We start from the raw sequence: 138917 nt of genomic DNA on the forward strand, positions 1-138917 counted from the left end.
TATGATGAGGAAGAAGGGGATGTGGTCTGACTCTGACTTAATAGAATACAAAAGCCAACTGAATATATGGTCGACACACAACAGACTGTCAGAGCTAACTTCAGAACAACTCCATAATAGTATTTGCATGTAAGTGCTCGAATAATAGTAAGAACCTAGTTCTTAGATTTAGGGTTTAGTTCAGATCACAGAGCACAGTACCAAATTGCCAGACAAGGCCTGTTTATTCACAATCATCCAGACCTAAAAGCCAAGTTATTTTAAAAAACAAGCTTTGCTTCAAAGCTTGTACTATGTTTGTAAACTGAAGGTACGATCACCAGGAGTGCTGTCAGATGCTGATATCTGTGGGGCTTATTGGTTTGCTTCAATTGGCATGATGCAATGTATACTAACCATTTTGGGAATTATCCTTTGCTAATTGAGGGAGTTGGGTGTCCTCACATACTACAGAATAAACCGGTCAGTATTACTTGCTCTCTTGTTATGTCTGCCAAACAAAATAAATAATTGTACATTCACTTAATGAAATCAAACCTCATGCTGTCATTGGAATTTTAACATAACTTAAAACACCATGTTAAATATTCAATCATGCACATTAAAAAAAAAGCTTGTTCCTCACTGTCCCCACAAGTAATAGCAGAATTGTTAAGTGATTATTTCATCAACAGTTCTGAATTAACAGTTTATCCAATTAACACAAGAATCTTTAATCCACCAGTAACATAGCTAGTTTAATAAATTAGCACTGACAAGAGTTATGCAAAATATAAGAAATGTGTTTTAGAAAAGGTATTATATCTGAAAGGGAGTTAAGCATTATAAATTATTTCCATGATGTGGACAATGTTTACAGAAAAAATTCTCCAGCATTGATTGGGTCACACCCATGTAACTCCCTCTTATTTTCATTCTATTATTATTGTGCATCTAACTGAAATTTACCAGATCTTTCCCTTCTTGTTTGTTAAACATTTGATTGTTGCTATTTTTATGAGCTTCATTTGATTGCAGACTGTGTCTGACTTGAAATCAGATTATTTTACTTGATGCTACACTTCATTTCCGCTAGTGATTGGATTAAGTAAATCTGGATCGGACTAATTCAAACCACCTAAAAATGGAGGCTGCTTGTTAATTTATAATTACAATTATACACCAGATAGTGCAATTTTGATTCGAAATATGCATTAATAATCATTTATATTTTCTATACTTAAAAATGACTCTTCACTAATATTTGATTAAATACTTAATCTTATGGCTGCAATTAAGAAAAATAAAGTAAGATTTCTTATGAGGCAAGCGTTGTAACTTAAGTCTTTCTGCAGAAAGCAAATAAAAATGAGTTAAATAATCTTTTATAATGTGGAAATATTTAATACCTTAATAGGTTTGGATAAGATATAATTTTCTAATATATTTCTTAAAATATTCATTGCAAAGACCATTATTTTGGTATTTATTTCCAAAGGTGATATTTCCTATTCAGTATTTCCCAAGTTCAGCCTTCAGTCCTGCACAGTAAAATCTTTGTATGATAGAATTTTTTCTATGATTTCAAATTCGAGTAAAATCACATTTATTTTGATGGCTTTTAATATAGTGGAACTCTTATTTTTAATCATTTTTGATTGGGCAAATAATTTTATTGTAAAATTATTGGATTTAATTTAACTTTGAAGTAATATCAGTTAATATCTTTTTCATTAAGAACTGGAAAGGTTTGTCCCTTTTAAATATATATTTGTTAAAAACCATATTAACTTTGCGTAAATAGAGAAGAAGGAAAAAAACTGATCAATTGTTTTGATGAGTCTAAGCTATGAAATGGTGCAATTACTATTCTCCATTTAGGTTAGAGTCAGCAACACTACATTGCCACCAACAATGCAAACCACTCCAAACCTCCTCCATCCACACATCAATAAACACTAGGCCCAACTATAATATAACCTGTTCCCACTTTTATCATCACATTTTTATGAGCATATACACAAATGAGATTTGAACAAGGACATGGGGCATGAGGACCTTTTGACTAGAAGCTGATCCAGATCACCTCATACTTGTCAAAGCCTAGTTGTTCCTGGTTGACAAGAAAATTCACATCTGCATTTGTTTTGAACATCCAATTAAGAGTGTTTGTTAATAGCTTGCTCAAGCACTGGCGTTTGCCTCAAAGTCGGAGAGACAAAAGTGCAAGACACATTCTCCCATTGTTCTATGGAAGTGCCTAAGCAATTCTTTCCTTTGATGCCACTTTGCCAGTGTTCTCATGTTACAATATATCTCAGGATACAGTTGCACTCTGTTCAATGTGCAGCCAAGTGTGGTCACTTCAAAGGTTTAGCAAAGTATTTTATGGACCTGGAAAAGGGACCTTATTGATTAAACTTGAAGGAATGGCTCCTGTCAGTTTTACCTGTGGGGGATACATGATTAAATATCCTGCTGTACAAATGACAGCAGCATATCACATCAAAAATTATGTGTGTTTTGAGATGACATCAGAACAACCACAGACAAGAGAACAATAACATTCTATTACTACTCCGACTTCCTAGAAATTGGCCACAGAAAAAAATGACATAAAAAGAGTCAATGTGTTAAAAATGTTATTAGAAACGTAATGCTTTCACTCTTTTATTCATATTAAATACTACGGTGATGCAGTATAGCAAGACTGGCATTTTGGAAAAAAGGTCAAACTCATTTCATTTCTTTTAAGCTTTCCTCTTACTGCTAGATAAAATAAATGTTTCAGTGCAGAACACATGGCAGTGTGGTGAATGCACTCCATATTACCATTACAAGATCGATTCTCACAATACAGGAGCCTTTCTCAACTATACATTGGTTAGCTGACATCTGTCGTGGTTGTCATGGTAGCATCCTCCCCAGAACCGCAAGAGGTCAGCCTGGAGAGTGTTCTGACAGAGCAGGTCTTGCTTGCTTTACCCTAGTCACTTCAAGGTTAACAGCCAATGGACCATAGAAATAGGCAATTATAGTAGTTGAAGGAAAATGATTTTTTTTAAATAGTACATTTTGTGTCCATGATATTGTTGTTGCTATGGTGACATTTCTCAGATACACAGAACGCTTTCAAATTTTAATCATGGAAAACCTCCATAGTTTCGTTCTTCTGACCTTTCTCATGTAGCAGAGAATTTGAACCGTGTTGTTCTTTCACTTTGATGAAACCGAATGAATAGATGGAGCATATTGCAGTTTTCCTCTGAGATCTGTTTTCAAATAGAACAGGTCCATTTCTGTATGGACGTTTGCACACTTAAAATTACTGATTACATTTCACTCCATCATGATTAGAATTAAATTATATCTGAACCACTGCGTACATGTAAATTCAAAAAATACCATTTATTTTATTACTGATGCCAGTGCACCATTCTATGCAGGAAATTTGCAAGGGACTAATAAGCCACATATGTTCCTATTTTCTGTCTGTTCTATTAGTATTCACAAGCAGCATCCCTTAATCACATTGGCTTTCAGCACATTTCTCTAGTCCTATGGACGATTACACCCCAGTGATTGTAATCACCTTTTTCTTTTACTGAAGGTTCTAGAAAGAACCAGAATGTCACCCTTTACTAGCCATCATTCCTTGTTGCTTATTTCCTTTATTTTGACATGTTAAATGGAACCTTACGTGAATTATGTTGAGCCTCCCTTACTTCTGATGGTTTTGAAAGTAGGTGTATAGATCAAAGGACAAATTTTGATCCCTTATTTTAATTTCTCTTCCTTCATGTGCTTCAGCTAGACGACAACTTTTTCTGAATGTTGAGCAATTAATTAAGCAAAAGTCCTATCCCCACGACTCCTGTCAGTATAGTTTCTGAATGGAATCGATAGATGGTGTAATTCTAGCAAAATCAAATACCCAGGCAAGGTCAATTTTTTTAACTAGACAATATGGAAAATGCACATCAGTGTCAAGCTTAATCTAAGATGGCATCAAAGAATTTGGTGTCTCCAAAACAGACATCCACTTCACACTGCACACTCTCAGGTAACCTGCAGAAGTCAGAGGGTACGGTCATAGACTTTTAGCTTTCTTGGAGATCCAGCTGTTCACATTCTGCAAAAGATAAAGTGAGTATAACTACAAAAAAAAACAGCATTATAGCTTAAATGAATGCCAGAATTTGAGAACAAAATGGTTTTCTTTAAGATTCTGTGGTCTTAAATTCTCTCTTCCAACCTACACTGTAAAGCAAAATCCATTTGACAAACAGATTGTATGAGAAATTAATATTTAGTACTAGCATTGGTAATGTGTGAAGTTTAGTTCGTATTGAACTACATAAAAGTTGTCCAACATGACTGTATTGTCCAGAGTTCTGAGATTATAAGAGTCTGTCATTTTTTTTGTGCTGTTTCATATCAAGTGCCTGTAGTCTTTGATTACATTTTCCGTACCTATGTTCTCTCTGTACTTTCCTGAACCCAGTCAGTTCTAGTTAGTTTAATTTATGTCAGGTTGAGAGATATAGCCTTCAGACCACCCTCAATCTCCATTAAATATTGTCTATTCACAGCAAGTAGTTGTAACCACCTGGTTGCACTTTAGTGAGGACGTAGAACTGAAATTCTGACAGCAGGGGAGATTTTCTTACATGGAAAGGTTGGGAAAGTTTGCCCCGTGCCCATTAGATGAATGAGAGATGACCTTATTGAATTATATAAGAATCTTAGGGGATTTGACAGGAAAGATGTGGAAAGTTGTTTCCCTGTGTGGGAGAGTCTAGGATTCAGAAGGTGTCATCTCAGATTAAGCGGTCACCACTTAACTCAGAGATAAGGAGGAATTTCTTCCTTATGATCCTGTCAGGTATGTAACAAAAGTTTAAAGCATTGGAACTGGATCTCTTTCTTCCTCTTAGGCAGTCCCTTGTGATCTATGATGGCTTGCTTCCACTCTGGTTTGATGGGTTCTGAAATGACTATCCATTCAGTGTACGATATTGCAGGCAGTTGGTGTTTGAAGGATTGTGCAAATGAACTGTTGGAGATCTGGGTGCTGCCTCCATTACCTCAGCTTCAACTCTGAACCCTCCCGATAAAGTCTCAATGTTTTCGGTGCCTTGAGCCTCCTCTATTTAGACAATCACAGGCCGGGGGCTCCCAAGAAATGACAGGCATGTTTAAAATCTTCAGTGATACTTTGAGGATCCCTAAAGAATTCTTGCTGTCCCCCTGAGAGGTTCCTTCACCATGTTCCATGTAGAGCAGTTGATGTGGGAGTCTGATATTAGGCGTATGAACAATATAATCGTCCCGGGAGAAAGTGAGGACTGCAAATCCTGGAGGTCAGAGTTGAGAGTGTTGCTGGAAAAGCTCAGCAGGTCAGGCAGCATCCGAGGAACAGGAGAATTGATGTTTCAAAATAAGCCATTCCCTGCCCCCGGCATTCCTGATGAAGAAATTATGCCCGAAATGTCAATTCTCCTGCTCCTCAAATGCTGCCTGACCTGCTGTGCTTTCCCAGCAACACACTCTCAAATATAATCTTCTCAGCAGGACACAGGGCTGGTTTTTACAGATTTACATCTCAATGCTGGGCATGTTGGCCTGGGATAAGCTATTGTTGTGGAACCACATGTTGAGCCACGGATTTGGAGGATTCCGTGAAAATAATGCTGGCAGCATTTACCCACTGCTATGTGAGGTGCCATTAGACCAATATGTAGAAGCAAGATTCGGCCATATGGCCTATCAGGTCTGCTCCAGTGTTCAATGCGATCATGCCTGATCTGATAATCCTAAACTCCATTTGCCTGGCTATTCCCCATATCCTCGATTCCCTTACTGATTAAAAGTCTATTTCAGCCTTGAATAACCTTAACAATCCAGCCTCCACAGCCTTCTTGTGGTAAGGAATTCCACAGATTTACTAGCCTCTGGAAGAAACAAATTCCTCATTATCTCAGAGTTAAGTGGCGATCCCTTAATCTGAGATTACACCTTCTGATCCTGGACTCTCCCACATGGGGAAACAAACTTTCCCCATCTTCCGTGTCAAGTCCCCTAAGATTCTTGTATAATTCAATAAGGTTGCCTTTGACTCTTCTAAATTCCAATGAGTACAGGGCCAACTTACTCAACGCCTCCACATAAGAAAATCTCCAGTCTATAGGATGAAGTCCTGGCCTGCTTCCAATACCTGTTGTGGCTTATCCAAGGTTCCAAATCATTAAGCTGTAGGGGGATCACTGCTGACGAGTTAACTAAATCTGTGGCCTCAGTTTGAGAACTTGGTCCCCCAATACAGTTTTTCTTAGTGAGCCAAAAGGCTGAGCTAGCAAATTGATAGTAATGATGAATTTTGTTGTCTTTGTCTGCCTTCATTGAGAGGACAGGCCGGAGGAGGCTGGAAGAGCACCGCAAGCCAAACAGCATCAGGAGGTGGAGAAGTTGGTGTTTCAGGTATAACCCTTCTTCAGGACTGAGGGTGGATGTGGGGAGAGCTGCAGATAAAGGGGGAGGCAAAGGCAGGGTGGTGAAGTGGGGATAGGTGAAGACAGGTATATGGTGCAACCTGGTTGGTCAATGGGAATAATGAATCCAGTTGGTGGCAGGGAGCCTTGAGAGGAGACTTATTGAGAGGAGGCTTGCAAGATACAGAAATTTTTCATAATCTTGCCATTGACCTTACTTGACAGGGGCAAGTGTTTTGCTATGTGTACTGGTTAGAAGAGGACTTTACTGAGTTCTGTGTTTAGTGAAAGATCCATTTTGTCATATGCTTCAGAAAAGGAATCAACGATGTCCTGGAACCCAGTTTCTCAGTGAGTGCACAAAGAAACTGGAACTGGGTTAGGCATCAAGTTAACACATTCTTCCCATATCCTTAATATCTGAGCTTGAATCCAGCCCAGGAAGATAAGATGGAAGTCTTCATAGTCTTCAGTAGAAAGAGTGCTTTATGAAATTTGTTTTGTCTTTCTCAACAATAACTGAAGTGGTCCTTGGAACACAGAACAAACAGAAACTACTGTGCATCAAATCTGACTTGGGAACAATGGATCTCCTCATTAGTTGTTCAAGCACTGAATTCTTAAATGTCATCATATGTCCCTCATTCTGATGAGAGAGCTTGTTTCTAACAAGAATAATAATTAACACTGGTTTTCTTTATTTCCTCAACCTTCCCTATACCCTCCACATCTCCCTAACCCATTAACACTAGGTATTGGTATACTTCAAAGGACATAATACTAAATGATATTAAAATATTAAGGATAAAGTGCAAGATAGTAGGACAGATTGGACAGATTTTTCAAAGGATTAGTACAGATACAACAGGCTCAATAGCCTCCTATATTATGTGATGCTTTTTAACTTATGCTCAATATTAAAAATATTCATTTAATGGGTTGTTTTGAAAAACAATTACAAGTGATGTTGAGAAGACAGGAAAAAAATAAGTTTCAAATTAATAGCTTTTCACTTACTTGTAGCAGACATTTATATTTTTGGATACAAATCAGTCAGTTTTCAGTAGACTGGGAATATTTCTTTCATATGCTGAATGAATATTGAGATGTTTATGGAAAAAACGATGTAATGTTTCTTATATCCTCCATGAACTGCAATCCTCAATAACAATACACTTTACTATTGCTGAACAAAATACACAAGAGTAAAAATTATTTTTCTTTCCGTTATTAAAGTCAAGGTGACTAGTAAAGGATCAAAGCAACTTACACATAAAACATTAAAAAGTGAAACACAACTTTAAAATCTGGGATTTTTGCCTTAATTGTTATAAATGATAAAAATTATTTAAAACACTAATTATTAATAATTTAATTTATACAATTTTAAAACGTAGTTGTTTGGCACAACTGAAAATGTGCATTGTTTACCCTCGCTCCACTCCAGCTTTGGATCCAACTGGATATTTCAAAAATGAAACCAAATATTAAAATTATTTATTTTTTCAATTGCATTTTTCTGCATATTAATGATATGGAGATATTAGTCACAAAAAGCTTTAGTGATTTTTTTCAGCACATGAAATGTATGCAGGCTGTCCATGCCATCCCCTGTCTGACTCCAAACCTACCAAAAGGTGGCAACCCTAGTCTCGACAAATAAATACTCAGAAGGGTTAAAATGGCAGCCGAATGCAAGGATTCAATGGGTGTGTGACAGACCAAAATTAATTGAGGTCTGAGGTGTCAGTTAGCTGCCACCGTCGTGTCTGTGCGGTGCTTTAGCATCTGTGCTTGCTGTGTATTCTGGGTATTCTCACAATGGCATTTTCCATCTGTAATTACAGAAACAAACAAAGAAGCAGACTTGAGTTGGACTGTCCGATAAGCACATTACCAAAAAACATCCTCATTCCCAATTACCCTTCACCTTTATCACACTCAGGCTGATGCTTAATAGGGTGATTGCTATTTACTTTGAACTAACAGCTAATCTGTTAATGATTGATTTTAAATTTTTTAAGCCATTTGTCTCTGGCAAGGGGGGGGGGTATGGTAGTGAGCAGCCCTGCTGATGAATTGGCATGGTAAAGAGAGAAGATTTGATTTCACTCTTCAAGCCTGCTGGAGAAAATCACAAAGTCATCATTGTTAGTACTAGAAGACAAAACACAGATAAATATTTTAGATTTTAAAAAAAACAGAACAATTCAGTTGTGTGGGAGCAGAGAGAGGTAGTCAGGCACGGGCTATTGATAGCTTGACTTGTTCCATTAATATTTCAGGAGCTGGAGCTGCGGTCCCATTTGGCCCTGCAAGACACCCCGGCTCCATCTGCTGTCAGCCATGGCAGGCAGAGCAGTAAGCCAGCTGGGGGCAGCAACCATGAGGCCCCACAATGGTCCATTGACCTTTCTGTGAGACAGATATCATGTGACAAAGATTAGCGATCCCAGCAGATGCATTGGAAATGGGAGAAAGTGTTAAATATAACCAGGTAGACATTGATGAATTGACACTGCAAAAATCGAATGCTTCAGTAATCAGCCGATAGATCTGATATTACCAACATTTTTCAGTTTTGTCCAAACCCATTGAGAGTGGCACTTCAGCACCATCAGTTCCCATTGGCTGGCCTTTTCATCTTTTCACAGATTTCCTGATTGAAATCTTTATTTCCTCTTTGGTTTTGTTCTTCTTTATACAGGAAGGTGGACAAAACAGAAATTAGCTCGGAATAAATATTGTCACAACATGCACGTAAACACGAGTAGATATTTACATTCAACACAATTTTTTTTAATATAAAGAGAGAGAGAGATTCAGAAAGAACATGACTCAGCTACACTCATTAGCAGTCAATGGATTAATTGTGCTGTAGCATTCGGATCCCGGGGCGGACATATTGTCGCCTACCTAGAAACAAAGCTGCAGTTGCTGTGCATAATTGGATCATTCAGTTGGTAATACAGGGGCTTACAGATCAGCTGGGGACGCTCCATTTGAATATCAGTTCTGCCATACTGAGGCAGCACTGACAACTTCATTACCTTCACATATAAAAATGACTGCAGGGTAATGCAAATGGCTCTCAGTCATACACGCAGTTTGCATGCAGGCAGAGGGCATCTTGAGACATCACCAGGAGCGAGACAGCTTTTGTCCAATTTAATAAGCAATCTTCTAAAAGTATTCCTCCTACTCTCAATTTATTATGAAGTCCGGTGCCCCAGCTTTTCAGAATTTTCGAGGGGGGTGACATCCCCAGGTGCCACTTGCTGTCAGTCAGTGAGAAGTGGAGTTATTGTTTCTGTACTCAGAATTTATAATAGATGTTAAACAAATTTCCTACTGCCTGACAAGCGAATACAATTACTATTACAGAAATGTCAAGTGAATATCAGTATAAAGATAATATTTATCACCTTTGCACTCACGGATCGATGATAGGGGAAGAAACACTGTCTTTGTGACTGCTGTTGATTAAATGAGACACAAGTATCAATATTTTTCTTATTTCAGAGCAGAGAATTCATACAATTGCATTTCACTCAATCATTTAATGCATCCCTGAAAAGAATGTATCAGACTTCCAGTACATTCTGATTTATATACAGATTGAAGCTGAATATGTATTCTGCATGTATGATGCTCTTTTCATGTTTCAAATGGATGTTGCTGTCAGCCTTCTTCCACTCAAAGAGCCCTGTAGAGCCCCCAGCTGGTAATAGTCCTAGTACATCACTTTTATATGATATATAGGTTCTCATCTAGCATACCTATTTTATCTTTTAAAGAGACCATGTCGTTGTTAATGAAATGCAATATGCTACAGTTTTTGGTTCATATCTAAAAATTAACAAAACATCAAGTAAATAGTAAGATGACGAAAGGAAATAGAGACCTGAACTGAAAGTTCGACCATTAAATTCAGAGTGGATCATAAATAAAGACCCAATTAACAAATGACAGCATAGACGTGATGAGGTGGTGCAGGTGTTGGGGCTGGGGTGGACTGCGTGACAGTATGATCTTGTGCTATAAATCCTGTGTCCAATGATCAAGCCCCACTAGCTCCCTGATGAAGGAGCAGTGCTCGGAAAGCTAGCACTCCCAAATAAACCTGTTGGACTATATCTTGGTGTTGTGTGATTTTTAGCATTGACGTACCATTGGCATTTTTTTTTTCCCATGCACTGAGGATCTATTTCCCCAGAAAAGGAAAATTATTCAAAATTAGTCTCAAGTTACTAGGCCATCTATACACAGATTATCTGTTATATCTCTGTTATCCTATCAATGTTGGTAGGGAAATTACCTCTCAAATCTTTATCGTTCACTGTGTGTGGCAGAATTGGTACTAATTAATCCAATTATACACTTGCCCTTACCATTCCCCGATCAGGTTTCCATGATGTTGACTTAAGTAGTTACATTAATACACAATCATGTCAAGGAGGCAAGCCATCATCCAGAGCTTTTCATCATGGAGGGCATCTCTGTATGCTAAACCGTGCATCTCCATGCACAAATGATTGAATGAGCATGAGAAAAGTGAAGATACCCAATTATTTCACAGATAAACAGTTAAAGTTTTTTTTTCAAAAACCATAAAATAAATCTCATACCCTATATTCCAACTGTTAGCACTCACTCTTCAAGAAGTGATTGTGTCCAAAGGGAGGAGGAAGGCTGGTTCAAAGCAAAATGCCAGTCTAATGAAGAAGCTGCCCAATAAAGTCATAGACCTCAATATTTCTGGGAACAGAGAAGGTGTAAATTGCATTCATGTCAAGAAAGGAGTCAACTATGAACTGAACACTGGCTATCCGAGAATTGTTTCTCAACCCCTTCTGGATGAGGATTCTATTTGGCGCAATTTAGGTATAGAGGAAACAGGGGCAAAAAGAAATAGGTTGACTGTAGTGCTTCAACCTGTTTCCATGCCCCTATCTTTTCCCTCCCCTATACCAAGAAGGTATGCCAGGGCAATTTGGGGCTTCATTGAGAAATTCCACAGCTGAGCTGTGGATCTAACACTGAGACCTGGGAGAAAATCTCAAACCATCGCTAAAATAAGATAGTACATCCTTCACCTTCTCCAGGCTGGAGTGTCTCCAGCAGGCATCAACTCTTCTCCATAATATTCGGGGAGAAATATTCTGATGCCCAAAACGTCGATTCTCCTGTTCCTTGGATGCTGCCTGATCTGCTGCACTTTTCCAGCAACACATTTTCAGCTCTGATCTCCAGCATCTGCAGTCCTCACTTTCTCCTCCATAATATTCGGGTCAGCTAAGGTGGGGGCGGGTGCTGCTGATATATAATTCCCCTGAATTATAAGTATAGTTTCCTACCTTAGGTGAAGTCATTCAGGCTGATAAAGCCGGACCTTAGAAATTCGAAAACTATAGCAATGCCACCATCATATGTTCAGTTCACACATCAAAATAGAAGCGTTGAAAGGATTTCTCTAATGTATGGTCTTCTGTTCACTCAATACGAGCAAATGGTAAGCCATAGAGTGGCATGGTGGTTTAGTGGTTAGCACTCCTGCCTCATAGCGCTAGGGACCCGAGTTTGATTCCAGCCTCTGGTGACTGTGTGGAGTTTCCACCTTCTCCCTGTGTCAATGCAGATTTCCTCTGGATGCATCGGTTTCCTCCCACAATCCAAAGATGTGCAGGTTAGGCGAATTGGCCATGCGAAATTGCCCATAGTGTTCAGGGATAATGTAGTTGCATTAGTCAGGAGTGAATATAGGGTAAGGGAATGGGTCTGGGTGGGTTACTCTTCAGAGGGTTGGTGTGGACTTGCTGGCCTGAATGGCCTGTTTCCACACTGTAATGATTCTATACAGTTTTACCTCGATCATTAATTAATTATTGGAGTCTATAATTCAGATTAAATTGCTGGGTACAGAGTTAATAAGGGCCACTTAGTGTGGAACTCTAAAAGAGAAGGGCTTATGCCCGAAACGTTGACTCTCCTGCTCCTATGGATGCTGCCTGATGTGCTGTGCGTTTCCAGACCCACTCTTTTCAACTCAATCTTGGATGTTTGACCAACATACGGTCATGACTGCTTGAAAGAAGTATGAGAGGAAAGATAAAGAGAAAAGCAGCAGATGCCTTTTCAAGAAGCTTTTGAAGTGGTCTGTCCATCCTTCCATCCAGTTCTACCCAAGGACAGATCATAGCTCAAGTCTCATATTGAGAATCTTGAGTCAATTATTCAAAAAGAATAGCCAGAATGACTTCTGTTTGCCTTTCTCAAGCTATACCAAGTGTACCATATCACCAATGCAGAGTACTTGTTTAATATGGAGCACATACCACTAGAAATTTAGAGAGGAAAATTGTCAGTGTTACAGACACCTCTTTCATCAGGACTGACATCTAATGGTAAGAGATTGCAGTCATGGAGGATGGAATGGAAGATATCACAGACCTTTGTGGTTCCTTCAATCTGCCTCATCTCAAGGAAGTGAAATTGAATGTCTGCAAAAACCCCTTTGGATAAATATGTTAGATTCTATTAATGACTTCATTCAGAAACAACGTTTTCAATAATTGGTATTGCTACCAAAGTAAAATCACATGGATCACAGTTAGAATGTGTCACTGACTTGTAATAAGAATGCTGTTTCCTGAACTAGAGTAATCGAGGCATAGGTCCCTTAGAGACTTCCCAAAGCTCTAAGGATCAGATTCCATGAGCAGTGATATTTGCTGTGAATGTTATGTATCAGATTTATTTACTGATACTGTCTTTGTTACTGTTGTCCATAACGTGAAGAGTAAAGACTTGCTACAAGTTAATTCACCAGACATTAAAAACAAGACAATAATCTTTACGAAAGAAAAGGAAAGTCCAGTGTTGACTGGAAGCCTAAAACTTAGAGGCAGCCTTTGACTTCCAACTGACCTCAGCAGCTCTTTTCAATTTACAGTCAGCCACAATTATTTGGATTCCCATAGGGACAGTAAGCTGGATGGCTAAGGTTATAGTGGGTAAAGATTGTTCCTTAAATTGAAATGCAATATTATGCAAACATACAAATTCGATGGAGGAGGTCACTCTGTCCTTGGTCTTGCTCCACCGTTCAATATGGTTATGTCCAATCTGAAGGAGCAGTTGTAACCTCAACTCCACCTTCCCACGTAGCCCTGATAATGTTTTATCTTCTTTCTTATCAAGAATCTATCTACCTCTGCCTTAAAAATATTTGAAGACACTTCCAACACTTCTAAGGAAGAGAGTTCCAAAGAATCACAGCCCTCTGTGAGAAAAAAATAATTCTCCTCACCTCTTTCTTAGTGGCCAAATACTTATTTACAAACTGTGACCCCTAGTTCCAGATTCTCCCATGAGAGGAAATGTCCTTTCCACATTCACCCTGTCAAGACCCCTCAGGATCTCATGTTATAAGTCACTGCTTCCTCTTCAAAACTCCAGCAGGTCCAAGCTTAGCCTTTCCAATTCTTCATACCCCATTCTGCCCATTCCGGGAAAAATGAAAACAAATTGCTGCGGATGCTGCATATCTAAAACAAAACCAGAGAGTGCTGAAGAAACTCAGCAAGTCTAACAGCATCATTTCAACTCTGATATGTGTCTTCTTCAGATCTTACATTGGCCTTGCAAAACTTCTGTGAACTCTTTCCAATGAATTTACATCCTTCCTTAAATAAGGAGATCAGCATACAGCATACTCCAGATCTAATCTCCCTACTTTTGTATTAAATTCCATTCACAATAAACTATAACATCCTATCAAACTTCCTAATGATTTGCTGCAACATTAAAACTTGCTTGGTCGGCTTCAGACTTGATTCTACAATGATTCCTTATCCATCATCCCTTCAGCTCTTCAAAATCTCAATTGCCTGCATCGTTTCCAACTGAGGTCATGCTCATCCAGCATGCAATCATCCTCATGAACCTACTTTGGCCCTGATGACTCCATCACCTCAAAATTTAAGTTATACAGCTTGGCCTACCTGAGTTTTCGATGCTCATTGCTAGCCACTTCCAGTATGACCTGCAGAATATAATGACATGGATGCCTACATCCAAACATACTGACTGTACAATATCAAGAGACAAGGGCGGCACGGTGGCACAGTGGTTAGCACTGCTGCCTCACAGCGCCAGAGACCTGGGTTCAATTCCTGCCTCAGGTGACTGACTGTGTGGAGTTTGCACGTTCTCCCCGTGTCTGCGTGGGTTTCCTCCGGGTGCTCCGGTTTCCTCCCATAGTCCAAAGATGTGCAGGTTAGGTGAATTGCCTATGCTAAATTGCCCGTAGTGTTAGGTAAGGGGTAAATGTAGGGGTATGGATGGGTTGCGCTTCGGCGGGGCGGTGTGGACTTGTTGGGCCGAAAGGCCTGTTTCCACACTGTAAGTAATCTAATCTAATCTAATCTAAACTCAAAAGGCCTGATATGCCTCTAGAATACTACATTTGGTCAATAGATGTCCTGGTAACACCCCATTCACTCCTGAAACAGAAAGTGTTATGATATTTCAGTACAGGTATTACCATACATTCAATGTAATGTTCACGTCTGACCACATCTAGGAATTCAATGCAGCAAATGCCCATCAGCCTGGCAGCTTTCATCATGTACCAGTCTAAAATATCTCCAAGATGGCTGCTGAGTGACAAGATACATACATGAACCATGACCCAATTCCAGCATTCCATCACTTGAAGTCAGACAGCTTTCTTCAAAATCCATGGAGCCACTCATAAACATCACCGGAACAAGCCAGGAGACTCCTGAAGCAAATGCTTCATGGCTTTCATTGATCAGGATGCTCTCTGTAATGTGTGACCAAGAGTAACTCTGTAGCATGGAATTATGTTCCTCCATTGGCAAGGTTGGAGGTGAGAGAGGCATGTAAAATGCAGGGTGCATCAAGCCTGCCAGTACCAGCCTGCTAAAAGGCCCTTAAGTGGCCAAATAATGGTCACTTGGGATCACATCAAACTACTAATTAGATTTAACAAGTAGACCCAAAGTGTCCTTTCTGAAAGCTTTCCCTGGACCCATTGAAAGGTCACCCTTCACAAGATGTAACTGGTCTCTCCAAGTGGTTTCCCTCCTCCGCTAGCTTTTGTACCCTGGTCTCCATTCCCATTTCATAGTGTCCTGCGTTTCCTCTTGATTTAGGACTGGTCTCCTACCTTGCTTTAGTATTAGCAATGACGAGCACTCCCAGTGACACTGCAGGTGCTAAAAGGCTACCATCCTCTGGTTTGTGAGCATCTCTCTGAGGATGGACTTCCTGCTGCTGACAGGTAAAATTTCACTTCAAGTCAACAAACGCCCAATGAACTATTTGATGTCTGTGAGGCTTTCTTAAAGATGGGCTTCCATTGATGTTTCTGCTGGGGACAGTGATGGTGGTGATTTGGGGAGTGGAGGGGGTGGGGGTTGCTGGTGATGGTGGTCATCAAATCCAGCCCCACGTTCATGATAATCTTCTGGTCTCTTCAAAACCTCACATTTTGAGAGCCCAGCCATTACCACTTGCAATCCAGAGCCCATCTCAAGAGATGGAGGAGAAAGGGAAAGCAACTGTGCAGCTGAGCAGAGCAAAAGCATTCACATTGCTGAGGTTGACACTCCAAAAAGGGTCCGTTATTTCTTTAAAAGATATCACCAACTCCATCACAATGTCCCTTTTGTCTACATTGCTCAATAACACCAAATACAGTCACAAATAACTTTTTTCAGCAACACAGCTGTAATACAAAAGAAAATTGAACTATTCAACCTTGCCCATTCCTTTTGCATCAGTCTTATGGATAACTTATCCTGGGTGTTTCCTACAATATGCTAGGCAAGAGGCTGCAGTATGGCTGGGGAAGGTTGCTATGTTCACTGAGGGAGACTGAAAATCACCTTGCAAGACACCCTTAAGCAGGGATCTGAGCATAGTCACGTATTGGTCACCCTTCATAATCTCTCCCTTTTTAAAAAATTCACCCTAATCTTGATCCCAAAGCCAATTTACTTCATGAAATGCCTGAGGATGATTTCCCAAATAGGAGACGATATACAAATGCAAATTGTTGTTTGGTGTTGAAATCTAAAGAGCATGCTATCTGAGTGACCAACATATTACATGCCTTTTGGGCTCCAACACCCTTCACATCCAGGGCCCACGTCAACAATGAAACTTATTGCAATTCAGTTTAGTCTAGTGTAATAAAGACAGATGATAAAGCGATTGTCTCTGCTTCCCACAGCCCCTTGAAAATTTCACACATTTTAGGATGCTTGTAGCCAGCATTCATGTCTTTTTAATAATTGCCTCAAAGTCCTACATCATTGAGATGCCAATGCTCAATTTGCAAGCACCAATGTCATAAAGCACATTGTCTTTGGCTATGATTTGGAGATGCCGGTGTTGGACTGAGGTGTACCAAGTTATGAAAGAAGTGCACCTATCATGGTCATTCAAACAGATGAGAGACTTAATAAACAATCAAGGTATTTTTCAATGTATAGTTTCAGTTTCAGCACACTGTAAACTTTTGCTATAAATTCTGTGCCTTACAATTGTGTCCTCCACAATCACCTGATGAAGGAATGGTGCTCTGAAAGCTAGTGTGCTTCCAATTAAACCTATTGGACTATAACCTGGTGTTGTGTGATTTTTAACTTTGCCTTTCACTCTGCTTGTCTTGCAAATGGGTGAAGAAATGATTGCAAATGCATGCTTCATGTATTTTCCCCTTCACTGCCATAGCATGCAGTAGATGTGGATCTCCCACTTTCACTGAGACTGACTCTCCATACCTTGAGTGTTTCTCAGCCATTTTCCAGGTACAGTTAGTGTATACAAAACAGCAAATGACCACAGGGAATACAGTTCATGGTGGACACCATCAGCTCTGGGATCCTTTGGGTCAGCAGGTATCTCAGGTATGCCCCAAAGCCCTGTCCCATTTTACTTCAGTATATACTAGCAGTTGCATTGTACCCATCCCTGATGTGGAGACATACTGCATTGAAATAACTGTCCTCCCCGCTCTTTGAGAGCCAGCATTACACCTTAACAATGTCCATCCTGGTCCTTTATGCTCCCCTGTGGAGATCACATTGGTGTCCACAACCTACCACGCCCCCCAATGATGTTCCACATACCCCTTTTATAGCTTGAGTAACTTTCACCATCCTTGGCACCACCTCAACCCAACCCTCCGATTCCTGTAAGCCCAGCTGTCACTGTGGCCTGGCCCCTGGATTGTGTGCAGATTGTGCCATAACTAATGGCACCAAGACCCCCCTGAATTCCAATCCCTGAGAACCAGCCACACCCACTCTCCGATTTAGTCATTTAGGTGAATAAAGGTGCAGAGCATTTGGCACTTGATATAGGCATTAGGTTGACATCTTGGTGTGCTGTGCAGGTCATTCTGCTATAACGCAACCACTATGTTCCTCAGAAAACCTGTGCTTTGGAAAGCCACTATAGAAATTGCACTGTAGAAAATCACTATAGAAAATCACTATACCTGTTCAGTAGAAAGTTTGCGTTATCCAAATACTGTCCACAATCGTCAATTGAATTATAGCCAATTCGCGCTGATGATACATGCATTATACCCGTACACCCTATACTGCAAAACCACCCCTTTCCCCCCACCCCAGACAGATTCCTACTGACAAGCAGCCTGTCTATGACTCTATAACATGTCAGTACTGATGAACTTTAGGCTCTGGCTGAAGTGCTAACATGTTGAGAGATTTGGCAGGGTGTGCATGCAGTTAGGTACTGAGTGGGTTGAATCCTAAGAGAGCAACTAAACGGCCCTGAGATGTTGCCTGGTCCAGTTAGTGACCTGGATGCCTATCCCTGTGTACAATGTCTCCTTGCAGTAAGCTTTCAATGTGTGCTGCCAGTACACCCTGAAATTCAGCTTTCTGCTTTCTAAGCATTCTGCAAGTGGATCTAAAAGTTGCCCATGAGGATCCTGAGAGATTGGCAAATACCGGATGCCAATGCCCTTGGATGGGGAGAGTGTGGAGCTGGTGCCCATGGATCATTGTCTAGTTTGTTTGTACAGAGGATGGGAAGTTGCATATAAATAGGCCAAGATGTGCAGTTATTAACAAGCAATAATCACCTTCAATTTACACCTGCTGTGTAGCAAGACACTAGAAACTTGCTTAAAAGATCAGAAGTTGCACACTACCACCTGACAAAGGAGCAGTCCTCCAAAAGCTTATGATTTCAAATAAACCTGTTGGATTTGATTTCAAATATATTTAGTTTCATATATAACCTGGTGTTGTGTGACTTCTGACCATGTCCACCCCAGTCCAACACCGGTACGTCCACATCATTGCTTAAAAGATGCAGCGAATTGCTCCCAAGGTTGAGAAAGTCTCGCTAGATTCCTTATATGCTTCTGCTACATTTCTCACCATTGGCCATGCCATTCAGACCCCTTGAGATCCTGTCCACTGTGTCAGATCCATGACGTTTCATAAGATTAGTCACAAACCAAAATTTACTCTCTTTTCTATTATTTTCCATCTTTGTTTCAGATTTTCATCACCTGAAGTGCTTTGCTTTCGCACTAAATGATAGTTTGCACAAATTGAATGTTTATGTATTGGTTGGGCACGTACTCAGCAGGATCTGACTATGGTGCCTTCAAAGCATGAATTATAGCTTAGGCTATCCGAATAACCAGTTGACTATTACACTGAAACAAATCGGGCATGTGAGACTGGATAAAGAGAAAGTGAGGGACAGGATGTACATGTATTTGGAAAGGCAAGGACTGATTCGGGATAAGTCAACATGGCTTTGTGCGTGGGAAATCATGTCTCACAAACTTGATAGAGATTTTTGAAGTAGTCACAAAGAGGATTGATGAGGGCAGAGCGGTAGACGTGATCTATATGGAGTCTAGATTATAGTGATGCTGGAAAAGCACAGCAGGTCAGGCAGCATCCGACGAGCAGGAAAATCGACATTTCGGGTAAAAGCCCTTCATCAAGAATAGGGCAGTGATCTGTATGGACTTCAGTAAGGCGATCGACAAGGTTGCCCATGGGGGACTGGTTAGCAAGGTTAGATCTGATGGAATACAGGAAGAACTAGCCATTTGGATACAGAACTGGCTCAAAGGTAGAAAACAGAGGGTGGTGGTGGAGGGTTGGTTTTTAGACTGGAGGCCTGTGACCAGTGGAGTGCCACAAGATGCTGGGTCCACTACTTTTCATCATTTATATAAATTATTTAGATGTGAGCATAAGAGATATAGTTAGTAAGTTTGCAGATGACACCAAAATTGGAGGTGTAGTGGGCAGCGAAGAGGGTTACCTCAGATTACAACAGGATCTTGATCAGATGGGCCAATGGGCTGAGAAGTGGCAGATGGAGTTTAATTCAGATAAATGCGAAATGCTGCATTTTGGGAAAGCAAATCTTAGCAGGACTTATACACTTAATGGTAAGGTCCTAGGGAGTGTTGCTGAACAAACAGACCTTGGAGTGCAGGTTCATAGCTCCTTGAAAGTGGAGTCACAGATGGATAGGATAGTGAAGAAGGCGTTTGGTACGCTTTCCTTTATTGGTCAGAGTATTGAGTTGGGAGGTCATGTTGCAGCTGTACAGGACATTGATGAGGCCACTTTTGGAATATTGTGTGCAATTCTGGTCTCCTTCCTATTGGAAGGATGTTGTGAAACTTGAAAAGGTTCAGAAAAGGTTTACAAGGATGTTGCCAGGATTGGAGGATTTGAGCTATAGGGAGAGGTTGAACAGGCTCGGGCTGTTTTCCCTGGAGGAGGAGAGGTAACTTTATAGAGGTAACTTTATAAAGGTTTATAAAATCATGAGAGGCATGGATAGGATAAATAGATAAAGTATCTTCCCTGAGGTGGGGGAGTCCAGATCGAGAGGACATAGGTTTAGAGTGAGAGGGGAAAGATATAAAAGACCTAAGGGGCAACTTTTTCACGCAGAGGGTGGTACGTGTATGGAATGATCTGCCAGAGGAAGTAGTGGAGGCTGGTACACTTGCAACATTTAAAAGGTATCTGGATAGGTATATGAATAGGAAGGGTTTGGAGGGATATGGGCCGGGTTCTGACAGGTGGGACTAGATTGGGTTGCGATATCTGGAGTTGGACCAAAGGGTCTATTTCTATGCTGTACATCTCTATGACTCTATGACTCATGGGTTGATCTAGAAATTGGGTAATGACCATGTCGCTTAATATCCGGATATCCGCAATCATTGTACATTGTCAGAAACTCCTAAGCTTGATATATTATTGGATTACCTAATGGAAGTCTCCACATGATTAAACTACATTAAGAAAACCAATAATTAATTGAAGTATTGTGGTTTGTGCTATTCTGTGAAAATCTCTCTGATAAACCTCCCACCAGTCAGAAGGAGAATTAGTTATTGCCAGAATGATGATGGGTGTGGCATCAACATTAAAGTCAAACAATAAAACCAAAACCTCTAATTTTCTCCTCTTCATCTGACAAGCTCCTGCTACATTTGGTGTAAATGATATCATGTACATTTTTCATCACTGTTTAAACTTGCCAATTACATTGAGTCTCGTACAAGTAGTTCTGCTATAATGCATGTTTCGTCAGCACAAATTGGCTATAATGCAATTGACGAATTGTGGTTGCTGTTTGGATAATGCAAACATTCTACTGAATGAGTGTGGCGATTTTCTATTAGCAATCATCTATGGCATAAATCTCTATAACGGTTTTCCATAGCACAATTTTCTAGAGCGCGAGGTTGCAGAGGAACACAACTGTCACGTATGCATGCATCAATGTCACATCCAGAGCTGCAAACAATATGACCTTAGGTGTAAGTGAGCTATGTAGACAAGAGGTTAGTAAGCTGTTATAGGAATTACTACAAACTTCTTGGGATTGATACAACTGTTTCAGAAGATGAAAATTAAGAAGCTTATATGAAGGGGACTGATGCATTGCCCAAATCGACATTGTAGTGCCAGTCTAGAGGTTCAGAAAAAAGAAAAAAAAAGGTAAAGAAGAGGAAGAAACTATTAGTACCCTCTCAGATTAAAAAAAGAAAGCACATTATGACATTGGTCAAAAGTTGGACCATGATGGCATGAACTCTGGTGATTTCAATGCTGATAATAGTTTCAAGGCATTTCTTGGCAGCCTGGGTGCCTTCAGCTTTGAAGCTTCTGGTCCTGGGAATTTTTTTTCTTCCAATTGCCTTGTGCACAACTTATTGTTCAATGTCATTGTGTGTAACTTGAGCAAAAATAAACTAAATATCCCATTTTTTAAAAATGTTACAATTAAAACAAGCATTTTATTAATTGAAAACAATCGATTATCGAGTATTACAGTGTGAGTGTAATAGCAGTACACTGTGTGTCAATATTTGGAAATCTTTATTCACCGGTTTCTCAGACATATGCCGCCAAGTGGAATATGTGCATCACTGTCAACACCAACATTTATTTGTCCTCCAGAAGATGATGATGATGTCCTGTTTCCTTGAACCACTGCAGTCTATGTAGTGTAGGAATGCCCACTGTATGGCTCGAAAAAGAGTTCCAGGATTCTGGCCAAATGACAAGTGGAAAAATGACAAGATAGTTCTAAGGCAAAAAAGTGTATGATTCCTTAGGCACTTGATGATAGGGATCATAGGACTGGACGGAGATATGCATGAAGACCCCGACAGTATTGCTTGATGGCAAGGTACTGTCTCAGTATCTCACTGAGGTACAAATAGCAACCTGACTGTTTAGTCACATTTTTGGACACTGCTCCTAACGTTTTCCTCTTGTTTCTGGTGTCCATTTTATAAGTAGTAATAAGTAATACAAACATGACTTTCACTTGCATTACTTTGACAACACAGCCTGAAAGTATTATATGCAATAACACTGTGGTCTGATCATTAATTTTTGGCAGAATGATTACTTGAAATTCCTTCAAATTTTCTTTCTGAGTGTACAGATGATTTCTTTTAGTACATGCACGGTGACTTAAAGGGACCAAATCATATTGCAACCTGTGTGGGAACTCTTAGCTCATTCAACTTACAGGAAGTATTATTCAACTTTATATGTCATCACCTCACAATATTCTGACACACTTTGCAACCAATGAAATACTTTTTAAAAATGTTGCTATTGAAAAGTAGGAAATCCAAGGGCCAAAGTGGACACATCAATGAAATAAATGACCAGGTCATTTTTCTGGAGGTGGTCCATTTCTACTAATCTGATTATAATCAAAACATTATCAGCAATTGCTTCATGTTCTGCCTTCACAATATTGTCTCCAAAATCTTTCAGAGACAAAGGAGAAATTGCTGGGAAAACTCAGCCGGTCTAGCAGCACCTATGGAGAGAAGGCAGAGTTAACATTTCAGGTCCAGTGACCCTTCTTCAGAACTGATTGTAGTGAGCAAAAGGTTGGAATATATGCTGAAGATAGAATGGGAGAGAGGAGTAAAAGATGGGTGGGGATGGAGCCCAGAGAGAGAGAATAGCAGTCGGCAAACAATGGAATGGACAATGGTCAGCCTGGGAGAATTAATAGCTGCTAATGGGGACCATTAGTGGCTGACAATAGCTTGGTTGTGGTAGCAGCCCATGGGATGACCTGGCCTGATGTGTGGGTAAGGATATGGGAGAAAGTGCTCAGGCCCTAACATTATTCAAATCCATATTGAGTCCATGGATCTTTGCCCTTCCTTATCTACAAGCTGCACTTTCCAAACATATGCTGACAACACACAGCATTATTTCTCCATCCTCTCTGTCAACTCCTGCAGGATCCATGTTGTCAGATTGATTGGTGATGTTCCATTACAGATAAACTGCAATTTGAGAAGACTGAAGCCATCATACACCCCACCCACAACCCCTTCCTTGGTTATTGTTTCAGACTAAACTGCAATGTTTTAACTCTTGGTATTTTATTTGACCCTGAATGTCCCCTGCCTCAGCCCTGTCTGCTGCTGAAATCCTCCTCCACACATTTATCATCTTGAGAGTTGACTAATCTGATGTCCTGTTGACCAATCTCCTATCCTAAACATACTTCAGCTTATCCAAAACCCTGCTACCTGTATCCTTCCCACTGACTGATCACTCCTGTGATATTTGGGTCCTTATATCCCAATACCAATTTAAAACCCTCCCCTATTTTTATAACCTCCTCCACCACTAGAATTCCACCACCAAACCTTCTGTTCCTCTGACTTTATGCATCCCCCATCCCTTGTTCTACCACTGAAGGCTACCTTTCAGTTGCCCAAGTGTAATGCACTGTAATTCCTTCCTTAAAAGCCCTTAAATCTTTAAAAAAAACTTCATGAAACCCAATCTATCTGACTTAGGTTTGAACTCAAGTCAGCCATGGCAGTATTAATTTAATTATTGTCTCAATATCCCACTGAGGTATAAATAGCAATCTAACTAGCCACATTGTTAGACACTGCTCCTGATGTTTTCCTTTAGTTTTGGTGTCCATTTCTGTCTGATTACACAGACTGGAATATCAAAAGTCAATTAATGTGAGCTACATGATGACATAATTAGAAAATAATGTATTTCATTGCCCATTATTTCAGTAATGGCTCCATGATGTGCAGGAATTTTGAAAGGTTGGGTGCTATTGCTCGCAATGCAAATTTCTGTAATTTTCAAAGGAAAGACTAAGAAAACCAAATGATCTGGGGCACGTTAGCACACAGGTTGTCGGGAGCACAGTAGGGGATTATTATTGATTGGTCTACTTCTGAAAAAGTGTGGCAATCTTTAACCCTGAAACCACAACAATACAGACAGGTCTTCTATAATGTGATGGTTGTATTCTTATACAACACTCCATTATAGAAAACTAATGCTTTAAAAACAGCACTTAAAGTGTTGACAATGTAATCGTGTTACGGCCAAAACATGGGTTAAAAGTTTGCGCTTTAGAGACAGTGTCCCCAGTTCGGCAATCCTGTTACAGCACATTTGCATTAATGAAACACAATACAGTTGAGAACGTGGTGCTGGAAAAGCACAGCAGGTCAGGCAGCATGCAAGGAGCAGAAGAATCAACATTTCGGGCTACTTCCTGATGAAAGGCTTTTGCCCGAAATGTCGATTCCCCTGCTTCTTGGATGCTGCCTGACCGGCTGTGCTTTTCCAGCACCACACTCTCAACTCTGATCTCCAGCCTCTGCGGTCCTCACTTTCTCCTAGAAACACACATTATAGCAGAATGACCTGTCGGGAAAATATTTCATTATTTAAAAACATTTGGGGAATCTGTAATGTTAAAATAAATGTTTGAAATGATTTTTAAAAGTTTATATCATGTGTAATGGGCTTGCTTGTGATTTTTAGATAATAAGCAATAGTGATGAATGTGAACAGACAGCTCTTGATCTGGAAACAGTACCAACAGAAAGCAAGAAAAATGACAACAGAGACAGAAAGAGGAATCGGAATAGCTAGCTGCTACCCTTGGATAGTTGTCCAAGTTCTTGAATACGCTTGTTTGGAAGAACTGCGTGGCTGAAACTCAGATTATGTACGTAATATCAATTGCCTAATAATGCTGTGGTAACCTTTGTTGATTTTGTTATTCCACATTTAATTTGCTGTTTTTAGTTATAATGACTTGCCATTTAGTTTGCAGCTTCTTGTATGAAGGAAAGAGTTACAAACAAATTCAATCCAATTTCCTCTTTTGGTGGGATTCATGTAGTTTTTTCTGTTTATGAAACCCCATGGGGATTGTAAATGGCAGTCAATTTCACATACTCAACTGAGGCACAATGTTTCCATCACTTCAGCAGGAACAGTCTCTGTGTTTGATGAGCAAGCACTTATGTATTGGGCTGGGCATAAGGCAGAGTATTTGAACTAGCACGTTTCAAGGGCATGTTAGTTTACAATGCTTCCATATTACACTGGAAATCTGAAAGAGTAGCTGATGTGTGTAATACTGGGAACCCAATCCTGCCATGCCTGCTCTATTCTTCTAGGTAAAGGCAAATCCAATATTGGTTACCATTTGCCTTTGAAAATCACCCTTCCTGCCTCCAGCCAGCACCCAACACTATCAGTTGGTTGCTGAACTTGCCTTCAGTTCTCTTGGGGTCTTTACAATTCAAAGTTGTGCTGGCCTAGAACCGGCTCAGGACCTGAAACTGATCCAGATATTAGGGTTCCAACCGTAAATGTGAAGACCAGCTCCCATCTTTTTGAAACACATAGGGGTATTTTTCCATCTTACAGATATGGTGTAAAATGAATGGTGTTGTTACATTTGCAATATCTCATCTAAAAGCTCTGAATATGTAGTATAATTTTCAAACTTCAGATAATTGTCCAACTGTCGCTACCTAATCAATGAGGTCGGTTGAAGTTTAGATTTCACTAGCAATAATGATTCACCATAATCAAACCCATAACACTGTTCCAAGTATAATTTATATCTTATTATATTATATTTTATCTACTGACAAGTACTGATAAACAGAATATCTTCTTGTATATGGTCACAAGTTATTGAGGGTAAGATGCCACAGTAGCTTCAGTGAATAAGTAGGTAACGTAAAAGGAGACATGGAAGACTTTTAGCAATAAAAAGTTAGCTGAAGGAAATAAAATTAGGGAATAAAAAGGAAAACATCTTGTGAAATCTGAGTGTATAGCTGATGTATGGAATGAGATTATGTCAATATTACAATTAAGGATGAAGTAGTAGACTAATTATCTATTTTAATCCTATCCAAGCAAAGGGGAAGTACTTCAAATGTTATGGAGGGAAGAAAGGATAAAAATAAGGATGTTCTAGTCACTGTCTTCCTATTACTGGTGTGCCAGAGGACTGCAGGATTGCCAATGTTGAGTGGCTGTTTTGTAATAAAAAAGGGAAGGAATATGTATGACAACTACAGGTCAATCAGTCCAATATCAATGACTTTTAGAGACAAAGGTCTAGAAATTGGGTTTCCTTAAATTTTGGTGGAGTCATTTAAATCAATGTGGGTAGGATGTGATTTTCATTCACACACTCCTGTTGACATATTGTCCGTACTGTGCACAGCCTTTGAGCACAACAGGATCTCCTGTAGTGCTGTTTGCTGATCAATGCATCAGTCAGTCTTTTCCTCCTAAAAGCCTACTAAAGGAAATGTGCACACGACCTGAAGTCATGATTAGCTGAACATCATTTTGCAAGAAGGTCCCAGCAGGATCTGATCTCGTGACACTGCACTGGATACTCTGGCGAGAGGTGGGGAAAATGTTACAAAACACAATTTGAAGAGCAATTGAGAGCACATCACCCAAGAGGTGACTGCCAGTTTAATGCTGTGCATGGGACAGCATGCAATAAAGTGTACAATTCAAGAATTAATGGATACCCACAAGAATGTATCACAATAATTAGGGGTACTTTTAATCTTCAAATTGATTGGACAAATCAACTTGGGAAAGTTCGCCTGGAAGGTGAAACCATGGAATGTATTTGGGACAATTTCTTTCAACAATATGTTTTAGGACTTACTAGGGAAAGGCTATTTTGGAGCTTATAGTATGTAATGCAATAGCATTAATTAGAAACCTAATATGAAGGAATCCTCCTGGCAAGAATGATTACAATATGATGATTATATTCAGTCTGAAGTTGAGAGATATAGGCAAGTTCGTTGGATGTTCCTTTGTTAGAAGGGGCTAGTGCACTTACACAGATGCCACAGATGTGGGCAGCACATTGGCACGGTGGTTAGCACTGCTGCCTCACAGCACCAGAGACCTGGGTTCAATTTCCGCCTCAGGCGACTGACTGTGTGGAGTTTGCACATTCTCCCCGTGTCTGCGTGGGTTTCCTCCCACAGTCCAAAGATGTGCAGGTTAGGTGAATTGGCCATGCTAAATTGCCCGTAGTGTTAGAGGCCAGGGTAAATGTGGGTCTGGGTGGGTTGCTCTTCGGTGGGTCGGTGTGGACTTGTTGGGCCAAAGGGCCTGTTTCCACACTGTAAGTAATGTAATTAATTGAAATCTTTTCTAGCCAGTTGTGGTTGTCAGTTAGTCATTTCAGTCCCAAGCCATTGCTGCAGAACTTCCCAAACAAAGCGTCCTCAGCAAAAATCACTTTCAACTGCTTCATCATTGACCTTTTCCTAATCCTAAGATCTAACATGGGGCATTCATTGATGATTGTACCATGTTCGGTACTATTCATAACTCCTCCAATATTAAAGCAGTTTATGTCACCATGGTGTTACACTGGATAACTTTCAGACTTGGGCTGATAAGTGGCAAGTTGTGCCAAGCAATGTCAAGCTCCAACAAGAAAATAATCCAACCTTGAAATTCAATAATATTACCATAGCTCAATCTTGCCAGTTTACCATTGACTAAAAACCAAATTGGGCCAGCCTTAGATCTACTAAGGCTTAATAAGCAGGTCAGAGGCTTGGAAATCCTCTGGCTAGTAACTCACCTCCTGACTCTCCAAAATCTGTCCATCAAACTAGGAATGTAATGGGTTACTTTCACTTTCCTGGATAAATGTGTCTCCCCGCAAAACCCGACATCATCCAGGACAAAGTAGCTTCCCGAATGGCATATCAACCACCATGTAATACATTTACTCCGTCCATCATCAATGCAGAGATGCAGCAGTGTTAACTATATAGAAAATGCATTGCAGTAACTCACCAAGGCTCCTTTGACAGCATCTTCAACCACAGCATCTAAAAATAACAAAGACAATAGCAGCAAATGGATGAGAACACCATCATTTGCATGTATCCATTCAAACAACACAACAACCTGACATAGTCATATGTCACTGTGTCTTTACTATCATAGGATCAATATCTAGGAGTTCCCTTCCCTGCAGCAGCATACCTAAACTAGATAGACTCCAGGATTCAAAAAGGCAACTCTGCAAATTCCTGTGGGAGAGAATTCCACAAGTTCACAACTCTCTGAGTGAAGAATCTCTTCCTCATCTCAGTCCTGAATGGCTTACCCCTCATTTTTACACTGTGACCCTTCGTTCTAGACTTACCCAACATCAGGAACATTCTTCCTGCATCTAGCCTGTCAAGCCCCATCAGGATTTTATACGTTTCTATGAGATCCCTCCCTCTTCCTTCGAAATTCCAGCCAGTATAAGCCCAGTCAATTTAGTCTTTCCTCATATGTCAGGCTGGTGAACCTTTTTGCTGGACTCCCACAATAGTAAGAATGTCCTTCCTCAGAGTAGGAAACCAAAACTGCACACGATACTCAAGGCATGGCCTCACCAAGGCCCTGTATAACTGCAACTAGACATCCCCACGCCTGTACTCAAATCCTCTCACAATGAAGGCCAGCACGCCATTAGCTTTCCTCACTGCCTGCTGCACCCATATGCCAACCTTCAGTAACTGTTCCACCATGACATCCAGGTCTCATTGAATCTCACTTTTTTCTACACTGCCTCCATTCAGATAATAACGTGCCTGCCTGTTTTTGCAACCAAAGTGGATAACCTCACATTTATCCACATTATATTGCATTTATCAAACATTTGCCCACTCAGCCAGTCTCTCTAAGTCACCCTTCAGCCTCTTAGCATTCATCTCACAGTGGACACTGCCACCCAGCTTAGTGTCATCTACAAATTTGAAGATATGGCACTCAATTCCTTCATCCAAATCGTTAATGAAAATTCTGAGCAACTGAGGTCCCAGCACGGAACCCTGTGGTATCTCACTCATCATTGCCTGTCACTCTGAAAAAGACCCATTTACTCTAACTGTCTGCTTCCTGTCTGCCAACCAGATTTATATCTATGTCAATACATTACCTCCGATACATTGAGCTTTAATTTTGCTTACTAATCTCTTGTGTGGAACCTTGTCCAAAGCCTTTTGAAAGTTCACATATACAACAACTACTGATTCAGCCTTGTCCACACTGGTCAGATCCTCAAAAAATTCCAGAAGATTTGTCAAGCATAATTTCTTTTTAGTAAAATCTGATTCTGTCACCACTTTCTAAATGCTCAGTTATTACATCCTTAGTAATTGACTCCAGCATTAGAGAGCGTTGCACTGAGTTTGGAGCTCACTTTCTATTATGGGGATGTTGGAAAACGCAACGACAGAACTAGCCGATGCAACTATGTTGCCATGAAGTGACTGTTGTCTCAGCTTCCACCATAACATAGATAACATTTTTCCAATGTCCTAAGATTGTAGTGAAGTGGTTGTATCTGATTAGATTAGATTCCCTACAGTGTGGAAACAGGCCCTTTGGACTAACAAGTCCACATCGACCCTCTGAAGAGTAACCCACCCAAACCCATTTCCCTCTGCCTAATGCACCTAACACTACGGGCAATTTAGAATGGTCAATTCACCTGACCTGCACACCATTGGACTGTGGGAGGAAACTGGAGCACCTGGAAGAAACCCACACTGACACGGGGAGAATGTGCAAACTCCACACAGACAGTCGCCCGAGGCTGGAATTGAACCTGGGTCCCTGGCGCTGTGAGGCAGCAGTGCTAACCGCTAAGCCACCGGGCCGCCCCTGTACTGCTACGATGTGCTTTACAGTACTGCTATCATGAGGGCCATACAGGTTCTGACACAGAGTTGTCTTAAAAGCATTTTGTCTACACAACAGTTAAATTCAGAAAGAAAAAAAATCACTGATTGTCCAAAATGTTGGTCAGTGGCTAAATTCATTCTTGTCACTGGGCCGTGTTCATGTATCAGTTATGGCTGGCTGAATTTGTTTTTCTGGAGATAATGATGTTAATATTGAATTCTCCTTTAGGACCCTCCATTTGCTGTGATGAGTCTGTTTGGAGGGATTTGGGCCAAGCTCAGGCAGGCGGGATTAGTGTAGTGCGGGATTACGATCAGCATGGACATCAAGGTGTGCCTGGGTCAATTAACATACAGTGAAATTCACAAATATCTTGGAGAAACCTTTTTGGGAGATCAGTGAATATTTTTAAGTGTGGCCTTACAGAAAGTCTGCAGTAGTAAGTTGGATGGGTTCTTTCTTGATTATATGTTTTATTGAGATAGGTCTCTTGATTAAACTTAAAAATATAAGCCATTAGTTTGACGTTAGCCTGAAGAGGTGTTTTTTAGAGGAATAAGACAGTGCTATTTTCTGGGTCGATAGTTTGGAAGAAGCAAAAATGTCCCTTAGTAGAGTCATATGCTCTTCTTGTTGGATGTGGGAGTTCAGGGAGAGTTTATGTGTTACTGAGGCTTATATCTGTAAAAATGCCATTGGTTGCAAATCTGTCAGATTGAATGAATTGGTTAGAGAGACAGTTAGAGGCAATGAGGAATTTACAAGAGCAAGGAGATATGATGGATGGCAGTTATAGGAAGGGATAAATATTGCAGAGACAGTCACATAGATGGATTATTTCTAGAAAAGGTGGGACCTAGAGAGATAATGAGGAAAGAGATCAATTTGAGACTGGTACAGTTGAGAACAGAAGAGAGTCAAACAGTCAGGACAGACATGGACAAAGCAGAAAACAAATAGGACTGATAAATTAAACTTTAACTGCATTTATTTTAATGCAAGAGGCCTAACAGGGAAGGCAGATGATCTCAGGGCATGGTTAGGAACATGGGATTGCAATATCATAGCAATTACAGAAACGTGGCTCAGGAATGAGCAGCTTAATGTTCCAGGAAAAAATTCTACAGGAAGGACAGAAAGGGAGGCAAGAGAGGAGGGGGTGTCATTTTTGATAAAGGATAGCATTACAGCTGTACTGAGGGAGGATATTCCCAGAAATACATCCAGAGAAGTTATTTGAGTTGAACTGAGAAATCAGAAAGGGATGATCACCTTATTGGGATTGTATTATAGACCCCCTAATAGTCAGAGGGAAATTGAGAAACAGATTTGTAAGGAGATCTCAGTTATCTGTAAGAATAATAGGGTGGTTATGGTAGGGGATTTTAACTTTCCAAACATAGACTGGGACTGCCGTAGTGTTAAGGGTTTAGATGGAGAAGAATTTATTAAGTATGTACAAGAAAATTTTCTGATTCAGTATGTGAATGGACCTACAAGAGAAGGTGCAAAACTTGACTTACTCTTGGGAAATAACGCAGGGCAGGTGACTGAGGTGTCAGTGGGGGACCTCTTTGGGGCCAGCGACAATAATTGCATTAGTTTTAAAATAGTGATGGAAAAGGATAGATCAGATCTAAAAGTTGAAGTTCTAATTTGGAGGAAGGCTAATTTGATGGTATTAGGCAAGAACTTTCAAAAACTGATTGGGGGCAGATGTTCGCAGGTAAAGGATCAGATGGAAAATGGGAAGCCTTCGGAAATGAGATAACGAGAATCCAGAGACATTATATTCCTGTCAGGGTGAAAGGAAAGGCTGGTAGGTGTAGGGAATGCTGGATGACTAGAGAAATTGAGGTCTTGGTTAAGAAAAAAAAGGAAGCATATATTAGGTGTAGACAACATATATCAAATGAATCCTTAAAAGAGTATAAAGTCAGTAGGAGTATACTTAAGAAGGAAATCAGGAGGGCAAAAAGGGGACATGAAATAGCTTTGGCAAATAGAATTAAGGAGAATCCAAAGGGTTTTTACAAATATATTAAGGACAAAAGGGTAACTAGGGAGAGAATAGGGCCCCTCAAAGAAGAGCAAGGCGGCCTTTGTGTGGAGCCGCAGGAGATGGGGCAGATTGCTAAACAAGCATTTTGCATCAGTGTTTACTGTGGAAAAGGACATGGAAGGTATTGAATGTAGGGAAATAGATGGTGACATCTTGAAAAATGTCCATATTACAGAGGAGGAAGCGCTGGATGTCTTCAAATGCATAAATGTGGATAAATCCCCAGTGATTGCTGGGCCTCTTGCTGAGATATTTGTATCATCGATAGTCACAGGTGAGGTGCCAGAAGACTGGGGGTTGGCTAACGTGGTGCCACTGTTTAAGAAGGGTGGTAAGGACAAGCCAAGGAATTATAGACCAGTGAGCCTGATGTCGGTGGTGGGCAAGTTGTTGGAGGGAATCCTAAGGGACAGGATGTACATGTATTTGGAAAGGCAAGGACTGATTCAGGATAGTCAACATGTCTCTGTGTGTGGGAAATCATGTCTCACAAACTTAATAGAGTTTTTTGAAGAAGTAACAAAGATGATTGATGAGGGCAGAGCAGTAGATGTGATCTATATGGACTTCAATAAGGCGTTTGAAAAGGTTCCCCATGGAAAACTGGTTAGCAAGGTTAGATCTCATGAAATACAAGAAGAACTAGCCATTTGGATACAGAACTGGCTCAATGGTAGAAGACAGAGGATGGTGGTGGAGGGTTGTTTTTCAGACTGGAGGCCTGGAGTGGAGTACCATAAGGATCGGTGCTGGGTCCCTACTTTTCATCATTTATATAAATGATTTGGATGTGAGCATAACAGGTATAGTTAGTAAATTTGCAGATGACACCAAAATTGGAGGTGTAGTGGACAGTGAATAAGGTTACCTCAAATTACAACTGGATCTTGATCAGATGGGCCAATGGGCTGAGAAGTGGCAGATGGCATTTAATTTAGATAAATATGAGGTGCTGCATTTTGGGAAAGCAAATCTTGGCAGGACTTATACACTTAATGGTAAGGTCCTGGGGATGTTGCTGAACAAAGAGACCTCGGAGTGCAGGTTCATAGCTCCTTGCAAATGGAGTCGCAGGTAGATAGAATACTGAAGAAGGTGTTTGGTATGCTTTCCTTTATTGGTCAGAGTATTGAGTACAGGAGTCGGGAGGTCATGTTGCGGCTGAAGAGGACATTGGCTAGGCCACTTTTGGAATATTGCGTGCAATTCTGGTCTGCTTCCTATTGGAAGGATGTTGTGAAACTTGAAATGGTTCAGAAAAGATTTGCAAGTTGGAGGATTTGAGTTATCGGGAAAGGTTGGAGGATTTGAGCTATCGGGAAAGGTTGAATAAGCTGGGGCTGTTTTCCTTGGAGTGTCAGAGGCTGAGGGATGACCTTATAGAGGTTTATAAAATCATGAAGGGCATTGATAGGATAAATAGACAAAGTCTCTTCCCTGGGATGGGGGAGTCCAGAATGAGAGGGCATAGGTTTAGGGTGAGGGGGAAATGATATAAACAAGAACTAAGGGGCAACTTTTTCATACAGAGGGTGGTGTGCATATGGAATGAGCTGCCAGAGGAAGTGGTGGAGGCTAGTACGATTGCAACATTTAGAAGGCATCTGGATGGGTATATGACTAGGAAGGGGTTGGAGGGATACGGGCCGGATACTGGCAGATGGGACTAGATTGGGTTGGGCTATCTGGTCAGCATGGACGAGTTGGACCGAAGGGTCTGTTTCTGTGCTGTACATCTCTATATTCTATGAATGATTAGATTGAGGGGTTTGTTTCGATGTTGTAAGACTCTAGCCTCCTTAATAGAATGAAAACCTTGTGGGAAACAGACAAAGCGAGGAAGGGAGAGACAGGGAGAGAGAGAGAGAGAGATGACATGTACAGACATGCACACCATGAGAACTGGAAATGAAAATGTACCCTCTTGTTCTGATAAATCCAGCAGTTAACTGTGATGAAAGCTGCAAGAGTTTTTTAAAACAAAGAACTACGGATGCTGGAAGTCAGAAACAAAAATAGAAACTGTTTAGAAAACTCAACAGGTCTGGTAGCATCTGTGGAAAGAAGGCAGAGTTGACATTTCAGGTCCAGTGACCCTTCTTCAGAACAGACTTTTTTAATACATGTTCTTAGAAAAAAGCGCATCGACAAGATTAGATTAAATTCCCTACAGTGTGGAAACAGGCTTTCGGCCCAACAAGTCCACACCAACCCTCCGAAGAGTAACCCACCCAGTCCCATTTCGCTCTGACTAATGCACCTAACACTATGGGCAATTTAGCACGGCCAATTCACCTGATGCACATCTTTGGACTGTGGGAGGAAACCGGAGCAAACCCACACAGACACGGGGAGAACGTGAAAACTCCACACTGACAGTCGCCCGAGGCTGGAATCAAACCGGAGACCCTAGTGCTGTAAGACAGCACTGCTAACCACCAAGCCACCATACCAAAACAATCTTATCCCTATGAAACAGCAGCACAGAACAGAAAATTAAGGGAAATAGATTCTAAATATGTGTAGTCCCAGTTCCCCTCAGTTGAGTTGCCAAGTGGGTTGGCATAGGTTTCTGGTAAGCGATAGGGAGTTTCAAAGCGATGTGTGGGGAAATTATTCAAAATCAATTTTCCCTCCTCCATGAGCTTCAAAACAATCAGTTCCTTTTGAGATTCCCAAATAGTCTACTATTTGATCAGAACAACTAATTTTTATAAAACCATAAAATGAATTACCAAGACAGCCTAGATTTTAAATATCTCATCATTCAAACTTTCTTAAAAAATAAAGCATCAATCATGTAAACCAGAACATGAATTGAATTACTGTTCTCACCAAACTATATCCAGTTATTTTGGTGGACGTTTTTAATGCTGCTTATCACAGCCATAGAAAAATCCTAGAAGTAGGCAATTAGGAGCTCAACTGCAGAAATTCCATTCCATCCTCCACCCTAAATTGAACAGGAGATCATCCCTTAAGACGTGTAGCCTCATCCATTATGTGTTGAGTTTTGGGTGAACCCAAGATCTATTACTTTCAGTGAACTGTATCCTAAACATGAGCCTTGAGGTAAAGGGAAAAAATTTTCAGTGTTATTTCCAGCAAGAAAAAAATGTCTGAGTGAATGTAGTCATTTTTCTATGCTTTTAATTCTATTTTCCTGGCCTTCGAATTAACTTTCATTATGTTAATAGAAGCTTCAGTCAGTGTTTCTGAACAATCTCACAGCTAGAGGTCTGCACAATCACCAAGAGTGGCTGTCGTCAGCAATGTACTGACACAGGAAACTGTGAGGCCCATTTATCAAATAAATTGCCATTTTATCAAGTTCTAAATGTTTTATATTTGTTTTATTTTCCTAACAGCCATCCAATTTTAATTTAAATAATCAAATTTAGCTTCACGTCTAAAGCACTAAATCTGAAGAAATAGCAGAAACTCTCTCAGAGGGAATTGTAGAGAACCTTTGTGGGGACGATTGGATTTGGATGAGCATAATTGAATTGAGTGGACGTTATTAAATGGACTTATTCTATGAAACAATTTTTGTGTCAAAGCTTGTTAATGCATTAGAGGCCAGTGGAACAAATAAGAACATGCAAGCATTTCAGTACTTTCCATCTGATAGTACAATACTATTTCTTTATTGGTCTTACAAAGATCTGAAACTAACTAATCCTCCCTGCCTGTGTATCATAGTGGTTGAGTTTAAGTATGACAAATACAAAGAAAATAATTAAGTTGAAATTTGCTTTCAGTGCAGATATTAATGGTGTTGTTATATATGCTCGAAGCTCCCACTTTTCTTAATGTATGGTCAGTGGACCTAAGTTGTACCACAAGACATGTGACAACAGAAAAATTGGCTACCAAAATTCAAATTATTTTACACTGGCTTTTTATGCAGTTAATCTTTTGCCAGAGGCATACTTTCCCGTTGATGAGAGAAAACAGAAGTTGTGAAGTAAATTCCATCCATCCCATAGTTATTTTTAAGTAGTGGATGAAGTGTCCCCATTATGGTCACTCTGAGCAAGCATGAGGAAAATTGTACATCATAATGTGGGAGTAGGAATGAAATATTAAGCCTTTCTGTCTGATTGCCTCCATTTACAAATATATTATAAACAGCCAACACAGAGAAAAAAATATTGTATGTGAAAACAAATAATTATTACATTGTAAGTGCAGTCCAACATCGGCTGCCAATTACTTCAAAATTCTTTATTTTCTATCGAAAAGATATAAAAATCTAGATCTATGAAATCTTGTCCTGCAAGTTGTGTTGAGGGCACCAGAAGATTTAATGTTAATTCTTGGCAATTTATTTGGAGGATATTTGAGTAATTGAAAACTACAATAACAGACGTATGCAGTCATCTAAAGAGAAAGAGACACTTGTTCAATTAGATTTTAGGTTTTCTTTTTACCAGTGATGATTATTATTTATTTTAAAACTTATGTTTCCCAGTATCAATAGATAAATTTCAGAGAAAATGTATTTTAATTAATTTTCTCCTAATGGCGAGGATTCAGTCAGGTTGAGTGCTAGATTGTCCTAGTCACCCACAGCCTCATAGTATAATGCAGCGACCCAGGTAATTTCTGGGGACCCGGTTTCAAATCCCACCATAGGAAATGGTGGAATTTGAATTCAATCACAATCTGCAATGATGATTCTAGTCTCAAGAAGACCACAAATCCATTGTCAATTGTCAGGGAAATCCCACCTGATTCACTAAGGGAAGGAAACTGACAACCTTACCTGGTCTGGACTCCATGTGATTCCAGACCCACAGCAATGTGGTTGACTCTTCACAATGAATGATGGCCTAGCGAGTGATGCCCTCATCCTGTGAATGAATATGAAAAAATACATAACAATTTGTACTTAATACCTTCAAAGGCATAATATAATATAAACTTACATTACCAAGAGCATGAAGATGTTTTTTGGGGAATTAAAAGTACTCATTTAAGGATCTTCTTCTATTGGGTTAGGTAGATGTTGCCACAGGATACATTAAGCTTCTACTTTTATTTGACTGTATTCTGTCATTTGTAGGCATTCCTAATTATGCATTTAGAGCATTAGAAATTGTGTTCAGTTTTTATTTCTGACTAATTAACTGCAATACAAAAATAAAGCTAAGAGTAAAAGACATGAGAATGGTCTTACACCTAAATGGTCTCAAATGGTTAGTAAGAGAGGGTTGGCTGTATAAGTGGATGATTAACTAGGGTTCTTGATCATTCTTGTACTGGTGGCATTTAGGTGGGAATAGAATATAATTGGCTCTGATGCTGCCCATAGTCAAAAAGCCATTTTATTTTCTATTGTTTAGCTTACATGAGATGAATGAAGTCATAAAGTCGTAGAGTTACAGAGTCATACAGCATGGAAACAGACTCTTCGGTTCAACCAGTCCATTGCTGATTATAATCCCAAACTAAGCTAGTCCCACTTGTCTGAGCTTAGCCCTTATCCCTCCAAACATTTTCTTATTCATGTATTTATTTAAACATCTTTTCAACACTGCAACTGCACGCGCGTTCACCACTTCTTCTGGAAGTTCATTCCATACAGGAACCATTACTTGTGTAAAAACATTACCCCTCATATCTCTTTTAAATCTTTCTCCTCTCACCATTAAAATATGCTCCCTAGTCTTGAAAGCCCCTATCCTAGGAAAAAGATCTTTGCCAACCACCTTATCTGTACCCCTCATGATTTTATAAACCTTGAGAAGGTCACCCCTCAAACTCTTTGCAAGATACGGCAGGCCTATTGGTACATATCAAATTATATTTTAGTATGATACCCACTTTTAGGAGCACAGCAAAAATGGTGCAAAAATAGGCAGTCGTGTAAGCTCAGCTAAATGACATCTTTTGCTATATGTTTCGTGTATTATTCTCTTGTTATTCCCTTGTTTTGCATGTACAATTAAGAAATATATATTGTACCTCTTTTCTTCAACTACAAAGTTTTATTTTAACATGCTCATATATCTGTAAATAAAACAGGAGCTATATATTTAATTAAACAAATGGGTTGATTAGTTCTTTCAATACAAATACATTCGTTTCAGCTTAACTAAAGTCAATAATACATTTTCTAACTCATTACGTCTACTTTTATTGCTGCCATAAGAATGTGAGCAGTGCAAACTGAATCACTGAGAGGATTTGTAAGCAATGAAAGGATTAGCTTTACAAAGTTACCCTGGTGGCTGATTCAAAAACAGCCTCTGTCACAATGAGGAAACACCCAGAGCAGCAGAAAAAAGCGACTTTCCTTGCTCATAAAGTGCTAAGATATGATTAACATGGTAACTGGCTTTTTGACCTACATGTGTTACATTAATAATTTATGTGTGGATTAGTTGGGATCACATGATATTAGACAGACATTGGATAGGCTGTTTTCCAAACAACATGTGCTGCACAATAGGCCAGATCTCACACTGCTTTTCTCCCATTCCCTCGTACATCTATTTAAAAAGCAAAACTCGAGTCTCATTTCCAATGCTAATTAGCACTGGGATTACTTGGCTACATTTTTCTCTCTAGCATTTTTATTTGAGCACTATATTTCTTTTGTACTTTGACCAACAGTAGTATGTTTTCCATTCACCATCCTATTTAATTTTCAGCAAAAAAAAATTGATAAGGTGAATGTAAACTGGAGATAGTGATGCAACAGATTTTTAAAAAAATTTATTATATCTTAAAATAAATTGATGTGAATCAACCCTGTTGCATTTTTGAAATGGTGCACCTTGGGAGTCCTGAAGGTTGCATGTAATATTTATTTTTATGTATCTACAGCTTAGAAACACAGCAAAGAAAATACTAATTGCAAATAATAGCCATGTTTTACATAGCAAATTTCCAGCATTGTTTAATATGTTGACTACATATTGTTAACTATAACCATTAGATGGAGATATTCTATATAGAAGATGACTTTAAACCAGCACTTCATGAAACAGTAAAGTTCACCCTGTCAGAAGTAATATTGTATTTTATTGACACCTAGACAATGAAATCAGAAGACACAGGCTTCTCTCAGTGGGAGTGTATTCTATAGTTTCCTCTCAGGAATTTTACTGCACTTCCTTACAGGAAAGCTCTTCGAAGGAAGTGGCAGTTGGCCCCTCGGAGGTCTTATTAAAATGGTCTCTTGCCATTGTAAACTATAGGGTGTCAGGCAGACGACATTACCAACAGTCTTTTCTTTGTAGTGCTGAGAAGAATTGGCAGAAGTAGTTATAACAGTAAGGTGGCAATGTTTCTGTCAACAGCTGTCAAAACGGCATGGTAAGTAGCTGAGGAGAGACAAAGAGCAGGACACAAAGAGCGAAAGAAAAAGATGGAGAGAAAAAAGCAGTGAGAGTGGCATATAATGCCAGAGGGACAGAATGAATTAAATATACAGACAGAGAATGCAGTAAAAAGGTAATTCTGAAAGAAACAGGGAGACCTTAAGTATATTCTCCCATCTCTGATATTTTTATCAAAGATGTTGATGCACATCAGCAGTATCCTCTGTCCCAAGAGAAAAGAACTAATTCTGCCAACCCAACAGTTGTCCCTTTCTCATATATGAAGCATAATGAAAAATGGGAAACAATGATAAATTTTAGATTTTCCAAATATGCATGATAGGGTAAAATTGAGTTGTGTGATAACAGTGAATAAAGTAGTTTGCAGACCTTTCAATCCCAGAGTTCAGTGTTTTGAAATGCAGCAGCAACTCTTTCTCAGGATCAAGGATCCACCAACTGAGAGCTGCCGGCCAATAAGAGGCCAGCAAATATTCTGAAAGGCAGTACCAGCCGGGGGCGGTGGTGCCTGCTGCCAGCTCTACACCCATCCGGAGCCTGTCATTGTCACTGGATCCCAAGTCAAGTGCAGGAGCAGGCTCTCAATAACCTCCCCACCCTGCCCTATTCCCAATTCTACATGCCTCAGTCAGGAACTGAACACATTTCTATAATGAACCCTTTGCTCAGAAGCCCAGAAACAACCAGTGGCTTGCTTGTTGGCAGGCTCACTCGGCAGGCGACCCCTCCCACCATTGGGTTATTACAAGTGGCAGGGGTATAACACCTTCAATTGGGCAATACTGGTAACAGGATGCAAAATTTATCCATGGGCCTTTTGCCATGGACCTCAGTGGGATGCAGATGGGAAGGAGGCACTAACCCTCACCGAACTAAATACCCCCCACCACTTCCCTCAACTTCAGAGCTCAGGATTGTTCCAGTTCCCCATAGATACATTTAAATTCAGAATCTTTTGTATCATTCCTTTGTGGAGATCCAAAAGGCAATATTCCATGATAGCATGCACTCAAATTCATATATTTCAAAATTGTCAAGTCGCTGATTAATCACTGCAGATTAAGGGACAAGAAACTCCCTGCCCTGTTACTGCTACTAAACTCTGCAACTGAATTTGATCACTGTCTACTGGCCATTTTTACAAAGGTAGAGCAATCCTAAGTTTTACCTGTACCTGCACAAGAGGATATGTTTTGCTTATAAAAGGAAGATTTTGCATATGTGTAGAGTCACGCACAATCTTAAAATATCCCAGTGTGTGTTTTACAGCCAATGGCCCACGTTTTATCGTCAGTAGCAAACAAACATTGCTGGCATTTTGTTACATTTACATTTATCCACAGGATTTCAGAGTGTGTTTCCAATGTAATTTGCAGTCATTAGTCACGCAGGAGGGTCAGTTAGCTCACTTAGCTTGCCAACAGATGCTGGAGATCAGAGTTGAGAGTGTATTGCTGGAAAAGCACAGCAGGTCAGGCAGCATCCGAGGAACAGGAAAATTGATGTGTCAGGCCGTTTCCTGATGAAGGGCTCCGGCCTGAAACGTTGATTTTCCTGCTCCTCGGATGCTGCTTGACCTGCTGTGCTTTTCCGGCAACACACTTCCAACTCATTTAGCTAGACAACCAGCTTGTGATGTGATGCAGCATGATGGCAACTGTGTGGCTTCAATTCCTGCACTGGCTGAGATTACGATGAAGTCTCTCTTTCCCAACCTCTCCCCTTGTCTGAGGCATGGTGACCCTCTGGTTAAATTGCCATCAGTTGTTTCTCCCTAATGAGGGAGTAGGACTACGGTGACTTTACCCTTTTAGTAATCCATTTCAGTGGAGTGCCCTCTACAGGGGATCAGGAATCTGTGTGAACAGAGGAACCAACCATGCATCACCTGAACAAATCAGAATACAAAGTTGTTCATGAGGTCCACACAGCATGAGCCAGGAAGTGCCTGTTAGAATAGTCAATTCAATATCAAATCAGGCACAGAAAGCGAAATTCAGAGAGGGAGAAAAACGAGATTACAAGAGAGCATGACAAATAAAACTGATAGGAAAAGAAAGCTTTAAAAAGAATTCAGTGATTTTTTTTATTTTTCTAAATCTCCAACAATAGTTAAAAATGTAAGGAATGAGACACACACTTCCACATGCTAATTATCAATGTGGACGCTATGGTTTATCAGTAACTACGACTTTTCGCACCTTTAAAATATTGCTTATCCTGAAATTGTCAAGCTCTAACTTAATCTGACATGCTTGACAGATATCCGTAGGGCACCTTCCTTACTTACTGACGAGGGGAGGTTGTGGTTATTGCGTGGTATCGTAACTGGATAACTAATTCAAAGACCCAGGTAATGCCCTGGAAACTAGCTTTCAAATCAGACCATGTTAGATGTTAAAATATCAAAATGAATAAAATCTATAATTATGTAAAACCCATGTCCTTCAGGAAAGGAAAAGTGCAGTCCTTATCTGGTCTAGCCTTCATGTAACTCCAGAACCACTGCAAGCTATTCCATTGTATCAAACTTCTAAAAAGACTCAGAAAAGGAATGGAACCAGGAATTGACCTAGGCACCAGAAACAACAATCACCTACAGCCCTAGAAAGGTTTCCTGATATCAATACCTGTGGACTAATGCCAAAATTGAGAGAGTCGTCTCACAATTTAGTCAAACAACCTCACATAGTCATACTCATGGAATCACACCTTCCGGATAAATATTATCCAGACCATCACCAGCTCAGTGGGATAGGACATGTTGGGCAGAGATGGCAGGACATTGGTATACAGCAGGGAGTGAGTTGCCTTGTGATTCCTCAAAACTGACTTCAGACTGAATATCCATTGACCAGAAACTGACACTGGGCTCGCCATATAAACATAGTGGTTGCAAGAGCAGGTCAGAAAAAAGGAATCCTGCAGCAAGTAACTCACCTCCTGACTCCTCGAAACCTGTCTACTATATACAAAGCACAAGTAGAATAGCATAGGATACCCTTTATTGTCACAAGAGGTCATAGATTCATTCGCCAAGCTGGTGTGTTTTTCTGCAGATGTTTCGTCACCTCACTAGGTGACACCGTCAGTGCATCTTCAATAAAGTGTCAGTGGTCTGTCCCAGCTGGTACTTATGTGTCTCTTTTTTTTGTCATGTATACTTGAACGAGTGCAGTGGAAAGCTTGTAATGTTGCTTCTCAGCACTATCTTAGGTACAGGGTAACTAGATACAGATACTTTAAGTGTTTTTACAGAATTGAAATAGTTTAAAAAGTCCAGAATGATAGTAAAAAGTATCATTAAAGTACTCAAGTTATAGTCTTTTTTCCACTGAGTCCATGCCCACCATGCTTCAGAACACAAGGCCTCTCTGCCTCTCTGCACTGGCCTCTGTCCCAGACATGCCTCCAGGATTCGACCCCTGACCAGCCTGTGCTCACTCTGCTCCCACTCTGGGGTCTAACCACAACTCGTTTCCGGTGGTCAGGAGTGTTATGCAATACCCCTGGCTTGCCTGGTTGGGTACAGCTTCAACAACATCCCATAAGTTTGACACCATTCAGGAGAAAGCAGTCCACTTGATTGGCTCCACACCCTCAAGCATTCACTGTCTGTACCAACAATACACAGGAGCAACAATATGTAATAACCGCAAGATGCACTGCAGAAATTCACCAAGGTTCCTTAGGCAGCACCTTTCAAACCCACAACCACTAACAACGAGAAGGACAAGAGTAGCATGGTGGCTCAGTGGTTAGCACTGCTGCCTCACAGAGCTAGGGATCTGCGTTCGATTCCAATCTCAAGCGACTGTCTGCGTGAGTTTCCTCCGGGTGCTCCGGTTTCCTCCCACAATCCAAAGATATGCAATTTGGGTGAACGGGCCAAGTTAAATTGCCCATAGTGTTCAGGGCTGTGTAGGATGGGTGCATTAGTCAGGGGTAAACAGGATAATAGGGTAGGGGAATAGGTCTGGGTGGGTTACTCTTTGGAGGGTCAGCGTGGACTTGTTGGACAGAAGTACCTGTTTCCACACTGTAGGGATTCTAAGTTCTAAGGTAGTACATACATGGGACACCGCCACCTGCAGGTTCTCCTCTAAGCCACTCACCATCCTGACTTGGAAATATGTCACCATTCCTTCACTGTCACTGGGTAAAAATCCTGGAAGTCTCTCCCTAATAGCATTATGGGTCTATTTACACCAAAGAACTGCAGCAAGTTCAAGAAGGCAAGCACTTTCTCAAGGGCATTAAATGCTGGTCCAACCAATGACACCCACATCCCATGAATGAATAAATAAAACTTCATGCCTGACACGTGTTTGAATGCAGAGTCTCTTGGTAAGATACTGATAGAACCAAGCTTTTTATATTAGATTAGATTCCCTACAGTGTGGAGACAGGCCCTTCGGGCCAACCAGTCCACACTGACCCTCCGAAGAGTAACCCACCCAGACCCATTTCCCTCTGACTAATGCACCTAATACTATGGGCAATTTAGCGTAGCCAATTCACCTGGCCTGCAGGAGGAAACCCATGCAAACATGGTGAGAATGTGCAAACTCCACACAGACAGTCGCCCGAGGCTGGAATTGAACCTGGGACCCTGGTGCTGTGAGGCAGCAGTGCTAACCACTGAGCCACCGTGCTGCCCAAAAGTTACTATAGCATTGTTCTCTCATTACAGAGTGATAACTAGCAGCGGGTTTAATCAAGGGTCACTACATCCCAGCTGAGGCCTTCATATTAACCTCAGTTGGTGTGAGAATTGAACCTGTACTGTGGGTTTCACTCCACATTGCAGAGCAGCCTTCCAGCCAACTGAGCTAACCAGCTCCCCCATTACAGGAGCACTACCAACATGGATAACAACATCCTGCATTTCTACATATATCTGTGCAGTCACCAGACATGGTGGTCCAATCATTTATAAAAACTGGAAATATTGATGGCCTCAATATTACTTTAACCTTTTTGTTTATTCGCTTGTGGGACATGGGCATCGCTGGCTGGCCAGCATTTATTGCCCATCCCTAGTTGACCTTGAACTGAGTGCCAAGTAAACAATTTCAGAGGGCAGAGGGCACCATCTGCAATGGCAGGCAGTTGAATTATTTCTGTAGCATCAGATTCTCAAGTTTTATCTTCAGTACAAATGGGCAAAAGAAAGTTTCCTAAAATTATTCTGTTTTGGGATTGTGTTTAAATTTAAGGTGAAATGAAGAGGGTCACATCACCCAACAGTAAACCTGGGTGGTTTGACTATTAGAAATCAAACAAAGTCCAAACTAAACAAATGTTTCTGTTGCTCACAATGTAGGATCGAGGGTAGAAGCTCACCCTTAGACTAAAGAAACTAAATGTTAAAATGAGGCTGTAAGAATCTATGGGCTTGGGCTGGAGGGAGGTTTTCTGGGAAAAGACAACTTCATTGGGAAAGACAGTCCTAAAAAAAATGTAAGCTAACAACATAAATATCAATTTCCTGCAAGATAGTGCATAGCTAAAAGTCTTTTTAAAAAAATATTACAGTGTCATTCTTTCCACTATTAACAAAAATTGAATCTCTTTTCAGAAGGATTTGTCTCTACAGGGATTTTAACAACTGCAAGGTGCAAGAGATGTAAATACATTTTATTTTATACTTCAGTGTGTATGGCATATTGAGTTTAGTCTGATTGTCCCTTCTTGAATTCCATAACCTTTTGTGTTAATTGATCTGTCTGAACACAACATGCTTGATTTGTCAAAGAATAAGAGACATTATTTATTCCACTCAGATTGGGTACACATTCTAACTTTCAAACATTTTAACAGATCACTTGGATGAAAATAGCAAATATAGTCTGGAAATTGGCTTCCCATGATGCATATTCTTCTTGTCATAAGGACATAGGAAACTGGAACAGTCATAGGTTATTTAGCCAAACCTCCATTCCACCGTTCAACTAGAAAACGATTTATTTTCCATCTCAACATCATTTTCTTGCGTTACTATCCATATTCATTCTCTTACTCAGTAACACAAGGACCAACAGCATCATTGTATCTTTATTTCTAGACCATTTTGACAAAGTGAAAATTAAATCGTCAAATACATTTTTCTTATCAGCTATGATTGTTTCATTAAAACATCCATAATATCAAGGTCTGTATATTTAAATCAATCTTATGAATTTGTGCTCCTAACATGGAGCACCAGACAGCATGTTTGGATCATTTGGGGGTGAGGGAGAAGGTTACTGAGTTCAGTGAAAGTATCAAGCTAGGACTATTGATCTCTACACCTGAGGCTGGTACATTGGGAGGGTGAGTTTGTACATTTACCACAATACATAGGTCAACATATCCGGGCATTCTTTATTCAAAACTTATTTATGAAATTTTATTGAAATGCCATTCATAAAGATCTAGGAAAAATCATAATTCTACTGAGATATTCAGTTTTATGTCTTTGCCTTTGAAATTTAAATCTTTATTTCTCAGTCATTGTTGTATGCAACTGAGAGGTGTTTCCCACATCTTGTTTAGACATGGATCAATCTTCATGTAGGATTCCATTTAAACAAAAGACTGAGTGATGATCTCCCTCATTAAAATACTTAAAGAAATTTAGTGCAGCCATTTTTGAGATAGGACACTGTTCATTATAAGAAACTGAATATCGGCACCAAAAATGCCACTGCCTCTGGCAACTGCTATTGGGGAAGAGTATCAAAGTTGACCAAGAATGGTTGACAGGAGTTAAAAGTTGATAGAAAATTACAAATGCTTTCAGTTCTTTGAAATTATTAATTTCACAGACACCTACAGAAGCAGATAGTCAAATATGAGCTATTGACTATTAGCAGCATTGAGAACAGTGCAAAATGGCCATAGCATGATTTGGGAATTTTGCCAGGGTAGGTGGACTGGATTTTATATGTAATGCATTCACCACCATTGGGGAAGTAAGTGGGACATTAACTATCCAATTCCAACCACCTCCATGACCAATTTATGTCATAAGGATTTGAGCTATAGGGAGAGGCTGAATAGGCTGGAGCTATTTTCCTTGGAGCGTCGGAGGCTGAAGGGTGACCTTATAGAGGTTTATAAAATCATGAGGGACATGGATAGGATGAATAGCCAACGTCCTTTCCCTGGGGTTGGGAAGTCCAAAGCCAGAGGGCATAGGTTTAAGGTGAGAGGAGAAAGATTTAAAAGGGACCTGGGGGCAATTTTTTCATGCAGAGAGTGGTGCATGTAAGGAATAATCTGCTAGAGGAAGTGGTGGAGGCTGATACAATTATAAGATTTAAAAGCATCTGGATGGGTATATGATTAGGAAGGGTTAGAGGGATATGGGCCATACGCAGGCAAATGGGACTAGATTAATTTAGAATATCTGGTCAGCATGGACGAGTTGGACCAAAGGGTCTGTTTTCATGCTGTACAGCTCTGTGACTCTATGACCTCCCTATAATAGATAGAATAGTAATTTTTAATATCCAGAAATCAAAATTTCAGCCTTGAACATATTCAAGTGAGCCTCCATAGTCCTCTATTGCAGAGAATTCCAAAGTTGCAACCTCAGAGAGAAGAAATTACACTTTATCATATATGGCCAACTCCATATCATGACATACAATGTATTTTTCCACTTACATCACTTGTTACATCACTTGTTACATCACTTGTTACTTCACTTGTGTTACTTCACTTGTGTTACTTCACTTGTGTTACTTCACTTGTGTTACTTCACTTGTGTTACTTCACTTGCAAAATTCTTGTGAAATATTTTCTTGCACTTGCTGTTTATGTATAATATCATAGAAACTTCAAAAACATGGAAGTGTCAAATGACATCAAACCATCAGCCTAATCCCTCTTTCTGTCTCTCCTGTGACAGCCAAACTATTGTACCATTTAATGCCATTGATAAGGACATGTAGGGTATGAGTGGTAAAACAGGCTTTTCAAATATGTCGCTATGCCATGTCATAAGCATATTGCAATGCAGAATTACTGAATACTTTACCATTTGAAATGGTTAAAGGGAATAAGCAGTTTTGGCAAAATGGTTAACATCTTGATAATGCATCAGTGACCTAATAAGCTGTGCCATGTAACTCCATGACTACATTTGCTTATAATGTCAGTTCTGAATCTTGGTCCTGTCATTAGAAGAGGTGCAAAGTGAGGGATTCTTCATATTGAGAAGGGAGAATCATCCCCATAACCTACCTCAGGTAATCTTAATGTAACTTCCAGTAACTGGCCTCATAGCAATCCAAGGTCTAAAAAACCATTTCTTCCTCATCACTATATAATACTTTAAATGAAATTGTGTCATTAGACATGCACTCTGGACATCATAGAGTCATACAGCATGGAAACAGTCCCTTTGGTCCAATTTGTCCACGCTGATCATGTTCTCAAATTAAACTAGCCTACATTTGGCTCATATCCCTCCAAACCTTTCTTACTGATGTACTTATTCAAATGTCTTTTAAATGCTATAACTATTAGGGAGGCACGGTGGCTCAATGGTTAGCACTGTTGCCTCACAGCACCAGGGTCCCAGATTCAATTCCTGCCTCGGGTGACTGTGTGGAGTTTGCACATTCTCCCCATGCCTGTGTGGGTTTGCTCTGATTTCCTCCCACAGTCACAAAGATGTGCAGGTCTGGTGAATTGGCCATGGTAAATTGCCCATAGTGTTGGAAGCATCAGTCAGAGGGAAATGGGTCTGGGTGGGTTACTCTTCGGAGGGTCGGTGTGGCCTGGTTAGGCCGAAGGGCTGTTTCCACACTGTAGATAATCTAATATACCTGAATCCTCTGGTTCATTCCACACACTAACCACTCTCTGTGTAAAAGAAGTTGCCCCTCATGTCTTTTTTAAGTCTTTCTCCTCTCACCTTAAAGGTATACCCCCTAGTTTTGAACTTCCCCACCTTAGGGAAAAGACCGTTACTATTCACCTTATCTATCCATTCTACCTCGAACAGGAATCGATGAAAATAATTGTTTGACACAGTTAGTACAAATGCTTAAGTATCAAACATCCACTAGTGTACAACAAATAGACAATATGCGATGGGGCAATAAAATAAATTTTGTTTCAATAACTAATATTTGATCTCAAATAAGAATTAAAATCATATTTTACTGTTGGACATCACATATTCTATTTGTAACATTCAAGAAAACTTATAATCAAACATTTTAGTTTGCAAATTTTGTTAAGTTGCATTTTAGTGTACCGTTTAACAAGTGTGACAGTCACTCCGACGTTCAATGTGTCCCTAGCCTCCAATCTCTCTCTAGAGACAGTTGTTTACAATACTAAAGATCTCCTTAACCACAATTACCTATGACATATATTGAAATGTCCTAACACAAACTAAATTGTTCAACTTCGAAATCATGGAACCTGATATTTTTGTTTGATTTATGGTGTTAATGTAGAGAAAGAGTTTGTAGTTTAATAGGCCCCCTGCTGAATACCTGAACCACCACACCTCACCTCCTAGCATTTAACACAAATTAATTCAGTAGCTCTCAGTGCCATGAAAACAAGGAGTTACAAACATGTTCAGTTACTGAGCAGGCTGTTTCCAGAGGAAATAGGTCTTGTTTTGTTGACTGACGAGGTGATAGCTGCTCAATGTAACTCTCGCATTTTGATTGGCAGACCACACAGGCAGAAACCAATTTCAGCGTTCTGCCCAGATTAATAATGTTTTGCTCTCCTTAAAAAGGTTTATATGCATAAAATTGTCATTGAAGGGGATTTCATAATTTTGTGCACTTATTAAAATTCTACGATGTAACATTAACTAGGGATTCTGGTAATCACACAGATTCTTAACCATCCAACTTGTGATACCTTCCATGTGCAGAAAAATACATAAATAAAAGCATGATACTTTAGAAGTTCCAAACAGGTTAGCTTTATTTTAAATCTCATCGAAGTATAACATTAAAGAAAATTGAGCAGTCAGCCAGTTAGTGGAAATATTAAGCAAAGGAACGTTATGTGCAGCTGACTGTGTCTGACAACGTCTAGTAGAGCATCCTAAATGATGCAATGTGCAGCAAGGCATATAGCAGGTACATTCTCCTGCTCAATTTTAGGAGCAGAATGAAGCTGTACATCGTATCTCCTGACCTATGAATTAACTTCACACTTCACTACTGAACCATGCTGTCTTGTAGATATCTACCATTATACATTAAAAGTCTGGCTATATCACATACTTCTCCATAATACTTCTCAGTCACATTTAATCATAGTCACATTTATGAATGTATCCAAATTTTAACTTCACTGGATCAAGCAAAAATTTGTTACGCCACAACTAAATTTCTTTGCTTCCCCCACTACTAATTTATAAAAGGAAGAAGCTGAAAGGGACGCAATCTGAGCAAATTCAACAAGTTGTTCCAAATATCTATAAGGACTCCACCATCTTTGCATTTTCAAAGAAGAAATTTCTAAAATCCATATTAAACATTTTAAGGTGATACACCTGCAATGTTTACAACATTCTAAATAACATATTAAATTCTTGTTAAAATTGACTTTTTTATTTCCCCCAGTTAGTTGTGAGTTCATCTCCATCATTACTGATTTCCCGTTGCTCGTTTAGTATCAGCTCCCTTTCTCTTCTCTATTTTGTAGAGTTGTGCAATCATTACTTGTGTGTGCATTCTTCCCAAGCCTGCATCCTTCCAGCTCGCCCGCTTCATGCTAGACACAATCTCTCTTGATTATTATTTGGTTCAGTTATTCATCAAAACACTATTACTTATTCTCTGCTTCAACTGTGTATGTGCCATAGCCACTGAGTCCAAGCATGAGTAACTCAATTAATCATTCAAGCAACGGTATCAATGGATAGAATCTCTCGGAGCCAGAGGTGGTGAGCCTGAAGGCAGGATGGGGGTGTCTCAGAACTCTGCCACTTTCTGCTTCTATTCAAGTTAGCCTCTGGCCAGAATGCTCAGGCTCAACCTATTTCCCAACTCCAACCGAGACTCTTAAATCATCTATTACATAAGGGGCTTATTCTATTTGGGCTGCAATGGGACCAGGGTGCCCTTATGCAATTGACCACTACAAGTCTCACTTCCTCCAGAGGTTTAACCTGTCTGAACAGATCAATTAAAAATATATGATCTCCAGAAGGGAAAAAAAAAAGAGTTGGCCCTCTCAAGTGGAAAACCAGTTCAGAGTGAGATGGTGAGGCCCTTTGCTCTGCACTGATTCATCAATTATCAAAGGACTGGACTTAGGTTGGGGGTAGGTAGCCACTGAGGACCACCACCACCCTTTCACTTTCTGGGGTTGGGGATGGGAAGAAAGTTCACATTATAAAACCTCTTACCGAGGTCCTCGGGAGGTTGGATGTGCCCTCAGCAGAAGGAGCAGCAGTCTCAACTCGATACTGCCAAATGGGACAGCTACCAGCTTTTGAGGGACCAGCTGTTTTCATTGGGTGGGATTTCCACTCCCTAGGACTTGCTTTCAGAGAAAAGCATCCTGTTGCCCTCCAGATGGTCTGATTGGAAGAAGATTCTGTGACTTTGCTCTAACATTTCACTGTCTGGTGACCTTTCCAGTGAGTGGCGATACCATAGGATTCCAGCTAACACCAAGAGAAGAGGTTACCATGCAGCTACATTATATCTGTTCACCTAGCTGACAACCTGATGCAAGATCACTGAGAAACTTCACCTCTCTGCTGTTAGACAGATAAAAGTTATAGAAAGAGAATGGTTATTTCCTGATACCATATCAACTTCTGTCATTTCTTATTTCACTACTCCTTTCCTCTACCAACCTGGCTAGCCCATTTCCCACCTCCCATCATGTCAGGTTGCAAACGCAGGAGTATTCCTAGAGATTTATCATATGACCTCAACACTCACCTTGATGTAATCTGTTTCTCCTCCATCTCCAACATTTTTATAATCAATACAAGTGTTCATAGAGTTTTTTTTTTAAACATTACAGTGTTTTAATATCCTTGTGAATTTTCTCCTGACCTGTTCACAGTGTCGTATTTGGGGAGTTCACTTCAAATTTGTGGAGACTTATTTGACAACCCTTCAGATACCCTCCACCTCCTTCACAAGTCTTGTGCTATCTCCATGCAGTATAAGAAATTGTCAGTCAGCAACCCGCATTAATAACTTTGAAATATTAATTAATCCAATATAATTTATCAATTGTTAATTTACAAATGACCCAAGAATCCTTTCCTCCAATTGCATATGATCTGCAGCAGAAACTCTCCGATTCAGAAACAACAAGCCAAGCTCACAGCCACTTTTCTCATTCAACAGTTTGCAATCATTCGCACGTTAACTAGAAGTAAATATTTGTTTCTGCCAAAAGCTGTCCAAATAAAGTTTAATTTATAATAGTCATTAGCCCTCATGTTGATGATGTGCCATTGCTAATAGCAATGTGCTCAGCAATTTTCCCCTTTCTCCATGTAAAGCTGACTCAGAATCCCAGGCTCCACAAACACTGTCCAACAGATCTTTAGAATAACAACCTGAAGCAAATCAAGCATGGCATAAATACTGAAGTCTACTATGTGCTTGCAACAAGTGCATGCATTAAATTATTTTAGTTAAGTAAGTTTGTTTTCTGAAGAGTTATGTGGTTAAAAATGAATTTCCTTCAACTCCTTTTTCTTATCTCCTAAAGGTGAATCATACTGATATGTGGATGCAAAGGCAGTAGTAATTCTCCCTCAAGAGGCCACTGTTCATCCATAAAACATTTTCCGTGAGTCTCAGAGGAGTGATCAACGATGCAATGGCTGGGTCTGATCATAGCTAAGTCCAAATCAATGCTTATTCTAGTTTCACAGGCACACGCTCCAGCAAGGATCACTGGATAAAAATCACAGGCTCCAGCCTTGGCTGATCTTTCTTCTTCCTTTGCTAGGGAAGCTGTAATGCCCTCACCATCATCCCAGCTGAGTTCAGCTATACACACCAACAAGTCTGGGATATTTCTGAAAAGCAGAATCCTCCAACTTATACCTCCCTAACTGTTCCGAATTGCTCTTTATTGTCTTACCAGAAACATCATCCTAATCCAAATGGACCCAAATAACACTTTTGTTTCTGAAAGCACGCCTGGAAATTTCAGATAAATGCATTAAGCAAACACATACATTATTTACTCTAATTTATGTTTGAAACACATTGGAAATCTGACACTTCAAAGACTATTGAAGTACCGATACAAGAATCTTTGAAAATAAAGAACTTGCACTTTTGAGATTCTTTAAACCACCTCATGCTACCTCAAAGCATTTCAGAGCCAATGTATTTCTTTTGAAGAGTGGTCACTGTTGTAAAAATATGTGACAAATAATTCATGCACCTCAAGGTTCCACACAACGTCATATTTAAATAAAGGGTCTTAGTAACATTGGTAGATGGATCAAAGTTGGCCAAGTTATTGATAAAACTCACCAGTTCTTCTCTGAATAATACAATGGGATATTATGGGCAGCGTGGTACCACAATGGATAGCACTGCTGCCTCACAGTGCTAGAGATGTGGGTTCAATTCCTGCCTCAGGCGACTGTCTGTATTGAGTTTGCACATTCTCCCCGTGTCTGTGTGGGTCCCCTCTGGGTGTTCCGGTTTCCTCCCACAATCCAAAAATGTGCAGATTAGGAGAATTGGCCATGCTAAATTGCCCATAGTGTTAGGTGTAGGGGAATGGGTCTGGGTGGGTTGTGCTTCGGTGGGTCGGTGTGGACTTGTTGGGCCGAAGGGCCTGTTTCCACACTGTAAGTAATCTAAATAATAGTATATTCATCTGAGAAGGCATATGAGGCTTTGATTTTAAGTACCATGAAAAAGTAGTGCTGCATGTATCAATGATCAGTTTAAAAAATTAGTCATACACATCACAGACTGTAGCTTCCATGGACACCACCATCTTCAACTAATTAGCTTCCAACAATCTATCATTTGGCTGCACAATAATTACATGAACTTACATTTTGTGGGTCAATACATTATTCTACAAAATGCTTCAATCACAGTGTATCCATATTAGCTGCTGGTCTTTTTGTTTTACTTGTAATATTTTACATCATTGAAATTTCAGACAGAGTAAAAGATTTTTTCATAGTAATTTTTATTAGACTAGCAAATTTTAATATAAAGTCTTGACAGAATCCATGCACAAAACTGTTTCCTGTTTAGTAGACCTATCTGATTTAACCCAGAGAAAACACCAGAAAAATATATTCCAATCAGAGTCCATGCACAAAAGCCATGGATTGAAATGAATATAACAAAATGGTATAAATCTCCCCAGCAACGGGACGATACAAGAGTAATTCTGTTTTATGAGGGAACATTTTATACGGAGTACCTGGTAATACTGGACCATCACAATACAATTTACATAAAGTTGGGAAACAACATGCAGCTGTGACTATTTACATTCAAATAATATCAAGAAAGGAGCATATACAACATGCTTATCTTTCAGCTTTCTTCCTCTAACTTTAGACAGGCTTTTAGTGTGTTGTTTGAAGTATTCAGTATTAAACATTTGTTTTGTTTGGTAAGGTTTTCTTGATATAGTAGAGTAATTCTGCAATAAGTGATTATTATTTAAAATAAATCTGAGCAACGTACCCTCAATGGTACAATGACCCAAAAGAATCGTGACTATCACACGACGGTGTGCAGTTCCTGCTTTAGATCGTACGTTATCCATTTCAAGCAAAATGGATATATTTGTATATGGCAGTTACTGCATCTTCAAAACTCATGCACTTCATTATAGAATAATGCAAGAAGTAGCAAAGGGTTGATAACTAGAAATAAGAAAGGGAGAAAAACAGAAAATTGACCTCAGTTTCAGCATTGGTAGGTTGTGTCTATTCTTTTCTAATTAGAAAGGCCTGGTTGACCAGAGTTGGTACGACCCTGCTGATTGCCTTGAGTAATGTTGTGATTAGCCTGTCAGGAATAGGGTTTAGAGCCAGATCAACACTTCATTACTCAAATTCTATTCATTTTAATATTCGCGTTTATAGCATCACAGTCTACAAAAATACAATCAAGAGAAAAAGTGGCAGCTGCCCTCTGCTGGTCTGCTTCCCTTTATTTTTAACATCAAGGAATTCTGTTATTATTTTCTGTCTTTTTCATTACCTTTTATTACCCAGCAGTGCTGATGATTACAGCCCAGGCAGCTATACTCTGACACAGGGTCTTTTTCTGCTAAACCTCACTGTCATGTAAAATTCTAGCTGTTACAAAGAATGAGCGTTCCAATCCATTTTTGCCAGTCCTAATATGAAAACTGTCAGGACCCAAATTAATGAGTTCCAAATTCCTTACATCACAGTAACTATTTAAGACTGGTCAATTAATTACATAAAACCTTCTCGATTCATTGTGTATTTCCAGCCTAGACCCTACATATTCCATTACTTCATGACACAGTGTTTCAATGAGGCCTTTTGGCTTTTGTTATTGCACAAAAAGCACCACTTAAGGAAAGACCATCTGCTGCAGCAAATGGTAAATGTCAGTAAAGAATGTTGCCTTTTTCTATCATAACATACCTCAGATATTAACCTTTACAGCACTCGAACAAATGAAATAGTGATAATTCTTTAGGTTAGAAAGTGCTAGAGGTTCATTTTTCAAAAGTTATTGATTTAATGACTACACCATTCATTGTCACAAATAAACTGCTTCATAATTTATTTTAAAGCTGCCAACTTTCAATTTTGAAACTGTTGCAAACTTAAATCCACACATTTTCTTCAATAGGGATGCATTATCAGTGTTTAATCTTATACTTTCCTGTTACAAAATGCTTTTCTTGTGCCAAAATAAAACTGATTGTAGCCAGATATATTACTTTATGCTGTTAACTTTTAAAGTTTCTTCAATCACTGAGGAAAGGTGTTAAGTCGCATACAGAGGAAGCTTGCAAACACCCTTTTGGATGAATCAGATGAAATAACTTGCACTAACCAGCAAAAAAAGGATAATGTCAATTAAACGTGAGACTAATCTCCTAAATTTTAAATGAGCCAATTTTATCTGACATATCAAATAGATTCATTAGTCAGCCCAACTTACTGAAGAAGGGCTTATGCCCGAAACGTCAATTCTCCTGCTCCTTGGATGCTGCCTGACCTGCTGCGCTTTTCTAGTGACACATTTTTCAACTTACTGACCTCCAGGTTAGAGTGCAAAAAGTGAGCAGTGCTATCTAATCATGCTTCTGCCATGGTTCATTATATATTCAGTCATTTAGGTCTGACAAGTATTGTGTTCAGCAGTTGGTATGTCTGGTACAGTATTTGACCAAATTCATATATTATTCATGTTCTTTTTCTCTGGCATTGAGAATTGTACTATGGGAAAGAACACAGGCCTAAGTTGGCAGAAGTTATCCTACAGGTAGTTTCACAGTATAATGTAAATCACTGTATGTTCTGCATCACTAGGAGTTGATAGTCATTGGACAAACTCAAGTGACTGAGTGACAATATAAAGCACCAATTAAGAAGCTATTTTAGGCCAGGTGTACCACCACTGTTGTTATAATCTGCACCCAAATCTCAAGCCAGCAGTGCGAGCTGCTTAATGGATGTGGATCTGCTTGGCATACCAGGAGAAACTGGATAATTTGCTTTGTGTCTCAAAAAGGCACAGTTCTTTAAAATTAAACAGGCAACATCTGAGGATATGGCACTTGCTAAATTTAATGTAAAGTAAAATAAACTTAAACTATCCATAAGATGGGAGAAGAGTGTTTAAATTTTAAAACATTTTTAAAAAAAGTATGGCAAAATGCTGCCATGGTCCTCAAAGGATCAATAAAGAGAAAAGTGCACTATGAACAGCTGGTTGTTTTCATTAGTGTTTCATTAGGGAGGTAGTGCCTCAAAGCCAGTTTACATGCCTACATCAATTTCAATAGGCTCATTTTCAACTGATTTAATTGACCAATTTAAATTAGTTTAAACACTCAAAATGCTGTAAATGTAAAGTTAAGGGCACAAATTCACACAGGCAGTGGTACATTTTCGCGGGGCATATCTGAAAAGGCACCACAGTTTTAGGCGTACTCCTGTTTTCCCTGGCCCTGATTTCGGTAATTGTGTTGCCTCTGTGCATGTTAACCCTAATGGACTCGAATTTATGAAGCAACAATGTTCGGAAGAGATAAGAAATAAAACTGCGCGTAATGTTATTCTACACGTAAGAAATTAAATTAAATCATCTCATATCCTTCATGAGTAAAACCGATTTCCACCACATGATTTACATGAACCAAAAAGCTCGCATGCACAACGTGATCCCCTCAGAGAAATCTTCTTCTAATATATGGAGCTCTAATACAAATCGTGATTCATACGATTGCAGCTATAAAAATGTAAAATCAATTATTAAAAACATGTATTAAGTGCTAATGCAATAACAATAATTTAAGAAAATCAATACCTGCTATGGTTAAAACTTCTGAAGTAGTGCAAGAAAGCCCTGCGTTTTAATATTATTTGAAAGGCTAAAGGAAAATGAAAATTGAGAGCTTATATTAAAAAGATTATTTTCTTTTCTTGGGAATGAACACCTTAACAGCGGTGCAAAACCTACTTCTTTTTCTCTCCCAGACACAAAGGATCAATGATGTTACTTTACGGAAACTTAAATGAGAGACAGCAGTTCCCGTGTCTTTCACTGAACCAGCGCCTCCAACTGGGGAACGTTAGGTACAGGCAGAAGACGCGAGCAATTTTGTTAAACCGCGAATTCGCCGTGACATCCCCTGCAAGTTGTGATCCTCTTAAAATGTATTTTATATAACAAGGAGTTAAATTTATAGTATGCATTAACAATAGAAATTAACAGAAATATTAAACACAATCTCAACTCACCCCAAAAAACCGCATTATTGCTGCAGTCTTTTATAAAACAACTTTTATATCAAATTCTTTAGAAATCAACGTGTAGCTTTTTTTTAAAAGAATTTAGAGACAAACATTTAAGCTATTATTATATACAGCCTAAGATTAATGCTCTATAAATGGTTCCGTTTTTTTCTGTCGAAAGGTAGTGATTCTGAATCCGCGGAACTCGCGTTCTTTTTAAAAAACATAACATTTTTCTCCCTAACGTGGGACACCTCTAGGGATGATTCAGTCAGTGAATGGGGGATTATCTCAGTATCAGATCCTCGCAAAATAATCAATTATTCCAAAGTAACAAATGCCTGATCTGCTTCATGATAGTGTTCAGATGTACAAATAGAATTTTAAAAAGGTTGTTTTCAGAGAACATTACAGTCTTCATAGACGCTGCATTCTATACAACAGTACCAAATATAAAACGGTATACTCCAGATTATTTGTCACGCATCATACATATACGTGGACCGATAAAGGTTTACCTCGAAACAGTAATGCACAAACAGCATGTTTGATTTCCTCAATGAATTAAATGTTATATCCCTTTGATTTCCGCACAATTATGTTGCATACGTGTGTACGGTTATTTTGCAGACATGTAGAACATAAAATACCATTTTTCTACGCTTTCCTGTAACCCCTTAGTAATCCGCAATATATAAAAATGAAAGCAAAACAATCATTCCTTTAAAATGCGTCAAACCTTCAAAAGGAAAGTAAGCTGGTGTCAATTGAATTAAGATGATATCACAGTAATGGAAATTATAGCCACATATGTTTATTTGTCAGCGGTACAAAGGGAGATTGAGTAAACAATTGCATTCAGAGGTGCAGGTCAGATATTATCCGAGACTATGACACGGAACCAGCGTTTGCCTTGCAGAGTATTTTACAAAGCAGATTATGTCATGGGAATCCTAAGATATCTGTATCAGCTAACAGAAAGCTGTTCGCCTTATTAAAAAATACATCTTTTGAAGTTGACACAGGCACAGATTGCTCATCGCTGGGACATAGAGTAAACGTACGGGACGTGCACGCAATGCTGTTTAATGCTGACCTTTCCCCGCGTATAGTAGTTGGCACCTACTACACCATCACTGGTAACGCGTTTAGTCTTATTGCCCGATGCTGACTGACTGTGTATTTGAATGTAAAACCTCATCTCAACATAAGACGCCGGTGTTAGTTAAGGAACAATTCTGAAGAACAATTACCTTCTTCCTTAAAAAAAATTCAAGAAAATAATAGCACGCGTAGATGCAACATTTTGTTTCTCATTCACCTGCAAAATAAAAAAAAGCCCAAAATCTATATTAAAAATCATATTGTAACACAATAAGTTTCATTCACCTTTCTTTTTTAAGTGGATCGGGGCTCTTAAATTAGGTCGATTTATTTTAAACAAAAGGACGCCTTACTTATTTGAGGTTTGCCCTTTAATTCTGATTAGATTATTGCTCGTGCCTGGCTGCAGGAACGCTTTAACAAAGGAGACTGATTTGTAGTTTCAAAGACAATTGAATAGAGAGCGTGTGTGTATTTCCTCCTTTGAAACCCAAGGTCTACCTAATTATAACAGGAGATGATAATAGAATATAATAGAATGGCCGTTATACTAGATAATATAGAAAACGAGGGTGGCCTACAGCTTTATCCTGCAATCAATGGATACTATTCACAACATATAATAAAGATACAATAAAGACTAATAGAAAGTGGTTTGTCTTGCCTCAATAAATAGGTTGATTATATTAATGCAGAGAACTCGCCCCTTTCATATATCCCCAGTTACTTTCCCATCTGCTCTGTCACTTTGATTATTGAAAAGAACAGCCACAATTAAATAACGATTTTTTTAAAGAAAGCAGAGTATTCTGCTGTAATTTAGAAAAGCTTCCTCCTCCCCACTTCGTGCAACACTTCACCAGAGTTTCATTTATCTAACGGTTAAAGCAATTTTTAAAAAAAAATCAAAGTCTGTAAATATATTTGATTATTAAAACATGACGAACAGAGCTGCTATTTAAAAACCGATGTTACTTGAAATTGTATACGATTCCATCCTAGCTAAAAATCTGCAAATGGCTTTTTTTTTGCTACTTCTTGATGGATGAATGTATTAATAATACAACCAGGTTTCGAATTTTCAGACGCCCAGGCGGCTGATTAGGGTATGGTGTTAGAATAAAAACAAATAGTCGCAGTGAAGCCTAGTTTATTTTTTTTAAAACTATAAAAGTAAGTGGTTGGAAGTTATTGCAGAGGAGGGGTTGTTATGTCTTGTGCCCCAGTCCCTGCCCCCACCGCCGCCTGCTTGTTGTGTCTGGCTGCAGCAATGCTGACTGCTGCCTCTGGCTGGCTCTTACACGGTTGCCATGGGTTACCGGCGCCGGGTTACCGCTACCTGTCACTAAAAGATACTGGCACAGAAATACCACCAGCATCGGCAAACAGCAGTTAGGAATAAACTGCTAGAGAAAAGCATTGCTGCAAAAAAAAAGCATTCGCTTTTCAAAAAAAAATCTGAGAATGTCTGAGACCAGTCGGAACTTTTATTCATTAAAAGCTCAAGTGACCAGGCCCTTGGCTGAACTGAGAAGTTTCTGGGATTTTATAGACAGGTACTTTGTTCCACTGCTGTATTCCGGTTGTGTTTGTTTGGTAATGTATTGCATTGCTATGATCACAATTATAAAAGTTTTATTTTAATGTCACTGTCGCGAAAAAAAAATCTTTTCTGTTTGTTTCTAAGGAAAGGCTGGGTCTCTTTGGACCACAGATTGAGAAAGTAGCTGAAATAGAAAACGTGGCTCATAAATCATTTACAGTCATACAATAACTACAATAAGTCTTTCTGATATTTGTTACAGACCATTGGTATAATTCACTTAAAATGAGTTCAATTCTAAACTTGGATAGGCATTTTAAAAATCTCTTACTCCAATTTAAGACGATTATCGGTTTTGAGTTTCTGGCTCTTTAACAAAGTAAATGCAATTCAAATGGCTGGTAGCGGAACTGTGGAAAAAAAATCACTAAGGGTGAAATTATAATTGTTGCAGCATTTCGTCGTAAAATAGGTTGCTGTAAAAGTGATGAGTAGTTAAATCTTTGCCAAGTCCAATGATCAAATTCATTTGAAACTTCGGCTCATGCCTAGGTTAGTGCATGCTATGTCTGATGACTAACTAGCTTTAGTAGTCTACAATTGTAGACCGGTTTTATTTTGATATGAATTTTATTTTTGTCACAGTCTGTTCTTCAGTAGGTTGTGTTGATACTGTACATAATCCAAAAAAGAAAATTAATCGAATTTAAAACCGTCGGGTTCAATATCCAGCAGGTACATAATTAAAATGGTCTCTGCCTTTAACAATGAACAGGCAATTATCTCCAAAAATATAAAGTGGGTAACAATGAAAACTTACCGCATTCCTATCATAAATTGATAAGTCAGTGCTCTTAAAGTTTACTGGAAGACAAAAATACTCCATTTCCAGACTGAATGTTGGTGTAACTAATCGTTTTTAGCGTTATTCCCCATTACACATTCGTTTCCTTAGCGATTAACAACCCATTTGTAATTCCAATCGTAAATTATATATAGTCGAATCCCAAATCTTTTGCCATTTATCACTTTCTAGAATTAGTGGCCCTGCAGTGAATGAACTTCATTGAGACCCCCAAATGGCACTGCCAACTCGAAATCAACAGTTTTACAACATTAAAACAATAATTGGGCTGTGAACCGGATAGGATACACGTGGTTGTGTACAAAAGGGTCTTAAAAATCCAAATAAATACAGGTTTCATCTGAGAGTATATATTCCAGCAAATAATTTAAAATGAATATTTTAAAATCAGAATTAGATACTAGAGAGAAAACTCCAGACTGAATTCCAGACTTCCTCACCTTGATGCATTACCCTGGAGCCAAAGCATTTCTTTTTAAAAAGCAATGGCAAATCATTTCTGGTGGCAAATTTAGAATTTGGCTGATTGCACTGGAGACCTGTAAAACTGGAGAACTTCCAAACCATGGCCACACAGAAAACTCAATATTGTTGGCTTATTCTGTTCATGTTCTCTTTTCAGTGCTCATAATTGGTGTAGCATTGTATTTTGCACTAAATACAACAGCTATTGTTTCATTTCTCACTTTTCATGCAGAAAATGGATAATGGATTGCTTTGACATTTAAATCAAGGTAAGGTTAATCAGTTAACCAAAGATCAACTAAGATGCAACTAACCTGCAATGGGAAGCAAATAATGCTGCATCCCAACTACTGAAAAATCCAGCCTGGAAATTATACCTGACTGGTGTAAAAGCTGGTTCTAAGAAATCGTCTTGTCATAAATTCCAGAAACATGGTTCCCTTAAAAATTTGAGGAGTGAAAAAGAAATCAATCCATTTGCCAAAATTAGATGACCATGATTACACTCCATCAGCATCTATTTTCATTACTCATGTCAGATTTTCCTCAGTGAGAAAAAATGAACTTCAAAAATCAAAACAGCAAAAATATTCCATTTAAAACTAAGTGTTGTGACAGTCAACCTGGAGGTAAATTAACAATTGACCCTATAGCAATAACCTTGGCAAATGTGTTCAAAGATATCCCTAATCAAATCAACTGTCACAAACATTGGCGTCCAAATGTAATGGACACAGACTTAAATATTTATTTGTTCTGAGACCAGAGTAGAGGAAGGAGAAAAAATTTCCTATAAATTGCTTAGTTTTCCCATCACTTTAGGTTTTCCTCATCTATGGATATTTTTCAACTTTAGCCATGACAGAACCTACATTTGAAAGCAGAAATCCACCATTGTTTAGAAAAGGTACAAAAGTTGTGCCTGGCTATTTATCACATATGTGCACTTAATAACTATCGTATTATTTGCTTGTGTGTTCAGATAGTCAAAGGGAAACTTTTGTTTCGAGACAGGTGGGGAGATGTGGAAGGGAGGAATGAAAGAGGTGTCCATAATTATTAATAACTAAACTTAACATGCTAAATATTTAGCACATTAGTACTAAATTAGCATAGCCATGGGAATTTAACTAGAGGATCAAAACTACAAATAGGCAAGTTTTATTTTCAAAATAGCATTCATGTATGCTGTAACAACTGTGTTTTCTTGTCACTCATGTCAAAAGGTTTTATGTAAACAAGGATATTGCTTTAAAATCTAAAATGTACTTGCAACTTATGGTCTTGTGTAATCATGGAACTATACACCAGGATATTTGGTGACACTAAAATAAACTAAATGCATAAAGTTTAATGAGACACAGAACAAATTTATTTGCCCTTCAAGTAGTAACAGGAAGAAAAACTATTTTATCCAATCACGTTACACATTTTGCTTGTTTAAGCTATAACTTTATATTCAAAATTAAATGTGGACACTATTTGAATCAGATGTTACAATTTTTAAAAACTTATTCCACTTAATTTGCAAAAATGTCTGATTCTAGAGTCTGGATTCCAGCTTTTTTTTTCCCAGAAAGAGCCATCTTTGACTGTTACACTGCAGTTTATCCATCAACTGTGACAAACCTTTGAACAGAAGATTTTTAAAAAATTGTTTGTCAGCCCGATTTAGTATGCAGTATTCCTGGATATCCATTGGAAACAACCCACGTAAAATGATCTGAAAGCTAAAAATAAATAATCAATTAACACATTTTCATTGTTAGAAATTAGGTAGGGACGTAACAGATTTTAAATTATTAGCATAAGGATTCAAATTGATTATGCAACTCAACAGATCATTGGCTTTATTATTAAAGCATAACAGATTGAAAAGCATGCAAGAGATATACAATTGAATTGTACAATACTGAACTGTACAGGGAGAGAACAGAGCTTGGTAGAATTGGACAACTCACTTTCATTGTTCAATGGAGTGAAGCAAGAAGCAAAACTGGGTTATATAATTAAAATGTAAAACATAACCTACAAAATGTATTCAAAATACATGAAAATGGAAAAGCTCAAAAATTTGAAACAATGCTTCAGTTTTTGTTTTTGCATTGAAAATGTTATTTGCTTTAGGAAATGGAAGTACTTATGCAACTAACTTAATCATAAACAAAGTGAATAGATGAAGATTAGGATAGAGAGTTTACACTTTACATAAAGTGGACAGAAACCACAATAACGTATTTTTAGAAGCTGTGGTTCAAGTATCTGTTACACCTTATTTCCATAGTCACAAGTGTAAAATTTTCCAATCAGGCAGTGTTTTAGAATTTTATTTATCCCCTTGCATTAACAGTGCTTAATGCAGGAGTGTGCAGGTAGTTTTATTAATACAACTGAAAGTGGGTTTATAACAAAAATATTTTCTTAAGTGGCTAAACCATTACTTGTAAGTACTTTATTTTAAAATCTAAAATTGTCTTTAAATCTTCACCAAAGTTATTAATTGCTTCATTGATCTACACATGAATAAATTTAAAGTACATAAGAACTTTTTAAAGGTATCTATTAGTATCATTGTGTCTAAATAAAAGACAAAGTGCCTCCTCATAGGAGTGCAATCACAATCAGAAGAAAGTCAATGATTAATTTGAACTCAGGGCAAGTGCTGGGTGTTAACTACGCTGGAGATTTCCCAGTGTTTTACACAGGTTTAGCTGAACATGTTACCCACAGTTTTCAAAAAGTCCTCCAAGTCGTTTCAAAGCATAAGCAATCAAAATAAATAACTATACAACATCACTACATAAAGAGGATTTAAACAAAAATGACAGAAAAAGTTCTCAAATTGTATCACAAATGAATACCTACACATGTACAAAGTGATCCATTGTGAAAGGTAAAGGCGAAATTCTACTTGATTTATTGAAAAATACAGTTAAATCCTGTGACAGAGGAATTAATGTCACAGAAGACATCAAAAATTAAATTCTTTCATCGCTGTGCTCATTAAAAATAAATGTCTGAACCTCTTACTGCAATTTTCTGCACGCATACAAGTAAACATTTGCAAACTTTGACAAAATCAAAAAGTTCAATCACATTCTGACAATTCTTGAAAATAAATGAAAGGTTTAGAAATAATTTTTGTACCCTATCTGAACGTCAGTCTTCATTGTTACACAGGACAATATTTTACAGATGTACTGACAGCATGAAGTGAAATTAAAATCATTACAAGATAAAAGAAATGGGTACAGTATTTTTAATTCTGCTTCATGTCATTTCAGCAAAAAAATTGGTTTTGAATTTTAAAACAGGTGGTGGAAATTTATAGTCAAATTATGCCTAAGTGCACAACAGCATTTAGATTGCAATCTGAAGTCCACTAAGCTGTCAAGCAATGTATGGTGCAGTACTCCCAGAGTCTGTTAATTGGTCTAGACAAGACAGAACGACTTTCATAACCACCTAATGCCATATGGTCAGGGAGAACAGACCTCTTGACAAACTGGGCGCTAATGGCCTACAGCAGTGTTGAGAAAGTTAGAAAGGGTATGTGTACACAGCTCTCAAAAATTTCAGATTTGGGTTTCCTGCTATTAATATGCACGCTTGTTATCGGTTTAAGCTTTTGCACCTATTTTGCTTCACGAAGCATTCCATCACTTCACTGAAGAATAGTAAGCATTCCTGCAGCTTACCAGACCATTGATTCACTTCATATATTAAATTATCAATGACTGACCCTACAGAGTGGTGTAAATCAGAACAGTTCACAAATCATACATTTTTGCCAAATTTAATAAAGTAATAAGGTACAGTAGTACACAAATCTGTAAACAGTTACATTTGAAGAGTCGATAGTGGACAAATCAATTGAAGTAGAACATGCCATGAACCATCTAGAGAAATTCCAACTTTTTTTTTAAAAAAAAGAGAATTAAATTCAGATTTCCAAGTTTATTTGCCAACTCTCCCTCAGACGTCATCATCACGGCCAAAGGTAAACAAATAACAAATTGAAGCTATTAAAAAAATTCACAAAGACCAATATAGATTTACAGCAACAAGACCACAGAAAAAAAAACACTTCAGAATAATTAGGCCAAAGCCGTCATGCTCCCAAATGCTTATTCAAGAGAATGAAAAGAACAAAAACTATTAAAATCTGTTTATATTTTTGGGTAGAATGTTAAGGTTGCATATTAATTCACTGTCATCAAAATGGTGACTGATGAATGTTGGTGGCTTTATATTTGTATAAAAAGTGATTTCCAACACTCACTAAAAATGAATATTCTCCCTTCCACAAAGATGTTAGCTCTCTAAATAGTCAAAATTTCACAAACATTGGTCAACCTCCACCCAAAGGCCATTTTCATGAGACAGCTTAGAATTGGTTGACTGGTTGATGAACAGAGCCTGATTTTTGTCCTTACCCACTGCACTCTTGTAACAATTGCTTGCTGACAGTGATGGGCAGGGATTAAGCAATCCCAGGGTTGCTTCAGCTAATTGTGGTACCCCATCTCAGCCAAAACCAGGAAGCTTCCTTGCTAACTTCCTGTTTTAGAGGGGATGAATTACGATCAGCTAATGTGGTTCTAGAGTAATGTGAAGACTGAAAATGATTGTTGTAAAGGGCACGTATAAATTTTCTTAACAGAGTCAGAGTAAATGTTAATACAACCAAAATTTCTTCTATACAATTAAAACAATGTTTCCAATAACTTAAACGAATGATTCTCTAAACTTGTATTGTTCTCAAGTGTCATTTCCATGATGTAACTCAGCTTTGAATGTAGTAAACAGAGTGGCTTGCAGTATGTTATTACAGTTCACAAGTGTAAAACTGTACACATTAAACATGGAGTTTAGATTTCAAACAAAAGCTGTTTTAAATTGATTTGTGAAATGCCAACAGCTAAGTGTACAGACTGAAATCCAAGGTTTCTTTGGGAAGCACATCACTGAATTAAATAAGCTTGAGTAATTAGCATAAAATTGGCTTAGGAGTGATTAACAAATAATTGGATAACATTTCCACGTGCAACAGAGTCGGTTTCTTCCAAGAAATAGCAGCCCGTGGAAAAAAATGACATTTGCAACTTTGGAATTACTGTGTTCAGAATGAATATTGCTTCCTCACATCCTACAAACATTTATCCTTCAGTCAGAAGATCCAAGTTTTATACTATTTAGGAATGCAGTTTAGAAAATAATGTATTTCACTATAACAATTGTTAAAATGTAATTTTGATCATTTATTCTGATGCATATAGCAATTGTGAATGTCCTACCAAAAAAAAACAGGCAATTCTTCTTCCCCCCACCCTTTACCCTGCTAGTTGCAATTGAAAATAGAACATCTCTCAGTCAAAAAGGTAACTGAATATTTTCACTGTAGCCACAAATAAACATGATTTTCCTGGCTATGAAGAAAAACCTGCATCGTACTGGGCTTTCACAGATTTCTTTTGTGAATGAGGTCAGTTTGGAGGTAGATTTGGATAAATCAGCCGTCTGGATTGTAGATTCTGAACACATGCCCAAAGCAGAATGAGGCACAAAACAGATTCTCGCAACGTTCATCTTTTATGACTTTGCGTTGTTGTCATTGCTGCCATTTCCAAGCCCCGAGGATGAAGTGCTGATGAAAATAAAATAATAAAGAGGAAATTGGTTTCTACAACACAGTTAAAGCCTGAGTAACAGAGGAGAACCTTAATTATCTCCAGTCACAGAGAGAGACAGGAAATTTGGTCTTTTAATTAGGTGTTTGGAGTAGGGTCTGATTTTTTTTTGCTAGATAATTTAAAAGGAAATAACCCAAGTCCAACAAAATGAAATTGAGATAATCAGAATGCAGATAATTGAATTTCCACAGCATTCATTAACTTGGTGTGTAGGTGTGAGCAGCTTTCTATGATTAGCTGTCACAGCTCTATAAAAATTTGGTCAATTAACAATGTTTTTTAAAAATAAAGATGTCCACATTGGACTAAAAACACAAAGTAAGGCATCAATATGAAATACCTTTCGCAGTTCAAGTCTAAACCAATCTTTACTGGCTATGCTTCCTCTACAGGGAACCTTCGGTTAGAAGTGGCATGTCTGTGAACTGCATCCTCAACTGTGTAGTCAGTCTGACCTGAGACACAGGCCTCAATCTCTGTAGTGTTTAACTGCGTCTGCAAGAAGAGGTGTAATCTACTGTCTGAAAGGAGTATGTTGATCTTCAATACTCTGCAACACAAAAAGAAAACCTTGAAAGCTTGCTGTAAAGAAAAGATAAACCAGTACGTAGTAGTTCAGCTAGAAGTTAAGGAAGATCCCTAGTTTTGTGCAGTTTTGCAAGACTTTTCTTGAGTATTAAAAACATCAGAACTGCACCAGTAGCTCAGTCAGGTAAAGAATAAGTAAAGGAGCCAGGGAGCAGGTTCAATATTTTGCTTATGCCATGTTAGACGACTTCAAGCAAAGCAAAAACATAATTGTAACAATGCTAGGCGTGCAGGGGTGGGGATGGGGTGGAACCTTGGGTTAGTGTTTGAAAAAAGTTATACTTCCAATTCCTGAATGTAGCTGCGCAAATTAGGAATGCATCTGCACATCCATTAATGCATTTTTAAAGAGCAACAATCAGGATTTGGTGGTGATGTTCTCTACATGATGACCTCTACAAGATGACCTTTACAAATGCACGTCCTTCCAAATACTCACTCTGGACTCATTCAGAAAATGTTGAATAATAGATTTTTTTTGGGGGGGGGGGGGGGGGTGGGGTGGAGGGAGGGATAGAGTAGAGAGAGAGATACCAATACAGTCAAAAACAAATAAATCTTTGATTCATTGGTTAACATAGAATTTTTATGTTACTGAACCCCAAAAGAACCCCAAACCTTTTGCTCTAAAGTTTCAAAACAAAAAAAGAAATTTGATCAAAGCAGTTAACTTAATACACAACAACAAATCTGTAGCCAAGCATAAATGGAGAAATATAAAACAAGCTACATTAAAAAGTTGAAGATGTATAAATAAATTTACTTTGCCTTCAAACAGTAATTTCTCAAGCAGAAGTAGTGACTTGGCAATTAAAATATACTCAGTTTGAGAAATATCAGTACTGGTGTAACAGAAGCAAATTATTCACGTCAGGTACAATCCTCTACTTCTTTCTTCCAAAAAGGGTGATATATCTCCAAATGTAACAGATGAATAATTCTAAGGAGAAGTGATTTTAACGCAACTCATCTGTATCTGTGGTCATTGAGAATATAGAAAAGTTTTCCGTAAAGATACATGGATCCTTTGCTCATAGGACAAAACAGACCATAGATGTGAAAGTTTATTCCTTATTGCATAATAGCGGCTCTGGCATAGTCACAAACATGGACTGAAATCATATCTCAGATTGTCCCTTTAAAATTGAATGAATAAATATTTATCTTCTTAAAATCACAATATGGTTTAAGAGAAGTGATTAGCGTGGGTATTAAATGCTCACTTCAGCTGTAGGTATCAGTTGACATTTACAGCAGTCGGGAGCTCTCAACATCATCTTAATTTCAGGAAGGTTTTTGATTCAGGATTTTCTTTAAATTTGCTCATGGGACATGAATATTGAGTATCAGATCAGTATTTATTGTCCATCCCTCATTGCCCTTGAGAAGGTTATGGTGTACTGCTTTCTTCAGTCACTTGGGGTGTAGGACAGCCAGTGCTGTTAGGAAGGGAGCTGCAGACATTTCACCCAATGACAGTGAAGGAATGGCAACATTGTTCCAAGTCAAGATGATGTGCGCTTAGAGGGGTATTTTTAGGTGGTGGTGTTCTATATATCTACTGCTCCGGTTCTTCATGGGTTTGCAAGATCTCTTGAAGGTGCCTTGATGAGTTACTGCAGTGCATCTTATTAGATGGTACATGCTGCTGCCACTATGCACTCGTGAAGAAAGTGAAAGCTGAAGATGGTAGATAGGATGCCAGTCCAGTGGGTTTGAAGAGGAATATTTTCTTTCAGAAGTTTGTGAATGTGGAATTCTTTATCATAGAGGGCTATAGAAACTGGGTCATTATATATGCTCAAAGTTGAGATAGATTTTTAACTCAGTCAGGGAATCCAGGGTTATGGGGAAAAAGGCTGATCATAATGGCCGATGGGCTGTATGGCCTACTTTTGGTATGTCCATGGTCTAACTCAAATTGAGATTGGATAATTTTCAAACGATAGCTTCTGATTTTACACAGGATAATTTACATGCATAGAATGCTCTGAAGGTAATAAACTTCTATCGATATATCATGTTCAAAGTAAGAAAACATTTTAAGGCACTTTGCAAGAACAAAAGTAGACATCGTGCCATACAAGGCGATATTAGGGCAGATGATAAAAAAACAGTCAAAAAGGTTATTCTTAAGGAATGTTTTTGAGGAATTAACCGAGATAGAGATGCAGTGAATTATCTTTGGTAGGGATAGGAGTAGTAGCCGACTCGAGTGTTTAGGAAACACCATGAACCAAGGGTGAAGTAATTAAAGTCAGGGATTGTCAAGAGATCTTGGAGAGTTGTGGGGATAGAGGAGATCAGATAGGAAAGGGGGAGTTCTTGGATAGATTTGAAAACATTTTATAAACTAAGTATGAAATAAAAGAGAAGAAAAGAATTTTCAAAAATGCGCTCATGAGAAAGTACTTTCCTGATAAATGTAAGTTTCAAAGGCAAGTGTGAGCTGTACAAATCCATAGTATAGAGGCTACAGGCTCAATGGCAGTTTTCTGTTCGATACATTGTAATGATTCTATAAATGTAAAATCCTTTCAAAAGCTTTGAAATTAAGCCCTCAAAATGCATATGAAAATATTCATCCCTTAAATTTTGCCAAATAGTAAAGATAGTTTGTGTCATTTAGTTGTGCTGATGGATACAGCCTTTTGCTTGCTAGTTAAACAACTGTAGGAAGATGGCAATACCGTATACTATGAATGATTATCCCAAAGCAGTATGGCACTCAGCTTACTAACATTAATTGTCAGGAATAATACCATGTTTTATGCCAGGTTTTGAATAGAATCTCTGTAGCACAAACAAAAATTGAAATCTAGAAAAATTCCTATTTCCTTCAGCATTTTACCATGTCCTTTGAAATTTGTGACAAGATTTTTTAACAACTATTAATAAAGCAGAATCCTTCAGGCTAAAAATCACTCATGTTGCAAATATTCTACTGCAAGTAACTCGGACTCATTTCTATAAACATGCCTCAGTACTTAGTAATTTTTTTAATAAGAAACTTCTTTAATAATCTATAGTTGCTGCTTGAGAGTTCCTGTATGCAGGTTACTGAAATGATATGGTTAATGGAACGTTAGGTCTTATAACTCATGGGCTAGAGTGGAAAGGGAGCAATACAAAGTCCTAGTTTGCTCTCATCTGGATTAGTGTACACTTTTGGGCTTTCATCTTTAAAAAAGTGTGGAACTTTAGTAAAAGTCTTAAAAGGGAGTGTAGAAAGTTAGATTAGATTCCCTACAGTGTGGAAACAGGCCCTTCGGCCCAACCAGTCCACACAGACACTCCGAAGAATAACCACCCAGACCCATTTCCCTCTGACTAGTGCACCTGACACTATGGGCAATTTAGCATGGCCAATTCACCTGACCTGCACAATTTTGGACTTAGAGGAAACTGGAGCACCCAGAGGAAACCCATGCAGACACGGGGAGAATGTACAAACTCCACACAGACAGCTGCCCAAGGTTGGAATCGCTGTGAGGCAGCAGTGCTAACCACTGAGCCACTGTGCCAAGGGTTAGATCATGAGGGATTGATCAACTAGGTTCCTATTCCCTGGTATATGGTTAGTTAAAAAGGAAAGAGAATTAGTTAATTTTTTTAAGAAAAAAAGGATTTTGAATTAAACTGATAGGACATAGAGAATTATTTTCCACTCGTGGAGAAGTCTTGGATAAGGCAACATAACTTCAAAATAAGGGTCAGGTCGTTCAGGAGAGAATCTAACAATTAGTTCAAAATGCAAAGAAAGAGTGTGCATTCTCTTGCACAATAAGCAGATGCTAGCTTGATTCATTTTAAAAATCAGAAAATATAGATACTTGTGAACCAAAATTGATAGGAATCCAAGTCAGATAGATCACACTAGGAATCAGATCAACCATAACCTCATGGCCATGGATCAGACTTGGGGGCTTGGTGATATTCTTTTATGGTTATTGAATACAGTAGTAACATTAAGATACCATTCAGGCTGCAATAAGGTACACATTTTAGGAGTTGGCTGAATTAGGAGGACTGAATAGATACTTCTCAGCTGTTAAATGGCGCCCCTTAGAGGTTAAACGGTGACAACTCACTGAAGAAAGAGTTTGGACAGTAATCCTCAAGATTCATTGCAAAACAAACATTGGAACAACTATTGCCTTTCATGGTGAATTTCAGCCTTACTGGTTATGATCCAAATAATGTTAACTTAAATTTGTTGCTTTTTGAGCATTCACCCAAAAATGATTTCAAATCAAAAAGTTCAGTGGTATTAACCTCCTCTACTATAAATTTCTGGAATGCTTTCATGAATGCTGTTAAATGGGGAATGTGCACACTATGTGCCAAAAGATTTTTTCCCTCCTGTGTACAGTTTCAGATTAAATATTCTTGAAAAATTGGTTGAAAATTAATTTTGCTTTATATAACATCACTGAAGTCCCTGCTAATTGAGAGTGGAATGATATACTTAGTACATGGGCAGAAATGTTCCTGTTTAAACATATGTCCATGTATCAATACAGAGAAATTGAATGAAATCTGCAGTTACATTACCAATATCAAATAAGAGCAAGTTTGCCAATGGAAACCACAGTTCTTACCCCCATATAATAGACAAATAGCCTATAATAGATTTTTGTTTTCTGACCATTGAACATAATATTGAAGTATTTAATAAAATAAAAGAACTGCAGTTGATGGAAATCAAACAAAAACAAATTTCTGGAGAAACTCAGCAGGTCTGGCAGATTCTGTGGGAAAAAAACAGTTAACGTTTTTAGTCTGATTTAGAGGTTAAACGGTGACAACTCACTGAAGAAAGAGTTTGGACAGTAATCCTCAAGATTCATTGCAAAACAAACATTGGAATAACTATTGCCTTTCACGGTGAATTTCAGCCTTACTGGTTATGAACCAAATAATCCAAAAAATGCTAATTCTGCTTTCTTCCCACAGGTGCTACCAGACCTGCTGAGTTCCTCCAGCAATTTCTGTTTTACATCAGCTACTAAACAAAAGCATTGTTTAAAAAACGGATTAGTTACTATCTGTATTTTGACTGGAAATGAGAGTTAATTTCCTCATTCAGGTGCCATTTCCTCAATGCTAGTTTCACGTAACTACCATTTTGGAGTTAATTTCTGTCTCAAATTTTCCATTCCCATGAATCTGGTAGCAAGGACAAATTTTGAAAAAGAATTGCATGCTCTTAGATAAATTAGTAAATTCACTAGAAGTTTAGTGCTGTATAATGGCACTTTTAACTCAGCGGAGGTGTAGGTGGGATAACAGTGAAATGCAGTAGCGAGGTAAAAATTCATACTGTGCATTGGATGAAATTTATAACATCCCAGATTGTCCATGGCTATACAGAGCTAAAAGTTATGGTGAAGTACTAGCTTCAGTTAGGTACTCATGGTATATTTTGAGGTGTTAATTAAGAGCAAACAAGAAATGCATCTTGTGCAATGATGAAATGTACAATTTTCCTGCAACACATTAATTGCAGTACTCTAAATAAGGTAACTACAGAAAAACAAATAAATAAGGTTTTGTGCAGTCATGTCTAAACTCTCATTAAAATTGTGATGTTTGTGGTACTCCATTTTTAACGGGAACAAAAAGCAGCATGTATATCAGATACTTGGCTGTCGTGGGTGGGGTGAGATGGGGTGAAGAAGAATTCATTATTATGTCTGATGTGTTACTTAAAATCTGAAGGAAGGATATTGGAGGTGGACTGAGAACGAGGAGGTGTAGGTGTACCTTTCCGTTTTATATTTAAAGTGATTGGCCAATACTTCCTTTAAAAAAAAATTTTCACCTCTTGGAAACAAATTGAAAACCTCCTCACTACTTGCGCACCTCAGTATCATTAACCAACAAAATTGTAGAACAGCAGTCATCATAGCGAATACGATTACTTGATAACAGGATGTAAATTGATTAGTGACTGTCCCAAAGTGTCAGCTGAATGTTTAGCACTAATCTCATTTGATTTGCATCTCAACATTATCTATTTACCTTGAGAAATCTACACTTAAGAAAACTCAGCTGAAATGAATACAAAAGACCTAAAATGCAGTCCAATAAAATGATGAATAAACCAGAAACTAAATTGAATCATCCAGTGAAAAAGGTTGCTCTTGTAACTTCCAGCAATGAGATCCAATATTGAATCATTATTCAAACTAAGAGGCTGCAATTTGTTTTGAAATACCAGCCAGGAGATTTTCTAGCTATAATCTATTCAGTGCACCATCTGGAGATGGAGAGATCTATATCTTATTGGTGCTGCAGTACTTTCAGTCAAGTCAAAGCCAGACAGTGACTGTGTGCAGTGAGGCATAACACTACACTGTTTGACAAACATGGCACTAGCAAGAATCACTTGCCAAACAATAGGGCACAGGTATTTATTTTATTTTTAAAAAGCAGCTTTTGAACAATTGAACAAAGCTTGACAAATGTTTACAAATGAATGTTTATCATTGACGCCTATGTTTGAAATATACCCATCATTCTGGATAGGTCTAGCACACATTCAATTCCACGCTAGCTCAGCCAGTCTCAAACCTAGGGCAGTGACTGCCACACAACAACAGTAGTACTGGTTTAATTATCCTGGACTGCATTTTCCAAGTGCAAAATTAAAATTATACTAAAGAGAAAATATGCAGATGTCACCACTGCTTGGGTGTCGTCCAAAGCCTGACTCTGACTCAAATCCAATTCACAATGAGTCCTGTTTGCTGCTGTGACCTCATACTGGAGATAGAATTATAGTTTGTATAATGTGTGAGCCATACTACGAACAGCAAAATTTTTAAGATCAATCATACAGGACTAAATCTGTATAAATTTGAGAATCAAGATCAGTTACATTAAGTGTCAAACAAACCAGTTAGCAATGACAATTTGCCAAAAACACTGAATTAGATTCTACGGACATAAAATCAGGCTGTGTAAATTGAAATGTTACTTAATTTTATTGCTCAAATTTTCTACCCTTTTGTAAACCAAAACATTAACTGACTTGAAAGAAATAACTATCAAAATTAACACATTGGAACTTCACACCACTACAATCACATGCATTATTACCACTGCATGTGAAAACCAAGGATTGCATTACCTTCATCATACATCTATTTTTAGATTGTGCATTTGTTGCTTAAGAGACCCCCCACTCCACCACAAGACCATTAAGAAAAAAAAGGCAAAACTTGGTTGCTGTCATAAAAAGTACCACCGACAATTTGAGAGTAAATTTGAAGCAAATCTTTTGGTAGGATATGAAAAAGTTAGGTGGATGGACCATGCTAAATTACCCATAGTGTTCAGGGATGTGTAGGTTAGGTGCATTAGCCATGGGAAATGCAGAGTTAAAAGGATAAGGTAGGGAGATGGGTCTGGGTGGGATGATCTTTGGAGGTTTAGTATGGACTCATTGGGCCGAATGGCCTGTTTCCACACTGTGGGGATTCTATTCTATTCTAAAATAACCCTACATTGGTGAGTGGGACTACCATCCCCTTAAAGTTTTCCTTCAAGGCACACACTATTCTAACTTCACAGAATTGGCACAATGAAAAAGGAGGCCATTCAGCCCACTGTATCTGTTACAAAAGGCCGATCTCCTGCCTTTCCCTCATAACCCTACACATTACCTACATAGAAAAGAGCACCTAATGGTCTCTTGAATACCTCAATTCAACCTGTCTTGACCACACTTCCAAGCAGTGTATTCCATACCACAACTACTCTGATTGAAGTTGTAATTTCTCATCTCACATTGACATCTTTTGCAAATCACTTTAAAACTGTGCTTTCTGGTTCTCAATCCACTCTGTCCAGATCCCTCAATTATGAAAGCTTCAACAAAATCCCCTCTGAATCTTCTCTCCAAGCAAAAGCAAACTTGCAACTTTTGATTTTTCATAAACAAAAGGTGTCTCACCCAGAACACTATTCAATAAAAGCTTTTGCATGCTCACCCAAGCATTCACACTATTTCCACAGTGTGGTGTCCAGAACAGTACACATTCCTCCAAAAGAAATGTAATTAAATGTCTTATACAAGTCCATTGTGACTTCTCTGGTCTTGTAGTCTACTTATGAAGTCTCAAGTGCTGCATGCTTTATTAACAGCTCTCTCTCTACCTGTCCTGTCACCACTAATGACTTGCATGGATATACATCCAGGTCCCTCTGTGCTTGCACACTATTTAGAATAGTATATTTTATTTATGCTTTCACTCCCTGTTCTTTGTTCCACCATCTGTCATTGTGACTAGGTCAAAATTCTGGAACTTTCTTCTCAACAGCACAATTGTATACCATTTTCCTGGAGTCTAAGCCAGTTTAAAGCAGCAGCTCCTCACTGCCTTCTGAAGGGCAATTAGGGACAAGCAAAATGTTCTGGTGTACTTAGCAATGCTCACGTCCTGTGATCACCAAGGAAATAACTTTTGCCAAAGGTAGTGGGAATGAAAAATTTCAACTTGTAGCTCAGACCAAAAAATGCGAAAAAAAAGCTTCCATCAGCAGTATCTGGCACTTGGGATTTGGTGTGCCATTAGCTGAACATTCAAACTATAAAGGCCAGTGCTTGCCTTTAGTCTCATTTGAAGACATTTACCATACAATATTAGCAAGGATCTGCTAGCAGGCAAAAAAAAAAATGAAATGTGACCTTGCATTCATAAAACAAGAACGACCCACAGTGTAACATTAAGGTTACAATCAAAAAACTTGGAAGTTACCACATGTATGAATCAAATGTTTGAAGATTTTACACTTACCCCCATCTACTCTATTGTGGAAAGCAGGGGAGACAAGGGCAATTTATTCTGAAGAAATTACTAGCCTAAATAATTCTTAGCAGTAAGCAAATTTGCTGCAGTACAGAACTGTAACCACAAGATGGCAGTAGCCATTAAATAAAAGACACAGGCTTTGAGACAGTGTCCAAAGTGTAATTGTCTCAAGACATTCAAAACTATTTGTTTTAAATATAGCTCACTATAAGTCCTGAACATACCGAAAGCAAATGCAAAAGATTAATTATAGACTCTCTCAGTGTGTTAGGCTTACATTTTTAAGATTACTCCTTTAAAAATATTGGTTTTAATTTCTGTCGTCTTTATTTCAGGATTCTCCAGTTAGAACCAAAGTGACAGCGTTCACCATTGATGGTGATGCAAGGTCCTCAAAAAGCCTCCCGACTTCGGTGACCCTATTTCAGAGTTCATTTCAATCGAGTGACAGCTAAAGAGGATCTTCAAGTTTACCAACAATGATCTCATCAAGCAGGCTAAACAGCCAATTTAACAGAAGAATTTTCAGTTTTTCCATATCTACTCTATCCAATTTACTCATGATTTGAATACCTCTATCAGACCTTCACTTCTTCAAAAAGGAGAGGGAGTCCTAACTTCAGTTATGAAAATAGATCAGTGAAGTTCTTTACTCCCATGGATGACTTCCTGTAATTCTCCAATTCCTTTTCCGTCTTTCCCAAAGTGCAACATCCAGACTTCAGCTGAGACCAAGGAAGTGTTTAAGTTTCAACATAACCACCTGCTCTTGTACTCTATTCCCCCAATAGTAAAGCCTAGGATAGTGTATGCTATGTTAGTTGCACATTAAACCGGTCTTGCCACTTTGAATGGCTTACATACGTATACACCCATGTCTTTCTGCACCTGTACCACCATCACTCCTTTAGAATTGTACCTTCCAGAGTAGATTAAATTAGATTCCCTACAATGTGGAAACAGGCCCTTCAGCCCAACAAGTCCACACCGACCCAGACCCATTTCCATTGGACTAATGCACCTAACATGATGGGCAATTTAACATGGCCAATTCACCTGACCTGCACATCTTTGGATTATGGGAGGAAACCCACACAGACACGGGGAGAATGTGTAAACTCAACACAGACAGTCGCCCAAGGCTGGAATCGAACATGGGTCCCTGGTGCTGTGAGGCAACAGTGCTAACCACTGAGCCACCATGCCACCATCAGTTTTTATTGTCTCTCCATCTTCTTTCTACCAAAAAAGTTAACACTTCTTTACATTGAACTCCATCTGCCATCTATCCACCGTTCTGCCAAATTGCCTTTGTCCTTTTGAGGTTCCACACTGCCTTCATCACAAGTCACAATGCTTCCAAATTCTGTATTGCCTGCAAACTTTGAAATTGTGCCCTGTGCACAAAAGGTCTGGATTATTAATATACATCAGGAAAAACCAAGGTCCAATACTGACCCTTACTGGATGTCAACCACAAATACTCTTCCAACCTGAAAAACATTACCTATCATGCCACTAACTGTAACTCTGCTAATTCAATATGTATGCTACTTTTCATCCTTTTATTCCATGAGCTATAGTGTTTCTACTAAGTCTACTGTGTGTCACTGTATGAAATGCTTTTTGGAAGCCCATATACACCACATAAACAGTATTTCTCTCATCAACTCTCTAATTTTCCTCTTAAAAAGATTAGTTTAAACATTACTTTCCTGAATAAATCCATGCTGGCTTTCTTTACTCAACTCACATTTGTCCACGCGACTAGTGATTTTTGTCCTAAATTGTTTCTAGAAGTTTCCTCACCACTGAAATTAAAAACTGATCGGCCTATAGTTGCTGAGCTTGTTTTTAACAGTCCTTTTTGAACAATTTCTCAGCTTTGCAGTCCTCTGGCACCACCCTCCGATCCTAAGGAAGGCCAAAAACCTGTGACTAGTGTTTCTGCAATTTCCACTCATTTCCCAGATTGTCCTTTAATGCATCACATCCAGCCTGGTACGTAGTCATAGAGTCACAGATGTACAGCAGAAACAGATCCTTCTGTCCAATTTGTCCATGCCGACCAGCTATCCCAACCCAACCTAGTCCCACCTACCAGAACCTGGCCCATATCCCTCCAAGTCCTTCCTATTCATATACCCATCCAGATGCCTTTTAAATGTTGCAATTGTACCAGCCTCCACCACTTCCTCTGGCAGCTCATTCCGTATACGTACTACTTCATGGTGATTTTTCAATATTTCAAGCATAATGATTTTTTCAGTATTTATTTATTCATTCTTCATGTATATTTTCAGTCAAACCTCATCATATTGTCTATATTTAAGACCTAATTGACAGTCTATTCAATGCTTCCTTTCTGATAAGTTATAAATCACTTTATTGTCTGAATTACTTCCCATTTCACTACAGCGTAGTGGCATCCTGGACCTTGGGAGTAAAAGATACAAAGTATTCACACAGCAGCTTAGCTGTACCCTCTTTTTCCATGTGTAAATCTCCCTTTTTGGTCCAATTCCTCTTTTTAACGCCCTTTTAATGACTATGTGCCAAACAGAAGACTTTGAGCATTCCTCTTACATTAACTGGTATCACTTTCTCATGCCTTCTTTGCATTTTATATTTACTTTTTCACTTCTCCTCTAATCCTTCTATATTCTGATTACAGCCGATCATTTATTCTTCATCCTAGTCTCTAGCTCTTTTGTCATCCAGTCCTAGTTTGCTAGCCGCACATTCATCTGTTTTATCCTCCTGTACCTATGCTGACTTGCATATTGTACTAAGTGTAATCTGGGAGATTAGTATTTGAGGCCATTCTTGTTCATTTTCTACCTTAGTTTTGGTTGAATAACCACATCCCTGTCTGTGTCATTCATACCAATGTTGACAAATACTATTGTGAATCAGTCACAGCTGCAATCACTATAATTTCCCCATCGTGGCACGCACTGTTCTGACGGAACAATATACCAGACTTTGAATCCTGGAACTCCTTACGCAATACATTGGTGCATGTACCTAACCTCATACTCTGCAGCAGTTTGAGAAAGCCGCTCACCACTTTCTCAAGGGCAAAATGGGATGGGTAATAAATGCTAACTTTCCCAGCAATGTACATTCCCACAAAAGAATTGTAATAATACTGAAAGTCTATCTGACTTGCTGACAAAAGGTAAGTGTTTCAGTTCTCTCCAAATGGAAATACTATACAAACTGGTTACTTCAAAAAGTTTCTGTTCATGTCATGTATGAGAAACAATTAAACTCAGTGCAGTGCTAAACTATGAACAAAAATTAGGTTGTGTGGCCAATACTTACTTCTCTAAAAATTCTTGAAGACCTTGACAGCGTTGCTCAACATGTTGGACATTACTGGCACTGAAAAAAGGGCTCTTTGGAGGCAAGTCTGGCAGACTTCTGCAAAAGAGAATAATGACAAACTCTGAACCAGATCAGCTGGCCATCCACAATTAGTTGCAAAACGTTCCAATAATTGCAGAACAACAATAATCTGGGCGCATTATGTCAGTGAGTCTCAGAAATGAATTAGCAAAATTCCTGTAAAAGCCGCCGAATGAACAAAGCCCTTTCTGTTATGCAACCACGGCACAGCTATCAGAACTGATGACAAAAATATCTTACCCTATTTAGTCATCAACCAACTGAAACATTACAATAAAAATTGATATTGCAGCACCCATGTCTCATGCATTAACAGTGCTAACCCCAATAATTATGCCTGATGGCTCAGTGGATATGTGCAAGGCGCAGTGCACTGTGTAAAACTCAGAACCCTCCCTCGCATTCATCAATATCTGCAGTCCAACATTGGGAATTGGTCTTGCTAGTTCAGGCATGCAGAGTAAAATGGAAAAAATAGATGAAATTTAATATCAAGCATCCACATCTACGTATGTATACATGATGGTCACAGATTTGCATTTGGAGTTTTGAGTCACACCATACCTTGTGTGGAAAGAGACCAACCAACTCATGAAGGCCACACTACCCCTCCAAAGAGCATTCCACCCCGATCCCCCACCCTATCCCTGTAAACCTCACACTTAATCCACCTAACCTACACATCCCTGAATGTCGTGGGGCAACTTAGCATGGCCACTCCACCTAACCTGCACATCTTTGGACTGTGGGAGGAACCCCATACAGATGAGGTGGTGGTGGAAACTCCACACAGAGTCACTCAAGGCTGGAATCAAAGATGGTTCTTGGCGCTGTGAAGCCGCAGTGCTAACCAGACGTCACCTTTTTCCAAAGCAGCAAACAAAGGTGGTGACTTTAAATCCTGCTACTACAAATATTAAGCAGCTTTGAATCACTGTCGTGCATCACAGACTTACCCTACAGGGTTCATTTGAAAGTGCTGATGCATTTGAACACAAGTCAAGAAAATCTTAGTACAGCCCACAGTGTGGCATTCTTAATTTTTTTCTATTACTAAAAAAAGGTAAATACTGTAGAAATCTGAAACAAAAAAAAATGCTGAAATTACTCAGGTTAGGAGCCTGCCCATAACTTATTTCCAAACCTGGGCAATCTTTGCAGACAGTGGATGGCATTTGATACGCCCAAGGACACACATGGAGTTTCAGAAATATCTTTAAAAATTGTTCACTTTCTCGGTTAAGTATAGCAACAGAGCATCCCAGCTACTTTTGGTTTCTCCTTCTCTTGGTTCAAACAAAATATTTCCATTCCAGCAATTCAAAATTTAATTTCATTACAGTGCAAGTTAACCAAGCTAACAATATGAAATAGTGTAAAATTAACATTGAGTAATTGATCAAGATGAAAATGTGACTAAAAGTCCTTAAGATTTTCCATCATTAAATAAAAGGTATTCTTAACTAGCTTGACAATCTTAACTTTTAGTAGGTGCAGTAAAAAGCCATAAATAAGTAGTCACTAATCAATCCAATGGCAAATGCAGAAGAAACTATTTTACGCAGATAGTCAGAAGTGTGGACTTCACTATGGAGGAGTTGAAATAGCGGGAAATGGGATAAAGACAAGGGAGAAAGAAACCAAGCATTCGCTGAAACAAAATGGAATGAGGATCATTTGCAACATAAACATTACATGAACCAAATGACTGGTTTCTGTATTACACACTGTGCAAAACATTCTAGTGTTTTACCCTGCACATTTCAATAACAGTCAAGATGCCAAAGGTTCATCAATAACGACATTTTTAAAGAGAGAGAAAACATGCAAGTTACATTGGAATATTCAACTAAAGATTGTACTGAAATTTTGACAAGGCTTCCTTCTGCCCAGATGTTCAACACTCTGCAAAATAGGCTGGTTTTTAAAAATAACAAAAACAAAACCTTACATCAATACAGCATTGTCTTGAAGTCGCTGCCTAAGCCAAGCAAATTCTCTGTAGCGTCTTCGAACGCAGGAAGTCTTCTTTGTGAAACACATACTATTAGTCTGTAAGAAACAAAATTTGAGGCCAGTTACATCAAGCAGTGAAGTTAGAGTTTTCCACTTTCACTAAGATTGGAATTCAACAATATAAAAGACAGGAAAATTGTGGAAAATTGAGACCTTCAGGTCTCCAGATAATCAGACTTGACATGCCCTGAAAGACACACTATTGGACCTGTTAAAAGGTCTTGACACTGACTATGCAATAATTGTTCAGAAAATTTCAACTTCCAGTGGACAATTGCCTTGCAACTGAAGCTTTCCAAAAAAAAATTCACAATGCCTAACTTTGAAGGAGAACCAGAGACTTTGGAAGGTTCCAATTTACTTAGCTAAATAGTCACCCAGGAAAAGTTAGAGGGATCAAAATCTATTGCTTTGAAATTGACAACCAAACAAACACAGTGACAACACTCCTCCAATTATAGCCCAAACACCCACTGCATGACTGTGACCATCGCTCCTTGGGCAATTCATCCATTAGTTGAAATATCGACAGGATTGGTATCTTGATCATTGAAACAGAATAATTTTAGACCACTAGGTTTATACGTGCCAAATAATATTATGTATGATATATCGGTCTAGAAATAATATATACCTGACACCAAGAGAAAACAATTTAATTTACCTTAAAAGATGAGAACATTGCTTATGGATGTTGTCCAAGGGTGTTGGGACTTGACAGCAACCTTGTGATGATGACGACAAGGAGCTACATCACAGAGTATAAATGGATAGCATGGGCTCAGCAAGAAAAAAAAGTTCTCAAATCTGGAATCCTGCACCAGATATGACGACTATATGGACATGAACACACAAAGATCCTCATTCCAAATAAGTCAGAGCCTGATTTATCAATGATTAATACTAATATCAATGTTTAATAAATGTGTTCTTTTGAAGTCTAAGCCCGAAGAGAGTTCTTTATTCCCTTCTCCTTGACCAGTTTGTAAAGAACTGAAAATGCAGTGTAGCATCAAGCCACAGATAAAAGAGTGGGCACAAACTTCAAATTAATAATAAAGGTTTTGAACTCTTGCTTTTCTGAAAAGCTCAAGCCTTTGCAGCAAACACTTCCTTTGCAGTCAGCATAAAAACTAAAATATAAATACACATCACATTAAACAAGTGGAGATCCCAAGAAATCCGTTTTTTTAAACTGCTAATGTGTAAAATGCATTATGAAATGCATCTTGTCGGACTGCTCTTTCTCGTCTAAAGATAAATGTTTCTGATTTCAAAGTGAATATTACTAAGCATACAATGACATGAAGAAGATTAATGACCCACATTGAGGCAGATTATTTTGGAAATGGGTTCATACAGAAAGCTAAAGGAACTGTTTAAAATGTAAACCAAGGTGAAAAAATGAAGTATATTGTGACAGCATTCAAGAAATTCACATTAGTTGCTTGGAGAGCGCTATTTTATGTCATTAGCGCACAGGTTCAAGAAGGATCTGAGAGAGACTAAATGTCCGTACAAAAACCTTCCTAAGTAGCTAACGTTTCAGAAGGTACAAAAAGAAGGGGCAGGCCCATGCATTATCTCAAGATCCAAAGCAATTGAAAAACAAATCTCCAAAACATTCAAGCAGGCCAAATGGATAATTTGAGACTTTTTTATATTAAAAAACATAACTTAGCAAATTCCCAGTTGTGGTCTCAAATGTCATTTTGATGTGTTTGGAGGTCAGAATAGCAATTTTAAATTGCCACACTTCGACCTTAAGTAAATGCACTCTTAGACAGAAAGAGCAAGTTGCAGCAATCATAATATTTAACCAGGAGTTAAGTTTTTGAATTGATATTTATGTTTTAGCCAAAATCTACCTAAATGTGTGTTATTTCCAGAAATGAACACTTAAAAGTAACGTACTTACATGAACACAAATTTCATAATCTACATAAGCGTGCCATGAATCTTCTTTCTGGACTCTGGGATCTCTCACCCACACGCTGATGAATTCCTGATTTGGCATAGTAAAGAAAATTAGAAATGGTCCCTTTACACCAAGGTAAAATGAAAGCTATAGTGATATGCAACGCTTTTATACAATGTAGAACATATGGCAACATCCCAGAAATTACATGTCTTGAGTCATAATGGAAATTCCTTTCATCATAGTCAGCAGATTCACAGAACATTTGTTATCTTTAGTTTTAGCTTTGAGGCAACTGAATAATGACACATTGTTCAGTTTGTGAAGTGGAGCAGGATACAGTGAACTAATGGTTATGATTCTGAAAGGAGTTTAAACCCCAGTTTAATTCATTTTCTGATTAGTACTTTAAGGGTTGGCACCACAAAATGGCCAAAGAGTTTGTTAGTGCACTGTTGTCTTTAAAGAAAAGACCTGTCATCCTCATCCCTCAATGCCCTCAGGGTTACTAGAAATGGACAAAAAAAATGCTATTTTGCCAGTGTCACCCAAAAATCAAGGTGGCTAAATTTGAAAGCAAGTTCATAGTTTGGCTGGTAGGTTAATTGAAATGAAAAATGTTTTTTAAAACAAAAAGGTAAGGAGGTATGTGAATAGAAAGGGCTTAGAGGGATATAGACCAAACACAGGGAGTGGGACTAGTTTAGTTTGAGAAACTTAGTTGGCATGAAAGAGTTGGACTGAACGGTTTGTTCCTATTTTATAAAACTGTGTGGAGGAAAAATGCTCAATGTTCAGAATAAGGTTTTTAAAACACCAGACAACTGGTCTGTCATTCCTCCCTCTTCTTCACCTTCATGGTAGAGTATAGCTCAACCGGCAATCTGGTACCTGGTCTAAAAGACTGAACTTAAATAAAAATCAAGAGTATTCCTCAAACAATCCATTGCCACTAATTTCAATGCTGCTGTCAAAACAACGCAAGGATTTCCAGTAGGGGTTAGGCAATTATCTGACGAACATGCTTGTGAAATCATCACTTCCACTTGAATTACGCACAAGTCAAGCTAAGCTAAAGGGCAATCAAACAACCTTGAGAGTCTCAAAACTAGATTTCTACTGATCTGTAGAATTATTTAATTTGTTAGTTTATTTTATCCCTTCAGGGTGTGTTAGGAAGAGGACAGATGACAAGAAAGAGGACCCAAGGTCTTCAATTATATTTATGTAATTTTAATCAAAACAGGCTAGCAGTTTCCAAAGTGAACACTGAAAACATTAGTTAACCAGTAACTGTTACTTCCTCAATTTTATGTAATTTGTTATCCATCTACAAGTTTTATATAGGATGGCCCAGTCCTACATTTGTGCCATAATATGGAGGTGCCAGTGTTAGACTGGGGTGGACAAAGTTAGAAAATCACAACACCAGGTTATAGTCCAACAGGTTTATTTGGAAGCACTAGCTGCTTCTTCATCAGGTGGTTGACTATAACCTGTTGGATTATAACCTGGTTTTGTGTGATTCTTAACTTTGTGTGAAAAAGCTATTGCACAAATTTAGACAAAGCTTTATCAAAGGATCTCCCCAAGGTCAAATAACCCAGCAGGATTTTACAACATACACTTGCTTTAAGATTTTGTCAAAAACAATTCAAGGACTTCAGTGAGCAATATTTGTTTCTCCCAAAACTACATTGGCTTCCACTTGTTTACAAATACCTCAAATTTTTATCATTCGGGTACACAATCTATTCAGTTTTTTGGATAATTACCAATATAGAAATAGTGAATTCGTATACTTGAGTTTTACAGCTTTCTTTATGATGTTGTCATTATTGGACAAGTCATATCCCAAATGGAGACTTAGCTCGATCATTTAGTTTTGGTTTTAATGAAGTGGTCTCTTGCTGAAACAATGTTGCAGACTTTGCTTCAACAACAAAACAAACCTTTTAATAGAAATGGAAATAAAATAGAATAAACCAAACCATCAACCCCTACTACACAAAATCAAATATTTGTGAACACAGTTAAAGCATAATCCAATGAATCTCAAATATAACGCTATGGACTGGACCAGACCAGACCTCAAAATGTTTTAAGAATTAAGTAGCTTAGACCTTCACATCTTCCTTTTAAAATAAGAAAAAGTTAAGTGCCATGTCCCAGATGTGACGTGACTGGTCAAACTGCTCAACATTAAACAAAACACAATTTAGTTAAACACTACAGTTAAAATAAAGTAAAAGAAAGTCAAATTCAGAATGATATAACCACTAAAAAACTGAATAATAGATATTACTAATTAACTATTCCAATATAGTAACAGATCATAAACACACCCATTGGCAAAAATGTAAATTCAGACGCATTCTTGATTGCAGTTTTCAATCCAGGAGGAAACAACATCAAAGAGACATTTCGGAGAAAGTTGCAGTTAGGAATGAATTTACTGAAGCTGCAACTCTCTGGGACCCAAACAGCTCCTGACTGGTACAGCTAAAAAAAATCTAGAAAGCCTGATTGATGAGAACTAACCATGCCTCTTCCATTGTTACAACGGTTTTTAAAAACCTAAAGACCTCCCAAATTATTGACTTAGGCCAGCTCCAGTGGCCACTTTGGCACCTCTGCCTTTAAAACCTCTTGAAAGAAACCCAGGACAAAGTAACCTTTTTGAAGTGACAGTTTTGACTCTATATTGATAAACTGACAAGAAAATTCAACAAATTTTGTACAGTATCCAAAACACATTCCTGGTACAGTACCCAAAAACCACAAGACCATTTGGCCCAACAAGAGTTCACCACTATTCGATCATATGTTTCTCAAACTCAGCCTCATGCCTTCTTGCTGTAACCCTTGATTCCCTCACCAAATAAGAACCTATCAATCTCTGACTGAAATACACTCGATGACTTGGCCTTCACAGCTTTCTGTGGCAATGAGTTTCACAGATTCACCATCATCTGGCAGAAGAGATTTCCCCCCCCCATCTCAATTCTCAAGTGTCGTCCCTTCACTCTGCAGCTGTGCCCTTGGGTTCCAGTCACCCGACTAGTGGAAACCTTTTGGAATTCTACATCATCCTCCGTAGTTGGCAATTCTTCCAATCTTTACACCACCAGCAAACGTTGAAATTATCTACTGCACACCAAGATCTAGATCAGCACCTTCCAAATCCACAACTTTTGCCATTAAAAAGGAATAGGGCCAGATATACATGAACACGTTCATTTCCAAGGCCCACTGTCCTGATTTGAAACCAGATCATGGTTCCTTCACTGTCCCTGGGTCAAAATGCTGGACTTCTCGAACAACACTGTGGGCGTACCTATCTCCATGGACAGGAAAGGATCAAGATGACAGCTCACCACCACCACCACCTTCGAGGGCATTTCTGGACAGGCAATAATTGCCTGTCTAGCCAGCAATACCCAGATCCCATCACAACAAATTAAGTTGGGGATCACAAGATGGTCATTGAGATTACTGTAAATTCATATCATATGCAATAGTGTAACAATTGAAGGTTTACAAGGAATTCACAAACCTGCCAGGGTTTCAAGACCATTAAAATAAAGAAATTTGGTAACATTACTTACCTTTTTTTTATCCATTATTGTTTCATCCATTCCTCTGGTGGGAAATCTAGATGAGAAATACACAAAATTAAAACTTAACTGCAGGTATCATAGATAAGGTGAATAGCAAAGGCCTTTTCTCTCAGGTGGGGTCTTCAAACTAGGGGACAGTTTTAAGATGAGAGGAGAATGATTTAAAAAAGGGACCAGAGGGGCAACTTTTTTTTTACATACAGAGGGTGGATCTTATGTGGAATGAACTATCAGAGGAAATAGGTGCAGAACAACCCAACGTTTCAATATTCATCTAGACTACATTACAGCAGCATTTCCACTACAAGGGGGAGGTCATTACACAGGTTCTTGAAAATCATGACTAAGTGAAGCATCGATTCTTATAGGATTCGACGTTGAAACTGGAGAAAGGCTCCTTAGGGCCTTCCTCAGCAAATAAAAAAAAAAGATTCTATCGATATCTTCTACATTAGATGTTCTTTAACTGCTTTAATTCCTACATTGGCATGAGGGTTTTGGGGGGGGGGGGGGGTGGTAGTGGAGAGGTGCTACATAATGGGGTTGCTGAGCAGACTATGTTGGCACCCCCTTGGCATATGTTTGTTTTTTTTTGGGAAGGGTGGTGCACGCATGGATCAAGCTGTTGAGCCAAGTGGGGATGGGGCAGGAAACCTGCTTCTGAACCCAACAGTAGCCAGTGTCCTGCACACACCAGGAGGGCCAGCTCTGTCCCATCCGGGAAGGTGCTTTGAGCAGCAGAGGCTTGCAATATCCTCTGGGGTGGCAGTAGTCTGAAGCCTGGTGTAGGTCTGGGCTGTCAGTGTGGGGAGGGGCCACAACTTAAACAGCTGGGAGCAGCCTCTTTGAACTAAATTGCTCAGGTAAAGTGCTGCAGTCAACATTCAAAACATTGGCAACACGCAACACTTAAATGATGTTAAAAGTGAAACAACGGTAAGATTGAACAAAGACTCCCTCCACTTTTGGTCTTCTTACTGAAGTGCCATGCTTTTACACTAGCTCAGCTCAAAACTAAAACCTATAACAGATTAGATTAAAAAAACTAATTAGATTTAACAAATTGAAGAATCTTTAATTAGAATTGACCATATCATGACCATTTGGTTAAAGTGTAAACATGTCAGCAAGTGACTGAGCGTGATGCTGCATTTCAGAATGCAAGATATAGGTAAAATTAGTCTAGCCAAAACCCTCCCCCAAAGCCAATTATAATTTTAATTGCTTGGAATGAGTTTGTTTTGTGCCAATGAAGGTAGAACGTCAGTCATGATACTTTGCCCCACTTTTCTTAGCAACGATCATGATAATGGTTAAATTCAAGAAAGATGCCCTTCAGTAAAATGTTACAGCCCATAAACCACTCCCACTATCTTATTCATTGGTGCTACCTTTCCTAATTGTTTTCCTGTATCCCATTTAATTTGACAATATTTACAGCATTGGAAGAGACCATTCAGCCTAACTGACACATGCTGATGTTTACAATTCAAATAAACATTCTCCCATCCCTCCTTACATAACCTTACATAACCCCTATTTCTATTTCCTTCTCAGTCGCCTGTCTTGGGCGTGTCTGACTACACCCAAAATGCATTAGTGTTAGTTGCCTCAACAACGGATGGTAGTAAGTTCCACATTGTAACCATTGAGGTTCTCCTGAATTCCCTATTAGATTTATTAATGGTTATCCTATACTTAAAGCCCATATTTATTACCATCCCCAAGAGGAAATGTGTTATCTGTTTACCCTTTCAAATCCTTTCACAATCTTAGAAGACTATAATGCAATGCTAACAGTTTTCTGTCTCCCCTTGGGAACATAACTGGGGCCTGTTCAATGTCTTCTGGCCAGATTTACCTCAGTTTTGTTATTGCTTTAAATGAATCTTTTTTGAATCTTTTCCAGTGTGTCTATATCCCAATATTCTATTTGTCTGTGAACTTGAATAATCCTCTGGCATTATTAGTCAGTATTATTGAAGATCACTTCTACTGGGTTATTTCTCGAGAATATGAATCCCATTGCTCAAACGGGAAATTTACAACTGGTAGGACAGAAATCAGAACTGTTCGAGAAGTCAAATCATGTCTGTTAAATCAGTTCTTTTGCATTTGAATGATCTTATCTGGAACTGTGTTAAACAGCACAAGTAGCGTCTCGCTATTGATTCTGCTGATAAAAGGAAAGACAAGGAAGCATTCTTTCATTGGATTGCATTTCAAGATATTCTGGTTCTGTCCAAGGCAATACATATTCTTGATGGCTCATTACTAGCATTTCTCAATATGATATCCTGTGCAAACTTTCAAAACATTTCATTATACATTGAGGATTTATAATTTTAAGAGGGTTGTTTGCTTTAGTAATTATTGTCACAGTCCTTGTAATTAAACCACATTCCCTTAGGTTATGATGGTTGGCTACATCCTCTGGATTGGGTGCAGAGACCCTACACCCCATCAAACTCCCCTTTGTCTGAGACACAGTTGGATTTGATCAGGAGCTCCAAGACACCAGCTTGCAAAGGGTTTGCCCAAAATTGGCTGTCAGCTCATATAATTATCTTTCCAAATCAAAAGAATATTGTAAACAGGTTGTATTTAATATTCCTGTTGAATGTTGGAGTCCCTTAACTGCACTAAACACTATGAAAATTCTGCTTAGTGTGAGACTTCATTTAAAAGCAATTACAGAATTGCTTACCTTCCAAAGTTCTAGCACATGGAAACAAAAAGGAAGAATTTCGAGAAACACATGTGTCATAATACTTATTGAACTAGCATCAGTAATTTCTGGTACCAAACATAGGTAGTTTTCAAAAATAAGTATTTACTCTTAGAAAGAACTAAGATTAAAAAGCTGGGCCACATGAAGGTGAGCCAGAGGACAATGAACATCTGATTCAATAAGTAGCGGTCCCATAGCAGTTAGCCAAAAGCGTTCAGACAGACAATAGTATACCTACCCCTAGAAATGATTTAACAAGTAGTGCTAGACTCAGAACAGGAAGCATCCGAGAAAGCTCGCAGGGGCTAAGCCAATTCTGCACTGGAATAATCACACTGAGGCTAAAGTAGTTAGGGAAGCCAAAACAACACTGGGGTAGAGGAGAGCTCTTCTTCAGTCACACAGAACGTGTAAGCAACAGTTCACATTCAGCAGTCCTCAGAGAGCAGTTTTCATTAGGCAGATGAAGGATGGACCAGAGAAGTGGAGGAGGATCCTGGAAAGAGTTCCCCAATACCTCAACGAGAGAGCAGGATGCCATCCCCATCACTTCAATGAAACCAGCACATTCCACCCTGATAGCCTGTTTGTCCTGTAATCTGAGTGAACCATCCTCAGTTGTCACTGTTGTACACTTGCTTTATCTAACTAAAGAATGCATCGTATCAAAACAGCTGCTTTTTAACCTCATTAATCAACTGTCTATATTAGGTAACTGCCAAAAACTCCAAAAGATCAACTTTCCACTGTCTTGGAGTCAAAGGAACAATTAGTTCTCAGCCTTATAGCAAACATCTTTTTTATTATGATGTTAAATTACTGACTTTTAATTTCTAACCAGAACAAATAATATCCAAAGGGCATCTCAGGTCTTACTGAAATATGGATAAATTCTTTAAAATTCTATGATTTTCCCAAGTGTTAGATTTACTGCATATTTGTGGGTACTTTCATTCTATTCTTCCACATTATGAAATTAGTTCCAAAAAGCATGCTGTTAATTAATAGCAAGCTTCAAAATAAAACATCTATTCATAACGTAGTGGTACACTTCTCTTTATGAGGCAATATCCCACGGCTGTCAAAGTTCTCTATTAGCCACAGGTTTTACTGTAGGTTTTGCCAGGATGACGCTGTGACACTTTAAAAACAAAAACATTTAGAAGCAAGTTCTACTCTTGGAATGCACAGGGTTCCAACAGCCCATAATCTGCTATCAAAATAGCAACCCTAACTGTTACTTAAATGGACTCGAAAAGCCACTTGGTGCAACAGCATTTAAACAGAATGCAAACAATTGCTGCTTCCATTTCAGTTCTCCATCATAAACAAAAGGAAAAGTGGCATAGCCAAGGTCTTTTCCCCAGAGCAGGGGAGTCCGAAACCAGAGGGCACAGTTTGAAGATGAGAAGGGAAAGATTTAAAAGGGAAGGGGCAACCTTTTCAAGCAGTGGGTGATGAGTGTATGGAATGAGCTGCCAGAGGAAGTGGAGGAGGCTGGTACAATTATAACATTTAAAAAAGGTATCTGGATAGATATACGAATAGGAAGGGTTTAGAGGGATATGGGCCACACGCTGGCAAGTGGGAAGAAATTAATTTAAAATACCTGATCTGCATGGACGTGATGGGCCAAAGGGTCTGTTTCCATGTTGTACATCTGATTTCTATCTGCCTCATATTTGAAATCCATGAGGTGGTATGAAATATTTGCCCTTACCTGGTAGATACGAACCAAACACATCACAGCACAGCCTGATAAATTGAGTCTTTAAAAATGCATTTCCATTGGTCATAAAGTTTCATTTACAGTCAAACAACTTCTCTGGCACGGTTTATTGGAGTGGAGATTCATTGTTTCAGGTTATGAATTGTCCGAAATTGAAAACAAAACCATTTCCTTGGTCTCTTATAACCCAGTACTTCTTTCCTTCTGTACTTAAATTCGTCCGCTCCAACTTATACCATCTCCAACCTGAATACTGATTATTTTGCGATCTTTCAATCACTTTGCTTACAGAACTACACAGCTGCCTGCCATATTCACTCAGATGGCCAGTTTCTCTTACTGTCAAATTATCAGCTCATATTTTCAGGACTTTGCCAGACAAACATTTTAAAACACCTCAAAAGTACAAGGGCACGTCCAGAAAAATACACCACTGGAGGTCTTTCCACCACAACTTACGGCCCAGGGTAAAAACGTTAGTGGGAATGATAAAAACATTGAAATGCTCAAGTCAACGGCAAAGTGTACAGCAGTGGCATAAAAATAGTTCACGTATACTGAAATAAACATATTCAGATTGGAAACAAAAATAAAATGAAATCTTTTAAAGAACATTTAAATGTTTTTTTGAAAAGAAGGTGGTCATTGACCCCAAATATATACAGATGTATTTATACCATGATGAACTGTACAGCACTAGGAACAGGCAACAAATGCTGGCCTGCCATCAATGCCCACATCCCATAAAATGAATTTAAAAAGTTCAAATATTTGCCAGCAGGTTAAAACAGCTAGTTAATATAAACACAGAACTGCTCGTGTGTGTTGACTGGCACCATCAACCAACCTCTCAGCACTCAATATGGGAGAGTTGAGTGTATAATTTTAAAAATAAATAATTAAGTCTTTGAAGCCCAAAGTAATCAAGCAAGGCAAGTTGGAAACATATATTGCTCAACTGTGCAAGAGTTATGACCTGAGTGGCCTTCATAATCATCTCTTATATAGTGCATTGCATCAGCAGAATACCATTCACAAACTAACAAGAAATGGCTCTGTGTACCATATAAATGCACAACTTTACAATAGTATCAGGCCTTGGCAATGGTAGGAGGCTTTACAACACAGGTCATAGAAAGTCTGAGGGAAGTGTAGGAGCAGTGTTTGAAGTGTATGCAATCATTATTAAAAATGGAAATTGTGGTAGAGATCTTGAGTTAAAAGGTTAAATGCTAATAGACTGCATAAAATATGATGTGAAAATTACAACTGTGAGTAGCAGTTTCACCAAAGGTAAAACTTTCGACAAGACAATAGTCAGAACCATATTAGTAAGTAAAAGAAAATTGTACAGAAAGCAACATAACTGAAAAGACTCATACTGTTCAAAACTGTGATGTTACTCTCAATATAAAAATAAGTACCTTTAAATGAGTCATGTGTTGATTGAATTACTGTACTATTGTTTATTTACAAGATGCCAAATATACGACTGAACAAGCCTAATGAAAATTTAGTGATGTACTTGCCAAATCAAGTCAGGAAAAGTGATCGGTAACTAGAAAATATTTCATTTATGAAACAAGTGGAACCTGTTTTTAGAATTAAGTAAGTCATCAGTTAGAACATATCAAAAGAATTGATGCCATTCTGTAAAATAGAAGTTAAAAGAAAGAGAGAGATGCAAACCGTGCCTTTAAAGACTTGAGATGCATAGAAGCAAAACAATGGAGTGTGTTTATGGATAAAGGCACATGTTCTACCTTACACACAAGGAAATGGTTCAGTCTCCTTTCACAATAAATTCGTGAAGAACGGGATAAGAACGATAGAAAGCAATTTTAAAAGATCAAAAACAAAACTATAGAAGAATACCAGTTTGGCAGCAGTAGTCAGGCAAATAATAAAATGAGAGAGAGTGTCCGAATTTTAATGGTTCAAATAATGTGACAAGAAAAGTACATTATCGAAGGCAGACATAAGAAAGCAGCACCTCCAAAAGCAGAAGAATGTTTAAGATTCTATTAATTGCGAACTGACAAGTACAGTTGTCTCGAGCCTCAAAAGATTGGTACCTTGGTTAGTCCTTTCTGCAAATAAGATCATCTCTATTGCAGAAATATTTGATCACATGGGCTCAGATATTTCTTGTGCTTGAGTGGGGGGGGGGGGGGGGTGTAGGATGGGAAGGGGAGGAGCATAATGCTGCAAACACAATGTTCGATTTGAGAGAACTATGCATAAAATTATGATCCTTGTCCAGATGTTAGCTAAAAATGTTACAATTCCTATTGAGCTGGCAACATTCCTACAGAGGATTCAATCCAGGGCTTCCTGTTCCTCAGGTTAGAAAATCTGGTGTGGTGGTGGAAAGGGCAAGGGACAGAAAGAGATAGGGTGGTTGGAGGGGTGGGGGCCATGGGAGCGAGACAGACGGGGGAGGAGAAGGGGAGAGGCAGCTCCTCCTAGTTCAACGATAGTGAGAGAGGAACATCACTTCTTCCAGCCAGGGACTGCAAAGTTTCCCCAACTTGAACCAAAAAACAAATAACATTCAAGCCATTTTAGTAACGTAAAGTAGTAACATGCCTCCTGGAAGTTGCCAATTGCTTCCCTGCCACCCATTAAACCTGGAAGTGAGCAGATTCCAGCCAGCTAGCTAGCTTCAAGAGTGAAGTTTTTTTTTTAAAATAAGAAAACTTAGCATCTTCGCAACCTAATCCAAATTCCATTTTTAGAAGTTAACTTTTAAAGTGTATGTGGGAATAGGCTTAGTCCCATGACTAAGCAAACAAAAAACTGGAACACAAACAAGTGCACTGTCAAAACAGAGGTCAATTATACAGTTGTATTGGAACAAGCACAAATATACTTGTTAAAAGAATCTCATGACAGTAAGCAGGATGCCAATAGTGGATTGTAAGATAACACCTAACTCCACACCACGTGCTAAGTTGTTGTTTTTAAAATCAACTTGTTTGAATTGGATAAATCCAGCCTTCCACGATGGGTCTTTGGTTGGCCTTCATCCTACAGAGCTGTGTCATTATCTTCCACATTTTTACCCATCAGCCTAAGCGCTGAAGAAGGATCAGTCGACTAGAAATACGAACACTGTCTGCAGACCTGCTGATTTTCTCCAGCAATTTTTTGTTTCAGATTTCCAACATCCACAGTTTTGTTTTATTTAAGCCAAGATCATGTTTAAATCCTGCTGTGCATAGCAGTGCTTGGCACTGAACCCACGGTCAGTGACCACGTCCACTCCTGATGTTGTAACAGAGAAGTTTACTGAAGTAGCCACACCAGGCCCTAAAACTCCTTTGGTGCAATGATTAGTCTCTGATAACAATTAGTTTTTTTTCATAAATGTGGCATATAATCGGATCTGGTAACCAGAAAACTCCCTCCACCATTTCTTTGGTTGAGCCCTATAGCACTTTTTTTTAAAAAAATCAAACCATATAGAGATATTACTGCTCACCTATGGTACAGTAGGAACTTGAATCTAGGTCTCCTGGTTCATAGGTAAGGACACTTTCTAGTGCACCACAAGAATCCTCAAGGCCCTTGGTAGACTTAGTAAAAGGTTACCTCGGATCAGTTGTTCTTACTTTTCCTGTTGTTGAGATCTTGAGCAAAATCTTAAAATGAGGTAAGGAGCCATATTTTTCTGACAGAATCTCAACTTGTAACTGGTTATCAATGTTATGCTTACTTCTGTCATTTTGTAATTGTTTGGGAGGAGGCTATTTAAGAATGGAATACATTGGTGTCCCTACCTTGGGGCCAAGGGCTGTTGAGCTATAGCAGTGTCCCCCAATCTCTGACCCAGGAGGCACGTCTTGAAGTCCCACTTGCTCCAGATGTATGCCATATACATATATATCTGAACAAAGTCAAATTTTAAAAACAGGCTCTTCTGGTGCAATAGTATTGTCCTTCTACCTAGGGCAGCAGGTAGGCCCAGACCAAGCCAAGGTTCAAGTCTTACTTGTCCTGGATGTGTGGTCACAACATGTCTGAACAGTTGATTAGAGAGTAACTGCACCTGGGTAATTTTTCCCCACACTAAAATACATATACAGTATCGTGGAAACACTTTGGTAGCAGGACAACTGAGTTCAGGTACACAAAATCCTCAGCGATCAGTACCGGACATACGCAGCTGATTCTAATTGACATGTGGAGTGAACCAAGTTGATCAGGGTGCCCTCTGGTGGCACAGTCGTAGAGTCCCTACCCTGAGCTGGGAGGTCTGGGTTCAGGTCTTACCTGCTCCAGTGATGTGTACTAACATCTCTGAACAGGTTGATTAGAAAAACAGATTTAATTTTTAAAAACTAGCTAGATCGGGCTAGTGTGGTGGTAGTGTTCCCACTTCTGAGCCAGGAGGCCTGGGTTGATGTCTTATCAGTGCCAATGAGATGTCAAATGCCAAGTTGGTGATCTGACCAGTTTGGTTATGTTGGTAGAAGGCACATTTGCATACATTCCACATCTGTCTCTTGCTTTGCATGAGCCTGCTCTGCCTGGTTGAGATGGGTGTGTTTACAGAGCCTCTACTGCCCAATTTCCAGAATTTGCAACTAGATATTATATGGCTGTAAAGCATTATTTTAATTAGTTGGCACTGGGATTGTATAGCTCAGTCTTCTAGCAAGCAGGAAGTCTTAGGTCATAATTTCAGTAAATTGCTGCCTCACTCATTTGCCTACAAATCCTGGAATACTATATTCCAACATGTGGGGAGTTTCCTAGCATTCTCCAGTACAATGCACAGAACAGAGACAAAGGCAAAGAGGTCACAAAGTAGGGGTGGGAAATCGATTCAAGCTAAAACTTTGAATTTATTTGAATTTCTGTCACTTAATTTCTTCCTGGGTCACCATATTGAACAAATTACTTTCGGATGCTACACAGAGAGAGAGTGTGTCTGGTTGAAATAAGCCATCTATTAAGTCAGTAATCAAACTAAATCCATTCATTTCATTACACAGAATATTTCAAGTAATATTTCCCAGTATAAAACCACTCAAAGTATGAACAACCATTCATCTCCAAACCCAGCCATGAGGTTGACTTTTACCAACATACATAACAGAGGTCCTATGATCAGATCACAAAAGTTAGACAGTGTGCAATATGAACGTAAAGGAGACCTGATGTTCACCTGTATTTACTAACACACTGAAGAAGAAAGGACTACGATAACCTTTACCAGAAGAGGCAATGGCCGAATGATATTATCACTAGACTATTAACCCAGAAATTCAGCTAATGTTCTGGGGACCTGGGTTCAAATCACATCATGGTGGATTGTGGAATTTGAATTCAATAGAAAAAAAGCTGGAATTAAGGGGCTATTGTCAGAAATAAACTGGCTGGTTCACTCATGGGAAGGAAATCTGTCATCCTTACCTGTTTTAGCCTATGTGACTCCAGATCCATAGCAATGTGAAGGACTCTTAACTGCCCTCTGGGCATAGCCAGAAATGCCCATATCCCTGGAGTGAATTTTTTTTTGAAAAAAAACAGTCCAGCATAAATTTGCTTCTGAATTTATTCTGTATAAACAGATATCAAATGGCTGAAGACAATGGTGGCAGTATTGTCACTGGACTACTAATCTAAAACTGGATTAGTGGTGCTGGAAGAGCACAGCAGTTCAGGCAAAATCCAACGAGCAGTGAAATAGACGTTTCGGGCAAAAGCCCTTCATCAGGAATAAAGGCAGTGAGCCTGAAGCATGGAGAGATAAGCTAGAGGAGGGTGGGGGTGGGGAGAGAGTAGCATAGAGTACAATGGGTGAGTGGGGGAGGGGATGAAGGTGATAGGTCAAGGAGGAGAGGGTGGAGTGGATAGGTGGAATAGAAGATAGGCAGGTCGGACAAGTCCGGACAAGTACTAATCTAAAACCTCAAGCTAAACTCCTGGGGACATGAATTTGAATGCTACCATGACAGATGGTGGAATTTGAATTCAATAATGTAGGAATGAGGAGCACGAGAAGGCAATTCTGCTCCTCAAGCTTGCTCCAACATTTAGTATAATCATGCTGCTCTGGAAGTAAAAGCTAGAATAAAATGCTGGCCTAATGCTACCATTTAAAAAAAAACACCAGGTTCACTACCACCACTTAGGGAAGGAGATCTGCCATCTGGTCCAGCCTATATGTGACTCCAGACCTAAATGTGTTCAATTCTTAATCACCAGAAATGCTTACATTTCAGGAAGGAGTAAAAATAAATCCTCTTGTTTTAGATTTTCACATCAGTTAAGGTTTTACATAAAACAATTCACAAGTACCTAACTACAGTGAAAAGTTTTGTTGTGTGTGCAGTGCAGGCAGGTCATACCAAATGAATGTTCCAATACCTAATGCACTGAATGAAGAATACATGGTTACAGCTGCAGTGAAGGCGCACAAAGAGAGAGATGAACGGTAAATTTAAAATTTGAGATCCATTCAGAAATCTAACAGCAGCAGGGAAGGAACTGTTTTTAAATCTGTTGGTACTATGTTTAAGCTTCTGTATCTTCTGCCTGACAGAAGAGAATATGAATTTTCAAAAAGCCAATGTTACCATTTGTTTCAAAATCTTAATGGCAAAAATATTCAATTCTATTCGTTCCTTCCAGATACAGAATACATTGTACTAATTTCAATGCTCAATTAATTTGTACAAAATCAGTTTCCTTGTAACCCACAGCCAATTTTACACATTTTCATATTAAAATTCATAAACCCATCCAAATGCCTTTTTAAATGTTGTAATTGTACCAGCCCCCACCCTTTCCTCTGGCAGCTCATTCCATACATGTACCACCCTCTGTGTGAAAAAGTTGCCCCATTAGGTCTCTTTTATATCTTTCCCCTCTCACCCTAAACCTATGCCCTCAAATTCTGGACTCCTTCATAGGAAAAGATTTTGTCTATTTATCCTATCCATGCCCCTCAATTTTGTAAACCTCAATAAAGGTCACCCCTCAGCCTCCAACGCTTCAGGGAAAACAGCCCCAGCCTGTTCAGCCTCTCCCTATAGCTCAACTACTCGACTATCTGTCTCATTCTTGGACACATGCATCTCCATCAAGGATGGACACCTCAGCACCACACTCTACCGCAAACCCACAGAAACTTCACAATGCTACACTTCTCCAGCTTCCACCCAAAACATTAAAACAGCCATGCCTATGGACAAGCCCTACGCATACACTGGATCTGCTAAGACGAGGAACATGATGGGCACCTGGAAGTACTCAAGGATGCCCTCATAAGAATGGGGTACAATGGTCAACACCGACCGCCAGTTCCGACGTGCCACAGAAAGGAACCGTAATGACCTCCTCAGGAGACAGACACGTGCTGCAACCGACAGGGTACCCTTCGTTGTTCAGTACTTCCCAGGGGCTGAAAAACCACACCATGTTCTTCATGGCCTGCAACACATTATCAATGAGGATGAGTACCTCGCCAAGACCTTCCCCACACCTCCACTGTTTGCCTTTAAACAACCAAATCTCAAACAAATCATTGTTCGTAGCAAGCTGCCCGGCTTTCAGAACAACTCCATACAACCCTGTCACGGTAGGGCCCTGCAAGATGTGTCAGAGTGTGGACATGGATACCACCATTACATGTGGGGACATCGCCCACCATGTACGTGGCAGTTACTCATGTGACTCCGCCAACGTTGTCTATCTTGTACGTTGCAGGCAAGGATGCCCAGAGGCATGGTACATTGGGGAAACCGAGCAACAGCTACGGCAACGGATGAATGGGCACCGCACAACAATCAACAGACAGGAGGGATCCCTCCCAGTTGGGAAACACTTCAGCGGTCCAGGACATTCGACCTTGGACCTTCGGGTGACTAACCTCCAAGGCGGACTTCGGGACAGGCAGCAGCGAAAGTTGGCTGAGCAGAGGCTGATAGCTAAGTTCCATACCCTTAGGGAGGGCCTCAACTGGAACCTTGGGTTCATGTCACACTACAGATGACCACCATTGCACTACACACACACACACGCATCCTCTCAGAGACTTAGGCCACTCTACACGCACGCACACAGACACTCTCACAACCCACTCACCCCAGACACACACCCACACATGCACCCCCTCACAGACTTAAGACACTCTACACTCACATACACTCTCTCTCACTGACAACCCCCCAATCCAGACAGACACACACGCACACAAATTTTGTGGGGGGAGTTTGTACTTGCAGGGTTACATTGTACTTTGCTCAAAAACTGCATGAATTCATGTAAAACTCTTATCTCACTTTTTAGATTAGAATCAATCTAAACATCATGGCATAGACAGAGAACACAGGGGGCCAACACCTTCAACATATTGTCTAGCGAACACCAATTGTTTCAGTTAACCTGAGAATGCAACTTTTAAAAAAACATTTTGTCATTTACACATGAAAGAAGTGAAACTATCATGGTATTCAAACAGATGAAAGACTCAACAGACAATCAAGGTATTTTTCAGTGTATAATTTCAGTTACATCACACTGTAAACTTTTGCTATAAATTCTGTGTCTTACAAGTGTGTCCTCCACAACCAGCTGATGGAGCGGTACTCTGAAAGCTAGTGCTTCCAATTAAACTTGTTGGACAGTAACCTGGTGTTGTGATTTTTAACCTTAAAGCTCAAACCCTCCAACCCTGGCAACATCTTTGTAAATCTTTTCTGAACCCTTTCAAGTTTCACAACATCTTTCTGATAGGAAGGAGACCAGAACTGCACGCAATATTCCAACAGCGGCCGAACCAATGTCCTGTACAGCCGCAACTGACCTCCCAACTCCTGTACTCAATACTCTGACCAATAAAGGAAAGCATACCAAACGCCTCCTTCAGTATCCTATCGACCTGCGACACCACTTTCAAGGAGCTATGAACCTGCACACCAAGGTCTCTTTGTTCAGCAACACTCCCTAGGACCTTACCATTAAGCGTGTAAGTCCTGCTAAGATTTGCTTTCCCAAAATGCAGCACCTCGCATTTAATTGGAGTTAAGCTCAGTCTGCCACTTCTCAGCCAATTGGTCCAGATCCTGTTGTAATCTGAGGTAACCGTCTTCGCTGTCCACATTTGGAGGGATACGGGCCGGGTGCTGGCAGGTGGGACTAGATTAGGTTGGGATATCTGGTCGGCCAGGACGGGTTGGACTGAAGGGTCTGTTTCCATGCTGTACATCTCTATGACTCCAAGATGTTGTTCACAAATCCCAAGCAATATTAAAACATAAGTGTTATTGGAAATGCATCCCAGCCCAAATATAGTTCCCCTTTTCAAATGATATTAAATTAGATTTTAAAAGTCTGCAGAAAATAAGAGCAGTGTTTTAGAATATTATCCTCTAGTCTTGGGTTTGAATTTATTCGTATTGGTGGGTTGAACATTTATTTAGCCCCAACCAAATATAAAGAGGTTATGCCCCTGTAGCTGTCCCCACACCCATTTATAGCCCTGATGCCAACTCAAGTGCAACTAATGCCAACCCGTGCTCATACTCAACACAGATCTCAGGACCAATGCAGACATGGGGGTAATAAGTCCTATAAATACTCACGATATTAAAACAAATTCAAAAGCTCATTTACAGTATTTACATGCCTTAAAATACATAATAAAAACATTCCAATGTATTCAAGGCCAATAATCCAAAAGACTACAGCTATTTTTTGAAATTGCAAAGCTGGTATTAGTTTTTATAAAGTAATCATGACAATATCAGATTTTCAGTAAAACAAAAACACCATTAAAGCATCCATTAAGTGAAGTCAATGGAATAGAATCGAATAGAGTGCACGTAATGTCAAACAAGCTGCCAATTTGTGTATTTCTTTCTTCAACTGATAATTCTATTTCCTGATTTTTGGCTGTAACTTTAATACATTTAAGAAGTTCACATCCAGAAAATACAGAACAGATCAAATTATTGGAAAAAGTTCCACAATCTCAACACTAGGTGAGATTCAAACCAAGGTTGCCTGATTTGAAAAACTATCCTCTGTCTTGGCCAACACTTATTCCTCCATCAGCATCACAAAAACAAATTCACTGGTTATCAGGTGGATCTTTTTGGACTTTGCCATGTACAAATTGACTGCTGGGCTTCCTACGTGAAAGCAGTGACTTCACTGGTAGTAAAGCCCTTTGGGATATCTGGTGGTCTTGAGATGTTCACTGCATGAGTTTTTACTTTTATTGGAAAGAATTTACAAGAGATATTTTAAATTTATTCCATCAATATAGTATCATAACACAACAGGTCCGTAGGTCAAGAGTCACTTGCAGTCAGACATGATTACAGATGACATTTCAAACAATTAGTCTTCAAAGCTCAAACAAACCCAGATTGAACACTTATTTGTGGTCTGTGAATTATTAAACAAATAGGGAACAAACCAGTCCAACTTCTGCAATACTTTGAGCTCAAGTAACCCCAACAATTTAAACCACTAACAAAAAAAACTTTCAACAAGGACATGACAAGTGGCAATTAAAAAAAGAGCTAATATACTCCAAAGCTAGTTGTAACTAAAGTTGCCACCATTCTCCACTTGCGCAAACTCATTCAAATGAATAACTAGTCTTACAAACTAGTTGAAGCATGCAAAGTTTGAACAAGCATGCTGTTTGTTCAGTCCTATTCTGCCCATGCCAGGGTTGCAACAAATGGACAAAATTGAATGCAGTTATCCAAAAACCGCTGCTTAGTTGAAAAGTTTCATTTGTCAAGATTTATCATGGACCAAAATCACATTCAGCTGTGAAGTTCCCTAATAATAATGAAAACAAACACGAAGTAAAGTGAACAAATGAACAAAGTCACAGAGAGTACCCAGTTAAGAGAGAACACCATTACAATTGAGCATCCATCCCAACATTAGAAATACAAGATACACTGTGTAAGATTAATGCTAGTAAACATGAACATGTATGAAGCACATTTGGGAGACAGAAGATAACTAGGGGTTATTGATTAAATGAACATTATAAAATGCAGACACAATGAAAGAAGGGGGAAGGGGAAGTTGGTGAGTAATAAAGGAATTGAGCAAGGCAAATGAACATTTGGCAATTAGGAAGTTTTTAAGATTGCCAAAGATATTAAAAAGCAATGCAAAACATTGAAAAGTCAATGTGTATAACATTGACCCTTGTACATTCTTGTGGAAAATGAGTTAATCACTCGAGTGGTTTATAGTCTTGTTTTTAAATTTTAAAAAGTTGACTTAACTTTCATGTTACTGCTGGCAAAGGACAATAGTGGGGCACAGTGCAACAATTAAAAACTCCTTTGATCTGGATCATATCACCATGTCCTAAGATTATGTACCCTTTTAAGTTTCCTGGAACAAATTGATCAAGATATTGGTCAAGTTTCAGTTTTTTTATTTTATGGTCAATAAAACATCCTACAAAAGGTATCTGGTAGAATTTAGGTCTGATCACTTACTGTTGTAAAAGTAAAACGGAATGCATCTGCTTTCCCACCTGGGAAATTAGAAAATATAGAAAGTTACGGGGCATTTTTAACGTAACCACATACTAGGAACCCTTTGGGATTGGGTAAAATATTCATTATTGCTCACCATTGATTTACATGGAAGCTAAAAATCAGGTTGTTAAAAAAAAAATCAGTATAGAAGCAGATTTGATTAAAACTACACCCCCTCACCCACCTTTATCAACATACTACTGTCTTTCCCACAGTATAAATATTTGCCTAAGGTCCAGTAAATTTGTCAACTTCAAGAGGCTAGATATCGCGTCATGACCAGAAGTCACTAACCGATAAACTATTGTTCGCAATCTCTTCAAAATAGCTTATCCCACATTCATAATACCTCTAATTGCATTTGCATTGTCAATGCAAATGCAAGACGGAATGGAACAGTTGATCATTCAAAATACATTTTTAAACAACATATCTGGGACATATGCTTGAAATATGGCCCCACAACCCTTAATTACTGTGCAATAATTTCAAAAAGGTGAAGCTCTTTCAAGACAGGAAGAAAAGAAAGGATTGGATATTATAAATCTTGAACACTTTCTATTGCTAAATTAAAAGATATTTAAAAGCACATAATACTTTGAATTGCCAACTCATAGAATCAGGGAGACAAATTATCTCCCATTATGATGGAGCAAAGTGTAAATTAGTATCCAGGTGCCTCTAAACTGATGATGATGGCAGATGGAGAAAGAAGGTAACAAAGTGAAGGTACAACCATTAAACTGGGTGAAACATTAATAGGACCATCATGATAGATGTGCCAAATTATGGAAATAAATGAGAAAAACAGAAAGCAAATAAGGTAGCACCATTAAAATTCAAAAAACAGCACTTGAAAAATATTGGTTTCATTTTTAAACCATTTCCTAGTTGGTCAATGTCCCCATCCTCTTACCACCAACCCTGTCAAATCCTCCCAAAATCTCAGATCTTTCAATGCATATAGCTTCAAATCTTTCTTCATAAAGCAACCCTGTCATCCCTGAACCAGCCTAGTAACCATCTCCAAACTAGTTTCAGTGCAAGCATATATTTCCCATACTAAGGAGGCCAGTAACGTAGACAGTACTCTAGTTGTAATTCTACCAATGGTTTGCAGAGCTGTCGCAAGACTTCCCTACTTTTATACTCTAGCCCCCTTGCAAAAAGACCAACATTCCATTCACCTTTCTGATCACTTGCTGGACCTGCATGCTAACCTTTTCTAATTTATATACGAGGACACCAAGGTCACCCTTCACCATTGCATTTTGTCTCCATTTGAATAATACTTTGCACATTAAAGTTTACTCCACGAGTCAAACCTTGCTATTTACTCAGCCTATATCTCTTTACAGACTCTTCATTATCCTCCTCACAACTTAGATTCCCACCTATCTTTGTAATGTCAGTAAATTTGGCTACAATACAGTTAGCGCTTTTCATCCAAGTCATCAATCCAGATTATAAAGCACTGAGCCAGGCTGCACCCCACTAGCTACAAGTTGCTAACCTGAAAAGGGTAGTGATCCATTTGTCCTGACTGTCTCCTGCTTGTAAGTCAATCTTCTATCCATACTCACATTACACCCAACTTTGACACTGTGTTCTCAACTTATGTAGAGATCATTTGGACGGGTATATGAATAGGAAGGGTTTGGGGGGGATATGGGAGGGGTGCTGGCAGGTGGGACTAAATCGGGTTGGGATATCTGGTCAGCATGGACGAGTTGGACCAAAGGGTCTGTTTCTGTGCTGTACATCTCTATGATTCTATGGTACCTTATCTGAAGGTCTTTTGGAAATCCAATACACTACAATCATGGTTTTCTTCTAGCACCCCCCCTGCTTGCTCTGTTTTCAAAAAGCAGATTACACATTCATGAAGCCAAGTTGACTGATGACTGCATCAAGACCAAGTGTCCTGCTGTTGTTATCTCTATGAATTCTAGCATTTTCCCAAGAACATATTTAACTAATTGGCCTATAGTTTTTTGTTTTCCAGTTTGCTTAGATCTTTAGAGAATGTACTGAATTGCAGAAAATTCTCTGAAGGCTCAGCAGATGTGCTTTATAGATGCTGCAGTGAAGTTCCCACAGCAGGGTAATCCTTCAGTTCAACCCTAGCCTGTACAGAGTTAAATCAATATTCACCAGGATAAGGCGGCAAGAGGATAGGTCTTCTTGAAAGTAACGTTCAATAATGTGAGGGGATGCAATCGATAAGGAGGAGAGAACTCAAGCCGGAGGAGGGAGGGAGGGAGGGAGGGAGGAAAGGGTAGTAATAGTCCCAGTTTCTACCCAATAAATCTAATTTTTGTGCAATGTCAAATGTCTAAAACTGGACAGCCAGACATGTATCTGCTAGCAGGCTATTTGACTGAAACATCTGATTGCTTCTCACCCAAGTTAACGCACATGGAAGAAAAGGTCTGTTATGTAGGATTTAAGGAGCTGCCTGGAATTCCTATGGTACAGCAAATGTCCCTACTTCTTGGGAAGGAGGTCCAACTTTAAAATCAAAAAGTTGCATCTCTTCCATAGGTGTGTCATAACGTCTCTGAACAGGTTGATCAGAAATATTTGTAGAGAATTATCTGAATTAATGGACCTGGACCTCAATAGGAATCAGTATCTTCAGTCGATTAGAACAAAAAGAAATTAGGAGAAAGGAAGCAGTGGAAGAAAGTAATGGGGTTGTTAGCATTTATTTGCCACCTCTTGCATTTGAAAAATTCCAACAATTAACATAGATGCCAAAACCTAGAAACCCAGTCAACTGAACAGCTCACATTTGTTGAACTGAATTGAATTTATTGTCACATGTACTGAGGCACAGTGAAAAGCTTTGTCTAGGCACATTCACAGAAAGTAGAATTCTCAATATTTGTGAAGTTATAAGAACTTTAGTTTTGTGGATAGATTAGAGAAAAGAAAATTAAGAGATTTGATATAGGTGCTCGAAATAATGCATGAACCAGACAAAATAAAAGAAAAAGGGAGAAACCTTCTGCTGGCAGGAGAATCGAACAATTGAAACTTACTGGCACAAAAACCAGAGACAGAGACAATATGAAATAAAAAGATTTACCCATCCAAAAAAATCCAAGCAAGTGGTTAGGATCTAGAATGTGCCGGAGGTAAGTTCAATGATAGGTAATTATTCAGTCCCCTTTTGAAACCTCAAAAAATTTTAGGACTACAGGAAAAAGCCAGTGAATTGGGACGAGGCATGCTGTGCTTGTCAGAGAGAGAGAGTACAGGCAGACCAAAAAAAAAGGGTCTCAGTCCATGCTGTAACCAACTTATGATTCTGTAAACTGAAGGCAATGTTCATTCACTCCGCTTTGCTTGACTTTGTGATAAATACAAACATTTTAGAAAGTTTTGAATGCTCCTTAGAGTTACAACAAATGGAGAAAGTTAAAAATCACAACACCAGATTATAGTCCAACAGGTTTAACTGGAAGCACACTAGCTTTCAGAGCGCTGCTCCTTCAGGTGACTGTGGGTCAACACTGCTGCACAATCATCTGATGAAGGAGCAGTGCTCCAAAAACTAGTGTTGGACTATAACCTGGTGGTGTTGTGTGATTTTTAACTTTGTACACCCCAGTCCAACGCCAGCATCTCCAAATCACAACAAATGGAGAGGTTGGGTAAAAGCACATTAAATTTATTACTTTTCCAAGGCAGTTTCTTGGAATTAAAAATCAATCTAAATTAACTGGATAACAACTTCCACTGTCAGCTGGCTCTGCACACAGCTCAAAAAGCACCAAATTAATTGCTTCACTCAGACCACAAAATTGCCTGGGACAGACTTTGAAACATTTTACAGTGGTGCAGCAGGAAATTATCAGAAATTAAAGATCTATAAAGGCATGTTATGTTATTAGTACACATTAATGATATCCTCTACATAAAATAAAGGATTAAATGCTGGACTGACACTGGTAGCAAACACTGCTGCATATTCAGTCAGATTCCTGCCTCCAGAAAAAGATGGAGCTGAATGTAGGCAAGTATGTCCTTTTACCCAGGATTATCGGGCAAAACTAGAGACACTTAGACTGCCACTGTACAAAGGACGGACCTGATAGATGTTGTGGGATGTGTGCAAGAGCATTTAGCATCCAGGAATATTTCAAACTATAGGAATACAACTAGAAAACACAAACAAGTGACCAAAATAGTAACTCAGCATAAACAACTTTTGTATATAATTCCAAAGCTACAGCAGAGTCATCAACATAATTGTTAAATTGTGCCCATTAACTAAATTATGTATGTTATGGTTTGTAGTTGTGCAATTTGCATGAGCAATTCATACAGTATAAAGTGATGCTGAATATTCAGATAGAAACAACTCTACTCAGTGGTCCTTTTGAAAATAGAAGCATTGGGATAAAAAGTTAGATTTCAAGAACAATACAAGTGAAGAAAGTGTCGTATCGAAGTTCCCCTCTGGTCCTGGCTCCCACATAATCCTACTTTACTGTTAAGGTTCATAATAGGTTCATGGAAACTTGGGAAAGCTAGAAAAATCCAGCTATTACACAGGGAATAGCCACTGTTCAGAAAATTATATTTTCAGGAAATAAACAAACAATTATAACATCAAGGATAGATAGGTTAGATATCATCAAAGCATTCCACAGAGTAGAATTTCCTGGTAAGGGGAATGTGATCAGGAAATTATACCCATTTGTCTCAATTTGCACCTCAATTCCCTGCCAATCTCATTGCAACAACATTTTAAAATCAGCATAGTCATAAAACAGGTTTCAAGTATAAAAGTCAGAAAAATGTGGGATTTATTCCATATACTCTCTTGAATGACAATAAAGTTTCCCCCAAATCTCTTCGCATTCTAAATACATGCAACAATTAGATTTTCATCAACTGTGTTCAATGTTTAATTTAATTCAATGTCATTTTTCACAGGTTCCTCCAGAGGCTGACCCCATCTCTAAAACATTTCTAACCAGAGTCCCATAACAGAGACTTGGTGCTACGAGTTTAGTTTCCTGTGCCCTGCTTCCTCTCCCTCCTTTTCGATAAGGCATTCCAATGCTTTCCTAAACCATATCTTGTTACTTCTCTCTAAATATGAAAAAGTCTCCTAAATCACAGTCATCTTCCTAAGTTCTCCTGTTAATACGCAATATATTTTATTCTGAAATATTTCCGGACATCTGCAATATTAAAAAAAGGTGCTGGAATTACTGTTTCTTGTCAGGATAGATTTCTGCAACTGGATGTACTTGCGCATCTTATCGCCTGAATGTGTACACATTGACAAACATTCAAATTCTTTACTTATTCAGCTACATTCATATTAAAACATAAGCAAAACCATTGACTCAATGTAAAAGCAATACTGCAAGTTACTGTTTAGAATGGAGCAATATTTAGTACTGTAATCCTGTTGGTGGTAACTACAGATGAAAGCACATTAAAGATTTCCTGGCTCCAGTTAGCCTTTTACCATTGATATAAATGACTTCATATTTGCAGCTTTTGCCAGAATAATTAAGAACTGGAAGTTCTGAACCAAAGTGACACTCAGAAATCATTTCACCATCACTGAATTTGTTCTACTCCTGAACACATTCTCTCATTCCCTCACGAAAGACAACACAATAACAACCTGCATCGGTCTCAGCTGTGTGAAATATATTGTTCCAATATTACTCAAATCCTCTGGGGGCCTTTGTGGTGCAGTTGTTTGTGTCTCTGACTCTGGGTCAGACTTAGTTTATGTCCCACAAGCCCCCAAGGTGTGTCATAACATGTTTTAACAGGTTGTTTAAAAGTATCATTCACTTACCCTCTTCCTCTATTACAATGATGATTGTGTAGTTGCCACTAGCTGCCACTCATTGAGAATTTCATTAACTAAGCATTCACTTTTCACTCTGTTTTACATGGAACCTATCTTCATTTCTTGAACTTTTCTCACCATGGCGATGGCAATGGGATTACTATAAGATTTATCTGCTAAATCTGTATTGATGACTCCACTTTCTTGTGACTTTGCTTATCTTCTCAATGGTTGTGATGTAATTCCTGCAAAAGGCTATTTTGTGAAGGTAAATAGGACCTTGTCGCACAGTGATAGCTTCTCTACTTCTGAGCCAGAAGATCAGAGTTCAAATCACACTGGACCCAGCAACATGTCATAACATGACTGAACATGCAAGTTAAAAATATGTACAATCCAATGTGTTTGGGAAAGTTACTAAGTAAAGTTAACGTATACAGTGAAAACTGCTAACCATCATATATGGGGAAATGGTATGGGACAGTGTTCTCTAGATTCCTAGTGCAGTAGAACTAGTTAAAGATGGAGATTATACTTCAACAGAACTGGATTCATTGTTGTTGTGGTTTTGTTCGCCGAGCTGGAAATTTGTATTGCAGACGTTTCATCCCCTGTCTAGGTGACATCCTCAGTGCTTGGGAGCCTCCTGTGAAGCGCTTCTGTGATGTTTCCTCCGGCATTTATAGTGGTTTGAATCTGCCGCTTCTGGTTGTCAGTTCCAGCTGCCTACTGCAGTGGCCGGTATATTGGGTCCAGGTCGATGTGCTTATTGATTGAATCTGTGGATGAGTGCCATGTCTCTAGGAATTCCCTGGCTGTTCTCTGTTTGGCTGGTCCTATAATAGTAGTGTTGTCCCAGTCGAATTCATGTTGCTCGTCATCTGCGTGTGTGACTAAGGAAAGCTGGTCGTGTTGTTTCGTGGCTAGTTGGTGTTCATGGATACGGATCGTTAGCTGTCCTCCTGTTGGTCCGATGTAGTGTTTTGTGCAGTCCTTGCATGGGATTTTGTACACTACATTTGTTTTACTCATGCTGGGTATCATTGTTATTAAGAGAAGATTCATAAGAGGCAACACAGCACTTATGATGTCACTTAGAAAGGGACGAAGTGTCTGCCAACAAACCTACCAGCTTAACAAACAGAAAATCGAACACAACCAGCTCCCAACCTTCACAATCCTTTAAAGATTTAGTAATACGTTAGGGAGATTTACATTAATTTGGTAAGTTGATGGTTAAACCAGAATGAGACATTGGATAAGAGAGAGAAATCACTCTAGGAGTGAAATAGAGTTCAGAAAAAGAAAGAAAAGCATCAAATAGGGGGAAATTCAAGGCATAATGAGATAGTATTCAGTACAGTGTGCACTTATGCACATGCAGAGTAACTAAGATCGGCAAGTTGCAGGTCATCTCACAGAATTAGATTTTAGAAGCAATAACAGAAACCTTGCTCAAGGAAAGCAACTAGAAACTTAAGATGGCCAAAAAAAAAGTGTTGTAGAAAAGGAGGGAAGGAGCAAAACAAAATGATACTACAATAGCACTGAAGTCAGATGATGTCACTGAGTCATCAAATACATAATTTGGTTAGCATTAAAAGGAAAATAGAAGAGCGATTGTCAATTGCTGTATCTTGAAGTTCATCAAATAGTAAGGAGGTAGGGGCACAAGGCTGCAGACTGATTATACAGAAATGCAAGAGCAGTGATAATGAGGAAGTTGAATTATCCTAATATAGACTTGGAAAGTAGCAGACACAGTCCATACATTCCATCACAAAGTCAGTAGTCCATTTGGGACACTCAAAGCCCAGGGATCTGCCCCAGTTCAGTCCAGGGAATTTTCCGCAGTCAGCCCAACACAAACAAACAGTCAAGGAGTCAGGGTCTGGTCACTCATGTCAATGGACTGACTGCCAGAGCCAGTTACAGATCAAGGGTGTCCATCTGTCGAGATTTCCAAAGGCTTAAGAGCATTGGATCTGTTGAATGGGGGAAAAATAAAAATCAATGCTAGAAGGGGTGGGGAATCAAAGCTTTAGTGGGGGCTGGAAGCAGAGACATTCATAGGTATGGGACAAGGATAGCAATAGGGAATCTCAGTTTGAATGATTGGAACTTGGAATAAGTTGGGAAGGGAGGTGGTGGTTGGTTACTGGCTGTGACCACCATTATGGCTTTCAGAGTGTAAATGAACAGGTTGGGCATCAGCAAGGTGTAATGCTGGGGTTCAGGGGCCAGGGAGGACAGTTTATACCCAGGGAAAATAGCTAGCAGTGCTCCAGGTGAATGCCAGAGAGCGAGAGAGAGAAATTCAGTGTGTGACACCTAAAGAAACTTAAACCAAAATTCTTCAATGGGGCAGTAGGGAAGCCAAAACAAATCCAATGGTGAGCTTGAAATGGCAAAGATAGTAAGCAGCTGGTTCAACAGCAAACCACTCACTATAGACTGCAGACCCATTCTGCATTTTTTTTCCCTTTTGAACAATGCAGCCTCTCCAAACTATGGTATGTTGGCCATCTGAGCAGGATAAAATCGATTTTGCAGAGGAAAGTTACAATCAGCCAGTACAGCAGCAACAATCAAAGTCTTGATTAATTCTATGCCTCCTGACCAAACTCATGTTCCACCCTCAGACTTCAGCTCCTCTAAATAGAAGCATTCATAATGTAACATACACCAAACTCCACTTGTCCATCAGCTGGGACCTCACTGACTCCTGGTTAAGCAACACCATCCTAAAATCATCATCCTTATTTCCAATTCTCTCCATGGCCTTGCCATTTCCAATCTTTGTAATCCCCCTCAACCAACCAACCTTCCAAGCTACAATATTACCATCATAAACATACCTGATTTTAGTCACTCCATCACTTGGCACTCATGGGGACTCAAAGTACATGAAACGACACTACACAAAAACAAGTAGTTGTTGTTATTAAAACTTATCATCTATTTGTAAAACTTGTTTGGGTGTCATTGGAACTGTGCAGAAGGAAAAAACTTTACCAGCCATTTGGGAATGTGGTGAATAATATGAAGTAGAGTCATAGAGAATGTAAAGCACGGAAACAGACCCTTTGGTCTAACTCATCCATGCCAACCAGATATCCTAACCTAATCTAGCCTCATTTGCCAGTGTTTGGCCCATAGCCCTCCAAACCCTTCCTATTCATATACCCACCCAGATGCCCTTTAAATGTTGCAATTTTACCAGCCTCCACCATTTCCTCTGGCAGCTCAGTCCATACACGTACAACTTGGTGTGTGAAAAAGTTGCCCTGTAGGTCCCTTTATCTTTCCCCTCCCACCTTAAACCTATGTCTTCTAGTTCTAGACTCCCACACCCCAGGGAAAACACATTCTATTTACCCTACCCATGCCCCTCATATTTTTATAAACCTCGAAAAGTTACCTAAAAGGTGACTTTTAAATGTACAGCAGCTTCATAGCATGTGTTTTATAACTCTGTGCCACTCTGACTGATGACCAAGGTTGCCAAGTATTACCCTCACCATTCTACAAACCGGAAAAGAAATATATTTCCTGAACGTGTTGCACAAACATGATCAAATTATCCTTGCTGACGCAGGATAGTTGTCTTTTGGCATGAGTCACATTCCTCATAATTTAAAAAAAAAAATCACACATCATCAGTTGTACACCCCAATCCAACACCGGCATCTCCGAATCTTCTCATAATGGTTGTGTCTCAATATTGTACCTAAATTGCCGCATATACAAGTAATTTTGAATCCGGTACTTCCAGTCAACTTCTACATTCACTTCAGTTTTGTTCTTTTTGCATTTGAGGAAACGGTAAAACCAAAAGGCAGGACCTGGCGAACCGAACATAAACACTTGCCCATTGGAAGTCCCGATGACCCAATATTTCCAACATCTTTCCGTTTTCCATAGGGCTTTAGTACAGCGCTTGGTTGCTTCACTTTAAAAAAAATCAATACACAGCTGCCAGCTAGCAAATGAAAGGAAAAAGGCCAAGAACCACAATCAAAGGGAAAATGAAAATGAGGAAGCAGTCGGTTTGACAGCGCAGGTATTATTTTAAAAAGGGTAAGAAAACAGACATGTCAAATACTACAAATCTAAATGATGGTAAGTACCGGTTCTCCAAAAGGTTTTTGACAAACACTTAGATAAGTACATGAAGAGGAAAGGTTTGGAGGGATATGGGCCAAGCACAGGCAAATGCGACTTGTTCAGCTTAGAAACAGATTTCTTTCCGGTTTGTACAATAGTGAGGGTAATACTAGTTTAGCGATCTCGGTCATCACTCGAAGCGGCACAGATAGCGTGTGTATTTTAAATCTATGAAGCTGCTGCATTTTTTAAAAAAAATTCACATGTCAGATTCTTCCCCACCCCTCTCTCCACCAAACTGTTGGCGGGGTTACCCTCAGGCGATGGAACAGATAACTGAATGAATATTTCGCGTCAGTTGGGCAGAAGGGTCTGTTTCCAAGCTGTTATGACTCTACCACTGCCCGGGTGAGGTTTGCATGCGGCAACTTGCGTCCCTGGCGTGAAATTGAGACAGTCACAACTACAGTCAGCTATCAATTTCAGTCAACCCGGCTCCCAGCAGCCAGTCTTCACTCACCTGTCCACTGCACCAAGCCCCCGAGTGTCTCACACCCTTCCCACTGCACCAAGCCACTGACTGAAACCAGCACTGGCTTCTTTCGATTTCGTGCCTGGACTGGATTATCCCAGTCATGTGACAATGACCAACTTGTCAGCCCAGTGCTGCTGCTTCCGCCTTTGACTCTGACAGAGCCAAACACTTAAAGGGGCACTACCGTGCACAAGATGTTTTAAAAAGTTACCTTCCCCCGAAATGGAAATCCCGGTTCTTCAATGTGCCCTTGTTTGGTGGCACAATTCGTTGCACAGTTGGCAGTCTTCTCTCAGAAATAGTAAGAATGAAACTTCCGTTTTTGCCGTTTGTCACAAAACACCAAATTTCCCAATTGGTTTGAACAGCTGCATTTAGTTACATGCAAAGTAAAATAATCGAACCAACAATCCAATTACGATTTGACGAAAAGGGAAATAATTACGTCCACATCAAAGAAAACTGCTTATTATGGCACAACTTCAATAACTTGCATTTTGTATAGCAGCTATAACGTGGTTCAAAGGAGCAATACAGATTTGTCACTGAGCCAGAAGAGGCAACATTAGACCAAAGCTTAGACATAGTGCTAAGATTTTAAAAGTGTCTTAAAATACAGAGATAGAGAAAGTTCATTGAGGCAACATCAAGGTTTAGGGCTTTGAAGGTGGGTCACCAGCAGTGAAACAATAAGACGGGGAATGATTTAAAATAAAACAGGTTTAAGGTGATATATTAGATGGCCCATGGAAAGGTTTGAAAACAAAAATGAGCATTTGCCCATCGTTTTATGCAGACGTAATAAAATACATAACGTGTAATGTTGCAAATATCTAGCTCATAGTTCAGGTGTCACTTGAATAGTTGGAATCATGTTGATTTAAGAAGTTAACTCACAAAGTCAGATCAGAAACAATAGGTGGGTTTGCTGAGCTGACAACATGGGCTGGAAACTTCCCAGCCACTGAAGATCATAGGATAACTTCAGTGTAGATAGAGGCCATTCGGCCCATTGAGTCTGCACCAACTCCCCAAAGAGTACACCACTGGTCCCTGTAACTCCACATTTATCATGGCTACTCCACGTGGTCTGCACATCCCTGGGATGGCCATGGTGAGAAAGTTGTGAAAATCGGATAAGATTGGCAGTAAGGAGATTCCTGACAATGACAGCAAAACATTTTCCAATTAAACATTGACCGGTGAGACGTGAATTGAGCAGGAAGAGACCTATTTATATCCATTTGTAGCATCTCATTATTGGTTAATCTCACCTCATTAAATACAGTTTCACATTCTCCCAACTGCCAGCTAGAAACTAGGTGACAGTAATTACTGACATGCAAGTCAGAGCAGATACCTGATGAGTCCAGCTTGCTACTTGCTCCTCCAAGCTTCCAACTTGGACACCAGTCCCAATATCTCAAGGCATACTCAATAGACAATGGCTGCACACATTTCCCATCTGTGGATGTTGGCATAGGACATGTATCAGCCTTACTGCATCTGATCCACTTACAATATGGCTCTGTGCTGCATTGCTGCACTTTGGAGTGCACCGCACCTCTTGTTAAAATGCTGCTGTAGGCAAAGAAGTATAAAATGTAAGAGTAGAAGGGGAACATTCAATCCATCACAGTTTGCTTCTCAGTGGGATTATGGCTGATCTGATCATCCTCAACTCCACTTTCCTGTCTTATTGTCATAATCCTTTCTTCCCTCACTGACTAAAAATCTGTCTATTTCACCCTTGACTTTACCCAACTGCATGACCTTGACAGAGCTTTGTTCTAATATTTTCCTACTTACAGAGGTTAAACTAACTGGCCTCCTCATGCTTGTTTTATGTGTTCCTCCCATTGGCAGTTTTTGCATCCTCTGGAACATTAATCCGGGATGGACAGAACTGGCAACTTAATGTTCCAGGGTATAGATGCTATAGGAAGGATAGAAAAAGGGCAAGAGAAGATGGGGAGTGGTGTTTTTGATTAGTGATAAAGTTACGGCTGAATTTAGGGAGGATATTCCTGGGATTACGTCCAGGAAAGTTGTTTGGGTGGATCTGAGAAATAAGAAAACGATGATCACCTTATTGGGATTGTACTATAGACACTCCAGTAGATACTATGAAATTGAGAAACAAATTTGTAAGGAGATCTCAGTTATCTGTAAGAATAGTATAATGGTTATGGTAAGGGATTTTAACTTTCCAAACATAGACTGGGATTGCCATAGTGTTAAGAGCTTAGATGGAGAGGAATTTGTTAAGTGTGTACAAGAAAAAAATTCTGATGTGGATGTATGTACTAGAGAAGGTGCAAAATTTGACCTACCATTGGGAAATAAGGCAGGGCAGGTGACTGAGGTGTCAGTGGGGGAGCACTTTGGGGCCGGTGACTATAATTCTATTAATTTTAAATTAGTGATGGAAAAAGATAGACTGGATCTAAAAGTCCAAGTTCTAAACTGGAGGAAGGCCAATTATGACAGTTTTAGGCAAATACTATCAAACATTGATTGGGGGAAGATGTTCACAGGTAAAGGGACAGCTGGAAAATGAGAAGTCTTCAAAAATGAGATAACCAGAGTCCATAAACAGTATATTCCTGTTAGGGTGAAAGGAAAGGCTAGTAGGTGTAGGGAATGCGGGATGACAAAAGAAATTGAGATTCTGGTTAAGAATAAAAAGCAGAGATCAAGTGAATCCCTAGAAGAGTATAAAGGTAGTAGGAGTAGACTGAAGAGGGAAATCAGGAGGGAAAAATGGGGACATGAGATAGCTTTGGCTTATAGGTTCAAGGAGAATCCAAAGGGATTCTACAACTACAGTAAGGACAAAAGGGTAAGTAGGGATAGAATATGGCCCCTTAAAGATCAGCAAGGCCATCTATGTATGGAGCCACAGAAGATGGGGAACATTCAAAACAAGTATTTTGCATCAGTGTTTACCGTGGAGAAGGATATGGAAGATAGAGAATGTGGAGAAATAAATAGTGACATCTTGAAAAATGTCCATATCCCAGAGGAGGAAGTCCTAGACATTTTAAAATGTATAAAGATGGATAAATCCCAGGACCTGAGCAGGTGTACCCTAGAACACTGTGGGAAGCGAGGGAAGTGATTGCTGGGGCCTTTTCTGAGCTATTTGTATCATCAATAGTCACAGGTGAGGTGCCGGAAGACTGGAGGTTGGCTAATATGGTGCCATTACAGAAGAAAGATGATAAGGAAAAGCCAGAGAACTATGGACAGGTGAGCCAACATCATGGCGGGAAATTGTTGGAGAGAATCCTGAGGGACAGGATTTACATGCATTTGGAAAGGCCAGGACTGATTTGGGATAGTTAACATGGCTTTGTGTGTGGGAAATCATGTCTCACTAACCTGATTAAGTTTTTTGAAGAAGTAATGAAAACAATTGACGAGGGCAGAGTGATGGATGGGATATATATGGACTTCAGTAAGACATTCGTCCAGGTACCTCATGGTAGACTGGTCAGCAAGGTTAGGTCTCATGTAATACAGGGAGAACTAACCATTTAGATACAGAACTGGCTCAAAGGTAGAAGACAGAGGGTGCTGGTGGAGGGTTGTTTTTCAGACTGGAGGCCTGTGACCAGGGGTGTGCCAGAAGGATCAATGCTGGGTCCACTGCTTTTCATCATTTATGTAAATGATTTGGATGTGAACAAAGGAGGTATAGTTAGTAAATTTGCAGATGACACCAAGATTGGCAGTGTAGTGGACTGCAAAGAAGGTTACCTCAGAGTACAACAAGATCTTGATCAAATGGGCCAATGGGCTGAGGAGTGGCAGATGGAGTTTAATTTAGACAACTTTGAGGTACTGCATTTTGGAAGCAGATCAGGGCAGGACTTATACACTTAATGGGAAGATCCTGGGGGCTTTTGCTGAAAGAGATCTTGGTGTGAAGGTTCATAGTCCCCTGAAAGTGGAGTCGCAGGCAGATAGGATAGTGAGGAAGGGGTTTGCTTACTTGCCTTTATTGATCAGTGCATTGTGTATAGGAGTTGGGAGGTTGTTTTGTGGCTGTACAGGACATTGGTTAAGCCACTATTGGAATGCTGCATGCAATTCTGGTCTCCCTGCTATAAGAAATATGTTGTGAAACCTGAAAGGGTTCAAAAACGATTTACCAGAATGTTACCAGAGTTGGAGGGTTTGAGCTATAGGGAAAGGTTGAATAGACTGGGGCTATTTTCCATGGAGCATCACAAGTTGAGGTTTATAAAATCATGAGGAGCATGGAAACAGTAAATAGACAAGTTCTTTTCCTCAGGGTAGGGGAGTCCAAAACTAACGGGCATTGGTTTAAGTTGAGAAGCAAAAGATTGAAAAGGAATATAAGGAGCAATGTTTTGACACACAGGGTAGTGCATGTATGGAATGACCTATCAGAAGAAGTGCTGGAGGCTTGTATAATTACAACATTTAAAAGGCATCTGGATGGATATATGTATAGGAAAAGTTTAGAGGGATATGGGCCAAATACTGGCAAATGGGACTAGATCAGTTTAGGAACACTGTTGGCATGTATCTATTTCCATGCTACATATCTCTGTGACTCCATGATTCAATAATCTCAGGATTTTTGGAAGATTACTACCAATAGCATCCACTTGCTCTGTAGCTATTTCCTTTAAAACCCAAGGATGCAATCCATCAGGTCCGAGGGACTTAGTGGCCTTTTGCCCATTAGTCTCTCAAATGATTCTTCTCTAGTGTTAGTTATTGCTTTATATCCTGTTCCTTTAGCCCCTTGATTATTTAGTATTCTTGGAAAGCTATTAATGTTCTTTACTGTGAGGACTGATGCATTTCCTGGTTTACCCATTATTATTTCCCTAGTGTGGTTCTCTAAATGAGCCTATGTTCAGATTGACTTCTCTTTTCTTTTTCTTATATTTAAAGAACTCTTGCTGTCCATTTATAAATTAATTGCTAGCTTGTCTTCACACTTTACTTTCTCCCTTGCTTTTCTTCAGTCATCTTCTATTAGCTTTTAAATGTCCCAATATCCAGTTTACCACTAACACTTTCATTTTCTTTTCATCAATTTGATACTATCCTTAACTTTCTTGGTTAAGTATTGTTTCTCACTGGGATATATCTTCTAATCAACTATTTCCTTAAATATCCTCAACTTTTATTTTGGCTAAATCGCTTTCCCAGTCCACTCTACCCAGCTCTGCTCTCATCCCTCATCAAGTACCCTTACCCTTATTTAATTCTGGTGTACCTGTTTCTGACTCAAGTTTCTCATTCACAAATTGAACGCTAAATTCCACTATATTACCATCATTATCCTTAAAGGATCTTTGACTCTGACACATTAAACATTACTAGATCCAAAATAGCCTGATTCCTTGTGGCTACCCTACTGATTTGATTTTCCCAACGTATGTGAAGATTACAATCAGCCATGATTAATGTCCTGCCGTTTTAACATGCCCTTTTTATCTTCTGATTTATTCTCTGTCCCACACAGTAGATGCTCTTAGGAGTCTTATAGACTACTCCTAACAGTGTGTTTTTCCACCTGTTATTTCTTACCTTAATCCACATGGATTGTACATAAACCGATTCTAGATCCTGGATCTTACAGTAGATTACTGACCTTAAATTTTAATGGTTAAACATGCTCCAAATGTGAGGGTTAGTTTCCTTAACCAAACAATAATAGCGAAGTAAAAGCAAGGCAAGGTGAGGATGGGTGCTGATACACAAGGTGTGAAACCTAAAAAGCATCTTGTTGATCAGAAGGCCATTTTAAACAAACCTGTACACTGATAAGGAGATAAGGCTGTAAAGAGACGTTTGAAGAGAGTTATGCAAATCATTTGTTTGGAAGAGGAAATCTGAATAGCATGGATAACCTGCTATACTCTCTACAGTCCAAAGCAAAAGTCAGAAATAAAGTGAACGTCATAAAGAAACTGAGAGTAAATCTTCTCCTGGTGCTGAATGACATGGGCTATGGAGAGAAATTTGAAAGAATTGAGAGAGAAGTGATGCCTTTCCTAACATCAAGATGAACAAGTTGCTTTTTCTAACTAAGTTCTGGATGTCGAAAAGGCTTTCTCACTTGTGATCAGTGAGTGGCCCATTAATGAGGAACAACATTCACTGTCACCCTTATTGTTACTTAATCTCACCTTATAATTATACTGTCCTATTCTGCCACCAGCTGGATAGAATCTAGGTTCCGAGAGTTTCTGGTGACTTTAGCTTACAGCATTCTCCTCCAGATCTCCAACGTGAACATCCAACACCAACATCTCAGGGCACATTTAAGGGCAGTGGTTCCATGCATCATACAGCCATGGAGTTTGTGCTGCTGGCACATCTCTGAAGAATTTACGTAACATATCTTCACTTTAATGCTGCACCTACATTCTGTCCATAAAAATGACCCCAAGCTTCCAGTTGCCTGCCACTTCAACACATCACCATGTTCCTTGGCCAATCTCTCTGTCTCAGGACTGCTACAATATTCCAGCAAGGCTCAGCACAGGCTGGAAGAAAAGCATCTCTTTTCCCACTTGGGAACCCTGCAGCCTTTAGGTTTCAATATCGAGTTCAATAGTGTTAGGGCCTGAGCACCTTCTCCCATGTTCTGTACCCACCTCCACACTCCATGCCATGTCATCATATGGCTGCTTTCTGCACAGCCAACCCATTTTCACCCACCTATGATTCCCATTAGCAGCTTTTCTTTCCCACTGGCTGACACTTTGACTACCTAACTGTCTTTCTGTTCTGCTGGGCCCCATTCCACCTATTGCTTATTCCTTTACCATCCATTATCTTTAGCATTTATACTATCTTTTTCCTAGTTATCATCAGTTCTCAAAAAAGGACACTGGACCCAAAACATTGTCTTAGTTTTCACTCTACAGATGCTACCAGACCTGCTGAGTTTCCCCAGCATTTCTGTTTTTGCTCACAGTATCTCTACCTTGCCTTTTAGCATTTGCTCCCTCAGCCATGCTCATAGCTAACACGCTGACACTGCTTTTGTCTTGACTTGCCTTTTAGCACAGACACGAGGCCAAGAAATGTGTCCAAGTTGTCCACAGTCATTGGTCAAAGGGTGAACATTTCACCGAATAGGTCAAAACAATGACTGCAGATGCTGAAAATCAAATACTGGATTAGTGGTGCTGGAAGAGCACAGCAGTTCAGGCAGCATCCAACGAGCAGCGAAATCCACGTTTCGGGCAAAAGCCCTTCATCAGGAATGAAGGGCTTTTGCCCGAAACGTTGATTTCGCTGCTCGTTGGATGCTGCCTGAACTGCTGTGCTCTTCCAGCACCACTAATCCAGTATTTCACCGAATAGCACAGTTCAGCAGCAATCTCAGTCCTACACCACGTACCGATCATTAACATGTCAAGCATACTGCTTGTGCTATGAACAAATATGCCCCATCTCAAATCTAAGGAGAGTCATCTTCAGCCAAATCCAGGGGGGTACCTTTCAGTCAGAGAGTCCTGGCACAATGAGTCAAAGACAGCCTCCAATAGCGGTCCAGAGGATAAGGTATGATTATTTGGCTGCGTGAGTGGTCAGTATTGTTTTTGGAGGGGTGAAGAGCAAAATGTCTGGCACCCCAACACCCTTTCAGCTCTTTCTGCTCCATTGTAGACCTTTTTGTTCTGCAATGAGCAATTGGGAGGTTGATTGAGATGAAACTGGGTGACACTTCTTTTAGTGCTGTGGGAGAAATGCAGTGAGATCTCTGGAGTGAAGGAATAGGCAGCACAGGGTGCATGCAGGGTCAATGGTGTGGGGGTTAGGTGGGTAAGTGCCAGTGAGGGAAGATGTTGCATGGAATAGTCAGACTGATAGAGCATTGACCAAAGAGGTGTGTGCAGTAGCAGAGATGGAGTGAGTGTGAGATATCACAGAAAAGTTGACATTTACTATTGTAATTAACCTTCTTTACGCACTGCTGAGACTGCACCGACATGGGTGCCAACTCAGACCAGGCTGGCAGGGTCTGATGGAATGCCCTCTTTCGGTGGTCCTGTGGGAAGGGATTGTCCCTCCTCTGTACCACCTTGTCGAGCACGATCTCCAGGTTCCTGTTCACACAACAGATGCCAATTTCCCCTTATCTGCCATGTCAGAAGCAAATGTAACGTATTGTGAGGTATAGCAGAAGACAAATAGCAGCAAGAAGGATATTAATAGGGATAATTGCTTGTTGTTACCTTCACTAATTGCAAAAATATTACCTTTTTAATGTGAAGCCTCCCTTCATGTCACGGGACAGATAGAAACCAGATTCCGATCATTGCCGACATGGAAGTCTGGCTCACTGATTTTCCTCCAGAAACTAGGAAGCACAGAGGGCATGTAAGGTCAAGTTGGATGGGTTGTAAGACCACAATTGAAGGATGATGTGGTAGGTGAAAGTGAGAGGAGTGCAGCCTGAGCCTTTGTGGGCAATAGGTGATAGAGTGAATGTGAGGTAGCAGAGAGAAGAGTGTGGCACTTATTCTGGCGGAACAATGGACTGCTATTGACCTTGTTTTGGTACTGCAGGGTGGCTGAAACTACACTAACCCTGGTTAATCTCAGACCACGCTAGCAGGACCTGGAGTCATGGCCACCTCTGGAGTTCCTAGGGGAAGAAAACCTCTGCATGCCACCACCCTCCCATCGGAATCCCCTACCCCCCAAACCCCAACCCCCATCACTCCAACCCATCAAGACATCAAAGTCCTGGTCAGCAAATTGCAATATCAATTTCCCCTTATGGTGTGCAACCATGCAGGGCAGCTTCTGAATGCCTGTTTTTGTCCTGGTGCATAATGTGGCTAAGTGGTTAACACTACTGCCTCAAAGGACAGGGGACCTGGGTTCGATTCCACCCTCGGGCGACTGTCTGTGTGAAGTTTAAACATTCTCCTAGATTGGCCATGCTAAAATGCCCATCCTGTCCAGGGATGTATAGGCTAGGTAGATTAGAATGGGAAATGTATGGTTACAGGGATAAGGTGGGAGGCTCTTTGGAGGGCCAGTGTGGACTCAATGGGCTGAATCGCCTGCTTCCAAACTGTAGGGATTCTAAGAAAATGGCATTTTAAAGATGGCACCATCACCAGGGATCCAGGAATATTCGGGCAGTGGCCAGTCTCTCAGGCTTCAGTGAGTGGTAGAATCCACCTAGCTTTGAATGAACAGGACACCATAGGGGCCTGGGGTAGATAGTTTAATGAGACTAGTTTGGAATTAGAAGATTCTATGTGTCTCATGGAGAGAATTCCTCCATGAAACCCAATGAAAATGACGCTGTGCCAACATTTTGAAAGATTCGGATCAAAAACAGACCTCGACCATTTCACTTAAAATTTCAGAGTCCTCCTCAAAAATATCAAAATATTTAAGGATTACAAATACCTTTGCAATATAGCTTGGATTGAAGTAAAGGAAGTGAAGGACCTCTGATCTCTGCTTGACTGACTGAGTAAACGCACCACATATCATTGTGCTGAGTTAACTGATTTTGGACAGGGAGTCAATGAGCTTCGGAATTTGCCTCAGTATACCTGAAGGAAAAGAAAATATTGGCTATTGTTCCTGTTCTTGAATGTTAGCGAGTGGCTTCTGTTCATGACATCTGAAAGGAAGCTCAGATTGTGATGGTTCCTTGTTTTTACTGAACAACACTTACTGCCATACTAGAGGAAGAGCAAAGTCAGAACTGTTGTGTAAAATAATTTAAATTAATTGATATGGAGGGGAGCAAAATAAAGGCATTTCTTAACCAGGATTCTTAACCTTAATTTATTCATGGGATGTGGGTGTCACTAACTAAACTGGCATTTCTTGCCCATCACTAATTGCACTGGAGAAGATGTCTTCATGACCTGCTCCAGTCCTTGATGTATAGGGACACACAAAGTGCTGTTAGGAAGGGAGTTCCTGGATTTTGATCCAGTAACAGTGGAAGAATGGAAATATAGTTTCAAGTCAGGATAGTATGTGGCTTGGAGGGAACCTTGCAAGCGGTGGCACTCCAATGGATCTGCTGCCCTTGTCCTTTAGACGGTAGAGATTGTGGGTTCAGAAGGTGCTTCAGAGGAGCCTTAGTGAATTACATGGTACACACTGCTGCCACTGTGCATCAGAGATGAAAGGAATGAATGTGAGAATGGGGTACCAAATAAGTGAGCGACTTTGGTCCAGATGGTGTCAAGCTTTTTGTGTGTTATTGGAGCTGCACCCATTCAGGTAAGTAGTGAATATTCCAGAACACTCCTGATTCGCCCTTTGTAGATGATGGATAGGCTTTGGGGAGTCAGGAGTTTAAGCACAATGTAAACCTGAGGTATATAGTAAATTTATATCATACATATGTTCTTGGACTAATATATTTAAATAAATATATTTTAATTGTAAGATAACATAAGAAATAAAAGCAAGAGTTGGTCGAACCATCTCTTGAGTCTACTCTGTGATGTAATAGCTGGTTTTCAATCCCAACTCCACTTGCCCAATGAATCCTCACATCATTTGATTCCTTTTGGGTACAAAAACACACTAATCAACTGAGTCTTCATAGCCCTCTGGGAAATTCCAAAGATAACAACCCTTTGAGTCAAGAAAGTTCTTCTGATCTCAGTTTGAAATAGCCTTCCCCTTTCATGAGATGACAGAATTAATTTCCTGTAAAAGGGATAGGCTGCAAATTCTGAAAATCTGTACTATAATTAGTATATGCTCTCATATATCAGTACATTCAATGGAAGCAGTAAAAGACATTGCCAATTCCAAAGGCTTTTTTTCCTACTGTCACATATCCAGTCGTCAATATGCACCCCCACTAAGAACTGATTTTTTTTTATATGCATTAGTGTCACTGTTCACACACAAATGGTCAACTTTCATCTGAATTTTGGCAAAGACGTTAGTCTATGTCACAGAGATCAAACCCACAGAACCTTTCCTATTTCCATGGCATTTGAGAAATTCACCAGGATATATTTCAATGGTTTGTACCCTAAAGTAATTGGAGGCCAACCATGTGGCTTGCAGGTCATATATAACCCTTCTGTCCCATAGATATGGTTGTTTACCCTTTGATTACCTTTTGTAACATCAGAAGATTGGCGATATTGTCTCTGTGCAATCAACCAGAACCCAAGCAATCATCTTCTGTTTTAACCAGAGAACAACTAATGTGGAACTCATGCTACAGTTAATGAAAACAAGTTGGAAACTGAATTAGTATTACTGATATTGTCAAGATATTTCAAACCTTGTCGTGCCCACCTTTCGCAGAAGGCCTCAGCATACATGCAGATCATGACCGTTTCTTCTCCAGGATCCACCAGGCCCAGGCAGCCCCCTCAATGTCGAGACAGGCAGCTAGAGTGACCTCAAAGGTTGTATCCAAGTTGGACCTGTGGACAGCTCCTTTTGCCAGGGGCAGATGCAGACTCAGGGTGAGATCTTCTGCCTTTCCCACTCTTTCTGCATCTAATGGGCAAAGATTAGGAGAATGGGATTGAGGTTGAGGAGCAATCTTTACAGATCATGGGAGAGGTCTCACTTCTCACATGCTTTCCAATCCCTCATTTCCCTCTTTCACCACAGCTCAAGCCCTAATTGTCTGATTCTCCAGAAAGCAGGGGAGAGTGGACGATTAATGACTTAAGGTGAAATCCCTTCCATGATGAGGTTACATGATGTGAGGGAAGCAATAAGTGGAGATTTTATTGACAGAGGCAAGAAAGAGATGTAAATTTGAAACTGTACTGTGAGCTATGCAACAGAGTCAAAAAGTGTAGCGCTGGAAACGCACAGCAGGTCACAGTATCCGAAGAGCAGGAGAGTTGATGTTTCAGGCATAAGCTCTTCATCAGGAATGTGGAGGGCGAAGAGGAAATGAGAGATAAATAGAGGGATGGTGGTGGGGGTGGAGCTGTGGGGAAGTTGGGTGGTTGGTGATCAGTGGATGCAGATGGGGGGTGATTGTGACGTGTCAGTGGGAGGGTGGAGCGGATGGGTGGGAAGGAAGATAGGCAGGTAGGACAGGTCAAGAGGGTGGAGCCGAGTTCAAGGGTTGGATCTAGGATGAGGTGGCAGGAGGGGAGATTTGGAAACTGGTGAAGTCAATGTTGATGCCTATGGTCGTAGGGTCCCAAGGCAGAAGATGAGGCATTCTTCATCCAGTTGTCAGGTGGCTTTGGTATGGCAGTGGAGGAGGGCCAGGACTTGCATGTCCTTGGGGGAGTGGGAGGGGGAGTTGAAATGGTTGTCACAGAGTTAACCTCTCACCTGCATCCGCCTATCACCATGCCATCTGCCTTTCCACCAGCCCCACCCTATTATTTATCTCTCAGCCCCCTTCCCCCTCCACATTCCTGATGAAGGGCTTATGCCAGAAACATTGACTCTCCTGCTCTTTGGATGCTGCCTGACCTGCTGTGCTTTGGCAGCACCACACTTCTTAACTCTTACTCTCCAGCATCTGCAGTCCTCACTTTCTCTGAGTTGTGTCCAGGTCAATAGTAGCAGCTGAGAAGTGTCAGCGTGTATAATCGCAAAGATCAGATAAGCATGTAGTAAACACAGTGTGGCTTCAATTTTGGATTTTAACATCTGCATAAATGAAGAAAAGCAGACAAATTCACCCTGGCAAATGTGTTCAGGACAATTTTCTGCAACATTGGCTTAGAACATCTGAATACTGTTGCGTCTGGCGTAAATCAAAACAAAAAGTGGACACTTACCTTTCCATGTTTTTTATAGTCAGATTTCTGAGTCTGGCCTCCCATAAGTATCCATCTGGGTAATCCAAAATGGAGGAATTTCTGGCTGTAACAGGCTGCTCCATTTCTGAGGTATCTTGGGTATTGGAGGTGATTTCCTCAAATTCCAGGAGCAGCAATTATTTTATATGCTGCTGCAATTGTTTTGTAACTTTGAAAAAAAATCAAAACAGGGAAGAAGACAAACAGAGCCAGCAATCACATGGTCTGTAAGAGAGAGAGAGAGAGAGAAAGAAACCCTCACTACTAACTGACACACCAGTGAATCTGCTCAGTTACTGCCTTTGCTGTTTAAATTCATGTATCACAGGACATCAGATTATGTCTAGGAAAACTTAACAAACAGTGAAATTCACAACTGATCTTGGAGGAACCTGTTTGGGAGAGGTCACAGCACAGAAACAGGTAAGTGAATAGTCTTAAGTATAGCCTTGCTATAAATCTACAATAGTGAGTAGTGTGGGTTCTTTCTTGATTATATGTTTTTATTGGGATCTGTCTCTTGGTTAAATTTTTAAAATATAAGCCACAAGTATTAAGATGGTCTGGAGCAGTGTTTTGCAAAGCAATAAGACAGTACCATTTTCTGGGTCTGTAAGTTGGAAGGTGCAAAATGACCTTCAGGAGAGTGATATAACCTTCTTGTCGGATATGCGAGTTTCAGGTGAGTTTACGGGTTACTGAGGATTATATCTGCAATAAATGCTGTTGATTACGAATCCTATCAGATCAAATGGATCAGTTGGAGACACAGTTAGAAGCAATGAGGAATTTACAAGAGCAAGGGGATGCGATGGATAGCAGTTATAGGAAGGGAGAAAAGCCGCAGATACCGTCAGGTAGATGGGTTAACTCCAAAAAAGGTAGGAGAGGTGGGTCGGTAATACCGGAGCCTTCTATGGCTACCCCATTTCAAACAAGTATGCTGTTTTGGAAAATGTAGAGGGTGATGGATACTTGACCTACTCTTGGAAAATGCAGCAGGGCAAGTGACTAAGATGTCAGTGGGGGAACACTTTGGGGCCAGCAACCATAATTCTATTAGTTTTAAAATAGTGATGGAGAACGATAGACCAGATTGAACAGTTGAAGTTCGAAATTGGAGGATGGCTAATTTTGACAGTATTAGGCAAGAACCTTTAAAAATTGATTGGGTGCAGATGTTTGCAAGTAAAGGGACGGCTGGAAAATGGAAAGTCTTCAAAAATGAGATAATGAGAATCCAGAGAAAGTATATTCCTGTCAGGGTGAAAGGAAAGGCTGGTAGGTGTAAGGAGTGCTGGAAGACTAGAGAAATTGAGGTTTTGGTTAAGAAAAAGAAGGAAGAATATATCAGGTATACACAGGAGAGATCGAGTGAACCCTTAGCAGAGTATAAAGGTAGTAGGAGTACACTTCTTTTCATCATTTATATAAATGATTTGGATGTGAACATAGGAGGTATAGTTAGTAAGTTTGCAGGTGACAACAAATTTTGGAGGTGTAGTGGACAGCAAAGAAGGTTACCTCAGATTACAGTGGAATCTTGATCAGATGGGCTAGTGTGCTGAGGGTGGCAAATGGAGTTTAATTTAGATAAATGTGAGGTGCTGCATTTTGGGAAAGCAGATCTTAGCAGGACTTATACACTTAATGCTAAGGTTCTGGGTGTGTTGCTGAACAAAGAGACCTTGGAGTGCAGGTTCATAGCTCCTTGAAAGTAGAGTCACAGGTAGATAGGATACTGAAGAAGGCATTTGGTATGCTTTTCTTTATTGGTCAGAGTACAAGAGTTGGGAGGTCATGTTGTGACTGTACAGGACATTGGTTAGGCCACTGTTGGAAAATTGTGTGCAATTCTGGTCTCCTTCCTATCGGAAGAATGTAGTTAAATGTGAAAGAGTTCAGAAAACACTTACAAGGATGTTGCCAGGGTTACAGGATTTGCGCTATAGGGAGAGGCTGAGTAGGCTAGGGCTGTTTTCCCTGGAGCGTCAGAGGCTGAGGGGTGACCTTATAGAGGTTTATAAAATCATGAGGGACATGGATAGCATAAATAGACAAGGTATTTTCCCTGGGGTGGGGGAGTCCAGAGCCAGAGGGCGTAGGTTTAGGGTGAGAGGGGAAAGATATAAAAGAGACCTAAGGGACAACCTTTTCACGCAGAGGGTGGCACACGTATGGAATGAGCTGCCAGAGGAAGTGGTGGAGGCTGGTACAATTGCAACATTTAAGAGGCATCTAGACAGGTATATGAATAGGAAGGGTTTAGAGGGATATGGGCCGGGTGCTGAAAAATGGGACTAGATTATGGTTCGGAGATGCCGGTGTTGGAGTGGGGTATACAAAGTTAAAAATCACACAACACCAGATTATAGTCCAACAGGTTTAATTAGAAGCACACTAGCTTTCGGAGCGACGCTCCTTCATCAGGTGATTGTCAATTCTTGTCAATGAAGGAGCGTCGCTCCAGAAGCTAGTGTGCTTCCAATTAAACCTGTTGGACTGTAACCTGGTGTTGTGTGATTTTTAACTTGGGACTAGATTAAGTTGGGATATCTGGTCAGCATGGATGATTTGGACCGAAGGGTCTGTTTCTGTGCTGTACATTTCTATGACTCTATGACTCTATCTTAGTCTGTTGTCTAGGCCTTGACACAGCACAGGATATTGATGTACCTAAGAATGGAACATATTATATGGAGACAGCTTGCATGTTCTATAATTTTCAATACAAATCTTTTGTAATGTGCTTTTTCAAATTTTATGAATAAAGTATATTTTTGGATCAATAAATAAATAGTTCTGGCCACCTATCCTTCAGAATTGACATCTCTGTTCAGTCTGTAGGAATGACCCTGACCTCCCAGCTATCATGCTGACATTTCTCTCTTAAGCCTGTGACAATTTTCCAATGACGCACAGTGCAAGCTTGAGGATAACATCTCATTTTCTGCTGAAACAATTCACAGCCTCAAAGTTTCAATATTGAATTCAATAACATCAGAAACTGACTGGAGTATCTCTGTTTTCCATTTTTCCTGTGTTCTCTCCCCCCCCCACCTCCATCCCCCACAGCTATGCCATGTTTATGTCTTGCTTAGTTTGTATTTAGTAGAGTGATTATTCCTATCCTTTTAGCAACTTAATTATCATCCATTTTATGTCTTTTTTTTCTCTATTATTACTACCCCATTTATCTTTTACATTGGGCCTCTATACTCTCTTGCTCCTCAATACCACCTGCCCTCTTGTACCTACTCTGTCCCTGTCAAGAGTATAAAAATTAATAACCTATTTCCAGCACCCTTTTAGTTCTGAAGAAGTCATACCAAACCCAAAACATTAACTCTATTTGTCTCTCCACTGATGCTACAGATTTGTTGAGTTTTTCCAGCATTCTCTGTGTTAGTTTCAGATTTTCAGCATACACAGTATTTTGCTTTTTTTCAGATGAGTTGTAGTCTTGCTTATTTTGATGGGGATTTTGCTAGTCCCTCACTGACATGATAGAGGGAGATTTTTCTGAAATAATGTAAAATTTTAGGAACCATGTTTCTGATCACATTAAAAGATTTACTCATTTTAAACAGTTTCATTTTCAAAATAAATATTCATATACAGCCACGGAATAGAAAGATAGCGAGTGATAATCTAAAATGTTACAGTTTTAATCAGAGCATAGTTGGGAGTTTTGAGTAATTGTCAATATTCTTTACAAGAAAAACAGTAAAGACATAAAAAAGAAACAAAGCATACTGTAGATTCATTCTGCAGGTTCAGGTATGAGCACGATTACAGATATGAAAGCAAATTTGCTAAGCTGGTGCTTCTTTCACTAAGATTGAGAAATTTAAGGACTGTTCAGATAGAAGTGTTCAAGCATTTAAAGTTACAAAAGAAAATGTGTCGTACGTGTGACTGAATTACTTTTATTGTGGCCTGGTGAGATTTATCACCCACTCTCAAACCTGGTTCACTTAATGACTACGAGACAGTGAGGTGTGCAGATGCTGGAGATCAGAATTGAGAGTATATTGCTGGAAAAGCACAGCAGGTCAGGCAGCATTTGAGGAGCAGGAAAATCAACGTTTCGGGTCAGAGCCCTTCATTTGGAATGAGGCTGGGAGCCTCGGGGGTGGAGGCCATCTGTGCGTTCTGTGGTAGAACTGGTCTTCCTGGGAGCAGATGCGGCAGAGGCGGAGGAATCAGGAATACAGGATAGCATTTTTGTAGGAGGTAGGGTGGGAGGAGGTGTAATCCAAGTAGCTGTGGGAGTCGATGGGTTTGTAAAAAATGTCAGTGTTGAGTTGGTCCTCATGAATGGAATGGAGAGGTTTAGGTAGGGGAGGGAGGTGTCAGAGATAGTCCAGGTGAATTTAAGGTTGGTTTGAAATGTGTTGGTGAAGTTGATGAACTGTTCGACCTCCTACAAGGTTACGCCGATGCAGTCATCAGTGTAGGGGAGGAAGAGGTGGGGAGTGGTGCCAGTATAACTCCAAAAGATGGACTGTTCTACGTAGCCGACAAAGAGACAGGCATAGCTGGGACCCATGCAGGTGCCCATGGCTACCCATTTTGCAGTGAGGTGCTACCAGCCTTACCCTCTCTTCACCAGATGCCATTGGCACCTTTTTGCCACATCTTATTTTTCTCATTGCTTTTTTCCTCTTCTTCTGTATCTCTATGTAAATGCGCCACACTTATTTCCTCCACCTCAATTGCTGCTGCCACCACCTGATCAGGGCCTTTTGTAACTGCCTTCTTAGCTGCCTCAACAGCATGTAGTGTATTCCTTTCTGATGTGCTTAAAGACTGCTGCCTCTGCTGGTAGTCTGACAGTTCACACTTAATTCACTATACTGTCTCATGTTGTACATGTTCATTTTCCTGAGGTGATATACCCCATTCAGTACTGTATTACCATATATACAGGTCGAAGTAGAGAATCCCTAGTGTGGAAACAGGCCATTTGGCCCAACAAATTCACACCGACTCTCCGAAGAGTATCCCACCCAGATCCATTCCCCTACCCTATTACTTTACATTTCCCCTGACTAATGCACCTGAACACTATGGGCAATTTAGCATGGCCAATTCACCCGACCTGCACATCTTTGGATTGTGGGAGGAAACCGGAGCACCAGGAGGAGACCCACGCAGACACAGGGAGAATGTTGCAAACTCCACACAGACAGTCGCCTGAGGCTGGAATCAAACCTGAATCCCTGGTGCTGTGAGACAGCAGTGCTAACTACTGAGTCATGGTGCCACCAATATAAGTAAATATAAAAAAAGTATCCCAAAAACTTAACTATTGTTTATGTAAATGTTAGGCTGTTGAGTACAATATCACACCATGTGTTAATCTGTACCTGACATTTCAATTTGTTTCTCAAGATTTAATTTCTTCTCTCCACTTCACCTGAAGATGTGGATCTGTGATGGTCTTGCCTGCACTTAGGGCTTTATTCTCTCAATGACATTCTGTTACAAAAAATGTTGCTAATTCTTAATGAACAGCATATGCAGATAAATGCATTAGCCAGGTGAAAGTGAGGACTGCAGATGCTGAAGATTAGAATCAACAGTGTGGTGCTGGAAAAGCACAGCAGGTCAGGCAGCATCCGAGGAGCAGGAAAATCGATGTTTCAGGCAAAAGCCCTTTATCAGGAATGAAGGGCTTTTCCCTGAAACATCGATTTTCCTGGTCCTCAGATGCTGCCTGAAATGCTTCAACCATCCAATCAAATGAACTTGAAAGATCCTGCAGCTGTCTTTTCCTTAAACTGTATGCAATTTGTTATTTCTGTTATAGTTCCCAAAAATTAATTTTTCCAATCCAAACTTTATCCTTAAAGTACTCAGCTTATCTGCATTTTCCTTCACTAAAAGTAATATAGAGTTATAGAGTTCCACAGCATGGAAACAGACCCTTCGGCCCAACTTGACCAAGCTACCCAGTTTTCACAATTAAACTAGTCACACTTGCCCACATTTGGTCCCTATCCCTCCATACCTATCCCCCTCATAGACCTATCTACATATTTCTTAAATGACAAAATTGTATTCGCTTCCACCACTACTGTGGCAGTCACTCACCACCCTCTGTGTGAAAAAATTGCCCCTCTGGATCCTTTTGTATATCTGCCCTCTCACCTTTAACCTATGCCCTCTGATTTTAGATCCCCTACCATGGGGAAAAGCTGTTGGCTATCTACCTTACCTGTGCCTCTCATGATTTTATCGTCCTCGATTAAGTTACCCCTCAGTCTCCTATGCTCCCAGTGAAAAAAATGTCCCAGCCTATCCAACCTTCCCTTCCTTCAAGCCCAGGTTGCATCCTAGTCAATTTTTTCTGTACTGTTTCTAGTTTAATATCCCTTTTCTACAGCAGAGCGACCAGAACTGCATGCAGTACTCCACATGTGGCCTTACCAACATTTTGTACAGCTGCAACAACAGGTCCCAGCTCCTATATTCAATGCTCTGAGCAATGAAAGCAAGCATATTGAAAGCCTTCTTCACTGCCCAGTCTAGCTGTGATTCCATTTTCAAGGAACTATGAACCTATACCCTTTGATCTCCTTGTTTTATAACACTTCCCATGGCATTTCCATTGATTGTGTAGGTCCTGCCCTGGTTTGACCTACCAAAATGCAATACCTTGTATTTATCTGAATTAAGCTCCATCTACCAATCCTCAGACCACTGACCCAGTTGATCAAGGTCTCACTGTATTCCCAGATAACCTTCTTCACTGTCCACTATACCACCAACTTTGGTTTTATCCATAAACCTATTACTGTAATTATAACTCCTAAATTCTCATCCATTTATATATCCAATTGGCTAGCTCTCCCTGGATCCTGTGAGATTTAACCACACTCAATAACCTACCTTGGCAAAGGCCTTGCTAAAGTATATATAGACAACGTCTACTGCACTGCCCTCCTCTGCTTTTATCTTCAATCAAGTTACACCGTGAAAGATTGTTCTGAGTTCTCAGAACAAAACACATTTATTGATTCTATATAAAAGCCAAAAGAACTGCAGATACTGTAAATCAGAAACAAAAACAGAATTGCTGGAAAAATTCAGCAGGTCTGACAGCATCTGTAAAGAGAAATCAGTATTAATGTTTCAGGTCCGGTGACCCTTCCTCGGATCTGATAGTAGTGAGGAAAAATGTGCTTTTATGCAGAAGATAGGGGGAATGAGTAAACAATAGGTGGAGATAAAGTCCAAAGAGAGAGAAAAACAGTCGGATAGACAAAGGTGTGGATAAAAATCAGTCTGGGGGAATGAATAACCACTAATGGTGACTATTTGTGGATAATAATGTGTTGTGCGTAATAACAGACCAGGCTTGATGTGTGGGGGTTGGAGTAAGGACATGGGAGAAGGTGCCTCAATATTGATTCCAGAAGGCTGTAGAGTTCCCAAGTGGAAAATGAGGTGCTGTTCTTCCAGCTTGTGCTGAGGTTCGCTGGAGCACTGTAACAAGCCGGAGATGGAGATATTGGCTAGGGAACAGGTTGGTATGTTAAAGCGGCAAGCAACTGGAAGCTCAGGGTCTTTTTTGCAGGCAGAATTTAGAGGTTCTGTGAAGTGGTTATCCAATCTATGCTTCATTGCTCCAAAGTCGAGGACACCACATTGTGAGCAGCGAATGCAATAGACTAGATTGAGAGAAGTGCAGGTAAAGCACTGCTGCACCTGGAAGTTATGTTTTGGGCCTTGGATACGGAGGAGGGAGGAGGTAAATGTGGATGTTGGTGGGATAGTAGGCAAGGACAAAGGGATACTCTATCGCTATTGTGAAAGGGAAGAGAGAGGGGGTGAAGGCGTAAGTTAGGATCAGACCCATTGAGGGCCCTGTCAACTGCGGTGCTGGGGAATCCTCATTTGAAGAAGAAAGTGGACATTTCAGATGTGTCCTTATTGAAGTTGGCATCATCAAAACGATGCAACAGAAACGGAGGAACTAGGAGAATGGAATAGAACCTTTACAGGAAGCAGGGAGTGAAGAGGAATAGTAAAGGTATCTGTGGGAGTTGATGAGTTTGCAGTGGATACTGGTGGCCAGCCTATCCCCACAAATGGAAGCAGAGATGTCGAGGAAGGGAAGGGAGGAGTCAGAGATGGATCAGGTAAAGGTGAGAGAGGAGTTGAAATTGGAAGCGAAATTGATAAACCTTTCCAATTAGGCAGAAGTGAGGACTGCAGATGCTGGAAACCAGAGTTTAGATTAGAGTGATGCTGGAAAAGCACAGCAGGTCAGGCAGCATCCGAGGAGCAGGAAAATCGACGTTTCGGGCAAAAACCCTTCATCAGGAATGCAGGCAGAGAGCCTCCAGGGTGGAGAGATAAGTGAGGTTGGGGGGGTACTGGGGAGAAGGTAGCAAAGAGTACAATAGGTGAATGGGGTGGGGATGAAGATGATAGGTCAAAGAGGAGGGTGGAGTGGAGATTGGCAGGTAGGACAGGTCATGAGGACAGTGCTGAGCTGAAGGTTGGAACTGGGGTAAGGTGGGGGAAGGGGAAATGAGGAAACTGGCAAAGTCCACATTGATGCCCGGGGGTTGAAGTGTTCCAAGGCAGAACCTTTCTAATTCCAGACAAGAGCAGGAAGCAGCACCAATGATTCATCAGTGTATCAGAGAAAGAGTTGTAGGTGAGGACTAAAGTAGGACTGGAACAGGGAAGGTTCCATGTACCCCACAAAGAGTCAGGCATTATTGGGGCCCATGCAGATGCCCATAACCAGATCTTTGGCCTAATGAAAGTGAGTGGAGTTAAAAGAGAGGTTGTTCAGAGTGAGGAAAAGCTTGACCAGCTGGTGCATGGAGAGGACAGGTCAGGCCTTTTTTTCCAACCAGGACTAATTTACAATTGCTGCTCCTTGTCTTGCTGAGCAACAAAAGATGTTATCAGTGAAAAGTGAAAAATACATACACTGCATCAATGCTGTAGACATAAACAGCTATTATCATTTAAAAGTAAAACAGTGTCACCTTTTCGTGTGTATCTCCATTGTTGGAAGGAAAGGCAATTCTTTTGGGAACTTTGAGCCAATATTAAACAATTCTAAGAGCTGTTGCTTATAAATATCCATTAAAAACAAGTTGAAATCTATCACAGAAATCGACAACCTGCACATTCTTTGACTGAACTTAATTTTAAAAATCCCTTTTATCAAGTTCTCTCCTTGCCTGACGCCTTGCTTATGATTGGATTCCTTAGTTAACAAGCACTTTCTGGTATCTCACTGCATTAGCCATGAACTGTGATTTTCAATTATTAAGTTCTTCAGTTATACTGGGGGATTGGTGGAGGTGCAATACAGCTGATTCACTGCTGTCCACTTCCATATCAAAGGTTTGGGTTTCGTCTAAAGAGAATCCTAGCCCTTGCAGGTGAAAACTAGGAGTGGTCATAGAATCCCTACAGTACAGAAAGAGGCCATTTGGTCCATCGAGTCTGCACCAACCCTCCAAACAGCATTCCAAACAGAATCACTGAGCCACCGTGTCACCTTCAGCACTAAGTGACATTACTCAGACCTTTTGAAAGGAACTTGAATAAATTTTGGTCACTTGTACTGAGTTGGAGCTATTAGCAGGTTGAGAATTGCTTTGGTTAATCTGTGATCTGTCCAACAATCTATACCCTGCACTGCATGGGGGATCCTGAAGACTACTCTGACAATGATGTAAATCATTTGGGCAGTACAATGGCTGTGGTTAGCACTGCTGCCTCACAGCACCAGGGACCTGGATTTATTTCCATCCACGGATGAGTGTAGAGTTCGCACATTCCCCCCATGTCTGTGTGGATTTCCTCTTAGTGCTTCAGTTTCTTCCCCATAGTCCAAAGTTGTGCAGGTTAGGTGGACTGGCCGTGCTAAATTGCCCATAGTGTCCAGGGATGTGCACGCTCGCTGGATTAGCAACAGGAAATGCAAGGTTACAGGGATGGGGTGGGTCTGGGTGGCCTACTCTTTGAAGGGTTGGTTACTTATGCATTCAGCATAAGTTCATTGAAATATACCACCAATATGCTCACCCCCGTGGGAAGGAAGAGATGTTCAGGAATATTGGCAGATGCTGGTGGCAGCAAGGAATGGGATGAGGCAAAACAAAACACTTGTCAGTAATAAAACTAGAGATTGCAGGAAAAGCTCAGCAGATCTGGCAGTATCTGTGGAGAGAAATCAGAATTACCGTTTCAGGTCCAGTCACCCTTCCTCAGAACTGTCAGCAATGCTAAAATAACACAAAGACCAATCAAGGTCCCAGCCTTGACCAAACAAGCCGTCATAGTTAATTTCACAGCACTTCTCCAGCAAGTCAGGAAAAAACATTGTAAATTGGTCAATAATGCCCGATCAATGTGGCTGGAAGCCTTTCCAACATGAGACAATTGAATGACAAATTTTGGTTGAATAATGCTTAGTAATGCCATCCAGGAGATCTGGAAGAACTGGGCAGATTTGTAATCTGGATAGGACCTAGCGTACACTGTGTAACTGTAGGGACAATATCACTGTAGATCTTATTTTCTACAGTGGGTATCTCAACCTGTTCGTTCCTGCACCTACTTTCCCATTGTGGCAGATCCCAAACCTTTCTCAGTTTGTGCAGCTGCTTGTACTGCTTTCTGTCAAATCTTTGAACTCTGTTACTTGTGGGAGCTAGTTCTCACTTATGATCACATCCCTATGCAATCTCATTTGCCCTTCCTGCCACTAACTCATACAGTCTATCTAGTTGATTTATTTAGTGTAGCCCTTGGTCCTATCCAAGTGCTTGGTAACAAATCTGCCCATCCCTTCCTCCAATGGAAACGATCACGATTAGTGATACGTGCACTGGTATAGACACAGTTAGGAAGGTTTCTGTGATGTATTGGTAGTGTCCCTACCTCGGACAAAGAGGCCTGGATTCAAGTCCCATCTGCTCCAGAATGTCTAATACCATCTCTTAACTGGTTGATTAGAAAAAAAAATCTGAAAAAGGTCATTTGAAACAGTGGTGACTATTAGAGCAAATCTCTAAAGTGACCAGCTTTGAGAGCCCATCTGCTTTCCTTAACGAGAGGAGGCATTTCCACTGGATAAGTCATGTGACTTTGTAACATGTGCGATAGGGCCCCAATAGACATGAAGGCTCAAGATTCTGATATTTAATGTGAAAAGGTCTGAATTAAGTCATTTCAAGGCAAACTAATTTTTGAAAAATAATCTTTCAAACAGGACAGCCAGGCTGATTTGATGCACCTTGTGGAGACAAAACTATCATGGTTAGAGCTACGAAATTGATCTTCTTGATTCTGAATGTTTGCAGGCATTGTTTTGGGACCTGTGCTCACAATAGACATCATTAATACTAAATTACTTTACAAATTTACTGCATCTTAACTTTTGAGCTGTGACCAAGCTACAAATCATTACCAAACTAAGGTGGCTTGATTTCCACTTTGCACCATTGTCTTGTTATCAATGTGAAATACTTATTTCTTTCTACTCCTAAGACCTTCTATCGCTTCAAATCCTCTTCCCTCCCTGCCTACAGGGCCTAAGATATTCAAAAATTCACCAAGCTGACAATCTGAATCACAAAGCCTATGCTTAAAGGCCATCGCTTCAAAAGATTGTGTTTTACTCTCAATTCTTTTCTTTGTGAAACAAAAAAGATTTGTTTTTTTTGCACCAGGGCACCTTGCTACTCAAGTGGCAATTGTACCTCAGCTTGCACTATACTTATTTGTGAATTAGTTTCTGGGTTGACAGCTCACTTCTGGGCTCTAGCACAAAAAAACAGTCATGTCATATTCTAGTATGGGAAATAATATTGCATTAGAGTTTTTAATGCAGGAGACATTAAATGGAGTTACTATGATCTTCAGAGATGGTTTTGAAGACAGTTAAGAGTTGCCCCTTGGTCAACATTTATTCTTCGATTAACATTACAAAATGATAATCTGGTCAATATCAAACTCAAATCACAGCAAAGTGATTTGACAAAGCCCTTTGAGACAGTCTAATCATCCTGAAAATTTCTATCAAAGTGTGTTGTTTTTTTTTTGGAAAAATAAGTAGTTAGTCACGATCCAACAAACTTTTGCCATTTCATGCTTGTCCATTCTACTTTACCATTCCTATATGACAGGGACCATTTATTCAGGA

At 39.6% G+C, this 138917-nt stretch overlaps 1 protein-coding gene and 2 long non-coding RNA genes across 5 annotated transcripts; 1 reads left to right on the top strand and 2 right to left on the bottom strand.

Moving 5' to 3' along the window:
- Nucleotides 1-2619: 2619 nt before the first annotated feature.
- On the bottom strand, nucleotides 2620-9887 carry LOC140480344 (uncharacterized). Its single transcript, XR_011961266.1, has 2 exons — nucleotides 7488-9887; nucleotides 2620-4111 (listed from the first exon to the last, which is right to left on the bottom strand). It is a non-coding gene; the product is annotated as an uncharacterized lncRNA (long non-coding RNA).
- A 49966-nt stretch (nucleotides 9888-59853) lies between these two features.
- Nucleotides 59854-80222, top strand: LOC140480343 (uncharacterized). Its single transcript, XR_011961265.1, has 2 exons — nucleotides 59854-60100; nucleotides 76853-80222. It is a non-coding gene; the product is annotated as an uncharacterized lncRNA (long non-coding RNA).
- snx10b (sorting nexin 10b) lies at nucleotides 62767-114032 on the bottom strand. 3 transcript variants are annotated; one of them, XM_072575078.1, is made up of 7 exons: nucleotides 113928-114032; nucleotides 87471-87516; nucleotides 83863-83949; nucleotides 81880-81980; nucleotides 79845-79943; nucleotides 67451-67660; nucleotides 65200-67064 (listed from the first exon to the last, which is right to left on the bottom strand). In XM_072575078.1, the coding sequence occupies exons 2-6, from the start codon at nucleotides 87498-87500 to the stop codon at nucleotides 67486-67488; spliced, it is 492 nt and encodes a 163-aa protein (XP_072431179.1). In that variant the 5' UTR covers nucleotides 87501-87516; nucleotides 113928-114032; the 3' UTR covers nucleotides 65200-67064; nucleotides 67451-67485. The 3 variants fall into 3 exon arrangements, with proteins under 3 accessions (XP_072431178.1, XP_072431179.1, XP_072431180.1); XM_072575079.1 differs by lacking the exon at nucleotides 113928-114032 and adding an exon at nucleotides 112159-112187; XM_072575077.1 differs by lacking the exons at nucleotides 65200-67064; nucleotides 67451-67660 and adding an exon at nucleotides 62767-63147.
- Between the last annotated feature and the right edge of the window lie 24885 nt (nucleotides 114033-138917).

Source organism: Chiloscyllium punctatum, chromosome 8 (genome assembly GCF_047496795.1).
Source record: "Chiloscyllium punctatum isolate Juve2018m chromosome 8, sChiPun1.3, whole genome shotgun sequence".
NCBI lineage: Eukaryota > Metazoa > Chordata > Chondrichthyes > Orectolobiformes > Hemiscylliidae > Chiloscyllium > Chiloscyllium punctatum.

Bases quoted from the DNA above. Each gene is read 5' to 3' on its own strand.
- snx10b (XM_072575077.1), bottom strand. From the start codon at position 87,500: ATGGATGAAACAATAATGGATAAAAAAAAG. The intron at 81,981-83,862 runs GTAAGTACGTTA...TGTTTCTTACAG, and splicing joins ATTATGAAATTTGTGTTCAT to ACTAATAGTATGTGTTTCAC. The intron at 79,944-81,879 runs GTAAGGTTTTGT...TCTCTTTTGCAG, and splicing joins CAAGACAATGCTGTATTGAT to AAGTCTGCCAGACTTGCCTC.